Here is a 144,179-nt window from a genome sequence, read left to right as displayed (position 1 = left end):
AAAAACTCCAAAATCTTTTTTTAATTCATCAATTAAGGGTCAGCAACCAAACAAGGGACTGTCTGATTCGTCTGACATTTCAGGGCAGGTAGATCTTAACATAACGAACATTTATGCCCCATGCCATATTTACTCTTTAATTTGAAAGATATATAATCATGGCGGTCCTGTTGTTTGTTAGGCGGGGTCGTCAGACACATCTGTTAACTAGATACCTCAGAAATGAATTTTGCTAAGTTTGGTTTTATCAGGTCAAGTTGTTTTAGAGGAGAAGAGTTTTGTAAAAAAAAAAGACGACGACGACAACGACGACGAAGACGTACGACGACGACAACGGATGCCAAGTGATGAGAAAAGGAAATAAATATTGTCACTTTTTATTGTTATCGACATGCATTTTAGTAGCTGAAGACTTAATTTGTGTGAAACTAGTAATCAAAACGGTGATGTTGATGTACAATATTCTAACAACATAGAAAATAAAGCAATTTGTTTTATGTGTCAACAAATTTTGCAATCTTTAACTTTAAATTCTGAACTACGAGGAAAATTCATAAAGAAAAGTCCTTAATTAAATGGTAAAATCAAATGACTCGATAACAACTGTCATATTCCTGACTTGGTACAGGCATGTTGTTATGTAGAAGATGGTTAAACAATGAAATCTAATTATCTTTTAAATTTGAAATAAATCCTATGATCAATAAAAGAAATTACTTTTATTAGTATTTTAATTTTTGGAATGACATTGTCCTGTCATTGGTTTTGTCATTAGTGTAACCCTTTATGCAGTAGTAGACGCACCTTTTTCACATTAACGCAGAAGTAAACGTTAACGCAGAGGTAAACGTGCAAGTAAAAGCTTTTTTTATTTTTATGTCCACTAAAATTTTGGAGTTAACGCAGAGTTAATACGACTTTTACATGACGTGCACTCGAGTAAACGCGCGTTAACTTTTTTGCGCGTCTACATGTAATGCTTGGTCTGACCCAACTGTAAGATTAAACACATTCTAAAATTAAAATTGAGAATGGAAATGGAGAATGTGCCAAAGAGACAACAACCCGACTATAGAAAAAAACATCAGCAGAAGGTCACCAACAGGTCTTCAATGTAGCGAGAATTTCCCGCACCCGGAGGCGTCCTTCAGCTGGCCCCTAAACAAATATATACTAGTTCAGTGATAATGAACGCCATACTAATTTCCAAATTGTACACAAGAAACTAAAATGAAAATAATACAAGACTAACAAAGGCCAGAGGCTCCTGACTTGGGACAGGCGCAAAAATGCGGCGGGGTTAAACATGTTTGTGAGATCCCAACCCTCCCCCTATAAACTGGATAACTGTTTGGTGTATACCACTGGAAATAATTGATGAGAGGTTATTCAGGATAGAGCTGATATTGATAACGCCCACTAATGTCTTTTCAAAAATCATCTTGAAAAAAACCACCTACTAAATCATGAACATACAAAATGAAGTATAAGCTACACACATTATTTTTGTAATAAATTTTCCATTTACAAATAAAATACTTGACACTAAATTTTAAAGAGATTGCAGGAAAAATGCATTAAAGTAACGCAAACAACGACACAAAACGCATACATTGGTATTAGGTATATACCACGACGACCAGCAACTGTCAATCAGCTTAAGCATGAACACTACAATAAATCGTAGGGAATAGAAATGATACCAGTTTTTCTTTTCAGACGTTTGGGAAACAATAAATTAACAAGAATACAACCAGGAATGTTTTATGACCTACCAGCGCTCAATCAAATGTATGTATAATAATAAACTATGATTCATAGCAATGCATAATTAAAAAAAAACCACCCGCTTATAATATGCAGAGGTAAACGATGTACAATACTTTAAATGAACGAAAACTTTATGCACCAAATCTCAAAATATATATAAGGCTTATATTATAAAATGCTATATGTGCGTTTTGTCTACATTAGATTCATCCGGGTCACTAGAATCATAACGGTTTGTAGTTTGATATCTGTACTTTACCACATCTTCTAATATCTTTTTGAAATTCTGTCGCAAAGAATGCGAAAAAAAAAGTTACTTGAGACGTCATGTTTAAATACAAGTAAATGTATCACTTAGTGAGCGCTACATTTGTGTAGAACAATTCATCCTTTGGAAAAACATGGACAGAATTTTAATGCTGTTGCATAATCTTCCAACAAAATGAAAAATATTGACGATTGTTGTTCTGAGACAGCAACTTTTGAAATTTTGTTATTGAATTTTTCAATTGTATGACTAACTTTCCATTCTGAGGTATAGAAAGTACTTTTTATCAGGTAAGTACAAGGATATTGATAAAACAAAGTCAGGAGCCTGTTAATCATTGATTGTCGTTTGTTTAAGTGTTGAATAATGTTTTTTGTTCATGTTTTGTACATAAATTAGGCCGTTATAATTCTCGTTTGAAATATTTGACATTGTCGTTTCGGGGCCTTTAATAGCTGACTATGCGGTTTGGGCTTTGTTAATTGTTGAAGGCCATACGTTGACCCATAGTTGTAAATGTCTGTGTCATTTTGGTCTCTTGTGAAAGTTGCCTCATTGACAATCATACCCCTTTTTTTATATATATTATCACGTTTTTATTAAAAACAACTTCAATATTAGTAGCTGTAGATTTATATGTGTATTTATGTAAAACTTCCTCCTTTGGGTGAAAAAGAAAATAATTTTGATGCGGTTGTATAATAATCTAACACAACGAAGTACTCAATTATCAGGCTTATAATATTTAGAATTTGAGATGAATCCATTGAGAAGTAAAACAGTTATTACATATTCCCGAATATGACTGTTATACCGAGAGCGAGGTTTTTGTTTAGGTTTCGGTAGACTAATGTGTTACGTCGTATTGTTTTTTATCCAAAAAAATGCCTTTCAATACCATCATTGTCATATTCCCGAATGAATGAATGTGAATTTACATTGCTCTCCGGCGTGTCTCTGTGTTATGTAAATCTAAAAATCATGGATTTATTTTTTATGTTTCTTTAATGATTATAGTTTTATTATCTGTAACGTCTTATAGTTTATAGTCCAAATTATAATAAATTGCTATTCCATACCATCATTGTTATACAAATTGTTTGATTGAATATTAAAAAAATAATTGTATAAAGCTCGAGATTGTAAAGTAGTAAGCTCGTCACTTTGTTAATCCTGTGGTGTTTTTCGTTGGTGGAATAAGTTCGTTGTTGGTCATCGCGTTTCATGTTGTGTCGACTCTTATAGTATTTGTTTGTGCGTTTCTCTTGCTTATACTTGTAATTGTTTTTATCACGTATTGTTTAGCGATATTTTTCAATAATGGCATACATGGTAGGTTTGGCATGCAATTAAAGCAGGTTCAACCCACTATTGGTTTCTTAAAATGTCCTGTATATATAGCATACCAAGTCAGTAATATGGCAGTTGTAAGTAAATAGTTCGTTTCTATGTGTATAGATTATGCGTTTCCCTCGGGGTTTTTTTCTCGGAAAAACAGATTGATGACTTTCGAACACCAGTATACACTGTTGCCTCAAATTAGCCTTTCCGTTTGGTCCTGTCAAAGTTGATGTTGGTCATTGTTAACGTTGCTCATGTAACGTTTTCGAACGCATTTTAAACATTTTTTTACCTTGTTTTTTTAAATATTAAATGATGAAATCTTACTATTTTTCAAATTTTAGACAAAAATAGTTATTAGTAATCAATATTTCTATTTTGGTCCGGTCATTGTCCTGTCATTGGTCTTGTCATTAATGTAAACGTATGTTCGCATTTTACTACAAGTAGAAAACGCTCCTGTTTTACGTTAAAGCGGAAGTAAACTGAGAAGTAAAATAGAAAATCCGCCTGTTTCGCGTAAGCGCAGAGGCAAACGTGAAAGTAAACGTCCGTTTACTCCTTATATAATATTTACTAAAATTTTGGAGTAAACACAGAGTTAACTCGGCGTTTACATTAAGTGCACTCGGGCAACGGCGCGTAAACTTTTCCGCGCGTCTTCATGTAATGCTTGGTCTGACCCAACTGTACAATGTTTCACATGCTGAACTAGATAACTGTTTAGTGTTTACCACTGTAACATAATTAAAGAGAGGTTATTCAGGATACATATAATGATAACGCCTACCAATGTGTCTTTAAAAAGTCCAGCATCTTAGATAAAAGTCACCCACTGAATCATAAACATACAACATGAAGTTGGAACTACACAAATTCACTTTTATATTAAATTTTGAATTCAAGAATATAATGTGTCACATTCAATAGTAAAAAAAACTGCAGGACACGATACATTAAAGTAAGACATACAACCAAACAAAACACATACTGTGGATTCATAATTATTTGTTGGATATCAATTTTCGTGGTTTTCATTGGTAGAGGTGCACCACGAATTTAGATGTTCAACGGACTACATATTTTGAATAAGGAGGCAAAATACTTTGGCTAAACCACGAAATCACAATTCCACGAAAATTGGTACCCACGATAATAAATGAATCCACAGCACATTGATATTACTTATATACAAGCGACTATCATAACGATTTGGTTAGTCGCCACTTTGCTGTTGACATGAACATAAGTTAAATGAAATGTTTTATAAATTAACTGTTTGCAAAAAAAAAAATCTTAATACTGAGGATGTTCTTATCCCAGGCATAGATATCTTAGCCATATGTAGCACAACATTTTATAATCCTTGGTCATCAATGCTCTTGAACTTCATACGTGTTGGCTTGCTTTACTATTTTGAAGTGAGCGTCACTGGTGAGTCGCATGTAGATTAAACGCACATATGGTGTGTTAACTTATAGGACTGGTACCTTTGATATCAGTTAATGACCTTTTGGATTATAGCTCTTCATCTTTTATATAAGCTTTGGATTTCAAATATTTTGGCTACGAGCATCACTGAAGAGATATGTATTGTCGAAATGTGCGTCTGGTGCAGGAAAATTTGTACCGTTAATGTTATTAGCATGTCGAAATGTCTAATTGTAATGTTTGTTTGTGTATTTTTTCTGTCCTGAATGTTCATGCATTTATTTGTACTGAAGTTCTGTCATTTAATGTTGTTATTTGAGTGTTATGTTTAACATTGCCATTTACACGCGAGGTTTGGATAGCCGCAAAACAAGGTTCAATCTTACATTTTTTCTTAAAATGCCTTGTACCAAGTCAGGAGAATGGCTGTTGTTGTCTTATAGTCTGTTCCTGTGTGTGTTGCATTTAAATATTTCTGATGTGTCGTTCTTCTCGATTATTTTTGATGTGTTTCCCTTAGTTTGAGTTTGTAACCCGGATTTGTTTTTTGTTTTTTCTAAATCGATTGATGAATTTTGAACAGCGGTATACTATTGTTGCCCTAATTCAAACACGAACAGAACACTACAATAAATCTTAGGAAATAGAAGTAATACCAGTTTTTCCTTTCAGAGATTTGTACCACAATCTGATAACCACAATACAATCAGGAGCTTTTAGTGACCTTCAAGCGCTCATGAACATGTATGTATAGAAATAAACTATGATGCATATAAATGCATACTAAAAAAACACACGCTATAATCATGCAGAGGTAGACGATGTTCAATACTATGAATGAACGAAAACCTTAATGCTCCAAAACTCAACATAGATATCAAGCTTATTTTATAGGATGCTAGATGTGCGTTTCTTCTACATTAGATTCACCCGTGTCACTAGAATAATAACAGTTGGTAGGTTGATATCTAAACTATACCACATTTTCGTTTACCTATTTGAAATTATGTCGAAATGAATGCGACAAAAATAGTAACTTGAGACGTAGACACGACTGAATAGTTTTCTAGAACAACGTTTATCTCACGTGAATAAATCAATTGTAATTATCATACTTTAAACCTTTACAAAACAAATTATGTTGTGCCATAGTGATTCCAAAAGCTTTTGTCCGTTTCGAAAACTGCTTAAAGCGAATATAAATACTGTGGCTTAGGTCTGTTGATTTTGTTATAACTACAAAACCAGAAGTTAAACAGATAACATAGACACGCGAATCAATGACTGTGTTTGTAGATAGATGTTTTTGTGTTCTGTAAAATTGTTCCTTTTAAAATTGTTACACGATGATGACTGTTGTACCGATATTTTGACTATTTTATTTATGGTGTTTGTTTAGGTATAAAGGAATTTGATGAGACTGCTATAAAACCAGGTTTAATCCACCATTTTCTACATTTGAAAATGCCTGTACTAAGTCAGGAATATGACAGTTCTTGTCCATTCGTTTTTGATGTGTTTTGTTATTTGATTTTGCCATGTGATTATGGATTTAGTTTTCGATTAGATTTTCCTCTAAGTTCCCTTTTTTTGTATACTGTATTGTTTATGGACTGAGGAATTTTTCATCATTTTTAACTGCAATTAATATGATGTAGGTCCAGTAGGCGAGTGACTTATTTCAAAATAGACGCGTAGTTAACGACTTTAATGCACCCAGTTAAAACACAGCTGTATTATACTATCGAAAAGTCGAAAGATATCTATTTCAACATGATAGTTATAGTGCAGATTGCAGAAATGCTTATAAGTTGCGTTTCCGCAGATGGCGGTATTTTGGGCAACTCTATAAGTTGTTATGATTTGCTGTTTGAGTAGAGTACAACTATAGAAAATTGATGATGTCAAAAACTTCTTTGATAATTATTACATGCTATTACTTACTTTTAAGTGATAAGCAGTTACATTTGAAAGAAAAGTAAGTGTTTTCACTCATTTTGTTATTGTTTACTCGAATTAAAAAAAAATCTTAGTATATATAAAAATGCGTTTGACTATCGACTGTTAATCTATCTACTAAAAGTTTAAATTGTTTGAATACGTGAATTTATTATATAGAAGTTGAAGCTGACATATACGAAAATATACATTTGAGCGTCCTTGACCGTTGATGTTAATTTAATGGAAATTGCCCCGTACGATTCTTTTACGACCGGGCAAAAATGATGGTACAGATGTGTAGCTTTCCAATGATATTTGATTTAGCCGTGTGTTAGGTAGGTGCGTTAAAAATTGTAACTTATGGTTAAAGTCACTCCACTAGTAGGGAAGGATGATGAGATACTTTTTCAATCAAGATCATGTATCTCTAATGATAATTGTGATTAAGTTTAATTGCATTTGGCTAAGTAGATTAAGAGGAGAAGATTTTTGTAAAAGATAACAAAAACATTACGAAAATAGTAAACAATAGACTTTAAATGCAATAATTCCTATAGGGGTCAATGGACAATTTTGTGACTTACATACAAAAGCATTTGCTTTTTCTTCACAAGATATGACAGTGCGTTTGATGCTATAATAAAAATCCGATTATGCACTACATAAAATTGAGAATGGAAATGGGGAATGTGCCAAAGAGACAACAACCCGACCATAGAGCAGGCAACAGCAGAAGGTCACCAACAGGTCTTCAATGCAACGAGACATTCTCGCACCCAGAGGCGTCCTTCAGCTGGCCCCTAAACAAATATATATTAGTTCAGTGATAATGAACGCCTTACTAAACTCATAATTGTACACAAGAAACTAAAAGTTAAAATAATACAAGACTAACAAAGGACAGAGGCTCCTGACTTGGGACAGGCTCAAAAATGCGGCGGGTTTAAACATGTTTTTGAGATCTCAACTCTCCCTCTATACCTCTAGCCAATGCAGAAAAGTAAACGCATAATAATACGCACATTAAAATTCAGTTCATGAGAAGTCCGATTCTGATGTCAGAAGATGTAACCAAAGAAAATAAACAAAATGACAATAATACATAAATAACATCAGACTACTAGCAGTTAACTGACATGCCAGCTCCAGACTTCAATTAAACTGATTGAAAAATCATGTCTTCATCATATGCATATCAGGCACAATCCTCCCCGTGAGGGGTTTAGAATCATACCGTCATAACATATATGAGAAGAACATAACCCGTGTCATGCCAACAACTGGTTTTTAAATAAATGTGTTTTGTTCCGATACAAAGATCCTATAAGTGAATCAATATTAACGCCAAAATATGCAATTTTCAATGACCTGGCAACAGTATCGTAACTATATCCCTTCTAAATAAGTCTATTTAAAGGTTTTGTGAGCTTCTGAGGTGAAAACTGACATTTTTTTTTACGAATGATGTTCTTATATCGATGATAAAATTGAGTTAATGTTTTGACTACATTTGTAGTTTGTGATATCGAAAACCCTGGTGTAATAATTTTTCAGTAATACAGTTAACTCTCGTTGTCTCGAACTCGGTTGACTCGAAATTTCAGATGAGTCGAAGTTTTCACGTGGTCCCGAACTTTGTTCCATATGAATGTATGTAATTCGACTCCTGATGAGTCGAAATTGGATGAGTCAAAATTTCGGTTGAGTCGAACTAAATTTTCGGTCCCAAGGTTAACAAAAGCATTCGAAATTCATTATCTATCTCGAACTAACACACATATGTCAAAACATGACCTCCGGGATTTAAATTGATTGAAGAGTTAATCTGACAATACACGTGTAATTAAATTTCCGGTCACTGACCACTGTATTTATTTATGACATGCTATTTCAACTAGTGTTTACCTAAGAAATTATATAAGTAATTAGTGATACATTGTTAATATTCATAAACAAGAGTGCACACACTGAAATGTCTTGCCTTCTTTACTAATCATTGATATTATGTTGATAGTCCTAAGTATAAAGCTTGATTACAACTGTCACATAAACTTAACATTAACCAAGATAGCTAAACAAAGACCAATGAACCATGAAAATGAGGTCAAGGTAAGATGAACCATGCCAGGCAGACATGTAGAGCTAATAAAACTTCCATACAACAAATATAGTTGACCTATTACTTATAGTTTAAGAAAAATAGACCAAAACACAAAAACGTAACACTGTGCAATGAACCGTGCAATTGAGGTTATGGTCAAATAAAACCTGCGGGACTTACATATAGATCATAATAGATTTCCATACACCAAATATAGTTGACCTTTGGCATATAACATTAGATAAAAAGACCAAAACTTAAAAACTTAACTTTGACCACTGAACCATGAAAATGAGGTCAAGGTCAGATGACATCTGCCCGCTAGACATGTACACCTTATAACCATTCCATACTACAAATATAATAGACCTGTTGCATAAAGTATGAGAAAAACAGACCAAAACACAAAAACTTAACTATAACCACTGAACCATGAAAATGAGGTCAAGGTCAGATGACACCTGCCAGTTGGACATGTACACCTTCCAGTCCTTCCATACACCAAATATACTAGCCCTATTGCTTATAGTATCTCAGATATTGACTTGACCACCAAAACTTAACCTTGTTCACTGATCCATGAAAGGAGTCGAGGTCAAGTGAAAACTGTCTGACGGGCATGAGGAACTTGCAAGGTACGCATATACCAAATATAGTTATCCTATTACTTATAATAAGAGAGAATTCAACATTACAAAAATTTTGAACTTTTTTTTCAAGTGGTCACTGAACCATGAAAATGAGGTCCAGGACATTGGACATGTGACTGACGGAAACTTCGTAACATGAGGCATCTATATACAAAGTATGAAGCATCCAGGTCTTTCACCTTCTAAAATATAAATCTTTTAAGAAGTTAGCTAATGCCGCCGCCGCCGCCGCCGGATCACTATCCCTATGTCGAGCTTTCTGCAACAAAAGTTGCAGACTCGACAAAAAGTATTTAAAATGATTACAAAACAATTAATTGTAATTTATACTAATGAGCTTGGGTGTGTATAAAGTGAGGATTATGTCTTCCGTAAATAATCACCTAAAAACTACTGAATTGGCGTCTTTCATCTTGTTATATTTGCATTTGAAAAGAAAAAGTGAGATTAAACAAAATGAAGAGAAATATAAATTTTCTAAAATCTCATGTATCCGAGGATAAACAATTTTGTCAACTATAACCAACTTGAATAACGAAACTAACGAATGGAAATTACTCTCTCGAAAAAAGCCATAGGAAAAAATAGTAACTGAAACAATAGAATAAGTAAAAATAATGTTATTATAATAATGAAAGACCAGGACATATTTCTCTGGTCTTACTGTCTTCGAGAAAACAAGAGGGATGACAGATACCAAATGGACAGTCAAACTCATAAATCTAAAGTAAACTGACCACGCCATGGCTAAAAATGAAAAAGACAAACAGACACACAATAGCACACATGACACAACATGGAAAACTAAAGAATAAACAACACGAACCCTACCAAAAACTAAGGGTGATCTCAGGTGCTCCGGAAGGGTATACTGCTCCACATGTGGCACCCGTCGTGTTGCTTATGTGATAACAAATCCGGTAAATAGTCTAATTCGGAAGGTCACATTCATGAAAGGGAAGGGGATTTTAATTACGACGTAAAGAACATATCCGATATCATTAGTGAAACGGTTATTCCATAACGGTCAACAAACTCGTGATGGCGTCCGTAAAATTTACGAAGGGATGATTTCAACTTCACCATTTGGAACTCTTGGTTTAATATCTTCCTTGTGAGCAGCAACCCTCTATCAAGAAAATCATGATAGGAAATGCAAGCACGGGAATATCGTATCAATTGGGAGATATATACCCCGTATGCAGGTGCTGCTGGAATGTTGCTACTGAGAAATGGAAAGTTCACAATTGGAAAGCTGAAATCATCTCTTTTGTCGTAAAGTTTTGTTTTCAACCGACCCTTATTGTCAATTTCTAGATGTAAGTCAAGATATTAGGCCGACTTAACTGTATCTGTAGTATCCTTTATCTCTAGTTCGATGGGATAGATAGTTCCACATAGTCACCAAATTTTGAATTATTTAGTGAAAGAACATCATCTATATAGCGGAAAGTAGAGTTAAAGGATATTTCTAACTTCTGGTCTTTCTTCCTAAGAAGTTCCTGCATGAAGTCCTCCGAACGTAACAAATATGTTGTCAATCAAGAAATCAAGCATCTTGATAATATCAGTTTCAAAGAATTTTTTGTTTGAATCAGAGTGATCCTTTACAAAGAAGGATTTATCCCTCCCTAAGACAAGATACTTGTATCTACGTTGGCCATTCTTTTTTTATGAAGCAAAGCAATACCAAATCTTTCAATTTGTCTTTTAGTTTGGAATGTGGAATACTTGTGTAAAGAGTAGAAAAGTCCAATGTTTTTATACTGTTACAAGTTCTTCATCTTTGGTTGAAATTCCAAAGGAACATAGAACACACCTATGATTATCCAGGATTTCCTCTTTGGTAAGTGTCGTGAGGGTATCTGTTGAGTTTCCAAGTGAATTGTAAATACCTAATTTGTTTATCAAGCAGTTAATATAATGCAAAAACGATGTTGTTTGGGGCTTTATCTGCGGGGACAACAACATATTTTTCATGGAGGTAGGATAGGTGTTAGGCAACATTTTGGGTCTTTAAAGACTGACGTAGCATGGACATTGATAGACCCATTCAGTTTCTTAATTCTGATTTGTATCAACGATCTCACTGCCTTAATACATACACGAGCGAATCGTACAAGTAAATTTTTTCCAAGTCATCAATTTTCTTACACTTGAGTTTTGAATGTACCTTCCATTTCTTCTGAATCGTTTTTTTAAGACCAATAACTCATATATTGACATACAATTTTTGAACTTATTTTTCCAATCAGAAAAAATAGTTCGCTTCCACTTGACTGCATATGTTATTCCTTTTCTTATGTTTTAATTCAAGTGTCTGTGTATGTTTTCTGGGTTATCAATATTTTAAACTGAGGCACAGCGTCTTCAGTGTCGTCTGCATCATAACATCTAGATCTTGAATGTGACCTACGGAATTAGACTATTTACCGGATTTGTTATCACATAAGCAACACGACTGGTGCCACATGTGGAGCAGGATCTGCTTTCCCTTACCAAGCACCTGAGATCACCCCTAGTTTTGGTGGGGTTCGTGTTGCTTATTTTTTAGTTTTCTATTTTGTGTCATGTGTACTTTTGTTTGTCTGTTTGTCTTTTTCATATTTAGCCATGGCGTTGTCAGTTTATTTTCGATTCATGAGTTTGACTGTCCCTCTGGTATCTTTCGTCCCTCTTTTATGCTTTTGTTTTGTCCTGACAAAGTACAAATAAAGATAATTTTTACTAATGCAGTCAAATAGTTTTGTCATACAAACCATCCTGATATATGAAAACTACAGATTTTAAGTGATGGTTTAGTATTTCAAATAAAAAGAAGAAAACTAGCATTTTTCATTGGTGCAAACGTAATTTTGAAGTCATTGTGAACCAATATGCTGTCATGTGTACCATACAATGGACCCTGAGTAACAAGTTTACGAATTTAATTGTCATACTTAAGTACTCATATGGTCAGTTTTGGATGATATGGTCAACGAATTGGAGTGACGGTTCATTGTAAATAAAAAAAAAGGAGAAATTCTTGCACTTTCACCAACCATTTTCTTCGGGTAATGCCTCTAAATAGTCAGGAATATGTTGGGCGTGTTCCATTAATTGATAGCGTTTGATTTTTGTCAGTTCTAATACTATTATATTATTTGTGTGTGCGTTTTTCTGTATTAAATATTCCTGCGTGTTTTTGTGTTGTATATCCGTCACGTAGTGTTGTCGTTCTAACGATATTTTTCAGCCATTAAACCAGATTCAACCCACCATATATTCTTAAAATGTCCGTGTGCCAAATCAGGAATATGGTAGTTGTTATCAAAAAGTTCCTTTTCTAATATGTATGTGGGCGTTTGTTTTTGTTGCAATTCAGTGTTTCTGTACATGTCGTTCCGTGGTTGGTGTGTTTCCTTCGATTAAAGTGATTAATGTGATTGTCCTGATAAAGGTAAATAAAGAAAAGAACTTTGACTGCATGTCACAACCTCGTTGTGTCGAAGTCGAAGTGGCCGGACCAAAGTATTCTACTCATTCAAGATTCAACTCATCCGAGGTGCAGTGTGTCGTCATCAATTTGAAATGCATGAAATTCGGTATGACATTTGTGTAAACTTGATACAATAAACATTGTGACTTTTTCGATATGATACTTCATGAATGTGTATTCAATCTCCATGTTTGTTCCTTCGTAATAATTAAATACACAAGTACAGATACAAATCATGATCAAATGAAATCAGTAGTCTACACAAATATTTACAAAGGAAGTCACTATTAATTATGAGTTCGCTCACAGCACGAAATAAACTCAGGACGGTCTCTGCTGAGGTTGTCAGCTTTACATTAAATTATCATAAATTTATCATAAATGTCAAAATCCGTTTATTTATTGTGACTAATTAGTTGTATATTAAACAATTCATTTAATCTCGACTTGAGTCATTTCAATGGTAAAGGACAGAACAACATCAACATATCTGTCTGTGAAATTAAATGAACTGGCTTCTTTGGTTTTCTTATTTTTGACAAGTGTCTGAAGGAACTCCGATTCATATAAAATTAAGAAGAGGTCGACATAGTTCGTTCCCATAGGAATGTCGAAAAGTTTGTTTTTTACTTCAAATTAAAGAAATATGTTGTTAATAAGAAACTCCAGAATACTGATTACTTGTTCCTCTGTGTATCATGTTTTACCTTTTTGTTCACTATTATCAAAATATGCCGTATAATATCTGAAAGTAAAATGTTTATAGCGTAAGCTACACCAGAGTAAATGTCAACCCAACCATGTGCCCGTCAGGGTAGGGATTCGGTCCAAGTACTTAAAATCTTTCAATCCTTTTTCGGTGGATTTAACATAGATGCCTTATTGTATTCCTTAGTTACAAATTTGTTTGTTTATATAATGATTACGATTAATACATAATGTTGACTGCTGTATCTTTATATTCTACATTTAAAAATGTCTGTACCAAGTCAGGGATTCAATAGTTCTTATCTCTTTGTTTAATGTGTCTGAGCTCCTGATTTTACCATTTGATTAGAGAATTTTGTTTTGATTTTCCTCGGAGTTCAGTATTTTTGTGAATTTACCTTTTTCAATGCTACCATATATCCGCATTGTTATATTAAAATAATATCCAGAAGTTATGTAGAAGTTTTTAGAATCCACATATTGTTAATACAAATTCGCGTGAATAGTTTCGCATTATTTCTGAACACCCTCTTTCACTGCAGACAGATTGTTTTGTCAATCTAATGGAAAGTTCTTTAGTCCAACATGCAGATGAGCCGGAAATGTTCCGTTGTTTAAAGGGAATTTTGTGAATTTTAGGTATCCAATACAAACACAGAAAGTCCTCCAATCTGCGGTTCACTGTATTGTTTATTAAAGCCATGACGGATTTATGATTCGCAAACATCTTATCCTTGTCAAATGATATTGTGTTTGAATTTGGATTTCCCTGAGTGTTCATTTATTTCTAATTCTTTTACACGACACTGAAAGCAGCAGGATTTACATACACAGACAACATTATTTCAAGCGTTGTCTACAGGAACAACAACATAGATGATAGACATTTCACTGCCTCTTAATATTAAAACATTTACAGTTTCACTTTTATATAGATTGTAAGTGTACTCACTGCTTTTGTATGCCTCAATTTAAAGCGCTTTGTAGACAAAATTGATTTCATTTTACAGTTGTTATATATTTTTTTCAGAGATTTGAGTAGAAACCAATTGACATTTGTCAGGAATGACACTTTTGCATATAACATAAATTTACATACACTGTAAGTAAAAATTTTACATTGAACGATTTATATTGAATTTTTAATGAAGTATTGCATTATGTTTCTATTGTCGGGTTTAATTATGAGTTTGCTGAAGTACAGTTACACATCCAGTGCATTTAAAAAAACATCCTCTTTATCACTTACACTGTAACCACTGGTTATACAAATATTATAAATTTGCAAAACTATGCATTTTAATTTATCACATATTTATTGATATAATCGAATGAAATTGTATGTTAGACGTGATTGATGTAATATTTGTATGCACATGTTATAGTATAATAACGGTATAACAACTTGTCATAAACAGGCGTATGTCTATGCCTACGCGTTTACCAAAACATTAAACATATTAAAAATTTATTTTTAACTTTGTAGATATTGATGACACTGTGTAATGGTTACACTAATTGTATTTGTATTGTTCAAAAAGGGTTATCACTCATAACATACAAAATATAGTAAAACAGGTAAATTTGAACACCCTACAATGTATATCATGTGTGTGTTATATGCCCCTCACATCTGTGTTTCTATTCCAGATTTTTTTATTACACTCTCGTAGTCATTTTCAAAACATAGTTGGCCTACTTCGATTCGTTCAACTCGGGTTCAATCATTTTAAAATATCAGTGCTAATGCGCAAACCTCGATAACGAACTACAAATGCACAAATCTAAATTAAGTCTTGGCAAAAAGAAGATGAACAACAATTCTGAATCGGATACGGACATTGCTGACACAATTAATGAAGGCATTAAAGATGAAATACCGTGTGGGCAAATACCGAGTAACATCAAAATCATACCAATGAACTTTAACTTTGATCAGTTAGTAAATGAGAGCTGCAGCAGTGGTACCATAACGGATGGGATCAATATTGACAAATGTATTGACAATATGGACAGGGCATTAGCTAAAAGGCACCCAATACTGACCCTACTTAGGGACATTAGAAGGTTCGATAGGGACACCTTACCTGTTTACGCAAATATAAATAATGCGACATTCTCACCAAGATTCGGATCAGATGACGCAAGCACCTTCTTTAAATTGAAGGTGCAGGAGTTCAACAGTAATGTTAAATCTAATTTCCGGGAATTCCTTACGGAAGCAGTTAAAGAATATGCTGACAACCTGACAGCTGAAGTTGAAAAATACTGGCTAGAGACATCAGCGGCAATAACCAACGGATCAAGCGTTGTCCGTTTGAACGACAGAGTGAGGAGCCTGAAGGATAAATGGGCCGATAATTATAGACAAAGTGCAACCAAGGATCCAAAAGAACTGTCAGATCTTGACAAGATTAAGCAAGAACTTGAGGTACTTAAACAACAAACTGACAAAACTAAACCAGTAAGTGAAATGGACTTGATGAAAAAGGAAATTGATGACCTAAAGAATGTTCTGGGTAACAGATACGGTCGTGGGAACCGTGGAAGAGGCCGCAGAAATTTCCGTAATAATTATTACTAAGACAAGTACAATAATATTCTTACGTATTTCAGTGGAATTATGTGTTTACAGTGACAAAACAAAGTGTCTTTATAATACAAGATGGATATCAAATTTTATTCAACTATAAACGGATATATTTTATTTGATTATTAAAACAGGTCTGACTACTTTGAATATTGTAGTTTTATCTTATTGATTAGAATTAATTATCACATATATATATATATATTCATTAGTTATTAAATCAAGGAAACTTTTGATTATTTTAGTTTAATTAGTTTGCTTTAATTGCTACTCATCAATTGACAGCTATTACTTAAAAGATCGCTTAAGAAATTATACTTATAATTGCTATCATTTTATTTCGTATGGTTTTAACAATGAGCATTATAATCGTACTATCTAGGTACAAATATTCTATAAATTATAGTTCGTTCGTATATGGATTATCTACAACATCTTCAAATAAAATCACATAACTTTACAGGTATCATACACACGTAGCAGGATTGTTATCAATAAATTATACACATGACTACGCAAGGGCAAACAGTGCAATTTCATCAACAACCCTTATCTTTACATGAATAGATTATATCTGTCTCACAATTACCTCTATTTATTTTTAGAATGATAATATTAATATCGTAATTTAATAGTATTGTCTAAAGCATTACTTATTTATATAAAGGAATTTAATTAGCATTATATTTGATCTTACTAGTTTAATAACAATTAAGTGTTAAATCATTATCTAATAAAATACACACATATGACCAGAATTAGATGGCTCGATGACGTAGTAACTGATCTACACTAATTACGGAACAACCAATCTGATTGAGAATACAAATGACGAACTTTGTTGCTTGTTACGAGTGACGTGGGAACATTGGAATATCCAATCAGAATCTAAGTCTTAGACTAATGTATACACGTGTTAATTCTTGGTGTATATTTGCAGTACACATTGATTGCCACAGAAGTGAACGAACACTTCAACAGAGTTTACATATACAATGTATAATTTTTGAAATAGATTTAAACAAAATACAAATCAATTCATCTCTCAAATAGAGTAGAATTAATAAAATACATTTCATCTCTCAAATAGAGTTGAATTTCAAATATATTCATTTCATCTCTCAATTAGAGTTGGAATAATTATACAAACAAACAAAATAGTTTTGTCACAAAAAAATTTTTATACAAATAAATTACTATGAGTAATAGAAAAAGATCTCTCAGAAAAAGGGATAAGAAAAAACGATTAATAAAATACAAAAGTAAACTCCGTATACATAATAATAACAAAGGCCATCTTAAACGCACAAAAAACTTTCATGAAAATGTAAAAAAAGCTTTAAACTATATAGAAGTGTTTTCACGTGAGAATCTCACAAACTATGAAATATTAGTTCTTGCAAAGGGATTAAAATTTATTCCCAGTCCAGATGTAAAATACATTAAACAAAATCTCTTACGAGATTTTGACGAACTAGGTAGAAAAATGCGATGCAAATATCACTTTAGTGATAAAACTAATGCGGACACCAATCATCCTTTTAGAATCAAATCGGGATTTAAACCCTCTTTAGCAAACAACACAATAGAAAATTATCTATTTGCCACAAAGATGGAAATATGCAGACTTAAAATAAACAAAGTTAGAAATAATCTTTCTAAACATGAGAGAGCGGCACTCAAAACCTTACGTTCAAATAATAATATAATTATTAAGAAAGCTGACAAAAATTCATCTACTGTTGTTCTGGATAAAAATCTATATATTAAACAAACACTGAATTTCCTGAACAACAGTATATGCTATGAGCAAATTCATGAATTTAATACGAACAAAATATCCGAAACTATTCAAAAAATGATCAAACAACTACACAAGAAAGAATATATCGACGATATAACATATAAATACCTAGCCAATAATGCCAATATACGAGTGGGACGACTCTATATGTTGCCAAAAATTCACAAAATTAACCATGAAGATAGAGAAAAAATCAAAACTGACAAAGATTTCCTTAAAAATATAGATATTCCTGGGAGACCAATTGTATCATTATGCAATAGTCCAATTGAAAAAATTGGTCAATTTATAGACCACTTCCTAAAACCGGTAGTTAGCCAATTATGGACTTATACACAGGACACGACCTCATTTATCAACAAAATAGAACAAATAAGGGCACCGGATGACATAATTATGTGCACTTTTGATATTACTAGTATGTACAATTCCTTAACTCACGATGAAATACTGCAAGCAGTTGACAGAGCATGGTACAAAATATGTCGTAATAAACATGAAATACCTCTACCACCAAAAAAGGACTTCTTACGAATACTTCAATTCATTCTATGCAATAATGAATTTGAATTTAATAACTTGATATTCAGACAGACATGTGGAATCCCAATGGGAGCCCCAATGAGCCCATCCCTGGCTGATTTAAGAATGTTCGAGATTATAACGAATATTCTTGATATATTTCCTTTTAAAGATAACTTAGCACTGTTATCTATATACAGAGATGATGGATTCATTCTTTTTAATTCTAGTCAAGATAATCTTACTGAATTATTTAACATTGCTAATAATATACACCCGTTGATAAAATTTACGCATGAAATATCACAATCTAGCATTCAATTCCTTGACGTCACAATTTTTAAAGGAAACAGATTCCTTAATCATAATATATTAGACGTGAAACTATACCGTAAACCTACTGATAACTTTCAGTATCTTGAACGAACGTCAGCTCACCCATCATCGGTGTTCAATGGATTTATTACTGCGGAAATATTGCGCTTTATGAGATCATCAAATAACAAAAAAGATACACTAAAAGAAATTGAAACTTTTAAAACAAAACTTCTCCAAAGGGGATACTCGAAAAAAGATATCAACCCCATTATAACAAATGCACTTCATAAGGAAAGAAAAGATTGTCTAAGGTACAAGCTTAAAAACAAAAGAGCAATGCCTCCATTAGTTTTAGCCACCAAATTTAATCCTTCCTTCAATGGACTAAATAAAGCAATTAAAAAACATTGGCACCTAATTGAACAAAATGATAGCACAAAAACCATGTTTCCAAAACCTCCGATCATAGCATATAAAAGACACAAAAACTTGAAGGATCTACTTACATCCTCCAAGTTATAGGATAAACCAAGTTATAGGATAAATCACAACATAAAAGACAATAGTTATATCAAATCATAAACTGATTTAATTTAGAATACAATACATCAATACAAAGTTACCAGGTGTCGTATCCCGGTATGCAGAATTTTTAAATTCTATGCGTATGGATGCTTTGAACTTTACTTTGAAACTGATTATTTTATTAGTTAGAGGCTTGGGATACCTGATGAGGAAAAGCCTTGGTAGTTAAACCTTAACCGAAACACCTTAAAAAACAACAAATATTTATGATAAAATATTGAATTGAACAAAATAGATTATGAAATAAAGTCAAATACTAAGAATATGTATTGGTATATATAGGATTGGTTCTGGACTCGTTATATCTCATTCAAGCGCAAACTTTCCGACTCTATCATCATATATAAGGGAAGTGTTTACTGAGCATTCAAATAAAAAAAAATTACAATATTTCAGAAAGAAAAGTCCTGATCCTGTATGCTTTTGAAAAATAGTTTGTTAGTGAGCTGAAAAGGGTTTAAAAAAAAAGGATCATTCAGAAAAAAAAATCCAGTTTTGTTTTATTTATAAACATCACGGACAGTTGATATACGCATTAACAATATTTGTTGATTCAGTAATACAGACAGAAAGAAATTTCCCTGGTCAGCCTTTCTCCTCATTTATATTTTGTCAAAGAATATTTTATTTGTATCACTTTTATTTGTATCAACTACTTGACGCCATCTTGAAACTCGACTAAATCTGCCCCGACCCAGGGTTGATGTAGAATTAACTCGTGTAGCTTCAAAATGTCAAACGCGACGGGTTCGGTTGTCAGTTGAGTAACCACGACAGGCTCTACTAACCAGAGTTGGACGAATCGAAGTATGATGATGAGAATGCGTTTATAGTTTAGTAAAAAAAAATTCAAAAATATATACATTTATTGATTTATTTTCTTCTTGTCATCCATTTTATGAACAGACATCTTGATTTATACTGTGATTGCAACGTTCCCTTTTGGTCTTGGTTGAAATCAAAATCGTTTACTAGTGAAAGTGTATTGTGTTTGGATCGGAATGTTCAACTCTCAAGTCTTAAAGCTAGCGATTTTGATAATTGTACCTGTAAGTATTTTTTTTAAATTAACTACATGTAACAATGAAAATATCATCATAATCATGTGACAGATGGATGGGTATTAGTTCTTGATATAACATATTTCAATTAATACCTTATGACAGATAAATATTATTCTGTAGAATGGGGTCGTATGTACAACACTCATTTGACATAATGACAATACGCGCGATACAGATACACATGGTGGGACCATTGAAACTGTTATTATTTGAGAGTTTCTGAAGACGCAGTTTCTATTTATTTAGTCATGATTATCGCAATGACAAATCGAATTAGGAGATAACAGTTTTTTTATTTTAAGCTCCGACGGCATCAATAGGTGTTTTCATGGTCGAAAATTAAGTCTAACGACACTAGTAAAGTGCTATGTATGACCTTATGAAGGGCCTCGATGTCAAAGTAAATACCTGGAGGCATATATAAATGTAACTATAACAACAAAATGCAGATTATACGTCAAAGCTTCGCATTAATAAATACAAATACGTGTTTGTTTTCATTATACGAAAAAAATATTCACAGACACTATACGGAATTGTCTTTTTTTTGGTATTTAACTCATTATATGTTTAAGAGCATTTTTTATTTCCCATTGTGTTCATGTCTTCTTCATACGAATTTATGACAAGATAGAGTAAGTGGAAAAGTCATATAAGAGGGACAGCATGTTTAAACTTCTGTTATTGTATGATGATATAACTAGGAGAAAGATTACACAAATTTAGTGAGAAGAAGTTGAAATTAAAAATATAGGCAAAAGTAGCTATAGCATATCGTTGTTCCAAAGTCCTTAATCGATTGAAAAAAAAACAAATTCGGGTTACAAACTAAAACTGTAACTGATAATAATAAAGAAAAAATAATCTGACCACGGTGGGAGAAAAACCCAAAGATTTCAATGAAGACAAAAAAATCATCATGATAAATGCAATAAAAATCAACTTAAACAGTTATAATTACTAATAATTACGATAACAGATACTAGGAATTTCTGTTAGTGGAATGTGCTGAGACCGTGTATATTTACGCCAAACATTTTTCATTTTAAGCTGGAAAAATAGATTTTGCAAAATACTCTACAAATTTTAAAGTTTATTGTTTGATGAATGTAACACATATCTGTTGAAGTCACTTCTGAAAAATCATTTTCCTTATGAGATTTGAAATTTGTTATTTTCCTTCGTGTTGCTTATTCTTTAGTTTTCTTTGTAGTGTCATGTGTACTATTGTCTGTCTGTTTGTCTTTTTAATTTTTAGCCATAGAATTATCAATTTATTTTCGATTTATGATTTTGACTGTCCCTATGGTATCTTTCGTCCCTCTTTTAGGTTCGGAGAATTAGCTTTGTATTCGTACGTAGATAGATAGAATATATTCGAAAAATACCTATATGGTCTAGATACTCATATGATCCGGACCGATAGTAAACAATTGGTTATATACTGATATCGTCAGATCATACGTAGTTGGTCGGACCATATATGTATGAGTATACGCATATCATCATGCACATACGTGGATGGCCCAAATTATCATATGATCCAAAACATCATCATAGATAGATATAGGAAGATATGGTGTGAGTGCCAATGAGACAACTCTCCATCCACATAACAATTTATAAAAGTAAACCATTATAGGTCAATATACGGTCTAGTATAAAACCATTCAAACGGGAAAACCAACGATCTAGTCTATGTACAAAAAAAAACGAGAAACGAGAAACACGTATAAATTACATAAACAAACGACAACTTCATAGTCACTTTAATGCTATTGACATATCACTTTTTATAAATGTACACTTTATATATATAGATAAATCCAACATATTCGATCTGCATTTTTAAGGGTTAGATAATGTTTTATCGTTTTAAACAGACAATGCTTGCCATTATACTGATTACTGTTCAAATGGGGGATCTTGTAGTCAGGGCAGTTCTGGTGATCTAACATGCTCCTGTGTTGTTGAATGGACCGGTAAAACATGTACAGGTAATAATTACAAAAAAAGCTTATGTCGTATGGCCCCTGCATGAACAATAATACGGAGGCAAATTTTTACTACATCAATGTCAACGACAGAAACTTCGCTTATTTGCGTTCATTTCATAAGTATAATAGGGCAAGGTCTGTTCAATTGTATAAACAAAAACTGAACCACTGTGGAAGTTGTCTGGTTTTATGTGAAGCCACATTTACTTCAACAATAGATTGAGATTATTTCTGTTATCAATAAGTCATCATTTAGGACTCACCAATTTAATTCATTGTTCGATCGACCCGTCCGCATCTATTTTTTTCAAAACAGATTTTTTTTTATTATTCCTGCTTCCCGCATCCGGAAATGTAATCATGTCCGTTTCCCGCACCGTTTTTTTTTTTGTAAATATTATAAAAAGATATCAACATATGTTTTTAAAATCACAGTCTATTATATGTACCTGTAACGTTTTTAATCATATAAGCACCCCACAACACTGTGTAAATATCTGTGAGAATATTTGTTTCAGCATGAAACCAATTGATCCCAAGTGGGATTATAAATAAAGCTTTGAATTTAATTGAATTGAATTGTGCTCCGATATAAATATATAACAGCGGAAATACTTGTACAGAACAAAACATTGGTTTATTTCCCCCTTACTTATATCAAAAAATGTTCGTTGTTAGAATAAAGTACAAAGAACTTCTGAAGGATTTGCCTTCAACTGAAATTATATTGTATCCTGGCGAAACAAAACTATCCATAGCTGCTGCAAGTTTATGCACCTGTCCTGATCTATTTAGGGGCCTGTCGTTCAGCAGTTATCGTTTGTTAATGTCGTTCATTGGTATTTTCCTGTTTGGATATATACATTAGATCGTTGATTTTCCTGTTTGAGTTGTGTACACTAATAATTTTGAGGTCCCTAGTAGCTTGCTGTTCGGTCTGTATCAAAGCCCTGTGTAAAAGGCCGTACTGAGACCTGTGTTTGTTATTATAAGGTTGGAAAAAACCCTCCCTCAGAGGGGTCACTTTACTGTTTTAGAAAAGAAAAGAAAAATACCAAGGATTTGGATAGTGCTACTATACAAAACCTTTGAAAACTTAGAGTTCAGGAATATTACAAAGTTCTTTGACATGTTTTTACCATTTAATACCAGATAGATATATACTTCTTTAGGAGAACATGAGCCCTTTAGTAATAAAAAAAATGTTTTTTTACAAACAAAATATATATTACAACTTTTATCGACCCCTCATAAAAGGGATATTTATACCATTAAGGGGTTGTTCCCAACCTGATTATGACTTGAATGGAGAATTGTCTCATTGTCAGTCACACATGCATAAACCAGAAATAATTTTTCAATTATTTCTTGGTGAACAGTGAAAAATACTTCATAAATTAAGGAAATTAATCAAGTTTTAATATTGTCAAAACCGACTATTTCATGTTTACAAAAAAAGATTATAATCGCTCGCCTTTACTTTTCAAGCTTCGCCTCAAAAATTTGCAAATTAAATATTTTTTATTAAAATTTTTGAATCGCTCGTTATTATTGGAGTCCAACAATCGGTAGAAAAAGACATTACATTGGTGTGCCCTTATGTGTATTTGTTTTTTTCTGAATTGTCATTGTATACATAGTAGGCTATTGCTTATATAACATTTAACATTTCGTAACAAAAGAATTGATAAACCTTAGTGATTGTCTAATGAACAAATTGTTAACAAAAATGCTTTATATATAATTGATACACTAGTGGGTTTACATATTTAAAAAGATTTAAAGCATTTTTAATATTTTTCAGTAAACATGGTCAAACACATTCTATAAGGAGTAATATGTTATAACACATTATAGTATTTGTATTCTAATTGGTCAATGATTGACTAGCTTTATATCTTTCAATACATGAATATACTCCATTTGGACCGTGGTGGAAAGTTGTCTTACTGGCAATCGTACCACATCTCCTTTTTTTGATAAAAAGAAAAACTTGGTTTCAATTTCATACCTTTCAAATTATTATAATGTTGCACTGTTTTTTTAAATTTCTGTATGAGTGTCACTTGTCTGTCAAGAAGCACACATATGTATGATCACATTTGTTTTATGCCACAATGTTCTGATTAAAATCAGTATTCACATTGCTGTACACATGTGAGTTTTGGATACTATTTTTCTTACAAAATGAAGAACCAGCAAATAATTGCATAGAAAATGTGGACAACCTTCATACTAAGTGGAGTAAAACAGCAAAAAGCACTCTAGCTACCGTAGCATGCACTGGTGAATACACGGGTAATGCTTCAAGATATTGCAGTAGTGCTGGAAAATGGCAAGAACCGAACTACAGCAATTGTATAAGTAACTCAATAGAACATATCAAAGAGCAGGTAAATCATGTATATAATAGTACTACAAGTTTCATTCATATATTCTTTCCGATATTACACCACATCTTACCTAGGGAGAAAAAAATAATATTGATGTAACTTTGCCAACTTTAATAAGTAAAACAATATTTTCACTACTAAACTTTAGGGAACTAGTACACTAATTCTTCATCACAAATCATGATAAGTTATTGTTTTGACATTTTATGACTTCTACCAACTAATTGAATTCATTTCAATGGATCTGTTCGTTTAACTTTGTGGTTTTAGTCATATTAATTCATAAACCTTTACTGATATATTTAAACACTGATGACAACATGATGTACTTTCCCATTGAACAAATAGCAAATACAATACATACACACATTGTATATAACTCAAAGAGATGCTGTTATTCTCACAGACACATAATTTAATGTGTAGCATCCTTTGAATGCGAAGTTCAAGTTTCATTATTTCAGACAGCTAAGTTATTGTATGGAAACAATGAAACTGATCCTGTGACCTTAATCCTGGACGATCTAGAAAACATAACAAGAGACAATAATGAATTACGATCAGGTGACCTGCTGACGTCATCAGCTGTACTGAATGATATTGCCAAGTATGTTACCAACCACACAGAAGACATTTCAGTTGATCAACTAGAGGTTTGTTACTTAGTAGTCATCAAAGGTACCAGGATTATGATTAAATACGCAAGATGCACGTTTCGTCTAAATAAGACTTATCAGTGACGCTCAGATCAAAATAGTTGTACAGCCAAACAAGTAAAGAGTTGAAGAGCATTGATGACCCAAAATTCAAAAAAGGTTGTCCCAAATACGGTTAAGGTAATCTACTCCTGGGATAAGAAAATCCTTAGTTTTTCAAAAAATTCAAAGTTTTGTAACAGGAAATGACCTTATGCGTAAAGCATGCGAAATATGTGTATGGAACAGTTAATTGCAAGATACAAAACCAACTTTCATCTATTCTTCCCAGAATGTTGTAAATGTTAATATTTGTAATTGCTAAGAGATACTGAGTTAATGGCAGTGCAATGACAACTATATACCTGAAAAGCTCTCATTTAATAACAAAGATCACGCGAACTCAACTTTTACAGTAACAAATGAAACAGAACGTTGACTTTAACAGTGCTTATTTGTTTTCAAGGGAGAATTCTTACATGACCCCGAATCCCTTGGCTACGGATATGGTGAAATAGTGACTACACCTGTCTGTTTAATTAAAATTATTTGGGTTTTTTTCAGATCTTTGGATCTCTGTGCGACAATTTACTTGATGAAAGAAACCACCAGTCTTGGGAAGAACTTAGCAACGAGGTTTATATTTTGCAATACAATAAATACATACTGGCATAAGAAAAGCATTACCACATTCTCCCTAATGTTATACTGTACAAACTTTTTAAAATACTTACACAAGTGTATCGTAATTTTGTAAGTGGTAAATGGTTATGCTGTTTAAGAAAGATACCGATCTCAGTTTCATAATCGGATTTATTCAATGTCTTATGTAAGTTGACCAGATGCAACATGCTTCAGCTTTTATGTTATATCATGATGTTCTTGATAGAGGCCTGTGATTCAAAAGGAAAGCTACTAAACCAGGGGTTCCAAGTGGTGCAGTTGAAATCAACCCTTCGTTTATTTTACAGTCCATAAAACGCGTTGGTTGCCATAATGGAATATCTGTTTCACAGTTTATAATAGATATGTATCTCAAATTTATATATTTACTATCCCCTCTTATCCCAAATGTAATCTAACGAACCTACTAGACTGATCAACGGTATCTTGCTTGAGAATATGCTTACACTCCCGGAGAACCTTTGATCACCATATTTTTCTATGTTTTTTTTTTCTTTCTTTTTCTTACTTAGCCATAGTGTTGTCAGTGTATGTACTTACAACTTATGAGTTTGGTTGTCTCTTTGATATCTATCTACAAATGACTGAATATTCAAAACCATTTCAAAAATAAAGTTCCAAAGGGACATTTTGTGAATAGTTCACATATATTTCAGACATTTATTTGATATTTTCGAAACAATCATTTATTTATTTTACCAGGGTTTAGGTGGTGTTACATCACTAGTAAACGCAGTTACGGAGTATAGTAATGCATTTAACGATGTTATTGACGATGAATTGTCCTTGGTTGTGGCAAAGGAAAATGTCGGTACGTTTCGTAACTCTGTTGAATTATAGGCTGCAGTTTATTATTTCAATTTTAATCGTTTGTGTTCACTTTATTGTGAGTATAAATGTCTTTCGTGAAACTCAACATATTAAACTGGAAGTGAGCAAATCTTGGATAACAATGTTAATATCCACAAATGTTTTTGTTGTTCTTATTATTTCATTTCAACTTTTTAAACCTAATAATATAATACGCGTAATTGGAATACACTTTCTGAACCAGAATTAAATTAGTTTTGGTTGAAATGCAACATTACCATTCACGTCGATAGGACACAAGTAGCAACAACGAAACCATATTTGATTTCAAGATTTTAAGATTTATTGTTTTAGAGAATAGCAAATAAAACCATATAAGATTTGTTTGTATATTAAAAAACTGAAGCCAACTTAATGAGTAAAATAGTCCTACTAAAAAAACAATAATTACACATACACTACCAATAAATTTTCCAATAAAAAGCCTACATCTTCATTTGAACAGAATGTCATGAATTTATTGTGCAGTTGTTACATTTAGAATATGGGTTTTGATAAACTATTGATAAGAATGTCCTGTGGTAAACACCAAAACAACGCGATAAAGGCTTACTAAAGTACGTGAGTATTATTTCATTGTTTTTATTGAGGTTTTTTTTCAGAGGAAACGCGCGTCTGGCATAAATCTTTAACTTTAATCCTGGTATTTATGATGAGTTTGTACTACTATACACAGTATTTCAAATGATTCCTATACATGTTAATGTACATGTATAGTATGTTTTATTTCTGTATCATATTTTTTACTATCTATATATCAGTTATTCCAGAAAAAATCCTTATTTCAGTAATGCAAGTAGGAAAGGCGAGTACGAATGAGATAATTGTACCTGACCGTTTGCAAACATCTGACTCGTGGATATCAGACTCAGTGACTGAAATCAAACTAAAAAAGAATATCTGTAAAGGTAAATAAATACTATTTATTAAAAAAAAACAGCAAGATATACGTATCTTTCGTCGCTTACACTAAAGACGTCAACTATTTGGAACAAACATACTAAAGGATTTAAAATAATATACAAAGGACGTCAATAAAAAGTAAACAAAGAACTTATATAATACTTATAATACACTGCCTTTTTTATTATTATTTTCTTATCGTTTATCAATTGGATAAAATCATGATGAAGAAGATGTAATGATGTATACTCATGTACTAATTAAACAATTAACACTATACTTATTCAGTATGTCTTTTGCAGGTTTGACTGGATATAGCAGCACATTCTATAGAAATATTTCACATTTATTTCCGAAGTATCTAGTACTAAATGGGTAAGTTTAAAATAGTTTTTGCAGATTTTGCAATCCTATAAAATAAACAAACTCTCCTCCGCTCCTCTCCTTTTTTTATTTTTAGGAATGAAAGAATAACCAAAGTAGACCTTAACATATATTTACTAAACTATTTGACAATTTCCTCTTGTTGATTCAAACAATTTGAAGATTAAATGGTAACCTCAAGACTCTTTTTTTTACCGACATCAGTTTGTCCTTATTCAAAAATGTTATGTTTGCTTGATACGAGAGTGGTTTTCTGTTTGTCATATTTTAAACATGTTTACTTATAGTGGATTAAGAAACAAGTTGTTGCAACTTTTATTAACCCCTTTCAACTTTGCAGGTGCGAGTGGTGCCTTGTTGTGTCATTAACCTACTCTTTTTAGAAATAACAAGGATTTCTAATACGTGCAAGAGATATTGCTTTCTCATTACATGAGTCAGCCTTGTATCTTTCCATTCCGACGGTCTATAACGGTTACTCAAGACCCATACTCGCAAATAGTTTCAAAGGAAAAGCCAAAAAGTCAGTACCGATCGGATCAGGAACCCTTGTGCTAGTAGTTCGATAGGGCTAATCGAGACACCACGGCTCGCTCACCTGTCCTGTAGAATGTACAACAGAGCGGTTTTTTTTTGGTATGTTTAATGAAACATGACCTTTTTTTAGTTGATCTTTGAGTTTGGTATTTAGGCTAATATTTTTTTATGGTAATGTGTTTTGTTCCTGTAAAATTTGAAACACCTTATATATCAGTGTTGCTCCGTACACATTTTCAAACATTTAGTTTAATTCCTATCTTGCCTGCGTACGTGAGATGGTTCTTGCTTGAACTCCGACATCCTAACATTGCCACTTTGATATAGAAAATTATAATAGTATTTAACAATTGATTGTTTCGAAAACATTCTTTTAATTTACATAATACAATTTGAATATAACTGTATTTATTCTATTTACAGGAACATAACACCATTTAATTGGAGTTTTGGTGTTAATTCTATAATAGCTGATTTTACGATCCATGGAACAACTTGTTCGGATTATTCCTTAATTATTAAATTCGAACATGTTTTGGTGAGTGATTGTTTCAAAATTATATCTTATTATGTTTCTGTCACTATTCAATCTTCTTACATTTATTGTTTTGGTTTTGTGAAACTGTCCGCAGTAAACTAATGGTGTTGGACTGTTCGTCACCGAGTGTATCATCATACCACTAGCCAACGTGTCGATGCTGGAATGAAAATACAAGTAAGGTTCTAATCCAATTTGCTGATATAAAATTATGTATCCCTCGGACATACAAGGAACAGTCTGAATTTATTTTTTTAATGTTGGTCCTTGCTTGCTTTATTATCTTTGTAGAGGTTGTTTAAGATTGTTCATTTCGATAATTTACTTTCAAGCATCACAGCATAGATATTTATTTCTACCGTTAAAGGTATTAGATACAGTTTTGCTACAAAAAATAAACCAGTTATATTTTTTATTTGATCTATTCTCTACATATATATATATATATATATATGTGTTTGTGGCATAACATCTTGGCCACAAGTTTATCGTTTTCTGTTTAGTATTAAATTTATATTAAGATCCATTTGTTACATCTCGTGACCACACGACCACATGGACTTCACTACAGTGCAGGCGATTTGGTATAACGATATCTCAGTAGCATGGGTTCGAATCCCGCGAGGGAAGAACAAAAAATTTGCGAAAGCAAATTTACAGATCTAACATTGTTGGGTTGATGTTTAGACGAGTTGTATACATATAATATCCAACGCAATCATAGGTTTGAACGTAGTTTTCAATTTAGACTTGTTTATATATATAATATATATACAACTCGTCTAAACATAAACCCAACAATGTTAGATCTGTAAATTTGCTTTCGCAAATTTTTGGTTCTTCCCTCGCCGGGATTCGAACCCATGCTACTGTGATATCGTGACACCAAATCGCCTGCACTGCAGCCGTCCCGCTAGACCACACGACCACCTGGGCTCTCAAAAAAGAGCTTTCGGTGGCCATATGTTACCTTTCCACGTCAGTTTTAATCTAGCGGCGTACTACAGTACATGATATATAAGGCATGAAGATGTAATAGTTACAGATCAGCTAAATTATCTATAGTAAAGGATCCTACAAATTAATGTAAGATACAGTCACAGAAAATAATTATATTCATAAGTACGTCTGAGTCAGTGACAACCCTACAACAGATGTATCCATCGGATCGCCATCAATGATGGTGATACATGGCTGTGTACATAATGTATATACAACTCGTCTAAACATCAACCCAACAATGTTAGATCTGTATGTGTGTCTAAAAATAGCAACAATCAACATTCAATCTATCTGAGCGTGGATCAGTTTGTGAAAATAAACTGATACAGTTACTGAATTAAAATTATATAAATGTCTAAGAATATAACTTAAACACACTAATTAATACATTAAAAAGTTCTATTAGATGTTAAATAGAAATACGCAATATTTCGCTAAACAAATTAGCTTCATCAGGCGTGTGCATCTCTCAAGGTGAAATCGGATGCATGACAAAACATATACTCTTGAACCTGATGGACTCAATGAGAGAGACGAAAAAAGATTTAAAAGCAAACCAAAACCATAATTATCTTAAAATAATACAAATTAATTTATAGAAATTTAATCGAACATCTATAAATGTGTTAAACTTTTATTCCAACTTCACGTAGTTGTAGCTACAAACATATTTTATGCAACATAAATCAATATGTTACACTCTCCTTCAACTCTTGTATAGATTAAGCTACAAACATATTATGTTTTGTCATGCATCCGATTTCACCTTGAGAGATGCACACGCCTGATGAAGCTAATTTGTTTCTATTTAACATCTAATAGAACTTTTTAATGTATTAGTTAGTGTGTTTAAGTTATATTCTTAGACATTTATATATATATAAATGAGGGTACTTTTTATATGGCCTTCCAAATACCGTTTCGATCCCTAACATCACTGAAGAGACATTTATTGTCGAAATCCGGATATGGTGTACTAAAGAAATATTGACGCCGAACTTTGTGGCTCTACATCCTGTCCACAAGTTAACAATTTTTTTTTTCTGTGACGTATTAAATTTATATTGAGATCCATTTTGTTACATCTTGTGATCAATTTTATTTGGCAATCGCCAATGGCAGTCAGCAGGGTTTAAGAACATCAGTTGTTCGACCTGTTAGTCAAATGCGTTTGTTTAAATATACTTTTTCACTCTTTTGGTCTTTTGGAAAATGTTGTTTGTGCTGTTTTTAGACCCTTCTACAACGAAATTTGTTTGACATGCACACGTATAAAAATTGCGGTTTTTATCCAACGCAGTCATAGGTTTGAACGTAGTTTTCAATTTAGACTCGTTTATATTTTTTGTTTGGGCATGTATCATATTTTCCCTCCGGTTTATATGATCCGTTCATCCTATATATTGACTCTTAAAATTCAAGAGTTAATCTAAAAATGAGGATACTTTCTCTAAAAATGAGGGTACTTTTTATATGGCCTTCCAAATACCGTTTCGATCCCTAACATCACTGAAGAGACATTTATTGTCGAAATCCGGATATGGTGTACTAAAGAAATATTGACGCCGAACTTTGTGGCTCTACATCCTGTCCACAAGTTAACAATTTTTTTTTTCTGTGACGTATTAAATTTATATTGAGATCCATTTTGTTACATCTTGTGATCAATTTTATTTGGCAATCGCCAATGGCAGTCAGCAGGGTTTAAGAACATCAGTTGTTCGACCTGTTAGTCAAATGCGTTTGTTTAAATATACTTTTTCACTCTTTTGGTCTTTTGGAAAATGTTGTTTGTGCTGTTTTTAGACCCTTCTACAACGAAATTTGTTTGACATGCACACGTATAAAAATTGCGGTTTTTATCCAACGCAGTCATAGGTTTGAACGTAGTTTTCAATTTAGACTCGTTTATATTTTTTGTTTGGGCATGTATCATATTTTCCCTCCGGTTTATATGATCCGTTCATCCTATATATTGACTCTTAAAATTCAAGAGTTAATCTAAAAATGAGGATACTTTCTCTAAAAATGAGGGTACTTTTTATATGGCCTTCCAAATACCGTTTCGATCCCTAACATCACTGAAGAGACATTTATTGTCGAAATCCGGATATGGTGTACTAAAGAAATGTTGACGCCGAACTTTGTGGCTCTACATCCTGTCCACAAGTTAACAATTTTTTTTTTCTGTGACGTATTAAATTAATATTGAGATCCATTTTGTTACATCTTGTGATCAATTTTATTTGGCAATCGCCAATGGCAGTCAGCAGGGTTAAAGAACATCAGTTGTTCGACCTGTAAGTCAAATGCGTTTTTTTAAATATACTTTTTCACTCTTTTGGATTTTGGAAAATGTTGTTTGTGCTGTTTTTATACCCTTCTACAACGAAAATTGTTTGATATGGACACGTATGAAAATTGTGGTTTTTATCCAACGCAGTCATAGGTTTGAACGTAGTTTTCAATTTAGACTCGTTTATATATATATATATATATATATATATATCAGTCTAAAGATTTGCACAACGGTACTGATATAAGGTGTTATTAAACGAAAATGTTGTTATAAAATCGTGTTGACAAATATTTCGGCTCAACAAATGGCCTTCTTCTTGTGTCACAAGTTTTAACAATACTGATACATAATGTATAAGGTGTGAAAATAGATCAGGTGATAATACAGGTAAGTTTTGGTCGATTGATTTTAATCCTGAATATCATAATTTAAACAAAACACTTTAAATCAATATACGTGACTGTGTATATTAACAATAAAAATAAGTGAAAACAAAACTGTTAGTATTTCTTATTGATGCCGTTTGGGTGATGTACATTAAGTTCCTTTATCCAAAAGCTTTCCCGAACCTGTCGCTGTGCGTCACTCCAGTGAATGTTCTGTTCAATCACTAGAATTTTCATGCGGTTAAAGTCATCAAGTTTGTGATCTGACTGTCTGAAGTGCTGAGAGACTGGAAGAAGTGGCTTCTTAGATATATCACTCCTATGGCCATTGAGGCGTTTGTGGAAAGGCTGCTTAGATTCACCAACATATTGGAGGCCACAAACCGAACATTCTAGTATGTAAATAACATTCATACTTTTGCAGGTAACATTGCAAAATATCTTATAGTTATTTTCGGTTGCCTTACTGTGAAATGTTGACGAATGCTGCATCTGTAAACAGCATTTGCAGCGTTTTTCTCCACACGAACGACATTCTCCAGGAGTACTTCTATTATCAGACACTTCAGCCCGCACTAGTAGGTTCCGTAGACTACTAGGTTGCCTAAAAGCTATCATTGGAGGCTCAGGGAAAATCTTGGACAGTTTGGAATTCTTTTCAACTGATTTCCAATGCTCACGAATGACACCAAAGCTGTTTTTGAGAGATGGGTGATAAGTTAGAACACATGGAGTCCTTTTGCTTTTCTTTTTAACTTTGTATTCCAATAGTTCACTCCTCGGAATTGACTCCGCTTTCTGAAAGCTTTTTTTGATATTTCTGTGTTTGGCTCCGTCATATGCCAACATATTTATGGGCAAATTAGAGAAACAACTCCTTGAAAGTTCCATCGAAAAACCGCTTTCCTGGTTTAGATTTATAGATGATGTGGATATGAAATGGAATAAAAGCGACGAGGATTTAGACACTTTTATCACTCATGCCAACAACATACATCCAAGTATCAAATTTACTCATGAGAAGTCTAAATCCAAAATCGCCTTCCTCGATACTTCAAGTTCGCTCACAGAGGGCATCATATCTACAGATTTATATTCTAAGCCTACTGACACTCATCAATATTTGTCCCCTAAAAGTTGCCATCCTGCTCATCTTACCAAGAGCATTCCATACAGTCAGGCACTTAGAGTCAAGCGAATATGCTCCAACACAGAAACAACTAAAAGACAACTGCGTAAACTTGAAACTCGCTTGAAGAAAAGGGGCTACAAACACAGAAATATCAAAAAAAGCTTTCAGAAAGCGGAGTCAATTCCGAGGAGTGAACTATTGGAATACAAAGTTAAAAAGAAAAGCAAAAGGACTCCATGTGTTCTAACTTATCACCCATCTCTCAAAAACAGCTTTGGTGTCATTCGTGAGCATTGGAAATCAGTTGAAAAGAATTCCAAACTGTCCAAGATTTTCCCTGAGCCTCCAATGATAGCTTTTAGGCAACCTAGTAGTCTACGGAACCTACTAGTGCGGGCTGAAGTGTCTGATAATAGAAGTACTCCTGGAGAATGTCGTTCGTGTGGAGAAAAACGCTGCAAATGCTGTTTACAGATGCAGCATTCGTCAACATTTCACAGTAAGGCAACCGAAAATAACTATAAGATATTTTGCAATGTTACCTGCAAAAGTATGAATGTTATTTACATACTAGAATGTTCGGTTTGTGGCCTCCAATATGTTGGTGAATCTAAGCAGCCTTTCCACAAACGCCTCAATGGCCATAGGAGTGATATATCTAAGAAGCCACTTCTTCCAGTCTCTCAGCACTTCAGACAGTCAGATCACAAACTTGATGACTTTAACCGCATGAAAATTCTAGTGATTGAACAGAACATTCACTGGAGTGACGCACAGCGACAGGTTCGGGAAAGCTTTTGGATAAAGGAACTTAATGTACATCACCCAAACGGCATCAATAAGAAATACTAACAGTTTTGTTTTCACTTATTTTTATTGTTAATATACACAGTCACGTATATTGATTTAAAGTGTTTTGTTTAAATTATGATATTCAGGATTAAAATCAATCGACCAAAACTTACCTGTATTATCACCTGATCTATTTTCACACCTTATACATTATGTATCAGTATTGTTAAAACTTGTGACACAAGAAGAAGGCCATTTGTTGAGCCGAAATATTTGTCAACACGATTTTATAACAACATTTTCGTTTAATAACACCTTATATCAGTACCGTTGTGCAAATCTTTAGACTGATATAATTTTTTCCTTATCTGCATAGTATCGCCTATTCTAGACGATCCGGTACATAGTAAATTTGCTGGTTGGTCCTTTTTATAGACTTTTATATATATATATATATATATATATATATATATAAACGAGTCTAAATTGAAAACTACGTTCAAACCTATGATTGCGTTGGATAAAAACCGCGATTTTTATACGTGTGCATGTAAAACAAATTTCGTTGTAGAAGGGTCTAAATACTGCACAAACAACATTTTTCAAAAGACCAAAAAAGTGAAAAAGTAAATTTAAACAAAACGCATTTGACTAACAAGTCGAACAACTGATGTTCTTTAACCCTGCTGACTGCCATTGGCGATTGCCAAAAAAAATTGATCACAAGATGTAACAAAATGGATCTTAATATAAATTTAATACAAAACAGAAATTTTTTTTTTACTTGTGGCCACGATGTTATGCCACAAACATAAGTTGTCAATATTTTTTTAGTACACCAGATCCGGATTTCGACAATAAAAGTCTCTTCAGTGATGTTAGGGATCGAAACGGTATTTGGAAGGCCATATACAAAGTATCCTCATTTTTAGAAAAAGTACCCTCATTTTTAGATAGACCCTTGAATTTTAAGAGTCAATATAGGATGAACGGATCATATAAACCGGAGGGAATATATATATATATATAGGAAGATGTGGTATGAGTGCGAATTATACAACTATCATTCCAAGTACCAATGTATTTACGTAAACCATTAAAGGTCAAGGTATGGACTTTAACACGGAGCCTTGGCTTATACCGAATAGCAAGCAATACAGGGCCACATCGATTACTAGTGTAAAACCATTCAAACGGAAAAAACTTGTTAATCTATATAAAAAAGAGAAATAACAGTACCATCAACTTATACACACAAGATAATTTCTGACAATTTTGGAATATATCATGGTTTTCTAATATTTTTTTCTGCGTTAGGCATTGTGTTCAAAATGTACAGACACTATGACAATGAACGGAATATGAATATGTTTATGAAACACAGGAAATCCATTTGTTGGAATTAAATTCTCACGGTGGTGATTTCGTTAATAAAAACAATATGAACGCATGACAATTTTGTGAGGGTATTGTGTTTAAAATACATTGTTTGTTTGGTATTCTATTTAACAAGGAAAACTATTCCAAACCATTTTGTGGACATTGGGATTTCAGTGTTCGGTAAGTATGAACAGTCTTTTATAAAGTAAGGACATTTGTTATAATGGCCAATGAGACTACTATCTACCAGAATCAAATAGTTGGTTGTAGATTGTACTGCCGGCAACAATTATCAGAAAACGCTAGAAAAGCAGCGTCCTAATTTGTGCCTAAATAATAAGTGAAAACAAATATGAATTACAGGCCAATGCATGTGGAGATGAAAACAATATTTGAGATCACTAATCCTTCCATAACCTCAAACAGTGATATACTTAAATATGCGTTTTAAACAAAGAAAAGAATATGGTTTGAATTTATTACTTAATTTGACATAGTAACAACCATTCATAAAAAAATCAAATATTTTAACATATGTATTGAAACATGAATTGAAGACACCGTTTGGAAACTATACATGGTCATCTTGGTGTTTTCATATATTTTGTTCAGTCTGCATTCTTAACTTTTTTTTATTAAACATTATCCTTCCAAATGTAATTTGAATAGATGGACATTAATATTTGTGTACCTTTTCGAATTTACCTTTTTGCAAGATTATATCAACAGAAAAACTGCAAATGTGACATGAATACTTTATCTTATAGAAATACTGTGAATGGAGCGTGGTCGACTTATGGTTCACGAGTTGTTGATGCTACTGACTCGTTCACGATATGCGAATATAATCATACCACTAATTTCGCCATTTTGATGAGCCCCGGCAGGACAGTATGTTTACTGCTGTTAAATAATATGTCCAAGTTTCTCAATAAAATGTAACATCTACATTTATTATTTCTATAATTGTATTATATTCATTCTCTGAATGTTGTATGCTTGTTATATAAAATAGGAAAAGGGATGACATCTAAAAGTATTTGTTATGTTTTTACCAATTAATGTAATAATTATACGCATGTGGAAATATGTTAATGGATTAAAACAAAACTAATGTTTCTGAAATATTTTCACTTTTCATACCCTAAGTGTTGGTGGTCATTATAGTTATTATGCACTTGATAATGGTTCAACTGTTTCTGCATTATTTTGTTGTACTGACCGGGATATTTTATATTAACAGCGCTCAATGTTTTAGTATTTAACCCACGAAGTTGGATTAAGATTTATATAAGTTATAAACTATAATTGATCAATTCCTTTTTGACTTTTGTATTAGCGAATTTTAAAAGCAACATTAATGCACTCCACAATGCAAAAATGTCTGAAATATGCATATATGTTTGGGGTATCAAACATAACGACCAGACTATGTTTCATTCGAGTAATGGTTCTTCTTTTGATGAATGCTTGTTACGGGGAATCTACAAATTATGTCGGATGACATTTTTTTACGAAAAACATTGTTTTCTGTTAATTGAAAGATAATTGGAAGTTAGTTGACGAAATTAACCAAATTGACCAATAAATCAGGCATTTTGTGTATCGGATAATAAAATGACTCTGTATCTCACTTCGTCGTTTAAGGGTTTACATTGTTATTAAAATAATATTTCAATATGAAGGAGAACAACGTTACCTGTAGATATCGGTTTTCTATTAACATTATAAATGACATGAATGATATTGTCCTCTTTTACAAGTTAATAAACTCATGATAGATACCAGAATTGAAATTTTATATATACGCCAGACGCGCATTCGTTTACAAAAGACTCATCAGTTAAGCTCGAATCCAAAAACAATTAAAAAAAGCGAAATAAAGTACGAAGTTGAAGAGCATTGAGAACCAAAATACCTAAAGGTTTTGCCAAATACAGATAAGTTTATATATTCCTGAGGTCCAAAAGCCTTATCATTTGCAAAAAATAAAAGAGTTTGGTAAACAGTTATATAACAATTGTGTTTAAAATTATTGGGTATATCCATCCTCAATGTCCTGCAAGGTTAAATGTGTACTTTTCGTTGTTTTTAGTTGTGAAGGAACATCGCCGTACTGCAAAATCAGTATAAATAGTCTGTACAAGTATTGAAAATTGTACTTTGATGTCGGTATATTTTTTTTAATTTTTTTTTTTTTTTTTTACAAGCCATCGTCTCATCACTTTCCACTGAGCCTTATATCTGTCACTGGATGTGCAGTGTCCATTTTGTTTCTGGTTATTACAATTCTCATTCATTTTGTTCTATGGAGGTAAGATTAACATTATTGTTGTAATCAAAATAAAATTGGTGTTATGTGTATCTTGATGGAAATATCAGCGAAACGTTAAAAGGATGTTTGCTCCAATTAATCTATTAATCACTATTTTGTACACGATTCATAAACAAATAGCATGCACATTATTACTTGATTTGTTTATATACATACTAATTGGTTATCAAAGGTACCAGACTTATAATGTAATACGCCAGACGCTGGTTTCGTCTACTTAAGACTCATCAGTGACGTTCAGATCAAAATATTCAAAAAGCCAAACAAGTAGTACGTCTAAGGTTATCAACAACACATACTTCACCTGACATTTGTGCGCCCGATTCTTGTGATTGTGTAGCTATATACTATACTCATGTATTGATCGGTTTTGTAATTATAGGTATGTGAGAACTGATAGAACAAAAACACTGATGAACCTATGTGTGGCATTAATTATGTCGTATGTAATATTCTTAGCTGGTATCAGACAAACAGAGAATAAAGTAAGAAACAGGAACGAAGTCATACAGTATACATTTGTAAAACTGGTATACATTGTGATTCAAAACTAAAACAAGAGGAATAAGAAACCATCTGAACATACAAGTCAAGGATGAAAATACAATGTCATTGTAAATAATTAAAACGACGAATATCTACGTTGGTATTGAATAAAAATATCAAGCTGTCATTTTATACATCAAAAGATAGGGTATGCTTGCCAGTAAAACGACTGTCCTTCAGAGACAAAGTTGTCGTTTACTCAAATAAAAATGTTAATCAAACGCGTTATAATATCCATAGCTGTTAACTAAAATAGTTTAAGCTCATATATAATTATGTATTTAAAAAGATTGCAATTTTATTGCATAAGCTTTTTGGAAAGTAGACGATCGAAGAATCTCCATTCTATGTAAACATGAACAGATTTAAACTGATTTAGTTGGATCCAACTTTAACATTTTATAAGTTATCGTACTGCACGTTTAACAGAAATACACAAAACGTAATGATAGCATAAATGAAACAAAATTAAAACCCACATGAAAAAATGTTTCGTCAATTGTTCAGTGACATATTGAATGAAATAGTTTAAGTTCTATTACAGAAAATCAGTACTGACTAGCATTGAACAGAAAACAAAATTAATATTGGTGTAATAACTCCAATCACGGTGCATTTTTGTGTTTCTTAAAAGCAACCACATAAGCATTACTATCTACGTATAATGTACTAAAAAGTCAATATGAATGAATCGTAATATACTAAAAAGTAAAATCACAAAAATACTGAACTCAGAGAAAAATCTAATCGGAAAGTCCATCATCACATGGAAAAATCAAAAGACAAAACACATAAAAACGAATGGACAAGAACTGTCATATTCCTGACTTGGTACAGGCATTTTCAGATGTAGAAATTGGTGGATTAAAACTGGTTTTAAAGCGCTAACCCTCTCACTTTGATGACAGTCTCATCAAATTCCGTTATATTTACAATGATGCGTGAACTTAACAGACATAATGAATAAATTAGTCAAAATATGGGTACAGCAGTCATCATTAAGTGCAATTAACATGATTCCAGAAAAAGTTTAACGATGAAGTCACAAACCTTTGTCAACATTTTGGAATGTGAAAATCGGCAATAAGAGGGATGTTTTATGAACATACGATGAGAAAAATGCAGTGTTGATTGCAAATGTCAAAGAGAAAGACTTACTGCCTTCAACACTTTGCATCATTATTGTAGGTTGTTTTGTAATGATTTTATTTCTGGTATATCTTATTAATAGGTTGTATGTTCAGCGATTGCAATTGCTTTGCATTATATCTTCCTGACAGACTTTGCTCTGATGCTTGCTGAAGGGATTCTTATTGTGAGAATGGTAGTATTTGTTTTCCCAGCAAGTTCTATAATTCATAAGCTTATACCCGCATGTTGGAGTAAGTTAAACAAAAAGGACACATTTATATACATCACCAAGCAAAAAGACGACGTTAAATCTAAAAAAAAAAGTAAATTATTTTTTTGAATAACTCATATGCTTTCAATGGTAAACAAATTATTTTGCTAGTCGATACGAAGGCTAAACACGTACGGTTACTGCACATTTATTCATGGTTTTAATACCAAAAAGAATCAAAATCCCAGATGTATTCAACATTACCAAAAACATTTAAAAAAATAAACATACGAGAAGAATAAAAAAGCAGGAAAACATGATTTTAAAACAGCAAACTCACAAATCCCGGAATAAATATCAGTTTGAAATCAGGGACGATATCATGTACATGTACGGAAGTGCAAAACATCTTGAACTGTGTAGAGACAGTAAGTAAGCTTCACTCTATACGAAATATTTCAATCTTTATTTCCAGTTGTTCCTGCTGTTATAGTTGGAATTTCTACTGCTGTGACTAAACTTAAAGGCTATGGCAATCAACAGTTGTACGTATTTAGTTATCAAAGGTATCATGATTATAATTTAGTACGCCAGACGCGCGTTTCGTCTACATCAGACTCATCAGTGATAACGTGTAATTATGATATAATACAATACATTGAAGGTTCAAACCATTAAATGTCTTTATTATTAGGTTTTGGCGCAACCATTAATTGATTTAAGTTTGTCAGAAATACCAGATATTCGGCAACAAACGACAACCGTTGAATGACAGGATCCTGACATGGGACAGGCATATACATTATGTGGTGAAGTAAAAGTAGTTTGAAAGCGACGCAACCCTGCTAATCTGCGACAATAGTGTTTTCTCATGGTGTATTCCTACAACAATAAGAACTTTGATCTGAGTTCGACTGATTTTTTTATCGTTAAACAATATCTAAGTATGAGTTAAACATTGTAGTGTAATATTTGTTTACTACATATGTATTGCATATAGGATCCGGATTAGCATCTTTCATCGTTCACTTGCTTAAAATTTGAAAATTAATCAAATATAACGTCATAACCTATATAATTTGTATTAAACACCTGAGGATAATTTCATTTATTTACTTCAGTTGTTGGTTAACCCTTGAATCGAACCTCATCTGGGCGTTCATTGGACCAGCACTACTTGTTATTGTGGTATGTATGTTCAAATGATATAAGAACGTTACAATTCTCAATTTGAGAGTATTATATTAAGATATGTATTTTGCACTTTAATTTTGTTTTCTGAAATTCTAATATCTACTTCCAAATTTTGTGATTTACAGACGTATGTTTATGCCTAATTTACACAAATGATATGGACGTGCTGTTGCTTGAAAAATTCAAACCAGAAACTCCTCTAACTGTCCTTTCAGCAACTGTACAAATAGATGGTACTTCTAAATTACAGTAACATGCATCTACTACTGTTTTAACTGCATTACTGATGGTTCACACATATAAAACAAACATGAAATTGCATTCACGGAAGAGGCAGAATGTACCATAATTGTAGATCAGCAAACTGAAGTCAAAATCAAACTGACAATCGTAAGGTTGTGGTAAAAATCAAAAATAGATAACAACAATGGATGTTATTCTTGGCATGCTATCGCGCAATGAATATATTCTATTGAGACACATGTATATGTCAGTATCATTTTAAAGGGTGGAAAGGAAGAGGTTCCAAAAACCCAAACCAAAGAAATAATTATTCAAAAATCAGTTCAAATATTTAACTGCAAAGAAAGAATGACTAACCAAAAAAAAAAACTACTTTACAGAAGGGAAAACTATATTCTTAAAATTAGTTACTGTTAATTAAATTTTGTATATCGTTTATTTATAGATTAATTTCATGTTCATCATTATTACGGTGTATAAAATGATGACAACTAGAGGGTTAGCTGCGAAAACACTTCAAGTAAAATTTAAGTAAGTTTGCTTTTGATGATGAATTTGTCAGTATACATTATCGGTACTCGTAATGGTATTTTATTGTCATATTGGGAAAATGGTTAACAGTACTTTCTGTAATACACTTTCAAAATGTTTGGAACATATACATGTTTTATTTTACTAACCGAAAAATATTCCAAAGCTAGATAGGAAATAACAGTTTGGTTTGATAGATCAGATACATCTTTTCAATACGAAGGAAGATAAGAAAACATGTATTTATTAGCAGGGAATAGTCATCAAGATTATAGGAAACATAGCAAAATACAACGAGTTGATGAAAACATCCATTCATGAGCAGATAATAAAATAAATGACAGCTGAATTAACAGAACAAGACAACTGTGACACATACATAAGCAGGACTACGACTTGAACTGTGATCGGGGGAGAGAGGAATCATCAATGTATATATGAGGATGACAATTATGATCGAAACCATCATAACTTCATTCAGTCGATCATGCGTGCTTGACAAATTGTTAGTCATTTAAAAGGAAAAAAAAAATTACTTTATCAACGAAACATTCATTAATTATAATACTTCATATTGTTTTCAAAGTATAAATATTAAAAGCGGAAAAATCGTCGTCTTGTGAATACAATAAAGTGTATCTGTCAATTCTCCGAATAAAAAAAAATGTATGTTGTTTTTTTCTCAGGATTGGTTTAAAAAGTATTTGTGTCATTTTGCCATTGTTTGGATTAACGTGGGTACTAGGAGCATTTTCTATAAACGATGATTTGGTCATGTTCCAATACCTATTTGCAACGTTCAACTCTCTGCAGGTATATTAGACATCTACTTGTTTATCACTCCGTCAAATTGGTGTTAAAGAACTTCAAAACCAAATATGTGTTAAATGCAATCATATACCAAAATGATATGTCATTAATAGTTAAAATGTAAAATGAGCTTCGTTTCATCATGATAACGTCGAGATAATTACAGGCAGGATGAAAGATACGAAATGGATATCTATAAGTAAAAGGCAAACTGACAATTTAAAAAAAGAAGGTAAAATACGACAAAACATTCATAATAGTCAATAACGCATCATTAAAAAGAAACCGAGCAAACATAACCCTTCCAAAACCTGATGTGATATCATGTACTCAAAACCAGTCACCAAGTGTAGAGTTTGTCGTGATGTTTATGATAGAATAGATACAGCGATGTATTTATAGATGATGTCAAGTTCAAGAAAAAAAAAGGATTGAGAATAGAACAGTCAGAAAATATCCTTCGTCATCTCTGAAACAGATAACGCATAACGGTCAAGCAACTTATGAACTTCAAGGAACTTAGTTTCATAGATTCTTTTTAAGCAGCACTGTATATCAAGGAAATCATGAGACGAAATACATGCTCCGAAATATCAACTTGAAGAAATGCTGAAATGCTGCAACAGAGATATCGAATTTCAAATGTAAACTAAAATTGATTCTTGAGTACCAAAATGTAAGTTGGTATATTTATTAGTTTATAATGGAGTAAATTTTGTTAATGACATTGTCAAAGTTAAGTAATCAACTGTGCGTGTTTCGTCTAATTGTCTAATTTTACATCACTGTACCAGTTTATTTATAATAATAGAATAACCTTATATTTATTATTCTTTAAACAGGGTTTCTTCATATGTTTGTTCCACTGTATCTTGAATGAGCAGGTATTTATCTTTACAATAGAAATCAATAACACGAAAGAAAATTATGCATTGCTTGTGTTAAAGATAAACTCTGCAGTTTGTGACTGAAAGGAGTTTTCAATAGCCTTAATATATCCCTAATCTTCAAAAACAATAAATCGTATCAGTATATACGTACAGTTATTAAGTGGTGCAAACGTCAAACGTTCAAATTATGCAATAAAAGATGTTATATAAAAGAGGGACGAAAGATATCAAAGAGACAGTAAATGTCAATATTTTTTTAAAACAAGTTTAAATGAAGCGAATGTAGTCAAATACAAATAACTTTTCCGTTGTTTTCTCATCGCCCGGCAGTCGTGATTCAGCAGCATTTGTTTTCAATCCTGTTTTAAGGTGTATTTCCGAAACCAGGTACAAATATTTATTTAGCTCATTTGACCTTTGCTTTGTTAACATACAATTAATATACAATGGCTTCAGTATCAATTGGTGAAGTTCTTTAAAGAAATACATCATGCAGATTATGTTGTATATAATTTTGATAGCCTCTTCTACGTCCACAAGTAAAGTTGAAGATATCATAACAGTCACAAAGCTGCCTGAAGTATTTGATAAAAAATCATTTCTTATTTGTTTTTTCATTTCAACCGCAGTATGTCACAGTTGTCAGTAATCAAATCGTAATTTTTGTTTTTCGGATAGGAGTTACAATATAAGGATTGTTATTAAGTCTCTTGGTAGAAGATTTTAGTCCTGCGCACTCAAAAGGAATAACTTTGAAGATTAGATTGATCACTGGATAATCAACTATGTCATGTACTTTGTTTTTTAAATAAAACATAAAGTCGCAAAAGCATTTGTGCCATATTTGGAACAGGATCTTCTTACCGTATATAATCTCCTGAGATCATCTTTGGTGTTAATTGATCATTATTTTCATTTTAGTCATGTTGTGTTTGATATAATGTTGCTTATAACGATCTTTCCTTTGATATTCCATTTTAATCCGTAAATACCATTTATTGATGTACTATTATGATCATCATTACTCCTAATGATAACCCATTTGTAACATTATTAAAAATATCAATTGAGCATTTTCTATCAAAATGTTACAGATTTTGCAGTTTTGCGAATAGTTAGTTACGTTTCGAACGTTTTGTGTCTTGTTACTTCATGGCAATGTGAAAAAAACCAACCGGAATTGTTAATAATTTGAAGATCTAAATGTTATGATTCAGTTGAAGTAGTTATGTGTCATTTTTAACATTTGTTATTTATAACCACATTTGTTTTGTACTTTTTTTATACAAGTCGTTTTCAAAGTCAATATTATTTCTGATTTTCGAGGTTGAATTGGAACATCACAACTTGATTGCATAATTGGGGCATCGATTGTTTTGTTAACTTTTACATTACGCGGACTGTATGACACTTGTTTTCGTCCTACTATTCATTATGTTGATAAGCTATATAGGAGATTAAAGCATCAGAAAACATGTGATGGATTTTGTAACCTTAAGACAACAATAAATCCGTAAACTAGCTATCATGTATTTCTTTATCCTAAAACCTATGTAATTTATTTCGTGTTATTGATTACTCTTTCATTTAATATTAAGAATGGAAACGGGGACTGTGTCAAAGAGACAACAACCCGACCAAAGCGTAGAAACCCGACCAAGCCACCAATTGGTGTTTAATACAGTTTGAAAATCTCGAAACAAGTGACGAGCTTCAGCAGGCCCTAACAAAAATATGCACTAGCTGACCTGTATACATATGCGTAATATTGTTTTATATTATAAACAGGTCAGACTGGGCTACCGTCATTACCAGAGACGACGACACGCCTATCGTATGGATTCTAAGCTACCTACCGAATCTACTAACACTGTAAGTAAATATATATCAACAGAAAGTGCATTCTTTTCAACCTGATATAAATAAAACAATAAATATAGATAAGTATTTTGCATACATGTGTTTGAATCTACATTGACGTGTTACCTTTATATGCAGATTATGCATTGTAAATAACACAGTATGGAAGAGCAAAACTACAAAAGTATCATAACCTCTTATATTGATTGGTCGATTTCGTCAATATTTCCGTATATATGTCTCTCTCGTGTTGTTTTTTCTTCCTTCTTTTATCATAACAAAAAGAAAGAAAAATATGATCACAAACATTATGAACTTGAAAAAATATAAGTACATTCGTGCATAGTGTGACAAAGTTTTTTTTTTTTTCATGAATATACTTATCAAAGCATATCATGCATTATAAAAAAACCTTGAAGAACAGAAATATGTTTTTTATATATTTGATGTAGCAGTTTTTGCTCTGTTCGTCTTTTCACATTTTTCATAAGGTTTAAAGCATTCTGATATACAAACATAAACCAATGTTGTTGTATGATTTTTATCCCGACATAACAGCGCTTTGTATTACTTTATAGCTTATAAAGAGCTACACATCACATGCATGTCCATTCATTTAATGAAATTGTGTTGAAACTTAAATAAGTATACTTGATCATATTGATCTGTTTTTGTTTTTTGTTTTTAACTTTCTCTTATTTTCATATAGGACAATTCAAAAACACATCGTCTCAACGACAATTTCCGTGAAGAGAAGAAATAAATGAAAGAGAATTAGAATACATATCAAATCAACCATATGCAGTTTAATATAGTTTTTTTTATTATTATATTTATCGAAATCAATAGAACATCTTCATATAGTTATCTCTAGCTTTAGAACTTATCAAATATTTTATACAGACATCGTTTTCTAATATCATCATATAGAGGGCATATAAAAAAAAATAACTCGATCTTTAAATGAGTGAAGACAGCAAAAGTTTTTGAAAAATTTGATGAGGTTTACAAAAACAATAGTTTGTTCACTAACAACGACTTTTCAAACCTATATAAAGTGAATATAGTTTTTTTTAATACTAACATAACTCTTAAATTAAAAGTTGAATTTTGAAATCAAAATAGGGTCTTTCATGTGCTGTGCTCATTCTGTGAAATGGCACCTCTATAGATTGGTCATTGCCTAACAAATATAAGTTGAGGCATTCTTTAGAAACCTTTTATTTGGTTTCACTATATATTTGGCAAATAAACATTTAATTTCTCACTAACGAATATAATAGATAAGGAATATGATCAAATCAAATTGTGTGTTAAGTGGTATGATGACAAAACAGGTTTAATAAACTTATTAGGTATAAATCAAGGGTAATGATTTATAACAGGTTTTAAAACATCGAACTACAGATAAAATCTAAATGAATGTTAATCAATTGAAATATATCATCTATAATGTTATTGGTAAACTTTGTGTTTATATCTTTGTAATTTTGTTTTACTTAAAATTATTCCTGTTAATTATTTTACTTTATTATAAATATATTCAAGCAGTTACTCATATATATCATGTGTATAGTTAGATTCTTGTACTTTCACTGAATAAAATTCATTTTTTCAAAGAGGTATTTTACAGTGTTTGTTAAATTCGTTTTTTCGAACTTGATAATTAATATCTAACTGTCTTTGGAACTCTGCATGTTAAACACGATTTCTATATATCATTTTCTTCTTGAAAGAGGGACGAAAGATACCAAAGGGACAATCAAACTCATAAATCTAAAACAAACTGACAACGCCAAGGCTAGAAATGAAAAAGACAAACAGAAAAACAATAGTACACATGACACAACATAGAAAATCTAACGAATAAACAACACGAACCCAACCAAAAATTAGGGGTGATCTCAGGTGCTCTGGAAGGGTAAGCAGATCCTGCTCCACATGTGGCACCCGTCGTGTAGAAAACATACAAAACCCTTGAAAATATACCAAACCCAGCGGAAATTTCTAAACGAAAAACTCCGGAATCAAATGGAATATTAAAGCTCCAACACATCCCACAAAAGGATAACAACTGTTATATTCCTGACTCGGTACAGGCGTTTTGAGGTTAAAAAATGGTGGATTAAACATGAAGACACCAAAGGGACATTTAACCTAATCGAAAGATGAAAACAAAGTAGCAACGTTATGATTCAAAAGAAAAAGTCAAACAAAAAATAACAGTAAAAATAAGATCATACAAACACGGGCTGTGCAACAGAAAAATTTGAGTGATTGAAGGTCCAAAAGTCTTGAAAGCATATCTTGTTCAATATATACAATACCCACCGTATTGATAATTTAAGTGCAATCGCGGTGATAAGTTTAATTCGGTAAGTCACACTCAGGGTTTAACGATCTGGATTTTAGTTACGCAAATGGAAGCATGTTCGTCGTCGTCTGTGAAACATATATTCCAGTCTATGGAAGGTGCGATACGATAAAACTTTTCTTATATCAATGAGCGATATTGTCTTATATCAATTGTAAATATGCAGACATTCCATGCGGAAAATGTTGTTTTCAGCAACGAAAAATTAAGAAAATACTAACTTTAAAACTTATTGTTCAAATATAAACAACAGTTGAGTCTAAATATACATTCAGAAGTTAGTTAGAAGCTAAAGTTTATGTCCGTGTAAAATTTGAAGTGCTGTGTTTTTCTTATATACATAAATAAGCAATGCGATACTTTTAAAATATCGTAGCGGTGTTTTTGTAATATCGATATTAGTAATTATTAGTTTTAATATTTGACTGCTGTATCCATATTTTGACAATTTTACCTATTAGGTCTGTTTTGTTCATGCATCGTTGTAAATATGACAGAATTTGATGATAGCCATACACGTGACCGGTTGAGCGCAAAATAACCAGGTTCAATCCACCATTTTCAAAATTTGAAAATGCCAGTACCGATGGGGTTTAAACAATGTCGTAATCAAATAGCTAAGTATCAAAATCATTGTTCACATTTATCTAACATTTAGCAAATTTATAATGAACGCACCGAAATAATATATATCAGATATGCTCCCAACGCATGCATGGAAGACTTTCTTTATTGAAAACAATGAAACTAACTTTGATAAAGATGAATCATACTGAGTGTCCTCGTTCAGATTGATTCGACAAAATTTAGCCTGTGCATTTTTGAATCTCCTTTTTTTATACAAATTAGAATGTTGGTTTTCCTGTTTGAGTGGTTTAACACTAGTTTTTTTTTGGTTCCTATATAGCGTGATGTTTTGGTATTTTTATTGACGTAATCGTTCTTGTACCATCATAACTGTCGTTACCTTTAAAGCTTTAGAAGTGTGTTTGTTCATATGGCACTTTTGAAAAAACACACTTCTAAAGCTTTAAAGGTATCGACAGTTATGATGGTACAAGAACGATTACATCAATAAAAATACCAAATAAACAGCACTGAACGATCTAAGTGTATAAATATAGAAAAAATATATACACATTTCTAACGTCAACAGACATTTACATCTTATTCATTTGTTTTCTAAACATTTTTTTTAGTATTTATTGAAGAAATGAATTTATAACAAGCGTCACGGATTGTTATTTATACGATCGATAACTAGTCAAAAACGTAAGTCAAATCTCTGTGGTAACAAAGCAACAGAATGCCCTCACGGTCATCGCGATGTAGAAGAGCGTCCAGGCGGCGAGCTGATTATGTTCATAGTGATATCGATTTACCAACGGGGAAGTCTTTGATATAAAAAAGAACTCTTTTCCTTCTCAATATTTTTTTATGTTAATAATAAATACATTTTCTGTTTGACAAGATTTTTAATTTTCGTTGTATCTGAAGTTGTTCAACTTCTAGTCTGAGGCTACTTTGTTGGTATCTTCAAAGTTCGGGACATCAGCATTTGTACATTTTAATTTGTTTGGAATATTTATTTAACCATTCGAATATTTATTGTTATTTGGAGCTGTATTGGATTGGACTGTTTGAAGGAAAGTTTTTTTTTAAGTAATGATATATATGGTCCGCAACGAAGTTGTCGGTGCCATATAGCTTTACCCTTGTTCGAAATTCCGTAATTCCAAAAATCCGTAATTTAAAAATTCCGTCATTTTGAATTCCGTAATTTCGAAATTCCATCATTCTGAAATTCCGTAGTTTCGAAATTCCGTCATTCCGTAACAAACCATTATACGGAGTTTTTTTTTAAACGCCTTCATATATTGGGTTGATTTTTGTTATGTGAGTTGACCATGATGAGTTACAGATCGAGTTTAAGTTTTGTTCTGCTTGGCTAATTTTTGCCGAAATTACGGGCTATGGACTTTGATAAATTGTTGAAAATCTTAGTTATACAGACTTTTTTTCTAAATGCTTTCAGATATTGGACTGTTTTTTTTTGTATGTGAGCTAACTATGATGATTTGCAGATGAAATTTTAAATTGTTTTGCTTCGCTAATTTTGGCCAAAATAAAGGGTTAACAACTTCGAAATTGATGAAAATCACAGTTTTTTTCTATACACCTCTAGATTTTGAGCTGATTTTTGACATGTGAGACTACCATCATGTTTGTGTCCACATTTGTTATTGAAATTGCAGATTTTCAACATTTTAAGACGGGACAATTCGTGTTGCTTTGACATATCTAGTTTTTGTCTGTTTCGATATTACCCATGTGGATAGGCTATAGCAGTGTGACTTCAAGGGCGAATCCAGCCGTTTTCAAAAGGGGGTTCCAAACCTAGGATAAAGGGGTGTGGTCAAACCATATGTCCCAATTCAAATGCATTGATCGGCCACTTGACCTATATTAGATTCTAATAGGTTGGTAGTCTATTTACAACCGCATTTAAATTCAACCATTGCATCATCACTTCAAACAGAATTAGTCGGTTAAACCATGTGATTGAAAACAATAGACTGAACAGGTTATTAACACTTTCAAATATCAATAGGGTCAAACAACATTTTTAAAATGATAAGATCGTGTAAGCGTTAATTTTGTAACAGATACGAAATTTTAGTGATATTGATCCTCAAACATTAAGCCGGTCATGAACTAAGTTTGTGAATTATGTTTGCGGTTCTTTTGACATGCATTGTGACGTGTCATCGTATTACTTTTATATTAGAAAACTATAGCAGTTATATATGAAAAGTATCGCATTCATAAATTTTTGATATTAAAAAAATATCGCTATGATATAAGACAAACATCGCATTGATGTTTTAAAATATAGCAGTATCTTTGACTTATAGGCGATTTTGGCTTATCCAACAATTGAATTCATCTCAATTGCATTCCACATAATTTGCTACATGACATTAATTAAATTTGTACATCTACAAATGATAAATCGTGCATTTATGTCTCATTTATTCAACAATTAAATTTTCTCGTTTAAATACACCTTGCTTGGTATAACTTAAAATAATTCATAGAAATTATACAGCAGACGTATGTCTTGTTAAATGTCAGCCTGTTTTAAGAAAAGAATCATTACTTTATACCGATAAATCTTCGTTCCTTCATAAAAATGAATTCATTCGTCTGATATTTCCCACAATGCAACTCATTGATATAAGACAATATCGCTCATTGATATAAGAAAAGTTTTTATCGTATCGCACCTTCCATAGACTGTATTCCATATCAGTCAATCAACTCGTGATGACGTCCATGAAAATAAATGTATCCACTGGGAGCTATATATTCCATATACAAGCGCTGTTTGATTATTGCTATAGTTAACACTTTGGCAGCTTCACGGAACTTCTTTTTCTTTAAGTTTTTTTTTCAATCCCATCAATGAATTTGTACTATCTTTCTTTTTTGCTGGTGTATTGTGTACGTGTAACTTTTTGAGTTGTTTTATTACATATGATGTAGCTCTGTACTTTTAAAGGTCCCGCCATTATATAATTGTCAATATGTTATTGTTCTATTATAATTTTTTTTTTAAATTGAATAACAATTTTTTTTTACCTGCGTAGTGGTATTAACCATATGTGGATTCTTAATAATTCTAAATAACTTCTGGATGATTTTGTATCTCGATCTTCATCTGAAATTATTTCTAACTACACTTTTGATTTTTTTAACCATGTGAAATTGATTTTTTAAAAACATTGTACGACAAAATTATTAAAGTATTGACTCAGAATTTCTAAATATAATCTTTGAAATAATACAAAAATATCAGGACCTTTATGAAATTATTCTCTGTGGGGATCTCAATGGAACTTTATTACATTCAAGATCTAACAAAAATGATAAATTACTGAAAAACTTTGTACAGGAAGTAGGCCTTCAAACAGCTGGAAAATATAACTAAAAAATAACTTTCTTTCATCATTCTTGACAATCATCCTCTCAATTCGATTACATTTTAACGAGGACTATATCAATCTTCAAAGAACACAAAATTTGGGGCCGTTCAGCGACAAATGGTTCAGCTCATGTGCCAGTTCAAACAAACACCACTTCCTATATCTAACCACTGTAACAATTCCAAGTGCTGCAAATTGAAAACCATCTGAAGGAACCTCATACATAAAACATCTCTGGAATGAAATAAACACTGAAATATACAACTAAAAATTATCAGAGGGTCTCCTTAAATTTAAATCTGAGGATTCAACTTCAAACCAACTTCAAACCATTACAAATGAATTACTGAAAGCATTAAAGGTAGCTGTTCCAGCAAAACCTATCAAATTACAACGACCAAAATGGAAAGCAACGACAACAGTACGAAAACATCTGAAATTATGTAAACTACTATATTCAAAATGGAAAATCAGGGACGGACACAAAACCATCCATCACATTCTGAATCAAAAACAACAAAACAACTTTTGAGAAACGCACAAGGAATAGAGCAAGCTGTTGATAGAAAACAACTCTTCAAACAAATCAAGGAAAAACCAACAAGAAAACTTTTCTAATGACTGATAAATAAAAACAGAAAGTCCAGAACTAGTACTACAAAATATCTTAAGAATGCCAAATCAGTATTAACACTAGTATTAACAACTCTATTCAATAAAACCAAAGAGACCAACTCTATTCCAAGAGCCTTTAAAACAGGAATACTTACTCCTGTTATAAAGACTGGCAAAAATCCTCTAGATGTCAAGAGTTACACCGGAAATACTGTTACTCCCATCATTGGAAAACAAAAATGAACTGAGTCTTCTAACGAAACTCTAATTGCATCCGGGTCTTGATTTACATATTGGGTTCACAGAAGGATTATGTCCCCTTATGGTAAGCTAACTTATAACAGAAGAAAAATGTGAAAAACTTTTGAAAAAAAACTAAAACAAAACCAAACATACCATTATTCATAACAACAGCTGACGTACATTCAGCGTTTGATGTAGTCAAACATATCATACTCATGGACAAACTACTAGACCAAAATATTCCTCCAGATCTATTACAACTTATTAAGGGACTATACACAGATCAAGAATCAAAAGTAAAGTGGATGGGGATATCAGTAATAGTTTTGATAAAAAAAAACAAGGGGTAAGACAATGTGGCATTTTATCTACACACCTCTACAAATTTACAAATTGTATTTCAAAGATCCACTAGACGCACTCAAAAACAACACTATTGGCTTCCGTCTAGAAAATATTTACATAGGTGCAACTACTTATGCAGATGACATTGCCTTATTGAGCTCGGACACATCGAAAATGTAATTAATGCTTGACATAATAGGCAGATGCGCTGATCATTAATATAACATCCATCCTACAAAAACTAAAATCGTACAGTGTAATACGAAAGAAAAAAACATTCAAAGGAAAAACTATACAACCAACAGAAGTCACAACACATTTCGGTCTTCAAATTAACAAACAAAAGACAAAATGAAATTAACATTGATGACCGTATTAAACTAGCAAGAAGAACAAAATACTCCTTAATGAGCTCCGGTCTTCATTGAACAAATAAGGTTGACTCAATTACAGGATATAACATATGTAAAACATATATTCTCCAAAGGCTTCTATATGGTTTAGAAATATTACCACTTACAAAAGGACAAATTGAAATACTAAAAAAATTTCATAAACATACCTTGAGACATATTCAATCCCTTCCACAAAGAACAGCAGCAATTTATTTACTCCTAGGAGGAAAACCAGTTTAAGGAGAGCTTCACAAGCGGCAACTATATATGCTCTACTCTTTATTATCGTATAAACCCAAACTATTCAAGATCTACTACATCGCCAATCATCAATTAATTTTGAAAATCTAAAAAGCTTCTCCTTATGTGCAATAGAAACGCTACAATTACATAATCTTCCAAATATATGTGAACTTCAAAGCAGTCTGCTACTAAATATAAGTGGGAAAAAATAGTGAATTTTAAAATGTCAAACTACTGGAAAAATGTCCTTCAAATTGACACAGTCCAAAAACAACACTTGAATATTAAGCTATAAACCAAAATAAAAGGGAATGCCGCATATCTCCTACACCTACAATTCCTGATGTTCGAAAAGGTATAACCAAAAGAATGATAACATTGTTTATAACAAAGTTTTCAATGGAATTTCTGTTAGGCGGAACGTCAAATGTGCAATCAAGAACTAGAAGACCTTACTCATATGCTAACTACCTGCTCAGCGTTAAGTGAGACTAGAAAAGAAACTTTCAACCCAATTAAAATTTATGTAACCAATTCATTTGAGAAATCAAGTGGAAAGAGACATTCACTGATATACATTAAATTACTGTCCTTATAATTGACTGTGCAAACTTCACATATATATTTAGCAAAAGCAAGCTCAAAATAGAAAAGCTAAAAATGCTCAAAAGAGATTTGTGCTACAAGATGCATAACTCGAGACTGAAGGTGTGTAATGGCTGTGACAGTTATCACTCCACTTAGAAACTTAAAGTCTGTTTGAAATTTTAGCAAGTGTATATATATTCACTGAGTGTGTACATAGTTAAAGACTTTTTATCCATATTATTCTCAAAATAGAGGTTTTCCTAAATAAAGGCAACAGTATGCCGCTGTTCAAAACTCGTAAATCTAAGGACAAAAAACAAAATTGGGGTAACAAACTTAAACTGAGGGTAGCGCATAAAATATAAAAAGAGAACAACGACACAACATTTAAATGAAACACACACAGACACGGACTAAGCATTAGACACAACCCAATGAGAATAAAAAATATAACATCAAAACCAAATACATGAATTTGGGATAGAAAAGTACCGTGACACGTCTTATAGTAATGTGAATTCACACTCAAATATAAAACAAAATCAAACAACACAACGTTAAAATGTCACACACAAATGAACGAACTATGATATAACAATGGCCATTTTCCTGACTTGGTACAGGACATTTTTAAAGATAAAAATGGTGGGTTGAACCTAGTTTTGTGGCATTCCAAACCTTGCACTTTAATGACAATGTTAAATATAATATTGCAATGACAACATCATATTACAAAACTACAATACAACTAAATAGGAGAACGTATTAGACAAAGAAACACATATTTGATAGATAACAAAAGGCATCAGGTTTAAAATTCAATACGTCAAAAACGCGCCTCGTCCACGCAAGACTCACCAGTGACGTCCAGATATAAAAGCTCGAAAGTGAAAAAAAAATCAAAGTTGTACAGCACTGAAGATCAAAAGTTGAAAAAGAGGAAGCTTATACGAAGAAGAGAAGTTAATCGTTGATGGAATAAGTTCGTTGTTGTTCTGCCTTTGCATGTTGATTTTACGTTTATACTATTTGTCTATAACAATAGCCTTTAATTGTAGGTCAACGTCCGTATTTTAGTATTAAGCACAAAATCGGTAAACTTTATGAATGATCCATTGATTTCGATATTCAGTTATAGTTTTTACTAGTGTAGCACAAGTCGACTTGATGAATGCTTTGCTTTTATCATTTTCTGTTTATTTCATTAGACGTATAGAAAAAAAAATCTAGATGTATTAAGATTTTAATATATAAAACAAATATTATTATAACATTTAGAAATATTTAAAATACCTGTATCTCTCGTTGTCTCTTATCAATAACATTTTATTCGGTTTACAAAAATAAAAAATATATAGTGTTAAGCACTCTTAAAGACTAATTCTATTGTATGCATCTAGCTACACAAACAAAAACATAAATATTTCAATACCAAATGTGCAACGATTTTGACAAAAAGAGCTTGCAATACATTCTAGGTTGAACAAAAACATGAACATGCATCTTTTTTTTTTTTGGCAAAAAAAAAAGACAAAGGCAGGAAAGTTGCAAAAATGCCTTGTATCAAATTGTAAAATTCTTTAGCGTGAAATTAAGTTTTACCTCTTTTTTCTAGAATATAGTGAGAAAGTAATTTAAGAGTTTGTCACAAACAATGAATTATACCTTATTTTATTAAATATTAAGAAATCGTGGGAGCCGTCTTGTTTGATAGCGTTTACAGCAAAAAAAGGTAATAGTAATTATACTTATATGATTACTAGTACATAAATGTGTCTTGTGTACTACTATTTGTCTGTTTGCCTTTTTTCTTTTTTAGCCATGGCGTTGTCAGTTTATGTTCTATCTATGAGTTTCACTGTCCACTCCTCTTTCGCCCCACTGTTACTCGAAGTAGATGTCTTATATGGTTATTATTGTAAATAATATGTTTACAAAACGTTGACTTTCTAGATACTAGTTATTTACAGCAAACATCGGGTCTTCAACGCTTCAAATTCGTATTTTACTTGGCATATGTTTACTTTTTTTATTTGAGTGTCTATGTTAATATCAAAATCAGAAAACACGAAGACTTGGTGTTATTTAAATAATTGTTGATAGTAAATCAAAATGTTTTTTTTTTTACACAGTTGAAGATTGATTCCGTCTTTGGTGTACATGTCCTGTATACATTAATATTATAATAAAATTTTTATAAAGTTTCATAACTTCAAAAAATGCATAAAGATGATTTGTTGATATGGATATACATTGTTTACTAGAGGGGTTTTTTATCTAAAAAGATAGAGAATAATATATGAGTATAAACATTCTAACTTGACACAAAAAGAAACAATATGTTATAAACATTTATTTGATCTATATAAGATGTTAACGTGACTTTTTCTAGTATGTCTCTCTAGTCACGTTAATGAACTTTTGTATCTGATATATACATGATTGTAATGATACTGTATTATGAAATATAATATAATAATTGAGTAAATTAGTTATAGTAAAACGTCTTGTAGAATGATAAAACTAAAAACTTATTATGATACATGCAATTGCTAACTCTTATCTGTAATTTTAAAAGACATATTAATACATTTGTAAAAAAATAAGCTAAAATGATAAACATATAATAAAAAAACGAGATTGGACTGTACATGATTGCCTAGACATATATTGTTATAGTGTATTGTCCATTTCTGCAGTGTACACATTTTGTCGTCGATGCCCTGTTTTCAGATTGTCCTATACAAAAATGAACGATTATGAATCAGTTATCATTGATATTAAGTCGAAGAAAGCAATATGCACAAATGTTTTGAAAGAGGGTTCAAACAATAAAATGCTGCTGAAAATACATCGGTATGTTATTGACCATCAATGTTAAATTAACAGTTTTTCATTGCTTTAACTTTTACCAATGAACAGTAATTCTAGATAATTTAAATAGATATGTTTATATTAATATTTAAGACAATAAACATAAACTATTAATTTGTGTTTCTGTTCTTTAGTTGTGATACAAAAGATATGCATTAAATTTTGACAAAGTTATTGACGAAACCTACGAAACAGTCTACAGTTCATTTATGTATGACTACATGGTGTATAAGCTTCTGCAGATTGTGTCATTTAGGAGATATATACTGCATAAACATGCAACACTTTAATATTCTTTTAGACACATTTATGAAGAATGCCTCACTGTATTTGTTTACTCAGATAAGTCAAGTGCATAGCGATAAACTTAATAAAAAGGCGAATTTTGGTATAAGCTTCCTTCTTGTTAGTCTCTGTCTATGTTTTCATCTATATACTCACATTATTAGTACACTCGGTAGATAGTTTTGAATCCATTTGATTGGCACGTCGTCTCTTATACTCCCGGTAACCTTTTCTGATCTATACACAGAAGAAAACTCCACAATATATACATGGGGTTAAATAAGAGTCAGTAACATGTTATGAAATGGTGTATCAATCAATACTAATAAAAAAAAATGAGTACAACAACGGTTGTTAGATGTGAAGTGCGATATGCATATCATGCGTTTCATCCTATTTTCTAGCATATTGTGTTTCTGAGTGTTAATTTTCCATGTACGTGTGGTTATACTGGGGATTCATTTATTTTTGTGTGTTCCAATTTTTGTGGTTTGAAAAAACTTGCATACGTGTGGAAATTTATTTCGCGATTTTGATTCAATTTACTCACATTCCTTTTGAAAATTGGCAATTCGTTGAATATTTTAATTCGTGGTTCCCCTTTACCAACAAAATCCACGAAAATTGGTACCAAACTAATATCAATGAATCCGCAGTAGACCTTTTAGTCTTTTATAATTTTGGCATCTTTTTTTTTGTTTAATTCTATACATTATGAATGTGTACTGTTCCAATAAAATTCCAAAAATTGCAAATAATTTATTCATCGATAACGAACGTCAGGAACAGGTTCGAAACAAATGTTATCTAAAATAGATAATTGAATATAAACAGCACTGTAATTGTCGTTTATCAACATTTACTTAGCATGTTTATTCCAACCAATTATCATAGTTCGTGTCTATGTGTTACATTTTAATGTTGTGTTTTTTGTTGTGTGGTTGTTCTCCTCTTATATTTGATATGTTTTCCTCAGTATTGGTTTGTAACCCAGAATTGATTTTTTCTCAATCGATTTGTGAATTTCGAACAGCGGTATACTACGGTTGCCTTTATTTAACATAAATACCTTGTCAGTCAAGCAGCAATTGAATACAAATATAAAGAGACCCTGTTTAAAGGATAATGATTATTAGATATTGAAACATTCTCATTTCTCTAAATACATCATAATAACGTGTGATTATATATTCTTTGTTTGTCTTTGTGAATATTAATTTTACCGTGCTTACTGTTAATGCCGGGTGTTTTGGTGTGTGGTATGAATTTGACGTGGCTCTGTAGTTATACATCCCGCCGTTGTGTTATTGCTCCGCGGCAAAGACAAATTGCATTCTTGTCCTTCGTTAATCTAATTCGTTTTGTCTATATGACTTTTTATTTTTCATTGTTACAAGTTACGTGGCTCTGAACTTATACATCCTGTAGTTGTGTTATTGTGTCTTGGTGAATTTTATATATTTGTCTTGAATTCTTTGCTAATGTGCTTTGTCGATATGCCTTTTTATGTGTCTTAGTTACATATTGGTTTGTTGTTATACTGATTAAGATTATAACAAAATGTTGAATATGCATCCCTGTTCTTGACATCGTTATCGAATAACATGATTATGTCTTTTTGTTTTGTCCACACATCGCTGTCAATATAATGGAATTGCATGCGACTGTCATGCGAGTGAGATGTTAAGATAGTTATACAACCCGGTTTTAGCAATCTTTTGCTACATAAGTAAATGTCTGTTCACAGTCAGGAATGTGAAAATTGTTATCCATACGTTTTGTGTGATTCCGCTTGAAAATACGGGTTTTCTGCTTTGAATTTAAGTCGACGTTTGTTTGTTATTTTGCTTTCACATACGAAGCTCATTAACATATTTATCTTATATAACAACGATTCAGGTATGTTGATTATTTTCATCTGAATTTGATATCACCAAAAGAGACTTATTACATAGTGTTTGATTGTATGATTGATATTACGGTTGTCAAACCTGAGGCACTTGTTTCGGCCACAAAGGGTTGCAACCGGTGTTGCTGCAGTTTTAAATGCTCAGTCTTTGGTTGTATTAGAATTGTTTTTTTGTGAGTTTTGTTCCTCTTTTTCTCAGAAATGGTTATTTATTGAACATTCTCATCTTGTTACCGAATTATGATTTCGAATATCCGGTTGGTACATACAAAGTAAGCTTCCGTTGATTTATTCTGGTATCTGTAACTATTTCATTACTTTGGAAAAAAATTGACATGATTTTATGTGGTTAAAAGGGACGTTTCAATTAATTTGAGTGCATGTTAAGCATAAAACAGTAAACATTACCTGAAGAGAGTTGCAAATTGCAAATAGGTATTGGAACATTACCAGATCATCGTTCAACGAAAATGTCCCTAGTACCCATGTTACTCCAAACAATGGTAACATAACACGGATGCCTTTCAAACCAATTCTATAATAGAACAGCAAACGTCATGTTCATGTTTCGACTCAAGAAAAATTACTGTTTAATTACTGATTGATGATCTTGTTTATGTTACATTACAAACGCGTCGGACTCAAGCAATGTACGATCTGTAGTTTTTTGTTTTTGTTTTACAGCTCTGGGTAGATACCTCGGATGATAGACACCGTAGGAACTGACCTTGCGAGAGCTGTAAAGCCAGTCAAGGTCGTTAAACATTTCCATTATCACCGTAGAAAGCTCAGTATTCCGTTATTCAATATTTTAAGACAGGCGAAAATAAACTGACACCACCATGGCTAAAAACGAAACAGTCCAACAGATAGAAAAATACACAAAAAAATTAAGACTGAGCAACATGAATCCCACAAAAAAAAAGGGCGACCCTATAAGACCCGCGAGGGTGAACAAACACAGTAATACGACGAATTCGGTATGTCTCATTCGAAGAAAATATCTGCTACCATCTCTGAAGTTATGCTATTTGATATTTTTCTTTTTTGACAATTTTTTAACTAACTTGTATTAAATCAACCGTTTTATACTTTAACAATCATTAAATAATATTGTTTTTAATGTCTTCTGGAATTTCGTTCTTTGCATGTTATGTTTGATTACATTGCTATTCAACTGTTCTGGTTCTCAGACATCATGAGTTTCAAATATTCAACTTGGAGCGTTTACTTTTATTTACTTTTAGTGATAGCGATTTCAAAGCCAGTAACATGATAACAATATCAAAATGTGCACAATGTAGAAGCTTTTAACAATTTGACAATAGTGCACTATATAAAGCTGTAAAAACGCTAACCAACTAATACATTTGACCATTGCATCTTATAAATTCATAATTTAAAAAAGAGACAAACAAAATATCAAATACAAGGAATGTGTCGATCTTCAACTTTAACCGTTTAAGACAATTTCATTTATTTTCAACCAATTGTAACGATACATTTTGTAACAACAAATTAAAGGTGCAATTAAACAATATATTCCAGGTGAAAATGCGACTCTGTGGAAGCTCAATGGTCGTAATAAAACATGCATCTGTACTTGACCTTTGTTTTTCATTTTATCTAATTCTCAATACTTCACAGCAGTTTGAATTGGTTCCGCAATATATTTATACCAGTAAGGGTACCAATAAAAAATCAAGACAAATTGAGTACGTATAACATACTTACTTGGATTTCTCTTTTGGCGTTTTTGTAGCTACGGCTTTCACAGTCATCATTTTATATACAGTTATGATGATGACGATAATATTAATCTGAAAAATCAAATTTAAAATCTAATTGAATAATTGACATTTTAAAATAAATTAAAAAAAATGTCTTCTGAGAATATAATTTTATGTGTGTGTTACTAAGTATCAAAAGTATAAGAAGAGATAAAAGTGCAGTTGGAATTTCAAAGAACACAACATTCGGTTGAGTGTATAACCAATTTCAAAGGAAAGATTAGGGAAAAAAACTGTTATAATGTTCTAAGTTGATACAATGTATTGTATATACATGCAATTTAATGAAACATCGTCACTGAAAATATAAACACATTCATACATTTCATATATGACTGTAGGTGTTTGCAGAAACTGATTCGCTTTGCAACATAATATCCAGATAAGCTAATCATGAAATGACTTTTATATTTGACAAACAGTTACTATGTTTTTAGTTTTGTTGGGTAGTTCTGATGCTTCAAAAGTGTTTTGTCGACAGTTGTTAATATAACCTAACAAATAGTGTGCAATGTGAATTGTATGAGATGGTATCAAGGAAACACTTTTTGCTGTAAAAGCGTCGAAAATTCCATATTTACATGTTTTAAATTTTTTTTCAATTTTATATAAATGAAACATGGAAATAACTTGTTATCAATTTTTCCCTGCTGAATTATATCTTGCACGAAACGTGTGCAACACTAAATATCAATCAATTTATTTTCGATTTAGGAGTTTGACTCTCCGTCTGGTATCTTTCGACCCTCTTTTATAGACGCTTTGTTTGAGTTTCCATTCACTCATTTCGAATAAAAAAAAATGAAGTTTGGAACGAACGGATCAAAACAACGGCAATTGACTACTACTATTTTATCAAAACATTCCTTGGTTCATAATTGTATCGTCCTTACATACTTACCGTAATAACAAGTAATGCTGGTCCTATGAACGCCCAGATGAGGTTTGTTTCAGGGGATAACCAACAACTGAAACGAAGAAAGCATTTCAGAGGGTCATTTATTTATTAACGTCTTATTATTATTTGTTTTATAGTTACGAAAAGGGACACTGAAAATAAAATAAAATAAAATAAAAAGGAAACATATACTATTATTACAGATGGTGTAGCATTCTTCTGTTTTTATTGGATATAACGATCACGTGTTTAAATTATATTTCATATATCTGAAGCCTTGCTTCTATTTTCAAGTATATTGACTTTATAGATCTATTTATACGTATATCAAACGAATTGTTGAAGGTCAATATTAAACAACTTTGACGTGAGAATTCACAATCTTGGCGGAAGTACCATACAGTATGAAAAGAAAATTAGCAATTAGACTGCTATGAGTTCCATTTGAATTTTATTTGTTCTAAACATGAAACAAATTAAAAGTTTTTATTTACAATAAAACATGTAAATCTTATTTATTTGCGTACATACTAGATTTAGTCCTGGTATCTATGATGAGTTTATTTATTCATATATTCAAAAGCAAGTTACAAAATTTGCAAAACACCTTTCAAAAATACACAGTAGAATATTGAATTCCATTTTTCTATTTCGTTATATAAGATCAATAGAGTACACCAAATTAGTTTTTCACTGATTCATGTTTCATTAGTAGTGGAGCGGCGAATGTTGAAAAAATCGCTTAGTTAACGATTTTAAATTACCTAAATACCTCATGGAATTTTAAGGTCCTAAAATGTTTATCGATTATTCAGCTTTAGAAAAATATTTGTCGTCAATATCAAATGTGGTACAAATAGCCTTTACTGACGTTACCCAACTTGCATCGAATACCCCACTGCCGATTCGGTAGTCAAATTTCACAACAAACCCGTTCTAAAAATATTTTTTGAATGAAATTGGTAAATATAGTTATTCGTGAACTTCATACAATGTAAGGGCATTTCCAAATAGTCCTAAATTTAATGCTTAATGCATCTGAAAATGGTTGAAAATAACACTGTAAAAATCATCGTTTTTCATCTAGCATTATTTGCACGTGCAGTATATGTGTATTTTAAAGGCACAACAATGAAGCCGCCGTGTTATACTTCAATCGACCCGATTTACTTTTTGAAGTTAATTCCTAATAATATAAATATTTGACTATATATCTGCTTTTTATCCAGATTTCAAGTCGGAATATTTGTCACAGATATACCGACATTGTTGTGGTTTCTAGTTATAGTCACACATTCACCGATTTAGCGAAGGTCATTTGTAGTCATTTTTAAACATATTTCTTGTATTCTCGTTTTGTTGAATTTAACTGGGAAAGTGAATTTCATTTTAGGGTTCGTTTGGTTTTCAGGTGTGTTTGATTTGTTTTTATTATTCAATCACATGGACAATTTAACAATCTCGTAAAAACTGGTCCCGCTAGATGCCAAAAAAATTAAGGAAAGCAATTAGTGGAAGTTTGTGTTGACAAATGCATTATCTGCGATTCTGTTGTTGATGAAATATTAATAACATCAACATAATCTGGAAGAAAAAGTCTGATTACTGCTGCAGCAAAGAGACGTGATGATGATTTGTTCAGTTATTTGAACGAATTCTTCAATGAAACAGCAAGATAGGTTATGTTATAAAAGCTACACAAGTAAGCAAAATTTAAAATCAGTATCAGCTGAAAAGGAATCAACAGATATAAATTCCGATTAATCTATAAATTGTTTGGTGCCTGAAAAAATGATCACAATACATAAAAGTGTATTATTTGCAAAAATATCTGATAAAAGGGTGAAAACATTACATACAATTTCATCTGCTGAAAGGTTAGTCAATCTTATAGATGCTGCTTTTAGAGCATGCGACGGTGAAATGATTAATCGAATAGAGCAAGATAATTTGCTCAATAATGCAGTGTATCACACAGCATGTCTGACCACAAACTTAGCATATAGACCAAAATCCACTGATCAATCTGCGTATGATTTGGCATTTAGCAGTAGTTTTATTTATAGACAGAGACCTTATTTTTGACCAAAAAGTCTCTTGTTTTATCATCACTTTTGAAAAGGTATCAGTCTTTTTTTACCTGATAAAATAAGTAAAACATACTGTAATTTATCTAAACATAAGGCTAAACTTGAGAGGTACTACAGGGATGCCATTGCATTTTTTGCTCAAAAAGGACAATATAAATCTAGCATTGTATTTGCTAGCGATATTTCCATTGGAGACGCTGTTAAGACAGCGAATAACATTAAAGCATAATTAAAAATGGTTGAGATAAACGCCGACTTAAGTACATGTAGCTCCACCAAAACCAACGACAAATCGGTATGCATGTACTTTATGAAGCAGCTGCAATTTTATGACAAAAAGGAAAAAATGTTTATATATCTAGGAATTATTATCGTGCAAATAACCAAGTACAAATGCATATCGTTGGAAATATCAGAGGCAATGTTGTCAACCTGTTTGATAAGTTTTGTTACTTGTCTCTTGACACAGTCTTCAGTATCAATAAATATTTCGCATGATATTCGGAGAAATGTGCTACTCTCGCAGAGTGTCTGGTGTCAAATTGTAATAACATAATTACTCCATTTAAAGTCTTATTATACCGGTCGTTCAAGCTCTGGGTGGATGTGACTTCACTTTAAGTTTTTTTTGGAATCGGTTAAAAGTCGGTATTCAACCTCCTTAGGACAAAACCAAGCCGTTTCGGTAATCTTGTAGCCTTATGTCACCTTACGGCCTTCAACAATGAGCAAAGCCCAAATGGCCATACCGCAGTCAGCTATAAAAGGCCCCGATAAGACAGTGTAAAACAATTCAAACGAAAAGCTTGCGGCATGTGAATTCGTATTTTAGCATCACGTAGTCTACGTACAATGTGGCAAAGCAAAGTTTGATTGTCGGCAAATCTAGACAACCGAAGTAATGGCTCCCCATGTGCCTTTGTTGGAAAACTGCGCAACATGACAAGTTAGAGTCAGTTTTCTTTGAGGGAAAAATGGCATCGGACTTTCTACAAGATCTAATTAGTTCATGTAAGGGGGAAAACATGCTAGGCAGCACGTGTTTGCAAGGAGCAGGGTCTTCCTTGCACTAATTTATGTTTTTTTGTCAATATGTAGGTAGTTGTAATGAAATATCATGAAAAAAGTTTTATTTTAATTTGCTATAATGTTTTCGACTTTTCATTTGGTATGAAAATAAACTCATCATAGATACCATAACGGTCATGTCTCAATTTTAGGAATTTGTTCTACAACACGCTTGCACTAATTGAGTAATATATCAAACTCCAATAACTATATTAAATAAAAAGGTATCTTGTATTGAGATAGTTTGAATTCATTTAAAGAAAACTCAGTGACACGTCGAATCCTTGAAAACTGAAACGATTTTTTTCACGGCTGCATATTTGGTTTGATGTAATAACCATGCATTTCTGATACTCTTTGAAAACTTTTTAACTATTAAAGTATTCAAGAAATGCTATTTGTCGATGTCAATTATTAATGTTAATATGTTCCTGTTTTCCATTAGGCATTAAAATTTCAAAAAAGTTAAATAAAACGTTGTTCTAACGTCATGTGCCAATATGAAAAATATTTTGTATGAACTAACGTTTTTTCTACAAAATACTACTCGTATAATTTATTGAACAGATTATTAATTTTGAAAAATATCAATGGCATTGTTTCTCTAGATGAAAGTAGGAATTTTTTTTGATGACCTTTGACCTTGATTGTCGATATTATTGTACCAGATTTGATATTGACGACACATATTTTCAAACAGTACAGGATTTCAGCTTTCTAATGAGCTATTAAAATCCCATGAGGTATTTAGGTAATTTAAATTTCTAAAATTGTCCTCTCCGCCGCTCCACTATAGGTCACAATCACCTTGGTAGTTTTAATCCGAACCAATCCCGTATTGATTACATCTTATTGTAATTTTCATGTTTCGAATAATTCTGTGAAATTTGATATTGCCTAGGGGTTGAGCTTTGTTATAACATCTGTTTTACCTACTTCTTCCCATGTATGATCTCTAAGTATCATCTCTAGAAACGCAACTTCAGCATTTTACCAGTATAAATACACTTGAAAAGCAGTCTAATTGAGGTCTGTTCGATTATAATTGGAACTCTTAAGAAGATGTAGCAATACAAATGTTGAAAATATCTTGCACGGTCTTTGTTTTCTCTTATTTTTGAGTGTAAATTCACATTGTGATAAGACGTGTCACGGTACTTGTCTATCCCAAATTCATGTATTTGGTTTTGATGTTATATTTGTTATTCTCGTGGGATTGTGTGTGATGCTCGGTCCGTTTCTGTATGTGTTACATTTTAGTGTTATGTTGTTTTTCTCCTCTTATATTTCATGCGTTTCCCTCGGTTTTAGTTTGTTACCCCGATTTTTTTTTTTTTGTCCATGGATTTATGAGTTTTGAACAGCGGTATACAACTGTTGCCTTTATTTATACTTCATCTTTGGAAAAAAAAGTAGTAGGGTACAAGAATATTTAGTTGTATGTATAATATACTATTTTTAAAGATATATACGTACTACTTGTGATTGCCATATCCTTTAAGTTTAGTCACACCAGCAGAAATTCCAACTATAACAGCAGGAACAACTGAAAATCAAGATAACAGGTTTTTTTATTGAGCGACGTTTTGGTTGGATTATTGCTACCAACATCTGTGCAATAGGCATTAGGCAAGATGTTTGAATCCGTTACTTACCTCTTATTTAAGGAATATTTTCCCACTTTTTGTAAGTTTGATTTTATTTAATCACATGTTTTGTGTAGTTTTTTTTTTCTTTTCTTTACAGGTTGTTGTATGTTCTATTATCTACAAATTCTATTGTAAAAATAATAAATGTATGTAAGCAGAGACATTATAGTCCTTATGAACAAGAACGCATGTGGCATAGCAAATGGGTCCTCCAGATTATTTTTTGTTTGATAACTTCTGTGACTAATTAGCTACTTTAAATAATTAATAGTTTATTGTTGTTAATTTGAAATTGAGTTGTAAATGTAGAAATATACCTACCCCAACATGGTGGTATCAGCTGATTAACTATAGAACGTTTGTTGAAAATAAACACAACCATTTTCACAAAAAGAATACCCTCAGCCAGCATCAGAGCGAAGTCTGTGAGGAACAAATAATGCAAAGCAACTGCAATCACTGAACAAACAACCTACAATATGATAAAGCTAGTTGAGAAATGATAATACACATGTAAAAAGATATTTAAATTTGAATACAACATCTTCCAAACCATATATTTAATAATACTTCCGAAGTCTGAAGTATTTTTTACAAAATGTTGGCAATTGTTCGTGTTTTCCATTGATGCATAATGTTATGGTAGGATCAAACCATTTAACAATGTATTCATTATCCAGTATCTTGAGAATGCTTCGTTATTAGTTTTAATTATGCAAACATTATAGTTATCGATTCTATTCACAAATATGCGATATGAAAACGGAACTTTTGTTATAACCCATATCCACTATGTTGTTATTTGTGTTGTAGCTCAATTTAATTTTGAAATTATAAAACTGAAATAATAATTCTTTTTAATTACTTTCTCTGTCGCTTCTTTTTCATGGCTGCTTTTGCTATCAATATCCTTTATGCTTTTGCTTTCATTATTCATCATTCATATAGAAAAACTTATCTAGTGCAAAGAAATCAGTATACAGTTTTTTCATGAACTTGCATGAAATATTCAATTTTAGTTTTAAATCAAATATATTCCCAGTTATATACTAAACGACTTTTTTTCTGTTTTTCTTACTTTATTTTCTGTCTGTGTTATGCCAGCTAGGAATATGACGTACGAAATAATTAAGGCAACACATAAGTTCATCAGCACTTTTGTTCCGTCATCGCTCACATCCCTGCCAAACAATAAAAGAAAAGATTTCTTTTCAACTTTAATTGCCTTTAGGTATCTTCAGCATTAATAGGAGGAAATCGAAATAACAAAAATCATCATCAATAGAGCACTATGAAACTACATGTAAATATTAAGCAACACGAACATCTTGCTCATTATTTAGTTTACTGTGTTGTGTTATGTGAACTCCTATTCGTATGCTAGTCTTTTTTTTTTGCCATGACGTTGTCAGTTTATGTTCTATCTTTGAGTTTGACTGTCCCTCTGGTATCTTTTGCCCCTTTGTTATATTATAAGATACATTCGGTGATGTTACATTCGAGGAAAACGAGAGTGGTTGTATTTGTCGCAATGCAAGTACTTGTTTTGTTGGTTAACAATAGATAACGTTTGAACTTTGTCAATCTTTACGAATTTGAATCTACGCCGAAAACATTCAAGGGTTGTGTTTAATCTAAAATCAATGACGATTATCGTCTACGTAATTGCTACAGAATCAAGTAAAGAAAAATAATTTCAAATCTATTGGAAACATTTAGATTAATTATTCAAACATGTAAATGTAATCAGACGTAAAGTACCAACAATACTGAACTTCTAGGAAAATTTGAATAGGAAAGGCCCTTTTCAAATGCCAATATAACAATTTAAAACCAATAAAACGAATGGAAAACAAAAAAAATATGTTCGGGACCTGGTACAATTACTTCCTTAAGTAGACAATACTGAATGAAACATAGCTGGTTACACTTCTAATGTGTACGACAGTCTTAAAAAAATCATTATATTCACAATATTACGAGTTTAAAGTGTATTTACAAATAGGACAACGATTTTGTGATTATGCATATAAGGTCATCAGATTCAGAAATTAATTAGTATTGTTTTTCTAATTTGTGCTGATTAATTCATACATTTTTACATACCAATGACAAGACCTTCATTTCAATATGAACAAGATTAAAATTCGTTTAACTTACCTCCAAAATACAACATGAATAATAATTGTGATGACCAGAAATAAAATTGACACTCCACATCCGATGGCTGATATCAGACTCAGTGGTAAGTGATGAGCTCGAGACAATGGCTTGTAAAATTGTAAAATATGATGTTTAGAACAAGATCTGATATACATGTAAAAAAAGAAAGGTACACATTCGACCTGTCATGACAAGACATGAAGATCGTACCAGAAACATATTCAAATGCATACGTATAACAGTGTTTGCATCTATTGGAAATTTGCATTTTCATTAAAATACTTGATGGAATAGAAGTAGAGTCACCATATGCCATGACTCAAATAAAAAAAATGTTTTGCACACATATTTCAAACTTAGTTTGAGGTTTTCTAAAATTGGATAGTATATCAGTATTGCTATCTGATACATGCTTTATATTTTACATTCTCTAATTCCTCTTCAATTTATTCTTTCTTAACCTGTTTATTATGTTTTACTTAATTCACCTGTGGTTCATTGGAACTCAATTTGTCATTAGTCAAAATCCAATTTTGAAGTCTATCTTTCTAGCATTTATATGAAAATCCTATTGTGACGTCATGAAAAAATGTAATCGTGTCTGATGACGTCAAATAGAAAGAACACATCTGCTTGAAGATTATTCTGACAGAAGGATTATTACCCACACATTTTTTCTTAAAATGTCCTGTACCAAGTCTGGAAATGGCCAATGTTATGTAAAGGTTCGTTGCTGTGTGTGTTAAGTTTTAATGTTGCGATTCTGTTGTGTCGTTGTTCTCTTATATTTGACCTTTTTATCTTACTTTGAGTTTGCTACCCGGATTTAATTTTTTCTCAATCGATTAAAAACGAGTTTCGAAAAGCGGTATACTACTGCTGCCTGTATTTATGATTTTCTGCATATAACACAAATCATAAGCGAAAACGATTTCACCATTTCATATTGTGCAGTTCAATATATATCAACACTCGGCAGTTAAATTCTAAAAACGTTAAATCGCTATGTGCGATTTCCATTTTAAATTTGAATATTTAACTGTCTCGAGTGGATAAATATTTTATCACACTTCATGAATGGAAAAATCTATACATATCATGTATATAAATAAAGGCAACATAACTAAAACCGAGGGAAACACATCATATATAAGAGGAACACAACGAAATATCAAAACACAGAATTTCAACAAAAGACAAACAGCAATGCAGCATTCATAGAAACGAACTATGACATAACAACTGCCATATTCCTAACTTAGTACACAACATTTTTAGAAAAATAGGTAGTTTAACCTGTTTTCGTTGTAGCCAATCCTATGAGCTTAATAACAATGTTAAATGTACCGCTAAAATGAAAATATTTCGTTTCGTCCACAAATGACACATCAGTGACTCTCAAATACAAAACGTTATAGAGGCTAAATAAAGTACGAAGTTGACGAGCATTGAAAACCAAAAGTTTTGCTAAGGTATTCTATTCCTCAGGTAGAAAAGTCTTGTTATTTAAACAAATGTTAATTTAAACAGATAAATTATGACTATGGCCATATAAATGATAATTCATGTCAAAACAGATGTGCTGACTACTGGGCTGGCGATATCATCTTGGAATACAAATCTACGACCAGTGGCATCGACCATTCGGTTGTAAAAAAGTATCATCATAATAACCAGAATTGAAATATGGCATTTGAGCCAGACACGCGTTTCGTCTACAAATGACTTAACAATGACGCTTGCATCAAAATAAGTTAAAAATGCTAAACAATACAAAGTTGAAGATCATTATATAATATCTTTTTTTGTTGCGTTTTTGATAAATGAGCTATCCTTAATATAAAACAAAACACATACTCTCCCTCCTGGGCTCATCAATATGGCAAAATTAGTTGTGTGATTATATTCACATATTGTATAAGAGTCTTCAGCATCAACAAGTCGTGAACCAAAGGACGACCACGCTCCATTACTAGTATTCCTATAAGATAAAATAAACATGTCGCAATGTATATCAACAATTTGCAATTTAGGTATAATATTGTAGGAAAAACTGTTGGCATAGGTTGAATATATAATTTTCAACAGATTTTAGTGATATCAAAACGTACATTGAACAGTGTCTTATCAATTTACAGATATAGGAAGATGTTGTGTGAGTGCCAATGAGACAACTCTCCATCCAAATAACTATTTAAAAAGTAAACAATTATAGGTTAAAGTACGGCCTTCAACACGGAGCCTTGGCTCACACCGAACAACAAGCTACAAAGGGCCCCAAAATTACTAGTGTAAAACCATTCAAACGGGAAAACCACCGGTCTAATCTATATAAAAAAAACGAGAAACGAGAAACACGTATATATTACATAAACAAACGACAACTACTGTACATCAGATTCCTGACTTAGGACAGGTGCAAACATTTGCAGCGGGAGTAAACGTTTTAATGGATCCAAACTTTCTCCCTTTTTCTGAAACAATAGCATTACATCACAACATAGAAAAACATACGATAAAATATCAATTGGCAGACTTAACTCAATCAAAAAACGTATGATTACACAATGAACGAATAAATTTGATCTGCGATATCTGAATACAAATGCACAGTTAATTAAATATTAGAGACAAACATTCATGACCAAAAAGCTAACAAACAAATTCAAACACACTGAGAAATATTGTACAAACAGGCAGTTTAAACTTATTGTTTAAGTGAACTCAAAACCATTTTTGTGTTATTTAATATTGATTATGCGATTATGTAGATAATTGCATGTGTTGATGATATGTTGTTCAATAAGAATAAATTTAATTTGAAAATACGGGTTTTCTCTAATTTTATTAAAGATATTTTCATCTTTTTATATATGTATTTTTGTTGTTATGCTATTGCGAGATAACACATAACGCTAGCTTTTTTGAAAAATGATATAGAAGTTGATGAGTATTTCATAACAAAGATATTTTAAAAGAAGACATTTTATAAAAGAGAAAGATGTTTGGAATAAATCAAACAGTAACCAGAACAATGCATTCGTCTTGTTTACTATTTAAGCAGAAAATATACGTATTATCATCTTAGTGTGTGGCAGCATGTCATAGTTTACTATACGGCATTTGTTTTGGTTATTGTTGAAAGTCTACATCCCACCATATGGTCTTTGGTAGATAGAAATGTTTACAAATGGCATGTCTTTATTAAAGACTTTATACTTACGGAGTATTAAAATCCCAATGTCCGCAAAATGGTCTGGTGTAGTTTCCCTGTTTAAGATAAATATAAAAATGTTTTATCTATTGCTTTGGAGCGTTGCCATCAACATGCATTCTATATATTTGTCATGTTATCATGTATTAAGAAATTTCATTAACAAAACAACATCAGAAGGGGGGAGACTTTCCACATTTCCATTCTTAATTTTATTTAAAAGTTTATCATTTGTATTCATGATTATGTTGCCTGAATGATATAACGCCTTGATCCATTGAAACGGATTGAGAATCATAAAATAGAAACAGATATGATAGGAAATGATACTCGAAAAAAATTGTATTTGTTTTAAGTAATTTCTACTGATAGCGTTTATGTATATGTGAGACATTTGTGATTTAGACATTAAATAAGCCGGAAAATTAATATTAAGCTTAGTTACATTGTATACAATTGCAATAAAACAGTAAAGAACAAATTGAAATAGATTAGTGAGACTAAACAGCTACCAAACATATACAATATAAAATAGAGAATTGAAGAGGACATCAACTCGACCAAAACCCCAAAAAAACAGTCAAAGTCCACCAATTGTTTTATTATTTACATGTTGATATTTAACGAATATATTTAACACAAAATTACTTACCAAAAGGTGATCGAATTTCATAATTAAGGTATAGTTTGAACAAGATGGTCCGTGAATCGTAAAATCAGCAATAATTGAATTCACATCATAACTACCATTAAATGACTTAACTTTCCTGTAAATACAATATTAATATTTTATCTAAATTAGGCATATTTGTTCGCATAATGACATTATCATCACCCTTTTCTGTGTCAACCAGCTAAGGAAAAAACATCTATCGAAACATAATAAGTAGAAAGTGAAAATATCTATGCTGGGTACACATACATGATTTACGATCATTTTTGTCTTTTTCTATCTGATACAAAAAAATGGAGTGGAACGAGAAGAATTTGTCTGTTTTATGTGAGGATTCAACTTACCCATTTAGTAACAAATACTCTGGAAAAAGCCTTGAAACATTTCTATAGAATGTGCTACTATAACCCGTCAAACCTGTAACAAATTTGAATGTATGTATGTTCTTTATCGATTGTTATTAACTCATAGTTTTAAGTTCTTACATATTCTTTACAATGAATCGTTTCATAAATAGCCAATACAAGAATCTTGAGTTCAGATATGTTTTGTTACACTATAACGCAAATCAATGAAAATGTGAGTTCTTTCCAAATCGATGAATATTTGACACTCGTTGTAGAAAACTGTTCACTACTTTTACCAAACACAAAAAGGAAAAAAATACCAAATCCCAAATAAAATTCAAACGGAAGGTCTCTAATAGATTGGCAAAATCAAAACCTCAAACATTTCAAAGAAAAAAACTGTCATAGTCCAGACTTGGTATAGGCATTTTCTTTTGTACAATATGGATAGATAATGTAAAATGATAGAGTTTTGAGTAACGAATTTTTTTTTTTATAAAAAATGATATCGAATTATCATCAGCACATTATGTATAAGTCGCTCAGACAAACGTTATGGCTACAAACAAAAACGTAAGTTACTGCCTGCTTAAAAGGATAGAAAACTGACAAGTTGACATCATGGATTAAAAGAAAAAAATAACCGAAAAACAACAGTACACAAACCACAGCATACAGACTTAAAGCAACACAAAGGTGACCCTTCTCCACATGTGGCACCTAGTACAATTCCCAAAAGTCTGGTGTGGTAGCTTATAAACCCGGGAAAGAAGCCGGGAGTGTCGGTACAACATTTGGAACATATCCACTATTTTCTATGAAATTAATAGCTTAAAATCATGATAGGAAATAAAAGGTCTTGAATTTAGTATCATCTGGGAAATATGTATGCACAAAAAGGAAGCTCATATCATCTTTTTGTCGCATCCTTTTGTTTTCAATCAACCCTCACTGTCTATTTCTTGATGTAAATCACGATATGATGTAGACTTAACTGTGTCTGTTGTATCTTTTATCTCTAGCTCGGTTTAACATAGTCACTAAATTCAAAATAATTTAGTGATAGAAAAACATCCATGTAGCTGAAAGTAAAGCAATGTTAACTTTTTTTTTTTTAAAGTTCCAATTTCAAGTAAACCTCTGATTCGTAAAGGACCATTTGAGAAGCTACATTAGGCACCTGATTGTGTTTTTGTAAAACACATTCTCCAAATCAAGCATTTTGATACTGCCAGTTTCAGTATTGTTTTGTATGAATTGGAGGGATCGATTTAAAGTGGGATTAATATGTAAGACAAAATATTTGTATCTACGTTGAGCATCTTTTTATGAAAAGGACATGTATGTAGCTTGAGTATCATCAGCAGTGATGTTATATCCCGTTATCCATCTTTGGTTGCCTTTTTAAAGAAATAAAGCAAAGACCTATTAATATTCAGAATCCTCTCTGTTGTAAGTGTCTTTTCGGCAAATATCGAGTTTTCAAGTGAATTGTCAATACCTAGTTTGTTTATTTAGCAGTTTATATAATATTTTTTGCACACACACAAAAATATGTTGTTTGTGTCTCGATCTGCAGGAACAGTAACATATTTGTCAAGGATGTACTCTTTCTGTTTTGCAGAATTTTTGTCTGTAAGGATTGATATAATGTAGTTATCTAGAGACTAATCAAGGTTATCAATTCTGAATTTTAGTATTAAATCTGATTTTTAGCAACGACATCAGAGCCTTTATAAACTCTGAATGAGTATTATATTTATCTGTTTGTTTTTTTCTCGCGTTTAACCCATTACCTGACATTATCTCGTCGGAACACATAAGTATTTAAAAGTTGTGTTTCAAATGGATGAATTCAGGCTTTTGGATAAGCATAGTTGCAGTATGAATAAAATGTAAAAGATGAAATGTATTTTTTTAATAATGTTAACTTACCGGTACATATATCTTTTTGAAGTATCATTTTAATTTCAGTTCCTGAATCGGATATCCATGTAACGTTTGTTTTCGAACGATCAGGAACAATGATCTCATCAGAACTAGTCTTCCCTACTTCCATTACTGAAATAAGTGAATAAACTTGAATAACCGGTATATGGAGTTTATAAAACTAAACATACAGAGATACATGCATTCAAACCGTTGGTTGATAATGTTTGATTTTTGTCCTTTTTATAAACATCATCTTTCAAAGTTCGTTATTTGTGGCATACTCTTCAGACTACTTTTAACGATTGTGTAACATTCTACCATGACGTCCTTCAAACGCCTTAAGTACACACCCGTGGTAAAATATGAATATATTGCTTGGGCTGTTCCAATCTTTCTCCCACTTCATCTGCTTTTTTATTAATGAACTTACCGACGTCATCAAACGATGACGTCAGAATATATCATTTTACGGGAAAATACACATTAATCAACACAACGAGGAAACGTTAACAAACGCTGCTAAAATGTGTTATATAAGCCATTTTTTGTATACATATACAACAAATAAGTAAAGTTATTTTTCACAATCATCCAAACCTTTCTAAATACGTTATTGTAAATATCGATTCGATCCAAAATAATTTTACCACGGTTAGTCCCTTGATTATTGCTCAGGGTAAAATATTTTGCATAACGGTCCAACTCGTGGTAAAATCACGATATATTCAAGCTCCTAAGAAATTATTTCTTAATTGACTAATTGTGTTAAGGCTTTGCACTGTATTTTTTTTATCTGCGGTGATTTTGGCATCTAAAATGGGTCAATTAAAACAAATGGTAACTAGTATCTCAAGGAGAACACACAATTTACGCCTAGCTGAATGTAGCGGGTTTAGATGAATAAGTTGGCTTCTATGGGAAATGCATGCTTTGATGGAACGTAATTTATTAATAAGAATGTGTTGTTTTCTAATCAAGTCAGGATCAGTTTTCAAATTTCACAAGGGGTATTGCATAATGTGCTGTTCTCTAAACAAATACATGCTTAAATCATATGAAAAGATATGTTGTCGTCTATTTTGCATGTTCCTGTTACCTATAATTTCAGATAAAAACCCTCTTTCTAAGACCAAAACTGAGTATGAGCTATCTCTACTACACCAAGTGTATATCAACTGTGTTGTAGATAGCAATTACAAAGTTTATTTTTTGTCATATTTCAAAATATAAAGTGGCAAAGAAAACTTTATATTCGAGAGTAATTCCTGACAAATGATTTTCAGGAAAACAAGTTATTTGCTTGCTATCCTTCTCAAAGAAAAGTATTATAGGTAGTTGGTACACTAACGTATGTGCAGCGATGCATTCACAGATAAAATGTAAGGGAAAAGACAAAATGTAATAGCAGTATCGATCCCTGGGGAATATTCATTTCATGTACTTATTTTATTATGAATTTCTTTCTTTCCTTCTTATAGTAGAATTGCTATGTGCCTTCCAGTGTTATCAGTTAAAGTCTAACTTACCTTGGTAACTTTCACAAAAAGACTCAAAGACATTAACACTCACAAAATACAAGGACTGGACATAACTAAACGGCTTCCAGAAAGATTTTAAACATCACATAGTTTGAAAAACGTACCAACATTTTCCTTTACAGCAACCAGGGAGAAATTACTGTCAATAACATCATTAAATGCATCATTAAACTCCGTTACTGCATTTACAAGCGGAGCAGCACCACCTGACCCCTGTTTAAAACAATAAAGCAGTATATCTAGAAAAGCAATCAGGTGACTTTTAATATAAATGCATTATTTATTTCGGTGTCAAAAGTGATTCATTGCTAAGTCATCCACATCAAATAAGTCTTTCTGCTTTTTTAAACGTTATTTTTATAAATGTTTAGTTTTCTTGTTTCATCATGTGTGTTCCTCTTTGTCAACGTACTACCTGTGTTCTTTTGTATATTTCGAATAAATAGTCATTAATATCAATAAAGACCATACATACTGTTTAATTAATTTATCCGTAGATTGTGCGTTGAAACCAAGGAATACATTTATAACATACTTTCTATAGATTGTGTTTATAAGTTTAAAGATTTTTAAGAATGCCAGATCTTCATAACTTCATTTTGTAAAAATCTTATTGTACTTTATTTCAATACCACTAGCGTTCAGAATGAAAGTAAATCCAGAAAATTGTTCATATACAAGTTTATCTAGTATTTTATGTTGTAACATAAGATGAACAAGGTTCAATTTTTAGCTCATTAGACTTTAAAGAAATCCGATCTTGCAAACTGATATATGTATTTTGACATGGATAGACGCATGTTGTGGTATTTTTTAAAGGATTATATATGGTAATAACATATTATTCATTAATAAAATCGTTTAAATAATAATTCTAAAAATTGTAATGAAAAATATATACCCCATCGACAAGTTCTTCCCATGGCTGACGGTTTCTTTCATCCAGCAAATTGTTGCATAGAGATGCAAAAATCTGAAAGGTAAAAGATTATGATTACTAGTTGGTACATTATTGAAGGTATTGGTAAACACACTGCTATTTGAGATGAACATCTTTAGATAATTATGAAATTTTTTATATAAACAAAGTGTAACTGATATTAAGTAGTCAATATCTTAACACACAGTATTAATTTAAGTTGTTTTAGTTATTTATATCATAATGTATATTTTCTTTAACATTCAATTAAAGTGTGTATGTAGAATTAAAAAAAAATAAGAAAACATATGTTGTTCCAACCACATATAAAAAAAAGATTTATTAAGGTTGTCTTCTTTGTGTTTGTCGTCATCCCTTTGAAGAAAAATCAGGACGTCTGTGTCTTATGGAATAGTACATTGACAATATTTAAAACTTCAAAGATGAATTAATGTCGATAATTACGATATTAACATTGTTATGCAAAATTGTTTTTTTTTTTCTAATCTGTTTTCATACCTCACATCAGGCAGTTTATTTGTTGTGCTTTGTTTGTATCTTTGAAGATAGTTTTCATATATATATATCACTTGTTTTTGGAGTAATAAATTTTCCACGAAGTTCAGTATTTTGGTGAATAAACTTTTACGTTATAGTTTGTATGAATTGTCATGCGTGTACTATATGTTCATATTGAAATGATCTGCCAGTTTAATTCCCTAAATCCGTTTTTCAAATAATTACAAGTACTTTGATTAAGGACGTTCTGGTAAGAATGAATAACAATTTCAAGTGCATCGGATTTCTTTAATTTTCGGTTTTAACAGCTTGTTTGGATACAGTATGATAACTTAAACTAACCTCAAGTTGTTCAAGTGACAGTTTTTCTCTGTGGTCTGTAACATACTTGGCAATATCATTTAATATAACTGATGACGTCAGAAGATCACCAGACAGTAAATCATCATTATCTCTTGTTATGTTTTCTAACTCTGTCAGGATAATAGTCACTATATTATATTCACTGTCCCCAGACAATAGATTAGCTGTCTGAAAAAAATTAGCATTTTGAAAAAAGAAAAAAATTCAACTACGAAATTTCATCACATAACAATATAATTCATCTATTATCATTAGTTTTTGATTTTCGTTTTAGTACATTAGTTTTCTGCAAATAGAAAAAAAAACATAACAAAACGCACACCCCATATGTATCTCTAAAATATAAGATTATAAACTAAATTGTCAAGTTTGTATTTATCGGCGTTGTTTGAAGGTTCGACATTATAAACTGTGGGTGCGTAGACCTCTGAACTACAAATACATTTATTCTTTACAAAGCACAAACATGTGATTATTCACCTCAGAAGCTTACAAACCAAACCTTTAAACATATTTATAAAGAAGGGATATAGTTACGATGCTGTTGTCAGGTCATCAAAGATTGTATGTGTTGGCTTTACTATTGATTCACTTATAGCTATGGTCTTTGCATCGGAGTTAAACACATTTATTCAAAAAATAGTTTTTGGCATGACACGGGTTATGTTCTTCTCATTTATTTTATGATGGTATAACATGTAATCGTCAAACAGAAAATTTCTTTATGTAAAAAAGGCAAAACAAGGCATAAAACATATAATTAGTTATGGTTATAGTTAGGATATCGCCATCCCAGTAGTTAACACTTCGGTGTTGACATGAATATCATTAATGTGGTCATTTTTATAAATTTCCTGTTTACAAAACTTTGAAACTTTTTGTAATTTTGGATCATCAATGCTCTTCAACTTTGTACTTGTTTGGCTTTATAAATATTTCGATATGAGCGTCACTGATGAGTCTTATGTAGATGAAACGCGCGTCTGGCGTACTAAATTATAATCCTGGTAACTTTGATAACTATTTACACCACTGGGTCGATGCCACTGCTGGTGGACGTTTCGTCCCCGAGGGTATCACCAGCCCAGTAGTCAACACTTCGGTGTTGACATGAATATCATTAATGTGGTCATTTTTATTAATTTCCTGTTGACAAAACGTCTGGCTTACTAAATTATAATCCTGGTACCTTTGATAACTATTATGTACCTCAATCAAAATAACATCTAAATAATGTATGTGACCGCGTGACTTATTCTTAATATCAGTGACGCTCATACCATACGAAATAAACCCATACTCAAAATATGTTGGACACTGAAAAAGGTCATTAATTATAAAAAAGAAGTTGCGGTATGATTGGTAATGAGACAAACCGATGTCAAAATAGGTGACAAAGGAAAATAAACAAAATGACAATAAATACATAATTAACAAAGGAGTACTAGCAGTTATTGACATGCCAGTTCCAGACTTCAATTAAACTGATTGAAAGATTATGTTTTCATCATATGAATATCACGCACAATCCCTTCCGTTAGGGGTTTAGTATTTTACCATTAATAAATGTATGAGAAGAGCAAACCCCGTGTCATGCCAACAACTAGTTTTATAATAGATGTGTTTAATTCCGATGCAAACACCCTATAAAATAATCAATATTTATGTCAAAATATGCAATCTGTAATGACCTGTTAGCTTTTATATGCCTTTTTGTGGGTTTTTTGTTACCTTCTTTTTTGGTTGACAGTGATTTTCATTATTTTCTATATATAAAAAAAAAACTGTACCAGGACAGGAATATGACAGTTGTTTTCCATTTGCTTGATGTGTTAGAGCTTTTGATTTTGCCATTTGATAACAGACTTTCTGTTAAGGATTTTCTTAGGAGTTCGGTATTTTTGATATTTTACTTTTTTTAGGGCTTGACGAAATATCAAAAAATATCATGTATGGTAACAAAACAAATTTGAAAGTCTCAGTGTAAAGAAGCTTTACCTGTTCTTTGATTTTTTGTATTGATTTCCTTATACAATTGCTGTAGTTCGGCTCATCCCATTTTCTATCGCTACTGCAGTATCTTGACGCATTGCCCGTGTATTCACCAGTGCAGACTAAGGAAGCGAGTGTGTTTTCTGCTGTTTTACTCCATTTTGTATGAAATTTGTCCACATTTTCGTCACAAGGATTTTCTGTTTCTACAATAAGGGATAAAAGTGTAATCAAAATTCAAAATTGTTTTTCAATTTATTTTTTATATTGGAAATGTGATATTAAATAATATAATATTTGTTTCATAAAAATGGTTTGTCAGAATAACTAATAATAGGTATCCCTATGATAAATCCAAATGAAGCACACACAAAAAATAATTGAAGATGAAATAAAGGAGGGCAACAAGATTCCAAAATAGCTTAAACGGTATCATCTTGATATAACACAATCTCTGTTTTCTCCTTTCCAATCACATAATGCACTTCTATATGTTTTTATTGATTTACTAATACAATTGCTGTAGTTTGGTTCCTCCCACTGTCCTTCGCTATTGCAGTATCTTGAAGCATTGCCCGTGTTTCCACCATTGCAGGCTACGATAACTAATGTGCTTTCTGCTGTTTTACTCCAATGTGTATTAAATGGATCCACGTTTTCTGGACACAGATATGTTGAATCTGCAAGAAGTAAAATAGGAGTTATTGAAAATGTTAAAGTTATTTCCTATTTATTAAGTTTTTAGTTTTATACATGAATTCATCAAAAGTTTTATAGAACTTACTGTTTAAATCAGTTATTTTGCATAACTTCAAAAGAAGAATTATGATTTTCTATAGAAAGGTCCATTATGACAATTAAATTACAGCTTTAATAGGTACAACTTCCAATGGTATTATGGAAAAATAGAACGGGTATGATAAATGTGTTTAAATTACATTGTTTTATATGTCAGCAAACGCAATACTCTAACATTATATATGTTCATTTACTTCATATCAGAACATTCAAAGGAGTGAAATAGCTGTGGCAATTTACATGCCATGTTGTATACTGTTTTTATACCCGTCATTTAATCTATACTGTTTGAAAATATTGTTTTAACCGATGTAAAGCGGTCCTGGTCATATGTTAAGTCAAAGTTGAGCAGGCTAGCCAAAAGTTAACTTTAGATCCTTTTCAACAGGTCATGTTCAATCAGAAATTCGATGTCACTTATTGCAGGACTGGTTCCGAAGTAAACATTTTAGGTGTAATACCACCAAAGATTTTCCCCTATTAGTTTTTTATAAATTTGCAATTTTCAAAACATTGTGCAAAATTTATCTTTGTTTTAAATAAAGAAATACTTGGCATGAGTAATATTTTATCCTGTCTAGTACTATAGAAAAAAAAACATTTCATTGGAAAAAAATGTAATCACAAAAATACTGAACTCCGAGGAAAATTCAAAACGGAAAGTCCTTTATCATATGGCAAAATCAAAAGCACAAACACAACAAACAAATGGATAACAACTGTCATATTCTTGACTTGGTACAGGCATTTTCCTAGTATGTAGAAAATGGTGAATTGAACTTGGTTTATAGCTATTGGAACCTCTCACTTGTTTGACAGACATTATAGGTGAAAGTGTCCAAAATAGGGGTACAGCAGTCAACATTGCATTATAATCTTATTAATAATCACTTAAAAAAACCAACAAAAAAAACATGTAACAAAACACAAAATTGCATATAGACCAAGCATATTAGAAAATATTAAAGACAAAAATAACCAATTTACCAGAGTACAATATCACATTGACCGGATGTATAAATACAAAGCCACCTTATATATGTATCAAAGAAACATAACAAGGCATATAGACAAAGCATTTAGCAAAATTGAAAGACAAGTATAGAAACATGTTTTACAATAGCACAATAACGGGATGTATAAGTTAAGAGCCACGCTAAACGTATCGAAGTACAACCAAAAGGTATATAGACAAAGCACAATTAAGCAAAAATGAAAGATAAGAAAACGAAAATTATCATAGTAACCGTGTAACCTTACGTTTCCGAAATGTTCATAGAAATATAAAACATAATGGTGCTTTGAAATACCCAAGATATTTGTTTATAACCCAGACATTTTTTATTGCAATAAAATGTAGGATTATTATCTACAACTGTCAAATATTTATTTTCGACCTTTTGTTGTATGCAACTGGATTTGACGTTCTATGATTTGGTGGTATTACACCTTGTAAGTGAATTTGTCTAAAGTTAACTTTTTTGGCAGACTTAAAAAAAGAACTGAATGTCCACTTTACAAGTTAACATGTTTGGTTCAAGGATCGGTCGAAGCAGTCGCAGCTTATAAAACAAATTCAAATTCACAACCTAAATCCTTTGACTTGCTGTACAGGTTAACATATCTATACCACCGTCTATAATGAATGAATGAATGAATGAATTTATGAATGAATGAATTTATGAATGAATGAATGAACGAATGAATGAATGAATGAATGAATGAATGAATGAATGAATGAATGAATGAATGAATGAATGAATGAATGAATGAATGAATAAATGAATGAATGAATGAATAAATGAATGAATATATGAATGAATGAATGAAAAAACAATGTTTTTGCAATCAACGTCTATTCAAAATTCATTATTAAACTCTTTTTTTCAAATAATACATGTAGTCCAGTCAAACTAAGATATAACCTCAAACTAATTGCAACAGAAAATGTTTTAGTTCTAAACTATAGCATTATGCCCTTTATGTACACAGAAAAAAGTCCCATAAAATCTAATTTGAGGAAAACTCAAAATCAGCATTTTTAATTTCCTATGGAAATTAACATTGGAAGGGGCGATAACTCTTACAAAATGAGTCTTTTTTTGGTCTTTTTTTTGTTGTTTTTCTTGAAATTTATGTAAAGTAAGATACTTTGATCGGGTTATAAGTTTGTATTTGACTAAATTATATAATCTTCTGCTCATGAAATGTACAAAACCGAAGTGTTATGGGTAGTTTTATTTTTTTCATGCATTTTTCATTAAAGAATTGCAAATTTGAAGCTTTGTCTTCATTTTGAAAAAATAATGTGAAAATTTGGTATTGTTTATATCTGTATATTATATTTTTTCCGTAACTTACTTATTTAAAGAAACTTTAAACCACAAATAGAAGAATATATGCTTAATTATTTTGATTAAATTTGAGATTCTTTACCTTGACATGTTGAAAAATTCAATAAATGGTCAACAAATGAATTACGAAATCTAGATTATAGCTTGATAAAAGATATGAAAACACCTTTAAAGTTGTTTGTTATACTATAACGACTGCTAAAAAATCAAGAATCAATACATTCTGATGAATAGAAGCGGTAAAGTTATAATTTTGTATCATTTTTATTGATATTTCTGCCTTTTTTGCAAGAGTTATCTCCCTTTTCAATGCAAATCTCCATAGGAATTTTAAATGGTGATTTTTTTAGTCTTCCTCAAGTTAGATCTTATGGGACTTTTTTCTGTGTATATTTGGGGTATAATGCTAAAGATTAAAACTTAAAAATCTTCTGTTGCAATTACTTTCGGGTTAGGGTCAAATTTATGCTAGATTGACTGGACTAATGTTAAACATGAGGTAAACATGTTTTGCTATGTAATACATCATTCTAGACCAAGCTATAGATCGAGATCGTATACAGTATTATAAACAGCTCCTAATAGTACTTCAAGTCATCATCGTCTATATTGAAAATATTCACGGACTTTTGAATGGGAAGATCATCTACAATTTTAAAGAACATAACATTTCTTTCTGTTAATAGAACATGACACTCCATTATTAGATGTTTAATAATATCAAAAGACTGTTTGGTACATAGAGTGCATGTACCTTCCTAAATGGCTGCCGATCCTAAAGCCACCAGTAATAACAGTTCGAGTTTTGCATCGGGATATAAAACTGTCAACCCAGTTAATCTATGTTCACAAAGCTCGAGGGTAGGATGCATTTTAGATGACGGACAATTTTCGACCACAGCACTTTTTCTGGCATGTAATCCTCACTTACATAGGTTTCAAGGAAAGAAAATAGATCGTATTTAACAAGAGTTGTTATAAGATTATAGGTTATAGAGTGTTCGGCATGTTCATTCACAATAAATTGACTGCTGCACATGTTGAAAAAAAAATTATGAGTTGAGCCAGATTTACTCCTTCATAATCGCCCATAGAATAAAAGCTTAATTGTCGATTACAGCTTCTAAGAACATGAACCAAAGTTACTTGTAGTTGAGTCCGTTCGTGAAAATTTGTCCATGCATTGTATATATCGCGCAGCATATCGTTGTGTTCTTTCTAAAAGTTCTATTTCATAATTTGAGAGTTGTCTCCATACTTGGCAAGAGTACAATGCTGTAAGAAGAACAATACGTTTCCACATTAACGTGTTTTAATCGGTGTAAGGCCTTAAGGGTTTACTTCTGCACTATACATTGAGTGTAGATTTTTTCTTTAACTATTTTGCCTCATTTTGTTGTCCTTTCAAACGTTTTATTATTGTTAGTTATTAATGTACCAGCATAAATTGTATCATTATTACAGGCTATTGTTGTATTTCCAAGCTTAATGTCAACAACTGTATTATTATTGTAAGTCAAGACACAACTTTTTGTTCCGTTATATTTAAGTCTATATTTACAAACATACGTTTGTACACAGTCGGGAAGACCTTGTAGACCTTTTGGCAAAGCACTTAAAAGGGTGGTGTCGTCACCAGAAAGAATGGCAGGAATGCTCAAATAACCAATTCGTATTCCACAAATTGTCGAAATCAGAAAAAATTAAGTTATTTATGTACAAAAAATTTAGCCAAGATGAGAGCCCTACACCCTGGGAAACGGAGAAATTGTCACTAGTAAGTCAATTATACTGCACATGTGAACTAGCAGATTTGTAAGATATGAAAAGAATGTTCCCTAATTTACCACTTACGCCGAATTCTTTCAATTTCAGAAAAAAAGTCCGTCGTGCCAGATCTTCTCAAATGCTTTCTCGTCATCTAGAAAACCCACATAAAGTTTTGATTCACTTTTCAAAAACATGTTAATACATTCTTTCAGTGTGTATAAAGCGGGGATACAACCATGTTCAGGAACAAATCCAAACTGTAAATTATCAGGAAAAGTCTTATCAAGTGCGTTAAGCATTTTATTTATTCAATGAAGGACTGTTTTGTCATGCAATTTTCAAAATGCAGATGTTAGGACAACAGCTCTGTAACTGTTCGCAATACTCTTGTCTTTGTTATTTCCTTTATATAACGGAATAATTATGCCATGCCGATATAGTAATGGTATATATAAAGGCAACAGTAGTATACCGCTGTTCAAAACTCATAAATCCATGGACAAAAAACAAAATCGGGGTAACAAACTAAAACTGAGGGAAACGCATTAAATATAAGAGGAGAACAATGACACAACACCGAAACGCAACACACACAGAAACGGACCAATCATCAGACAAAATCCGACGAGAATAACACATATAACATCTAAACCAAATACATGAATTTGGGATAAACAAGTACCGTGCCACGTCTTATCTTAAAATCTCAAAAATAAGAGAAAACAAACGATACAACATTAAATGCAACAAACACAGAAACGAACAATAATGTAACAATGACCATCTTCCCGACTTGGTACAGGACATTTTTAAAGGGGAATAAAAATGGTGGGTAGAACCTGGTTTTGTGGCATGCCAAACCTCGCACTTTAATGGCCAAGTTAAATCTAACATTGAAATGACAACATAATATTACAGGACTACAATACAAATAAGTAGGAGAACATATTAGACAAAGAAACACATGATTAATAGATAACAAAAAGATTCAGGTTTAAAATTCAATACGTCAAAAACGCGCCTCGTCAACACAAGACTCACCAGTGACGCCAGATATAAAAGATCGAATGTGAAAAAAAGTACAAAGTTGTACAGCACTGAAGATCAAAAGTTGAAAAAGGTTGTGCCACATACGGCGTAGTTTTTATGCTTGGGATAAGAACATCCTTATCATTTAGAACAATTAATGCTATCGGAAACAGCAAATTTTATCAAATGAATATGAAAGAGATATACATAATGAAACTGAAGTATTAACTAATTACTGAAAACTAAACCCGAATACATAATGCCAAGACCAAACAGAATAGACACACCCGACTCAGTTCAGGCATAAACGCAGCAAATCATAAATTTTAAAATGACGTCACATACGATGGCGAAAAGGCACATACATTACGCCACATTTGAATTTATGAAATTTAGAAACAGCGTGACGTCACATATGAAAAACTATAATTTAAAAGTAGAATAGAATTAGGATTGATTTAAGATTATATTAGAACTTAATACTGATATTACATTTAAACAATGCATAATGCAATACTTATTAATAGCAATTAACTATAGTATATATATGTCCAGTTTGTTATGAATCCAACTTCAAACGTAAATTATCGTAGAAAATTAAATATAATTAATAAAGGCAGTGATTAATTTTTCTTTCCGTAACTCCTAAATATAATAAAAAAAAGACGTCAACACATTTGACAAAATCCGATGAGAATTACAAATATAACATTAAACATTTAAACTAAATACATGAATTCGGGATAGACAAGTACCGTAACACGTCTTATAGAAATGCGAAACAGTCACAATCGGGAAAAAGTCACGTTTGGTAATTAAAAGATTAGACGACATAATGACAAACCACAATCTACCATGTGGTAAAAATGTCCTTAGCTAGTTTGGTTAAAGACACATCGTATGGATCCATCAATTCGTGATGGTGTCCATAAAATTTACGGAGTGTCAATTTTAATCTGTCCTCCCCATAACTTTGTTGGAGCAGTTTTTGCGTAAGGAGCACACTCCTGTATATGAAGTCCGTATAGTGTGAACAAGCACGTGAATAACGTATCAATTGTGATATGTAAACACCATACGAAGGGGCAGAGGGTATGTTACTGCTGAGAAATGGGAAATTGATAATTGGGAAGTTGAAATCGTCCCGTTTATCATAGATTTTCGTGTGAAGTCGTCCATCTACATCAATTTTGAGAAAAAGATCAAGGTATGAAGCAGTCCTTCTAGTATCAGTAGTATCCTTAATTTCAAGTTCACTGGGATATATGAGATGTAAGTATTGGCTGAAGTATGGGTTATTCAATGATAGAACATCGTCAATATATCGGAAAGTAAAATTATAGAATTTCGCAAGGTGCTTTTTCTTTTTGTCTTTTAGAAGGTTCAGAATAAAGTCTGCTTCATACGAGTACAAAAACAAATCAGCCAGTAGGGGTGCACAATAAGTACCCATTGGAATACCGACTGTCTGTTGAAATATGAATCCTCCAAACTCAACAAATATATTGTCGATCAAAAAGTCCAGCATTTTAATAATATCATCTTCAGTATATTTTCTGGAAGATTCAGTGTGATTCTTCACAAAATATGAATTATTGTATCCCAAAACAAGAAATCTGTATCTACGATTCCCATTTTTATGGAAAAAGCTCTGTTTTATGAGATGGTGATCTTTCAACTGAGCATGGGGAATAGTAGTATATAGCGTAGAAAAATCAAAAGGTTTTATGTTGCTGCAAAATAGCAAAGATTGTGCTCGAAGGTTAAGCAGTAGATCTTTCGAATTTTTGAGAATCCACATCTGGTTAACACCACTGGTAGAATATATCTCCTCACAATATTTTTGAAGCCCATCTTTAACTGTAGAAAGAATAGTAGTCAGTACTTTAGAAAAATGTTTAGTCGAACATTTTGAAGACCCAGCTATGTATCGTTCTTTATATGGAATTTTGTGTAATTTAGGTATACAGTATAATGAGGGCAAGATTTCTTCGTTTGTCTTTGATGTTGATACCAAAAGAAAGAAGGACAGATTTAAGATTTTGTAAAATTTCCCCCTTGGTAAATGATGTTAAAGAATATGTAGGATTACCAGTAGTTTTATCAATTCCAAGCTCTGTAGTGAGATATTGCAAATAATGTTTTTTACATATGAAGACAATATTATTGGAGGCTTTATCTGCCGGAACAACGACATATTTGCCATGCAAAGAGGATAAAGCATCCACAACCTCCGGATTCTTGAAAGGGTTAGAAACTCTAGTACTCATATTACATCGTAGTTTTTGTATGCGCCGCTGAATGCATGATCGAATAGCTTTGATCCATTCAGACAAAGTGTCCAGTTCGGGTTCGTCTGGTTCGCGCTTTACCCATGTTCTTGCATATATATTCGCATTTAAGTCTAATATTAGAAATATAACAAATCCATTTCAACAAGGTATTACCACTGTATACTATATGTTCGTTGCATACATACTCCGGTCCACATCGATATCGAAGAAAGCATTAAACGATTATATAATTTGACTGCTATATTCACGATTTTTTTCCGTGACATCCATATAAAAAGATTGATCAAAATTGTCATTTTCATTTTTATTAGGAGTATACAAATCACTAAATAACCACAACCATTTCTTATGTCGAAAATGGTGGATTGAACCTGGTTTTATAGCTATTGAAACCTCATACTTGTATGACAGACATTATCGGTAAAAATGTCAAAAATAAGGGTATAGCAGTCAGCATTATGTTATAATCTTAATCACTATAAAAAAAAAACACACAACCAAATATGTCACAAAGCACAATATGGCATATAGACCAAGCATATCATCAATTATTAAAGACAAGAATTACCAATTTATCAGAGTATACTATCACATTGACGGGATGTATAAGACTTTGTACAGAGCCACCTCATATATGTATCAAAGAAACATAAAAAGGCATATAAACAAAGCACATAGCAAAAATAAAAGACAAGCATACAAACATATTTTACAATAGCACAATAACGGGATTTATAAGTTAAGAGCCACGCTATACGTATCGACGTAACACCAAAAGGTATAATAGACAAAGCACATTAGCAAAAAATGAAAGACAAGAATATGAAAATTATCATAGTAGCCATGTAAGCTCACGTTTCCGAAATGATCATAGAAATCCTAAATAAAAAAAATGGTGCTTTGAAATACCCAAGATAAATATTCATAACCCGGAATATTTTTATTGCAATAAAATGTAGGAATAATTATCTACAACTGTCAAGTTCAAGGGAATATCTTTTTTCGACCTATTTTCGTATGCAACCGGATGTGACGTTCTATGATTTTGTGGTATTACACCTTATAATTGAATTTGTCTAAAGTTAACTTTTTTGGCAGTCTTAAAAAAGTTCTAGGACCATGTCCACTTTACAAGTTAACATGTTTTTGGTTCAAGGATCGGTCGATGCAGTCGCAACTTATGAAAACATTCAAATCAACAACCTAAATCCTTTGACTTGTTGTACAGGTTAACATAGGATTGAAACTGTCTATATATAAGTGGCTTAGCCACTTCGAAATTAGGCATATCAATGTTTATAATATTTCAGCTATATTTGACAGTATTGCATTTACAGTTGGTCATTTTGTTTTTAAATAAGCTTTTTTAAAGAGCGCTTTTTCTATATTTCAAAATAACGTTATTGTTTTACTATTGATGGTGAAATTTCTCAAAATCAACATTCATGACTTTAATTTGTTGGTTTCGCTTAAAAGTTGGTCATTAGAAAGATCTGTATAATGGCAAAATTTCAATAATTATCTTTAGAAATTTAAATAGTTAGATTTCTTTTTGGTGTAACTATGTTATTGAATGAATAACGTTCCCGATGATAGAGTTTTTGTACCTGACAGATGTTGAAAAGATGTTCATATCAGAAATTGATGTTTCCTGTCAAAGGGACATTGGTGTGAGTTTTCTATATGTGTCGTATATATATATATATCGTTATTACGTGTTTGTTTTTTTAATCCTAACCTGTACATGTAGCACCGGTCCAGATACCAACACACGAACATTCTAAATCACCATTACTATTTTGACCGCAAGATCCACCATTTGAACAGTAGTCAGCCGAACAAGAAGTGTCTGTAAATATTATAAACTACCGTTAAACATGCAATCTCAATGGTTTAGCATGAATGACGCATTTAAAGAAAACAAAATAAAAGAAATGAAAATAATTAAGTCAATCTTTACAAAAATAAATCAATTGCATACTGATCAATGTAATTGCATACATTTAATAATAATGAGCATTAATTGTATCGCGATCTTTGCATGTACGATTTGAGACCAGAAAATTTTAATGGAATATACTATTGGAATTATGTTTTAACCGTCCAATTAAGATTTTTAACAAGCATATGTACCATACTACAGTAAAAGATATGAGTCTTATGTAGACGAAACGCCCGTCTGGCGTATTAAATTATAATCCTGATTCCTTCGATAACTTTTAAACCACTGGGTCGATGCCACTGCTGGTGGACGTTTTGTCCCCGAGGGTGTCACCAGCCCAGTAGTCAGCACTTCGGTATTGACATGAATATCAATTATATGGTCATTTTTATAAATTTTCTATTACAAAACTTTAAATTTTTCGTAAAACAAAGGATTTCCTTATCTAAAGAATAGATTATCTTAGCCGTCTTTGGCACAACTTTTTGAGATTTTGGGTCCTCAATGCTCTTAAACTTTGTGCTTTGTTTTGCATTGTAACTATTTTGAACTGAACGTCATTGATGCGACTTATGTAGACGAAACGCGCGTATGGCGTATAGATTATAATCCTGGTACCTTTAATAACTATTTAAAATAAAGACATGCGACACGAATGAAGTACAACTTATTAGTTTAATTCAAAAATTGAATATAACTTAAGTTAAACATCTCTAGTAATATTTGAAAATTATACTGATAAAAAGTTATGAGACATGATATTGACAACTGTTTAAGAAGAAGTACGTCGAAATGTGCTTTGACCTTTAACACATGTTGACATTAATTTGCTTGCCTAAAATGCCATTTCACACATTTTTTATTAGAATTAGTAATTTATCAAATCTGTGTCACAATTATAAATTTATTCTTAAAAGGAAGCTCCGAGCATGCTTGGGGGATGCTCGGAGATTTTAAAGTAAGCTCTACTTGGCAGTTTATGTGACAATAATTATCATGATTCATTTAAATGGCAATCAAATCTACACCACTTCTATCATAAGGAAAGTAAAAAGTATTATAGGGGAAGCTCTATTAACATCTTTGTTAACATCTGGAATATTCAAATACATTTTTCATGAAATTTTACAAAATTATCTAATAGATTAGAAATCCTTCAACAGTATTGTGTTAATCTTGGAAAGAAATCTCAAGTCATACGATTTAAATATAGTTTATATTGTATAACATGTATAATACATGCAATATGCTAAATAAAAGTTATCAAGATACAAAAACAGTCAGGGGCGATACTAAACAAGTATTTTTTTAGTTACTTATATTCAAAGGTATCTTTGTGTTTAGAAATTATTAAATATGAACTCAATAGTTATTGTTAATGTCAAAATTTGACTACATGTAGTTTTTAAGAATTTTTTATAACATTTCGTTAAAATTAAATATTAATCCAACTTGAGATGTGTATAGAGATATTACTTTAAAAATAATGACAAACATATCATTTTTATGAATTGTTTTTACACCTTCGAAACACTTATTACATACAATTATTTAAGGAACATAATATGTAATTTTTTTTTATAAAAATTATAAGTTATAAATAGCTTCAACTAAATTAAACCACAAGGTTCCATCTATTTATATCTGTCTATCTAAAAGATTTTAAGGGATAATAATATGTTAAGGTGGTATGGGTGTCTTTCGCCATCTTGGATTGTAAAAAACAGAGAATCTAAGGTCCATATTTTCTATCTAGTTAGCAAAATTTGATGCAGAAATGCAGATTTTTAATGTGAATTTTCATTTAAAAGAACCAATTTATAAGAATATAACTTATAAATATTAATATTTTTACAAGTGTAGATTATTTTTGGTTGTTTTTTCAATATTTTCAAATTTGCAATTAAGGGGAGGTAACTCTAAAACAGTGCATTTTCTGAAGGACTCTTCATGAAATTTTCCTATTTTGTCTTTTAGCCGGAAAAACCTACGGTGACCCTATCTTTTCTTTTGATATTCTCAAAGCATTGTATGAAAGCAATCTTTTCCTAATTTATTTTACAATTCTATCATTTTGTTTAGTTCCTATTCACAAAATGTTGTTTTTTCCTGCATAATCCATACAAAATTTGTCATTTTGTCACAACCTGTAGCTTGAGAAAATGCACGGTGACCTATCATTTTTTTTATGTTTTTGAACATGTATCAATAGATACTACATTTTGACAAAGTATGAACAAATTCTATCATTTTTATTTTAGACTCCCATACCACCTAAATAGCCACAAGAGACCAATATAAGATTCTAAGGAAAATGATATTCTTATAGCCCCAAAGGACCAATCTTTGACCAAGAAATGTGACATTAAAAAGGAAATTAGTGTTTCAGGAGGATTGAAATAGTTTAATATTGCATGGTGAAAAACACAGTTGTCTGTGCAAATTTGTGAAAGTTAGTAAAACCTATATTTAATTGTTCTAAATATTTGAAAAAATAAAACAAATTTCAATAATTTTACGGATGCAATTAATTTGTATAGTAAATAAGGATACTTCTACACAACAAAAACAGAGAACGAAAACTTTATTCTGGATCATAAATAAACGTAGGTGAGGAAACTGTCAATGTTTGTAATTTTAGGTACCGTCACGTTTTATTTATATATACATTTATATTAAAGAATGTATTCTATTTTAACATCAAAAGGTAGATTTTCTAAGATGTTTATAAATGCTATAACGCCTGGTATTTCTAAATCATAAGAAATCCGATGGACAAGGTATAATTTATAGTTTTCACTACACATACTACATTGACATTAACAATGGTTGTATCCTTTTAAGAGTAGTCAAGCATCCTGTAATTCTATTGAAGATATGAGTGTAGTAGAATGATTTTTATGATCATTTTATATATTGTAAAAATCATCTATTTAAATACTATATTTATTATAAAAGCTTTATTACATATTTTGAATATTGTATATTCAGTTTAAATTATTACTTGCAAACCTTATTTTTATGTATAGTAATATTCACGTTATTTTATGAATATTCATTAGGGATTTACTTAAATCATTGTATCTGATTGGCTGTTTATATTTCGCGGTCAAGTTTAATTTCCTTTGTTTTGTACCTGTACATTTCCACGGACGATAGCCATGACAGTCCATTGAATTTATGTCTGTTTATCTTGACCACATAGTTTACCTGTAAACCTTATATATTTTGGACAACATTATTATAGAATACTGTAAGTTACTTCTTTATTAACATTATTTATATTTTTCACGTAAATGATATTCTAGTAAAGTTTCTATTTTGTTTTGTTACGTTCTCCTCATATCGCATGTATGTAACACAAGTACACGAGATGTACATGATAGTATTTTATTAAGCTAGAAGTATATGATTTTATAATCTACGGTTTATTTGCCACGGTAGAATTGTATTGTTAATTTGCGTACTTTACTATTTGATTATTGTCATGAATAGTCTATATTTTATAAATGACGGCTTATTAAGTGAAAGACGGAAAAGTGTTTCCATTTATATAAAGTTATAGTTTTGTAGTAAATAGTTTTTATCAAGTACAAATAGGAATGAGTAAAGAGTATTTGTTACGTTGTATATTTTTATAATTAGAGTCCGAGTATTTATGTTCGTATTTTGGTTTCAGGACTCCATGTAATGTAATTATGTAAAACACATGATTGTGTGATGTTAATATGATGTGCCGTTAACTGTATCAGTACAACTCACTCCACAAGTGGTAAGAGTATATTTATTTATAGTTTAGCTTTGTTTATATTGTATTGTAAACATGAGTTATCTCCCGTTAGTTTGGAGTTTTTAATGAATCGATAATATTGACATCATAAGTCTTTATGATTATTATATTTGCAACTTTATGATTGTTGTATGATATTATATAGTTAATTATTATACGTATTATATATTTTAATGAAGTTATTATTAATAAATGTAGTTGTAACATTTATTATATACCGTTTGTAAGGTAAACCAGTATTGAATACAAATACACAGATACACGTATATTACGTGTGACTTTCCGATTAAGTGTATAGTCAAATGTCAAGCAATTGTAAAAGTATACGTGACACCCAATGTCAATTTCATTGAAAGTCAACAATGAACATGTTCTACTTGCAATACATTTAACTTGCTTCTTACTTAATAACAGTTAAATGTATTATTAATTATATTCATGTACTATATAACCTGTGATATTCGTAAAAGTATATAAATTATGTTATATGAAATAGCTTGTTATTTATATATGTTGTATTGCTATTTCAGACTTGTTTTTATATACTGGTAATAAATCATCAGAACCTTAAGCTCTCATTGGTGTTATTCCTAAGCCTTGAAAACAACCTACTACATGAGTACATGTAGATGATCGTTTCCATACATTTCAAAATACGTTGTGCATTGCTTCTAGATATCTTTGTTTAATTTCTACGAGAAGGTTTCAACTCCCGACAAAAAAACTATTTTTTATCATCTATACTAACAATGAGTAAGAGGAGGAAATAAAGCTGTTGTCGTTAAAGTATGAAGTGATGAAGTAAAGAATCAAATCTATCATGACATTGTTATGTTGGTTTTTTAAGCAGATTATAAATAGTACAACGCCTGGTATTTCTTAATCATAAGATATTCGAAAGTAAAAGTTACACATACATGTAGGCAGACATATACAATATATATACTAACAAATGACGAAGTCTTGTGATATCAAAATTTTTTAGGGGTACATGCATTTTGAAACAGATACATATTTAAAAAAAACTTTAAACTTCTATTATCCATGAAAAGAATAATTACTAGTACATGTCTAATTATAAAAAGCCATTTGTCTATTTGTCCATGTTATAATGTAATGGAATTTCATAGCGTTATAACATATGCAACTATTCCAGTCATAATTACGTTCGATAACTCTGCATGTTATTGGTTTAATTATGATTATCTAAAATTTACTGGTTACCCGATGAATGATTTAAAGGAATTGAACGATATATTTATTTTACCTCGATTAATTAACATCCATTCGAGGTCTTCTTTTATAAATATAGAATAATATCGTAATGAATTTCATTGAGAATCGGACAACACTAATCTACATTGGTATTATTATTCTTTATTATATAGGTTATTTTGTCAAAACTTACATCGTGATTAGGTGCCATGTTTGTTTTCCTTAATCACGTTGATGTTATGACTTAATTAGTATCTCCTTAATCTAGCTTTGCCCTTGGCTATCATTATAGAGACTAAAACATGTCATATTTAATTGCAATGTAAACAGTGAAATTAAATTGAATTTGTCTGCATGTACAAAATAAGTGTCGAACATCATCCACGATGGAAAATTATTTGGTCGCCATTTTGTTTCAAAATTTTATCAAACAAACAGCATGTAACAACTTTATCAAAAGGAACCAATGTTTGATTCTATGCTGCTTTAAGGAAAGACAATGACTGAAAACGCGAGCATCCAACGGTTATTTGATTTTCATTGTAACAATCTTACAAAATATATTTTTACCAAGTCGTCCCACGCTGTCAATGTGGTCGCCATCTTGAAAAATAATACCAGATTTTCTGAAAATGACTGATTTTCAAATCAATTTGGAAGGGACATAACAAAAAATTAAATTATTGCATATACGATATTTCAAATATTTATGAATATAGTAACAAGCACATATTCCCACAATTATTCCATCTGTTTTGTTTAAATCGCAATTTTAGGTTTTACACGACAGAAAATCCAATATTTACCGGAGTTGGATGATTAACAGTGTGAACTTATCGAGGCAACAAGACAAATTTTCAATAGCATTTGGAAGTGAGAAGACCAAAGTTTAGAATTTTTCAAAAGGCAGCAATGTATTTCTAAATATATGAGGAATTACTATATATTTCCAAACTATTTGTATCATGAACTTAAATTACTTTATTTTATCGATTCTTGAAAGCCGCTGTGCATTTCTATACATTTTACTTGAGCTTAATACGGATGATGTGTGACGTCGTCAAAATCACGTGATGACTGCTATAGTTGGATATGCCGTGTTTTTGACATTTAATGTAAAGTATACGTCAGTATGTACGTCAAATGACTACTTTAAATCATCTTTTAATTAAACAAAATGTACCATATTATCTGATACAAACTATAATCATTTGAATAATAACCACTATAGAATACCTACAAGTACAATTATTAAAATCGCTTGCTTGCAGCTTCATCAGCTGATCATAATTCCGATCCAAACAGGTTACATCTCTGAAGAAATGTGTTGATTTCATCCATGACCAAAATGGAACATTACAATCACATACTATTTCAAGATACCTGTTTGAATATGAAAGATTGAAAGTAAATAAACTGTTTGTTTTTCACGTTCATGCACAATGTTTTTTCTGTAATTTTATTTTTATTAAACAGTTTATTACATTATTTAAGGGAAAAATACCGTTTATTATAAAAAAAAACAACGTAATAAATGATCAGGATTAACAAAAGTATCACTTTCAAGGGAGCTATGAGCATTAACATTGTAGGCATTACAACTGAGGTTAATGATGTGTAAACTGGACCACTGACTCTTCAACTTTATATACAATATCTTATATACATATGTTCAGGACATCTTAAAAGGAATATAGTAATAGCACTAAATAACAATAAAAAAGTTGTTAACGCTATGGTAAATAGTAATCCTCCTATACAAAACTTGTACTTACAGATATCGTAAGTAGGTGTTATTTTTAAACGTGTCAGGGTGCACAAATGTCAAATTGTTTCCACTCAAATAGCTGGAAATAAAATTTCGTGTACCACTTATAAGAATGCTATACAAATTCAAACTTGCATATTTATAAAATATGCAAAACCACACTCACATACAAACTACATCTAAATATAATCGTTTAACTAAATAAATGTAAAAATTTTAAGTTTATTAAACAGAAGTCTCATTTTTAACATGCAAAAAAAGAAAATAACTGTAATTCCGTATAAAAAAAATATAATAGAACATACCAGCGACATCGTGGCCCTGTCCTTAACTGAATTTAATTACCTTCACCTTTATTTTTAGACTGAATGTTTAGTCTTGGTGTTGCCATCTGATAAATTCATGCTAATTATAAGGTTCTCGATTTTCCTTGCTTTAAAAATCATTATAATAATATATCCTTACTTGGTTTCCTATTCGTTCCCATTTGTGAACCCATTCCTTTATCGTGAATATATTTTTCTTTATTTCATTTGATCCTAAGATACAGACAACCGTAAACTACATGTGACATTTACCATTGATATCGGTATATTATTCTAACCGGAATTTGTTAATTATCGATATTGTTAGTTATGTGGAAAACAAGAGGGCATGAAAAAGGTGTCAACACCCACTGTTCTATACTAGTTATACACAAGGTTAGATTATAAAACAAAGAACACAAGAAACCAAATGATGCATAAATTAACATCTATAGGTCACCGTACGGCCTTCAACAATGATAAAAGTCTTTATAATAGTCAGCTATAAAAGGCTCCGAAATGACAAATGTAAACCAATTCAATCGAAAAAACTAACGGCCTAATTTATGTACCAAAAAATAACAAAAAAACAAACATGTAACACTCCAACAAACGGCAACCACTGAATTGTAGGGTCCTGACCAGTGACACACATAAACACAGAATATACCGGAGTTGAACATGTTAGCAGGATCCTAACTCTTTCCTTAACCTGGGTGGTGGTGGTACAGTACAACATAAGAGCGCACTATATTTATCAGTTGAAAAAGGCTTAACTCATCAGATGGATACAAATTGAAAAAAACAGAGTGACGTGGCCAGGTACTGGTATTTCCCAACAACAAAATGAAGTTCTGATCTGACAGTACTCACAGTTACTGAAAGCTAGGTACATATCCATTATTCAATGGAGTAAGTGAAAAGATCTCGTAAACAGTCAGTGAAAAAACATGACATTGTGCAATGCCGAGATGAAGGTATCGATAGATTGTAGATTTAGGAATGTGTATATGTATATAACAATAATATTTAGTTAGCTTTTAATTTCCTGTTAACAAAATCAATATTAATACCAATAATATCAATATTCATTGATCTAATTACAGTATTGAATTGGTAACATTTTAGAATAAGTTTATTTAAAGAATAGATACATTTAGCATGTTTAGCAGAATCGTTTCTTAATTTCCGGGCACGGTAAACTACATTTTCGTTAAATTGTGAATGTGCTATACCGTTTCAATTAATTTTTCAACAACCAAACTCCAAAACCAAATCTTTATATAAACAGTCCGCCAAAAGTTAAGCACCAACCAAATATAACTGGCAATATTTTCTTAATTACTGCGAAAACAATATTAATGTTTGGTGTTATAAATTGTCTTTAACATATACTAAGAAAAGTCATTAAGACCAAAACTATTGAAGTCCGATAAAACAGTCAATCAACTTTTTATCAAAGGGCATCTTGCGCGTTTACAAATACACTGTTTCTCCAGGTGGTCGTGTTATTGTTCGAACATTGGTCAATCGAAATCATAGATGCAACCGAAGAGCAAGTCGTGTTGTCAAGAGACCTGCCCTAACAGGTAGGCACTGTACAATCAGGTTTCAATGGGATAATGACTATCTATGCTTGAACATGAGAAGCTTGTAAAACACTCATTGGTCAGATGAGCGTCGGTTCCTTTTACTACCAGTAGACGCCATAATATGAATTTCGCGGGGAAATAAAACGGCCTATGACAAAAACAACATTTTCCAAAATGACTGCATTCGGTTCTGGTGGTGTTAGAGTACGGGATTGCATCTTATACCGTTGTAAACTGGGTAGGCATATTCTGCAGGGTAACATAAACGGACGGACATACAGAGATTTGGTACCTAAAACATTGTAGTCCCTGATTTTGATAATCCCCCACTTGCGTCAACATGGTCAAGACCCTTGTACATGGACAACAACGCTAGACCACACAGGACAAGGTTTGTAACCGAGTTCAAAGAGCAAAAAGCCATGTACACTATCTTTTGGCCTTCCATGTCTCCGTACATAAACCCTATCGAACATGTCTGGGATGCCACTGGCAGAAATCTCAATCGCAGAGATCCACCTTCACAAAATTTTGTCGATTTAAAAGTGGCATTTGTTGATTGATGGAATAGATTTCCTCGACTAAAGTTTTGAAGGCTTGTACCGAGTATGAGACGTCGTGTTATGGAAATGTACCGGAAGAGAGGTTGTTATACATGCTATTGGCTCCAATATTGACATTTAATTTGCCGAACATACCAAAGATTATCATGATTATGTGTAGAAACTTTTAATGATATTGGGTGATTAATTGTTGTAAAAAATAATATCACAGTGAAACTTAAATTCCGTTTCTGATTTGTGTAATTTACCTGTTTACAATTTTTTTTATTTTTGAAATACTAAGGCTTTTGTACCTCAGGCATATATTACCTTAGCTGTATTTGGCAAAACTTTTAGGAACTTTAGTCCTTAATGCTCTTCAACTTCGTACTAAATTTGACCTTTTTAACTTTTTTGGATTCGAGCGTCACTGATGAGTCTTTTGTAGACAAAACGCGCGTCTGGCGTATATACAAAATTTAGTCCTGGTATCTATGATGAGTTTATTTACACTATTTCTATGAACGCAAAACCTAAACGCATAGAACCTTCATAGGTGGTCAAAATTATATTTGTGGTTTGTTTATGATATATGTAAGCAAACTTGCTACATGAATGTTTTCTTTTTTTCGAGGAATAATTGATTTTTTAAATTGGAAAAAAATTCGATGCAATAAAAATAGGTGGTGCTTAATTTTTGGCGGACTTTATATATGGAAGAATTTAGTAAAGTATTTAAGTCATGTGCGGTGACGAAACCACTGGCTGATAATTTACCAGTAAGGCATATATTATGATCGTTAAAATCAAAAACATCACCACAGACACTGGCATACTAGTCGTGAAATATAAGCAACTTAAGATGGTGTCAAAGGAGCATCACCATCCAAAAAGGATAACAGAACTATCAGGAACGAACAATTGTCCATTTTCGTAAATTATAATGTGGAGTTTCCAGGGTAGTTATCCTTTTTTTTTCGTCATGCCGTCTATTAAACGGGTCTTCGTTATTATAGTACCCTAAATACTACATAATTATGTGTTTTGACTTTCCCCATCAATTGAATAAAAAGCCCGTATCATATGAGAATATTTACTGACTCCCGACAATGAAACCCTTTTGATTGTTTGTCTTTTTCACACATAGTTGTCAATATATGGAAAAGTCATGCATCAGTTACTGTCATACAAGTGAGATTTTTAGCTACCTATAACATAAGGTCTAATCAACAATTTTTTGCATACTGTGGATTCATTTTATTCGTGGTATACCAATTTTTGTGGGTTTCCTGGGTCACAGCGAACCACGAATTTAAGAATTCAACGAAGAATAATCCCGATAAATGTGTATGGAGTCGGATGTTTATTTCCGGTTTTGTTAATTATGCAGTTCTAGTATAGTGTTGACCAGCGACAAACATTGTAACATAACACGTGTACTTTTTTATTGAAAGAAGATACAAGTATTTTGATTAAATTAATAATAAATATATCGAATCAGTGATCATTTACTTTTTAAAATTGATTAAAACTGTTCATGGAAAATAACTGCAAGTTGTTAATAACCGTGTCATAGTTTGGTTCACTAGTGATTAAAAAATCAATAGGATTAAGTACGGGAATATTGCCCGTAGGTAATATTGTTTATGACACCTTTTACTTATATGATTGTTTATTATATCGTGATAAAGGAAATGAGTGTTCAATCATAAAGTTTTGAATGCCTTATAGAATTCCGACAAAAAATTATATATTGTAAAACAAACAAATAATTAGTTGTCTCTGTCCATTATTGTAATAGAAGTTTTCAATGAACACTTTAACCTAGAATGACCAAGCGATGATTTTGACAATTCAAAACTTTTTCAATGAATTCCTTCTTTTTTATTTGTTTTATTATTGATCAAACCAAGGAGGTTATATGGTCTCCTAAATCAAAAAGAAATCCACGAATTACGTAAAAACTATCTGAATTTTTGTGTTGTTGTAATCAGCGATCCACGAATTTACGTCTTTTTTTCTCTATCAACGAAAATTGATACCCACGAAAATAAATGAATCAACAGTATGTAAATGCCGTTACGTATACCAAGTCAAGAATATGACAGTTGTTATCCATTTGTTTGATGTGTATGAGCTTTGATAGAGTCATTTGATAAGTGACTTTCCTTTTTTAATTTTTGGAGGAGGTCGGTAGTTTTGTTATTTTTCTTTTTTGAAGTTGACCTGTCAAGTTGTTTATATATATCAGTCTCCCGAAGGGGAATGTTCCTCGAATGACGGTTTTCTGATGAAACGGAAATTTTAGGAACTACAAATGCAAATTAAAAAGTAAAAACACAAAAATACTGAACTCCGAGGAAACTTCAAAAAGGAAAGTCCAAAAACATAGGCAAAATCAAAAGTCCAAACATATCAAACGAATGGATAACAACTGTCATATTCTTGACTTGGTACAGGCATTTCCTAATGTAGAAAATGGTGGATTGAACCTGGTTTTATAGCTAGCTAAACCTCTCACTTGTATGACAGTCGCATCAAATTCCATTACATTGTCAACGATGCGTGAACAAAACAAACATACTCAAAGAGTAAAAATGTCAAAAATAGGGGTACATCAGTCAACATTGTGTTATCATCTTAAAAGGTATAACATTTGATACTAGATGCAAGTAATGAATCATAATCCAGATGAAATATGTTTCTCTAACAAAATTACACAGTGTTAATATGGAGAGGTTTTATCTTGGTGATAAAAATTTTATTGTAGAAAATAGTGACTAGGGTATCCCAGGATTTATATAGTCATTCTTAATTTTACTCATTGTTGACGGCCGTACGATGACCAATATATAGTTGTCTTTTGATAACACTTACTTCATCCTATTCTCAGGTTTGTTTGTCGCATTGGCAACAAAAACATAATGTTTTCTTACTATCTAGTTTAAATTTCATAAGATATTTTTTCAAAGTAGATGTTGAAATTAAGTCATTTGATATATTTTTAATTGATGGTTGGATGTCCACTACTTTGGATTAATTATGTGTTTGGATACCAAATATTAGATTTCGTAGCAATATATAACCACTAAATTACATGATCAATGAAGTACACATATGTTCTAAAGAATTGTATTTTGACTCTAGCAAACCAACTAAATTAAATATCCAAAAATAGATTAGTTTTTTCCTTAAGTGATTTGGCTAAAATATACGAATTCACCATAATTTAGGTCTGGATGGGTTTTAATTAATCAAGATTAATGAAAAGGGGGGGATATAAAGAATAGAAAATGAACAATTACCAAATTATAACGAATAACGGCTGTAAATAAAGATAGGTCAACATTTGAAAATACATAAATTAACATGATTATGGACCCCCAGCATCCGGGCTATGAGAAAGGTTTGGACTTAATTCAATCCAGTTAAAATTAAAAATTGCTGGTAATGTAGCATAAAAGAAAAAAAACAAATGATATGGGGTATCCATCCATGACACACAATCATTACGTGCACAACAAAAAACACACAAAAAGCAAAAGTATAACCTTAAATGATTTTTTTTAAATGTGCCTTTTTTTTTCAGTTATTGAAATGTACGTACACATATTTTAAAAAGTATTATTCATGTTATTTTTTTTTTTTATTAATTTAGGAAACATGTGAGTGGAAGACGTGTAAGCAAAGCCAGTCTATTTGCCGAATATTGCTCTTTATATTTTTATATCAGTATTCATTTTCCGATTTTTTTAAATGTCGATTCCTTGGGTTATCATAGGGAATCAGTATTTTGATATGCATAAAAGTACTGGACAACGATTTATCGAAATTTTACGTGAACCAAAATGTACTTTACAGTTATGTATAAAACGCTATCTGTTTCTAAGAGTAAACAGTTAAATCATAAAAAATACAACACTTCGAGGAAAACCAAAACGAAAAATCCCTAATCAAACAACAAAAATTAAAAGCTCAAACAAATGAATAACAACTGTCATATTCCTGATACAGGCGTTTTCTTATTCAGAAATTGTTAGATTAAACCTGGTTTTATAGCTAGCGAGTTCAGTTCGAAATGACCATTTTAGTATTAAAACCCATTACTTGTGTTGATTTTTGCGTTGTCTATTGTTTTTTTTGTTTTTTTATCTTTGTAGCAGATAACAAAGAAAAGTATTCAAAGCAGAGGTGGTCATTTTTCCTGCCGTGCTAGTATAAACGTGGAATCGAGAATAAGTTGATTAATTTTCTCTAAAACATATTTCCCATTTCCATTCTCAATTTCTTAGTTAGTCCACAAAACCAATAGCTCCAGCATAGTGGTAACTTTAAAGATTTGGAAGATTTGAGTTTTAAACCATCGTCGCATATTGCTACTAGAGTTTACAAATTGTTATTTTACTTTGTGAAATAAAAAAAACAATAAATCATCACTAGGCTACCCCTTTGTTTCTTTTAATCAATGTATCCAATTGAAAAAAAGAAAAGAATTCAAACTGAATGAAACAACCACAACAGCAATATTTGATTTTTTAGAGAGTCGCAATCACATATAGTATTTGTTAACATATTCAGCCAAAAATTGATAATATGAATAAGATTTCGCTTCTGGACATATTTTGGTAATAATCTGATTAATGTATACATACAATGTTCTGATTTATATGGAAATTTTAGATTAAAACATTTACAAGCTTTTGTCTTCTTGTAATATTTATGAAGTTGATTGATTGTTGTTGGCTTTCCGTCCAGTGGCAAATGATTCATGCATGTTCATAACGATACTACATACATGTCAAGTAGGTCTTGTAATAGAAGGTCAACAGTAAGGTTGCACAATTACCTTGAAATATCATTTGAAAAGAATGATAAATCGAATAAGGACAGACATCAGCCTTGTAACAGATAGGCATATCCGAACCCTCACATATTTGGTACAACAGTATTGTAATGTGCAGGAAGCGTTGATTAATGAAATCTACTCTGAGGTCGGCCATCTGTATCTATGTGTAGTATCATTTGATTAAGGGAAGATAAGTTTAGCTCGCTGAAGAACTGTGGTTAATCTTCGGAACTGTATTGTTGTGTGTACTTGAATTTTTAGTATACTTTACTATTCTACCGCTCGCATCGTTGGTTTTGTGGGAGTATGCTCGCATCAAGAGCGGAGTGTCGTTGGTTCGAAACAACACCCAGTCAAACACAGGCGTTAAAAACTAGTATTTGTTTATTTTGTTAACGTCTAACACGCGGTATGTAAGGGTTAATGCACGGATTGGTCTGCCCGAGAGCAGAAATTGTCAGTGTAGGGTGACATTTCTTCCTGTCAAGTGTAAGCTTGCAAAATTACTCGTTAAAAGCGCGGCTCAGTGTGTCGTCATGTACAGAGCAGGATTATTATTCATATATCATGTACATTTTTATTTACTTTTTCGTTTTCTTTGGCATTCGAAGCAAATTTTGTAATAATGTATATACATACAGTATATCGAGTTTTGGTAAGTCTTGAAATGCTCCCTGTTGTATTGTAGTAATTTGATTTGTGTTCAAACTCCTGAAACAAAAGAATGGTGAGGTAGCAAATTTAGTTCTGTTTTACTGGTGTCAAAAAATCAAATGTCAACATTGAAACAAAGCGAATGACATTTTTTCAAAATGAGTTAAGTTAACAACTTTTATGCATCCTCTTACCATATGGTTTTCTATACGTTATTCGAAAGCTTATTATTTTGTATCGCCAGAAAACTAGTTAATAAGTACTGTGCAATGTCTGTTAACATGGTTAAACCAAGCTTACATTCCAAGAATTTCCATAACTCCATGTTCAATCATCCAACAAAATGCTCCTTTCTAGTGTTTGAAATATATTCCCATTTCCAAATCAAAAACAAACACAATGTTAAGATACTAAATATTTACAGAAACAGCAAATCTTGAAAACAAAGTAGTAAAATTGCGTCAAAGGCAAAATGTGTATTGAATAAATAAAGACAACAGTAGTATACCACTTTTCAAAAGGGAAAACAAACCTGGGCTACAAACTAAAACTGTGGGAAACACATCAAATATAAGAGGAAAACAAGAAACAGCAGAAATACAAATCCTTGTTTAGATAACACATATATTACTGTCATTATCTGCTGGAAAAAAAATTGCCATATTTTCTACAATAAAAGTGATTTTTGAAATATACAAGGTAGCAACAGTAATAATTATATAATTATCGTCTTTTGATAAGGTTAATATGTAGTTTTATTGACTTTTGAAAAACTGATGTTCACTGAGGCCAACGGCCGAATTGAATATAAGTTTTTCAAAAGTCAATTAAACCACATATTTACCGAAACAAAAGACAGAAATTGTTTTATTCCATATTCTGAGAAAAATACATTTAATGGCAACTATTTACCAAAACAAATTGTACATCAAACGTTGTTTGACAAATTCGTGCACGCAAAACACGTGACATTTTGCGCGGTGAATATATTTTTTCCGCAGGTGAATATACTAATTTATTAAAAATCCAATAATATAGAAAAACCAAATAAAATTTTATCAATATGGAATAATCAATTTTTTTATTGGTTTATGTCCTAAAAGTGGGATTAACATTGCCTTAAAACTTCGTTTAATGTAATTACTGTTTTAAGAAAGGTATGAGTCTTTCTTAGCAACTCACTGTACTGTACGGCAGGACTCCAGAAAGTCGTTATCCTTTAATATTACATATGGTGTAGCGTTCTACTGTTTTCATTGGATATGGAGATCATGTGTTTCTAAGGTTATTTTACGTATCTGATGCATTGTTTCTTTTTTAACGTATATTGACTCTATGTTTCTATTTATATGTATACTGGTAGTCAATATAAATAAAATTTTGCTTAATTTAGATTTATGGCGTCATGACGTCGCACATAACAACCAGAGGAAGCGCCGCATTAAAAGAAAATTTGCAAGTTTATCAGGATATTTCAAGAATTTTATGTTAAATGCAGACGAAAAGAATACAAAAATGCATGAAACAAGAGCTATGAAGTTTAAAAAAAAATAATATTTTCAATAACATGTTAAAATTCTTCCAAATACAATTAAAAAATACACAGAAAGAAAATTGACTATCATTTTCCTTATACATTATTGACATATGTAATATAGAAATTAAGGACTTCACTCAGTCAATACGTTATATTTAAACCTGTTAGATTATATGGACACTCGGACTTTGTCCTCGGTCAATATAATTTGAACAGGCCCATATATAACGTATTGACCTCGTCAAAAGTCCATAATTCATAAATCAAATGTGCTCTGCTAATGGTTGACTTAAGATTTTGTTTGCATTGATAATAATTTATAACATTGCATACATACAGTGTTTCGAGTAATGGTAAGTCTTGAAATGTTCCCTGTTGTATTGTAGTTATTTGATTGTTGTTCAAACTCCTGAAACAAAATCAAGGTTAAGTAACTCGTATAAAGTTTTGTTATCATGTTGTTACTCACGGAACTGGCATGGATAACATGTATAACAAACATTGCCAAACCAGGCATGATTTATTTCTTACAAATGCATATATCACTTGAAAGCTTATTATGTTAAGCTTTTATGTATATACAAATTGTATTAAAAATTTTACAATTTCAAGAATTTGACCTACTGAATTAGACTTTTTATCGGATTTGTAATAACTTGAGCAACACGACGGTTGCCACATTTTTTTGATAATGTATATACATACAGTTTTTCGAGTTGTGGTAAGTCTTGAAATGCTCCTTGTTGTATTGTAGTAATTTGATTTGTGTTCAAACTCCTGAAACAAAAGAATGGTGAGGTAGCAAATTTAGTTTAGTTTCTGTTTTACTGGTGTCAAAAATACAAATGTCAACATTGAAACAAAGCGAATGACATTTTTTTCAAAATGAGTTAAGTTAACAACTTTTATGCATCCTCTTACCATATGGTTTTCTATACGTTATTCGAAAGCTTATTATTTTGTATTGCCAGAAAACTAGTTAATAAGTACTGTCCAATGTCTGTTAACATGGTTAAACCAAGCTTACATTCCAAGAATTTCCATAACTCCATGTTCAATCATCCAACAAAATGCTCCTTTCTAGTGTTTGAAATATATTCCCAATTCCAAATCAAAAACAAACACAATGTTAAGATACAAAATATTTACAGAAACAGCAAATCTTGAAAACAAAGTAGTAAAATTGCGTCAAAGGCAAAATGTGTATTGAATAAATAAAGACAACAGTATTATACCACTTTTCAAAAGGGAAAACAAACCTGGGCTACAAACTAAAACTGTGGGAAACACATCAAATATAAGAGGAAAACAAGAAACAACAGAAATACAAATCCTTGTTTAGATAAAACATATATTTCTGTCATTATCTGCTGGAAAATAAATTGCCATATTTTTACAATAAAAGTGATTTTTGAAATATACAAGGTAGCAACAGTAATAATTATATAATTATTGTCTTTTGATAAGGTTAATATGTAGTTTTATTGACTTTTGAAAAACTGATGTTCACTGAGGCCAACGGCCGAATTGAATATAAGTTTTTCAAAAGTCAATTAAACCACATATTTACCGAAACAAAAGACAGAAATTGTTTTATTCCATATTCTGAGAAAAATACATTTAATGGCAACTATTTACCAAAACAAATTGTACATCAAACGTTGTTTGACAAATTCGTGCACGCAAAACACGTGACATTTTGCGCGGTGAATATATTTTTTCCGCAGGTGAATATGCTAATTTATTAAAAATCCAATAATATAGAAAAACCAACTAAAATTTTATCAATATGGAATAATCAATTTTTTTATTGGTTTATGTCCTAAAAGTGGGATTAACATTGCCTTAAAACTTCGTTTAATGTAATTACTGTTTTAAGAAAGGTATGAGTCTTTCTTAGCAACTCACTGTACTGTACGGCAGGACTCCAGAAAGTCGTTATCCTTTAATATTACATATGGTGTAGCGTTCTACTGTTTTCATTGGATATGAAGATCATGTGTTTCTAAGGTTATTTTACGTATCTGATGCATTGTTTCTTTTTTAACGTATATTGACTCTATGTTTCTATTTATATGTATACTGGTAGTCAATATAAATAAAATTTTGCTTAATTTATATTTATGGCGTCATGACGTCGCACATAACAACCGGAGGAAGCGCCGCATTAAAAGAAAATTTGCAAGTTTATCAGGATATTTCAAGAATTTTATGTTAAATGCAGACGAAAAGAATACAAAAATGCATGCAACAAGAGCTATGAAGTTTAAAAAAAAATAATATTTTCAATAACATGTTAAAATTCTTCCAAATACAATTAAAAAATACACAGAAAGAAAATTGACTATCATTTTCCTTATACATTATTGACATGTAATATAGAAATTAAGGACTTCACTCAGTCAATACGTTATATTTAAACCTGTTAGATTAAATGGACACTCGGACTTTGTCCTCGGTCAATTTAATTTGAACAGGCCCATATATAACGTATTGACCTCGTCAAAAGTCCATAATTCATAAATCAAATGTGCTCTGCTAATGGTTGACTTAAGATTTTGTTTGCATTGATAATAATTTATATTCTAACATGACGTCCTTCAAACGCTTTGAGTACACTCCCGTGGTAAAATATGAATATATTGGATTGGCTGTTCCGATCGTACTCCCACGTCATATGTTTTTTTTATGAATGAAGTACCCGACGTCATAGAATGATGACGTTATAATTTAAGCATTTTACGGGAAAAATACACGCTTATGATACCGAAAATCATCACAACAAGGAAACGTAAACAAACGATGCTAAATTGTGGTATAAGCCCATTTTTTTCATATACATAGAAAACATATAAGTAAGAATATCATTAAAATTCATCCAAATCTATCTAAATATGTTTTGTGAATAGTTTGAGCATGTCACTTATTCTGTTTGCTCCGTTCTTTTACGCCAATCTAAAAGTGCGTTAATTCATGGGAACGGCAAATAATGGCCTCCATCTAGAGCGCTTCGATCAAAAAAAAATGCCGTATTTGTCCTATTAGAATCGAAATAATTCATGGGGGCTTGAATATATCTAGATTTTACCACGGGTTGTCCCTTTATGCCGATATTTTACCCCTCGCTATCGCTCAGGGTAAAATATTTGTCATAAAGGGCCAGCCCGTGGTAAAATTACGATATATTCAAGCCCCCATGAATTATTTCTTAAACATTGCATACATACAGTGTTTTAAGTAATGGTAAGTCTTGAAATGTTCCCTGTTGTATTGTAGTTATTTGATTGTTGTTCAAACTCCTGAAACAAAACCAAGGTTAAGTAACTCGTATAAAGTTTTGTTATCATGTTGTTACTCACGGAACTGGCATGGATAACATGTATAACAAACATTGCCAAACCAGGCATGATTTATTTCTTACAAATGCATATATCACTTGAAAGCTTATTATGTTAAGCTTTTATGTATATACAAATTGTATTAAAAAATTTACAATTTCAAGAATTTGACCTACTGAATTAGACTTTTTATCGGATTTGAAATAACTTGAGCAACACGACGGTTGCCACATTTGGAGCAGGACCTGCCTACTAGTCAGGAGCACCTTATATCAACGCAAGTTTATGGTGGGGTTTTGTTGCTCAGTCTTCAGTTATCTATGTTGTGCCTTGTGTACTATTATTTGTCTGTTTGTCTTTTTTGTATTTTAGCCATTTAGTTTATTTTCGATTTATGAGTTGACTGTCCCTTTGGTATCTTTCGTCCCTTTTTTATATGTCGAGGGATTTTTGTCTTTAACTGCATTAACAATAATATAAGTCACACGTAGCTTTTACAGTTTCCCCAATTCCGGCAATCTGAAAATAGTGATTGTTTTGATTATCCTTGTTTAGATAACACATGGGTAGTTTTCATTGGAGGAGGAAAAAGATTGACATTTTCATAAAACGACAATAAAAAGTGTTTTAAGGAAGTAAACAGTAGTATACCACTGTTCAAAAGTCATTAAACGATTGAGAGAAAACAAATCCGGGTTACAAACTAAAACCAAGGGAAACACATCAACTTTAAGAGGAAAAGAAAGGAACAACAGGAACAGTGATGTGCATCAAAACAACGTCAAGATACATATAATTTAACTATTTAATAGCAACTGTCATATTCATGCATTTGTACAGGACATTTAAGGGTGAATTGAACCTGATTTTATGCCTAGCCAAACCTCCCGCTTATATGGCAATGTTAAGAATTATCGCAAAAAAACAAGCAAGAACATTCAGTAAAGAAAAACACGCACACAAATAATATAAAAGTCGACACAAAAAAGGAAAGAAAACGTAGATACAGTAAAACAACGTCGAAATTTAGAAAACACCATTGTCCCATCACTCTGTTTCTCATATTTACTGTTTTCAATAAAAATATTTCTATTTCTTGTTTAGTCAAACGAACCGACTCATCAGTCATCACACTATTTGACGGCAGATATCAAGGTTTTTGATATCATTTTAAGATGCTGGTAAATATGTTCTGTCGATCTTTGATCTTATATTTTGTTTTCATTGGAATCTGAAATTGTTTTGTTTTGTATAATAATAAATACATACAGTGTTTCAACTACGGGTAAGCCATGAAATATTCCTTGCTGTATTGTAGTTAATGGATTTTTGTCCAAATATCTGAAACAAAACAATTGTTAGACATGTAACGTTGTGTCTGTTATGTTGTTGCTTATTTATGATGGAAAACATACCACATCCAGACTAGATGTGTGGCATTATTACAAAAAAAAGTTTAATTAACGATTTGAATACATCCAACTATATATTGCTATATCTTGTATAATTCGAAAACGTATTATATGCTAGTCATACTCTGTCCAATGGGTAAAACAACTAGTATGATTCATGGTTTATTCAATCAAGGCCAACTCTGAGTATTCCTATATTTTCAAGCTACTTACCATTCCGGAGAACTTACTAGTTCTCCACCCTCTTTTTCTGTCTTTGGTTATTTTCTTTGCTTCTCCCCATGTTTTTCCAATTTTCTGTAGATCAGATGTTAAATCTCTGCGCCAGGAGGATTTTTGTCGTCTTCTTTTACGATGGCCCTGCGGATTCCAGTCTAATGTCTGTCTAGTTACATTTGTGTTGTTTTTACTTAATGTGTGTTCAAGCCATTTCCATCTACGTGTCTCAATTGTTCTTGCTATTGGTTCTTGTCTAGTCCTTTTCCATAGTTCGTTGTTGCTAATGGTGTTTCGCCACTTGATTCCAATGATGTTTCTTAGACAACTGTTCATGAAAACTTGTAATGTTTTGGTAGACGCAGCTGTTAGTCTCCAAGTTTCTGACCCATAGAGAAGTATTGACTTTACATTAGAGTTGAAGATCCTGATTTTGGTGTTTGTTCTTAGTGCTTTGCTCCTTCAGACTGGTTTAAGGATTGCAAAGGCTTGTTGTGCTTTTCTTTTTATAGATTGGATGTCTTCATCTGTCCCTCCTGATGTACTGATTACACTCCCAAGATATGTAAATTCTTGGACATCTTCAATTTCGGCACCTCTCATTTTGGTTTTGTTTAGGTGGTTCGCATTCACCCTCATAGATTTTGTCTTATTTGCATTTATGTACAGTCACTGTTTTGCAGTTGTTTCAAGGTTGGTTGCTTGGTTTTGTGAGTCTTCATGGCGATGGGAAAGCTGGCAGCTATCGTCTGCAAAGTCCAGGTCTTCGAGGTATGACTGTAATGGCATTTAATACCGTGAGGAGTGTTGTATGATTTCCTACTCACCCAATCTCTAACCATAAGAAATATGAGAGGGGATAGTGAACATCCTTGCTTAACACCAGTTGTTATAGGAAATGGATCTGTCTGTGCATGGCGCACTTGACAAGAACAACCGTCATAGAGCTGTTGGATGACGGATATGATTTTTTCAAGTATTTCATTATGCCTGAGGATGTTCCACAGTACTTCATGGTCTTTACTATCGAAGGCCCTCTCGAAATCTACAAATGTTAGGTATAGGAATGTCTGCCATTCAATGGTTTGCTCAATGATGATTCTTAATGTGGCAATTTGGTCAATACATGATCTCTCTTGTCTGAAAACGGCCTGTTCATATCTCAGCAATTTATCAACTTCTTTCTTTAATCTTTGTAGGATTATGTGACAAAGGACTTTGCTAGGAATGGAAAGCAAAATAATACCTCTCCAGTTGCTACATATTGATTTGTTGCCTTTCTTTTGTAGTTTGATGATGATTCTTTTGCGCCAGTCTTCAGGTATCTGTTCGTCATTCCAAATTTTATTAAGTAGTTGGTGAAGTTTATCTATACAGACGTTATCCATTGCTTTAATAGCTTCAGGGGGTATGTTGTCGATCCCTCCTGCTTTTCCATTTTTCAGTTGTTTTATTGCAGCATTTACTTCTGTTTTGGTAATATTTCCTGTCTTGAGGTTTAGGACCTGTCTCCCTTCGATGTTAGGTGGGTTTGTTGGAGGGGGTCTTTTTAGCACTTCTTCAAAATGTTCTTTCCATCGTTTTAATTGTTCTTCGATTTTTGTAATCACATTGTCATTTTTATCTTTAACTGTAGCATTTGAGTTGGATCTTCTGCCACTAAGTTGTCGAGTTGTGTTGTAGAGAGATTGTATGTCTCCTTTGCTACAGGCAATTTCTGCTTCGTGTGCTAGTTGTTCAACATAGTCTCTTTTGTCATGTTTACAGTTCTTCTTTACTTCTTTGTCTTTCTCTCTATAAAGATCTTGTGTTTGTCTTTTCTGTTGTCTTGTGGTGGCATTTAACCTTTCTTCAACCTTTACCCATGTATCATCTGATATCCAGTTTTTGCGTTTATACTGCATGTATCCTAATGTTTCCTCGCTATTCTATGATTACATTTTTTGCCTGTTCCAATGTGTCGTTAATACTGTTGTTCTCTATATCCAGGTAACTTATAGCTGAGAATCTATTTTGAAGAGATATTTGAAATTCTTCTCTTATGTTTGGTATTTTTAGCTTCCCAACGTTAAACTTTCTTCTTTTGACAACTGATTTTTTTAGGCTAGAAGTTTCATCTTTATTAACCCTATAACTAGATGATAGTCTGGTGCTGCATCTGCTCCTCTTTTTGCCCTTACATCTTGCAGTGAATACCTCCATCTCTGGGAAATGGTTATATGGTCTATTTGGTTTTCTGAATTTCCTGCTGGTGACACCCAGGTTACTTTATGGCAGATCTTGTGTTCGAAGAGTGTTTCTCCTTAACAAGGTTGTTGGTAGCACAGAAGTCTGCAAATAGTTCACCGTTTTCATTCATTTTTCCTATCCCATGAGGACCAATTTCTCTCTCCCATCCCTTTCTTTCTGATCCAACCTTGGCATTTAGGTCACCCATGAGTACCAATAGGTCTCTTTTTTGGCACTCTTTCTATGATTGTTTGTAAGGAGTGGTAGAAGTCTTCCTTTTCACAGTCTTCGGCACCATTGGTAGGGGCGTATACTTTTATCAAAGTGTTTTTTTGGAAGCGCGAATTAAAGTGTGCTGTGATAATTCTTGGTGAGATGGGATTCCACTCCAGCAGGGCTGTCTTAGATCTTTTTGTTATAAGAAATCCAACTCTTTTTTCATCTGGGTCATTTTGTTTGGTGTTTCCAGAATATATAATCGTGTGGCCTGTGTTCAAATTTGTCATACCTGATGTGTTCCATCTCACTTCGCTTAGTCCTAGAATTTCAATCTTGTATCTATCAATCTCTTTTGTTACTTGTGCACATTTACCACTTTGGTATAGTGCTCTTACATTCCATGTGCCTATTCTGATGGTTAGTTTGTTTGAAAACAGCTCGATCGGCCATCGCGTCATCTGCTGTTTTCGGTTAAAAACATGTTCTTCCTCCAATGTGTGACGAGAAAGAGAAGTGGCTATTGTAGTCGTTTCTGTAGTCGTTTCTGTAATCATTCTTTTTTCCAAGGCAGGGTGAATAACCATACGCTTAACCCCCTGCGCTCGGAGGACCGGCAGCTTTTCCGTATGGGTTTCCATCCCTAAGACGTTTGCTGTTGCTGACGAGTTCCATCTACCCGGATTTTCTGTCTGGAGGTAGGATAACTGTTTTGCAACATTCAAAACGAATACTTTTGTGTCAAGTATTTTTTTTCTTTAACTAGATTATATAACACACTCTTTAATTTCCAACACTCGAAATGAGAATAAGGTAGCTATTTATTTTTCATTAAAACGCTTGTGTCTTTTTGTTTATTTTTTACGGTAAATAATCATGATAATATCAAGTATTGTTTTACATGTAGTTATGAGTCGGTTTTGAGCTTATTCTCGTAACTCGTCTCTTTATCATAAAAATCTATGTTTGACTCGTCTTTGTAATTGGGTTGCTGTTGCATCAATGAATACCTTTATCTAAATAAAAATGACAAAATGATTGACTTGGGTATAGAATATTGACATCTTTGGACATATGGCTTTGCTTAATGGTGTGTTCGTTTGGCTGTTCGGATGTATAACTACTACATTTAGTCGAAAAGAGTAATTTCGTATATCCGATGTCATGTATAGTGATAACCATATTAACAACTCTTTGCTATACGCACAAGTTAATTGATTGAAATCTGTAAACAACAACAAAGGTCAGCTAAACTTTTGAATAAGTCGTATGGCTACTATGGTAAAATTTGCCTTATATCTCATTGTTTATAACATTTTCATTTTTTTTCCAAAAAATATGATTCGTGTATGAACAAAATATTACACTATTGATTTTTGCATCATAGGATTAATTTTTCTCTTTTTTTTTCTTTTTGCCCTAAGCCTTGACAATTTAAGGAGCATATATGACTTGTAGTTTTTCACTCAATATGGAAGATATCAGTTAAATATGAACACATGTTCATTAAACGGTATATTGAACTAGATCTTGACATATCTCCTTTTTTGCATTGCATGGATATATTAGTATTCATTTCTTTATTGCACATGTCTTCTAAAATATACAAGAGGGACGAAAGATACCAAAGGGACAGTCAAACTCGTAAATCTAAAACAAACTGACAACGCCATGGCTAAAAATGAAAAAGACAAACAGAAAAACAATAGTACACATGACACAACATAGAAAACTAAAGAATAAACAACACGAACCCCACCAAAAACTAGGGATGATCTCAGGTGCTCCGGAAGGGTAAACAGATAGACAATAGTTTGAGCGTAAAAAATAAATAAGCTGATTTCTTAGTGTTAATACACAAACTTAAATTGTTTAAACACACATATAAATTATACAGATTTGGGTTCACTTCTGAACACAACAAACAGACATAATAGGTAAAAAGTAAAAAAATACAGCAGTTATCATTGTTTTAAAACCTTAATCACTAAAAAATCAACATACAAATACATGTAGGTCCAAAGGGCCTTGTTTAAAAATGAAATTGCTATGTATAAAATTGTAAAAATATATGTTATGATACACATGTCACAATAATAAATAATTAAATTAAAGACAACTATTGTCGAGTGATTTATATGGAAATTTTAGATTAAAACATTAACAAGCTTTTGTCTTCTTGTAATATTTATGAAGTTGATTGATTGTTGTTGGCTTTCCGTCCAGTGGCAAATGCTTCATGCATGTTCATAACGATACTACATACATGTCAAGTAGGTCTTGTAATAGAAGGTCAACAGTAATGTTGCACAATTACCTTGAAATATCATTTGAAAAGAATGATAAATCGAATAAGGACAGACATCAGCCTTGTAACAGATAGGCATATCCGAACCCTCACATATTTGGTACAACAGTATTGTAATGTGCAGGAAGCGTTGATTAATGAAATCTACTCTGAGGTCGGCCATCTGTATCTATGTGTAGTATCATTTGATTAAGGGAAGATAAGTTTAGCTCGCTGAAGAACTGTGGTTAATCTTCGGAACTGTATTGTTGTGTTTACTTGAATTTTTAGTATACTTTACTATTCTACCGCTCGCATCGTTGGTTTTGTTGGAGTATGCTCGCATCAAGAGCGGAGTGTCGTTGGTTCGAAACAACACCGAGTCAAACACAGGCGTTAAAAACTAGTATTTGTTTATTTTGTTAACGTCTAACACGCGGCATGTAAGGGTAAATGCACAGATTGGTCTGCCCGAGAGCAGACATTGTCAGGGTAGGGTGACCTTTCTTCCTGTCAAGTGTACGCTTGCGAAATTACTCGTTAAAAGCGCGGCTCAGTGTAGTGTGTCTTCATGTACAGAGCAGGATTATTATTCATATATCATGTACATTTACATTTAATTTTTCGTTTTCTTTGGCATTCGAAGCAAATTTTTTGATAATGTATATACATACAGTTTTTCGAGTTTTGGTAAGTCTTGAAATGCTCCTTGTTGTATTGTAGTAATTTGATTTGTGTTCAAACTCCCGAAACAAAAGAATGGTGAGGTAGCAAATTTAGTTTAGTTTCTGTTTTACTGGTGTCAAAAAACAAATGTCAACATTGAAACAAAGCGAATGACATTTTTTCAAAATGAGTTAAGTTAACAACTTTTATGCATCCTCTTACCATATGGTTTTTATACGTTATTCGAAAGCTTATTATTTTGTATTGCCAGAAAACTAGTTAATAATAAGTACTGTGCAATGTCTGTTAACATGGTTAAACCAAGCTTACATTCCAAGAATTTCCATAACTCCATGTTCAATCATCCAACAAAATGCTCCTTTCTAGTGTTTGAAATATATTCCCAATTCCAAATCAGAAACAAACACAATGTTAAGATACAAAATATTTACAGAAACAGCAAATCTTGAAAACAAAGTAGTAAAATTGCGTCAAAGGCAAAATGTGTATTGAATAAATAAAGACAACAGTAGTATACCACTTTTCAAAGGGGAAAACAAACCTGGGCTACAAACTAAAACTGTGGGAAACACATCAAATATAAGAGGAAAACAAGAAACAACAGAAATACAAATCCTTTTTTAGATAACACATATATTACTGTCATTATCTGCTGGAAAACAAATTGCCATATTTTCTACAATAAAAGTGATTTTTGGAATATACAAGGTAGCAACAGTAATAATTATATAATTATTGTCTTTTGATAAGGTTAATATGTAGTTTTATTGACTTTTGAAAAACTGATGTTCACTGAGGCCAACGGCCGAATTGAATATAAGTTTTTCAAAAGTCAATTAAACCACATATTTACCGAAACAAAAGACAGAAATTGTTTTATTCCATATTCTGAGAAAAATACATTTAATCGCAACCATTTACCAAAACAAATTGTACATCAAACGTTGTTTGACAAATTCGTGCACGCAAAACACGTGACATTTTGCGCGGTGAATATATTTTTTCCGCAGGTGAATATGCTAATTTATTAAAAATCCAATTAATATAGAAAAACCAACTAAAATTTTATCAATATGGAATAATCAATTTTTTTATTGGTTTATGTCCTAAAAGTGGGATAAACATTGCCTTAAATCTTCGTTTAATGTAATTACTGTTTTAAGAAAGGTATGAGTCTTTCTTAGCAACTCACTGTACTGTACGGCAGGACTCCAGAAAGTCGTTATCCTTTAATATTACATATGGTGTAGCGTTCTACTGTTTTCATTGGATATGAAGATCATGTGTTTCTAAGGTTATTTTACGTATCTGATGCATTGTTTCTTTTTTTACGTATATTGACTCTATGTTTCTATTTATATGTATACTGGTAGTCAATATAAATAGAATTTTGCTTAATTTAGATTTATGGCGTCATGACGTCGCACATAACAACCGGAGGAAGCGCCGCATTAAAAGAAAATTTGCAATTTTATCAGGATATTTCAAGAATGTTATGTTACATGCAGACGAAAAGAATACAAAAATGCAATCAACAAGAGCTATGAAGTTTAAAAAAAAATGATATTTTCAATAACATGTTAAAATTCTTCCAAATACAATTAAAAAATACACAGAAAGAAAGTTGACTATTATTTTCCTTATACATTATTGACATATGTTATATAGAAATTAAGGACTTCACTCAGTCAATACGTTATATTTAAACCTGTTAGATTATATGGACACTCGGACTTTGTTCTCGGTCAATATAATCTGAACAGGCCCATATATAACGTATTGACCTCGTCAAAAGTCCATAATTCATAAATCAAATGTGCTCTGCTAATAGTTGACTTAAGATTTTGTTTGCATTGATAATAATTTATAACATTGCATACATACAGTGTTTTGAGTAATGGTAAGTCTTGAAATGTTCTCTGTTGTATTGTAGTTATTTGAATGTTGTTCAAACTCCTGAAACAAAATCAAGGTTAAGTAACTCGTATAAAGTTTTGTTATCATGGTGTTACTCACGGAACTGGCATGGATGACATGTATAACAAACATTGCCAAACCAGCCATGATTTATTTCTTACAAATGCATATATCACTTGAAAGCTTATTATGTTAAGCTTTTATGTATATACAAATTGTATTAAAAATTTTACAATTTCAAGAATTTGACCTACTGAATTAGACTTTTTATCGGATTTGTAATAACTTGAGCAACACGACGGTTGCCACATTTGGAGCAGGATCTGCCTACTAGTCAGGAGCAGTTTATGGTGGGGTTTTGTTGCTTAGTCTTCAGTTATCTATGTTGTGCCTTGTGTACTTTTATTTGTCTGTTTGTCTTTTTTGTATTTTAGCCATTTAGTTTATTTTCGATTTATGAGTTGACTGTCCCTTTGGTATCTTTCGTCCCTTTTTTATATGTCGAGGGATTTTTGTCTTTAACTGCATTAACAATAATATAAGTCACACGTAGCTTTTACAGTTTCCCCAATTCCGGCAATCTGAAAATAGTGATTGTTTTGATTATCCTTGTTTAGATAACACATGGGTAGTTTTCATTGGAGGAGGAAAAAGATTGGCATTTTCATAAAACGACAATAAAAAGTGTTTTAAGGAAGTAAACAGTAGTATACCACTGTTCAAAAGTCATTAAACGATTGAGAGAAAACAAATCCGGGTTACAAACTAAAACCAAGGGAAACACATCAACTTTAAGGTCAAGTTACAGTAAATGGGCTATGACTTCGATTTCAATAAAATTTGGCATACAGCTCTGGCTCGATGAACTTCAACTGAAAATCGAAATAATAATGCATTTATCTCAATTATCATTTGAAATATTACTGATTGAATTCTTACAAAATGGGTGAACATTTGTATAGAAAGCACATAAAATCGGCGAAAACTCTTCTAAAATTTGTCTTAAAATCGCCAAATCTCTAATTCTACTCCATAGATTTTTCTTAAAAAACTATATGTTGTTGATACATAAATTTCCGTTATAATGATGCAAAATAAAGATAGGGTCACCGACTTCGTTTTTACGGTATACATCATTCAAAGATGCGTTCTTTGTGAAAAAATCCAACAAAACGTCGAAATAATCGTAACGTTATCGCGTTGCAGGCCGTAAAACGTTGATTTTTGACGTTTTTCACTACCAATAAGGTAGCAAAATGATTATTAGACAAAAAACGAAGTCGGTGACCCTATGATTATTTTATATCATTAAAACAGAAATTAATGTGTCAACAATATATAGTTTTTTAAGAAAAATCTATGGAGTAGAATTATAGATTTGGCGATTTAAAGACAAATTTTAGAAGGTTTTTCGTCGATTTTATGTGCTTCCTATACAACTGTTCACCCATATTAAGAGAAATCAATCTGCAATTTTTCAGAAAATAAAAGAGATAAATGTATATTTTTTTCGATTTTCAGTTGTAGTACAACGAGCCAAGGTTGTATGCAATTTTTTAGCAAGATCTGCGATATAGCCCATTTACTGTTCCTTGACCTTAAGAGGAAAAGAAAGGAACAACAGGAACAGTGATGTGCATCAAAACAACGTCAAGATACATATAATTTAACTATTTAATAGCAACTGTCATATTCATGCATTTGTACAGGACATTTAAGGGTGAATTGAACCTGATTTTATGCCTAGCCAAACCTCCCGCTTATATGGCAATGTTAAGAATTATCGCAAAAAAACAAGCAAGAACATTCAGTAAAGAAAAACACGCACACAAATAATATAAAAGTCGACACAAAAAAGGAAAGAAAACGTAGATACAGTAAAACAACGTCGAAATTTAGAAAACACCATTGTCCCATCACTCTGTTTCTCATATTTACTTTTTTCAATAAAAATATTTCTATTTCTTGTTTAGTCAAACGAACCGACTCATCAGTCATCACACTATGTGACGGCAGATATCAATGTTTTTGATATCATTTTAAGATGCTGGTAAATATGTTCTGTCGATCTTTGATCTTATATTTTGTTTTCATTGGAATCTGAAATTGTTTTGTTTTGTATAATAATAAATACATACAGTGTTTCAACTACGGGTAAGCCATGAAATATTCCTTGCTGTATTGTAGTTAATGGATTTTTGTCCAAATATCTGAAACAAAATAATTGTTAGACATGTAACGTTGTGTCTGTTATGTTGTTGCTTATTTATGATGGAAAACATACCACATCCAGACTAGATGTGTGGCATTATTACAAAAAAAAGTTTAATTAACGATTTGAATACATCCAACTATATATTGCTATATCTTGTATAATTCGAAAACGTATTATATGCTAGTCATACTCTGTCCAATGGGCAAAACAACTAGTATGATTCATGGTTTATTCAATCAAGGCCAACTCTGAGTATTCCTATATTTTCAAGCTACTTACCATTCCGGAGAACTTACTAGTTCTCCACCCTCTTTTTCTGTCTTTGGTTATTTTCTTTGCTTCTCCCCATGTTTTTCCAATTTTCTGTAGATCAGATGTTAAATCTCTGCGCCCGGAGGATTTTTGTCGTCTTCTTTTACGATGGCCCTGCGGATTCCAGTCTAATGTCTGTCTAGTTACATTTGTGTTGTTTTTACTTAATGTGTGTCCAAGCCATTTCCATCTACGTGTCGTAATTGTTCTTGCTATTGGTTCTTGTCTAGTCCTTTTCCATAGTTCGTTGTTGCTAATGGTGTTTCGCCACTTGATTCCAATGATGTTTCTTAGACAACTGTTCATGAAAACTTGTAATGTTTTGGTAGACGCAGCTGTTAGTCTCCAAGTTTCTGACCCATAGAGAAGTATTGACTTTACATTAGAGTTGAAGATCCTGATTTTGGTGTTTGTTCTTAGTGCTTTGCTCCTTCAGACTGGTTTAAGGATTGCAAAGGCTTGTTCTGCTTTTCTTTTTATAGATTGGATGTCTTCATCTGTCCCTCCTGATGTACTGATTACACTCCCAAGATATGTAAATTCTTGGACATCTTCAATTTCGGCACCTCTCATTTTGGTTTTGTTTAGGTGGTTCGCTTTCACCCTCATAGATTTTGTCTTATTTGCATTTATGTACAGTCACTGTTTTGCAGTTGTTTCAAGGTTGGTTGCTTGGTTTTGTGAGTCTTCATGGCGATGGGAAAGCTGGCAGCTATCGTCTGCAAAGTCCAGGTCTTCGAGGTATGACTGTAATGGCATTTAATACCGTGAGGAGTGTTGTATGATTTCCTACTCACCCAATCTCTAACCATAAGAAATATGAGAGGGAATAGTAAACATCCTTGCTTCACACCAGTTGTTATAGGAAATGGATCTGTCTGTGCATGGCGCACTTGACAAGAACAACCGTCATAGAGCTGTTGGATGACGGATATGATTTTTTCAAGTATTTCATTATGCCTGAGGATGTTCCACAGTACTTCATGGTCTTTACTATCGAAGGCCCTCTCGAAATCTACAAATGTTAGGTATAGGAATGTCTGCCATTCAATGGTTTGCTCAATGATGATTCTTAATGTGGCAATTTGGTCAATACATGATCTCTCTTGTCTGAAAACGGCCTGTTCATATCTCAGCAATTTATCAACTTCTTTCTTTAATCTTTGTAGGATTATGTGACAAAGGACTTTGCTAGGAATGGAAAGCAAAATAATACCTCTCCAGTTGCTACATATTGATTTGTTGCCTTTCTTTTGTAGTTTGATGAGGATTCCTTTGCGCCAGTCTTCAGGTATCTGTTCGTCATTCCAAATTTTATTAAGTAGTTGGTGAAGTTTATCTATACAGACGTTATCCATTGCTTTAATAGCTTCAGGGGGTATGTTGTCGATCCCTCCTGCTTTTCCATTTTTCAGTTGTTTTATTGCAGCATTTACTTCTGTTTTGGTTATATTTCCTGTCTTGATGTTTAGGACCTGTCTCCCTTCGATGTTAGGTGGGTTTGTTGGAGGGGGTCTGTTTAGCACTTCTTCAAAATGTTCTTTCCATCGTTTTAATTGTTCTTCGATTTTTGTAATCACATTGTCATTTTTATCTTTAACTGTAGCATTTGAGTTGGATCTTCTGCCACTAAGTTGTCGAGTTGTGTTGTAGAGGGATTGTATGTCTCCTTTGCTACAGGCAATTTCTGCTTCGTGTGCTAGTTGTTCAACATAGTCTCTTTTGTCATGTTTACAGTTCTTCTTTACTTCTTTGTCTTTCTCTCTATAAAGATCTTGTGTTTGTCTTTCCTGTTGTCTTGTGGTGGCATTTAACCTTTCTTCAACCTTTACCCATGTATCATCTGATATCCAGTTTTTGCGTTTATACTGCATGTATCCTAATGTTTCCTCGCTATTCTATGATTACATTTTTTGCCTGTTCCAATGTGTCGTTAATACTGTTGTTCTCTATATCCAGGTAACTTATAGCTGAGAATCTATTTTGAAGAGATATTTGAAATTCTTCTCTTATGTTTGGTATTTTTAGCTTCCCAACGTTAAACTTTCTTCTTTTGACAACTGATTTTTTGGGGCTAGAAGTTTCATCTTTATTAACCCTATAACTAGATGATAGTCTGGTGCTGCATCTGCTCCTCTTTTTGCCCTTACACCTTGCAGTGAATACCTCCATCTCTGGGAAATTGTTATATGGTCTATTTGGTTTTCTGTATTTCCTGCTGGTGACACCCAGGTTACTTTATGGCAGATCTTGTGTTCGAAGAGTGTTTCTCCTTAACAAGGTTGTTGGTAGCACAGAAGTCTGCAAATAGTTCACCGTTTTCATTCATTTTTCCTATCCCATGAGGACCAATTTCTCTCTCCCATCCCTTTCTTTCTGATCCAACCTTGGCATTTAGGTCACCCATGAGTACCAATAGGTCTCTTTTTTGGCACTCTTTCTATGATTGTTTGTAAGGAGTGGTAGAAGTCTTCCTTTTCACAGTCTTCGGCACCATTGGTAGGGGCGTATACTTTTATCAAAGTGTTTTTTTGGAAGCGCGAATTAAAGTGTGCTGTGATAATTCTTGGTGAGATGGGATTCCACTCCAGCAGGGCTGTCTTAGATCTTTTTGTTATAAGAAATCCAACTCTTTTTTCATATGGGTCGTTTTGTTTGGTGTTTCCAGAATATATAATCGTGTGGCCTGTGTTCAAATTTGTCATACCTGATGTGTTCCATCTCACTTCGCTTAGTCCTAGAATTTCAATCTTGTATCTATCAATCTCTTTTGTTACTTGTGCACATTTACCACTTTGGTATAGTGCTCTTACATTCCATGTGCCTATTCTGATGGTTAGTTTGTTTGAAAACAGCTCGATCGGCCATCGCGTCATCTGCTGTTTTCGGTTAAAAACATGTTCTTCCTCCAATGTGTGACAAGAAAGAGAAGTGGCTATTGTAGTCGTTTCTGTAGTCGTTTCTGTAATCATTCTTTTTTCCAAGGCAGGGTGAATAACCATACGCTTAACCCCCTGCGCTCGGAGGACCGGCAGCTTTTCCGTATGGGTTTCCATCCCTAAGACGTTTGCTGTTGCTGACGAGTTCCATCTACCCGGATTTTCTGTTTGGAGGTAGGATAACTGTTTTGCAACATTCAAAACGAATACTTTTGTGTCAAGTATTTTTTTTTCTTTAACTAGATTATATAACACACTCTTTAATTTCCAACACTCGAAATGAGAATAAGGTAGCTATTTATTTTTCATTAAAACACTTGTGTCTTTTTGTTTATTTTTTACGGTAAATAATCATGATAATATCAAGTATTGTTTTACATGTAGTTATGAGTCGGTTTTGAGCTTATTCCGTAACTCGTCTCTTTATCATAAAAATCTATGTTTGACTCGTTTTTGTAATTGGGCTGCTGTTGCATGAATTAATACCTTTATCTAAATAAAAATGACAAAATGATTGACTTGGGTATAGAATATTGACATCTTTGAACATATGGCTTTGCTTAAGGGTGTGTTCGTTTGGCTGTTCGGATGTATAACTACTACATTTAGTCGAAAAGAGTAATTTCGTATATCCGATGTCTAGTATAGTGATAACCATATTAACAACTCTTTGCTATACGCACAAGTTAATTGATTGAAATCTGTAAACAACAACAAAGGTCAGCTAAACTTTTGAATAAGTCGTATGGCTTCTATGGTAAAATTTGCCTTTTATCTCATTGTTTATAACATTTTCATTTTTTTTCAAAAAAATATGATTCGTGTATGAACAAAATATTACACTATTGATTTTTGCATCATAGGCTTAATTTTTCTCTTTTTTTCCTTTTGCCCTAAGCCTTGACAATTTAAGGAGCATATATGACTTGTAGTTTTTCACTCAATATGGAAGATATCAGTTAAATATGAATACATGTTCATTAAACGGTATATTGAACCAGATCTTGACATATCTCCTTTTTTGCATTGCATGGATATATTAGTATTCATTTCTTTATTGCACATGTCTTCAAAAATATACAAGAGGGACGAAAGATACCAAAGGGACAGTCAAACTCGTAAATCTAAAACAAACTGACAACGCCATGGCTAAAAATGAAAAAGACAAACAGAAAAACAATAGTACACATGACACAACATAGACAACTAAAGAATAAACAACACGAACCCCACCAAAAACTAGGGGTGATCTCAGGTGCTCCGGAAGGGTAAGCAGATAGACAATAGTTTGAGCGTAAAAAATAAATAAGCTGATTTCTTAGTGTTAATACACAAACTTAAATTATACAGATTTGGGTTGACTTCTGAATTATATAGTACCATGAGTTTAAAACCAACAACATCAATGACAATGAGTATTATATTGTATATGTTGTATGAGATAATCATATAGTTAATATAAGCTATGGTGTAAAAACAAATCCTATTGTTTTTAACTTGTTAACGTTTTAAAAAAAACAATCTTGTTTTTTGTTATTGTTACATTTATTTTGATTTTCAAGTTAAATCTGTTGCATGGAAAAGATTTTGCATTTCCACGAATTTACTTTTCGGAGTTCCATGGTACAACAAAAAGGAACATGTATTTCCCGGTGTTATGACGACTGTGATTTTGGATATGAAGTAGAAGCATAAAGAAATTACACCTTAACCATGTTGACTGGTTTTTCCTATTCTCTTTGTTCAACAATTTAAATGTGTTTTTGAATTTCCTGTTAATATCAAGGAAGCAGAGCATAAAGAGATGGAATTTCCCTGCAATGTTTGACATGTATTTTTTTTGAATTTAATCTTTATATATTATAAGGATTAAAATTTATTACGCCAGACGCGCGTATCGTCTTCATAAGACTCAACAGTCTCAGATCAAGATAGATCTAAAGCCAAACAAGTACAAGGTATTTTTTTCCTGGGATAAGAAAACCCTTTTTTTTCGAAAAATTCAAAGTTTTGTTACAGGAAATTTCATAAAATTGTAATTCGGGTCAACACCGAAGTGCTGAGACAACTTTAATGGGTTTCTCTATTTGAAATGTGATTTTGAATAAATATACATATTCACTTGCGGAAGAAGTATATCACTGCGCAAAAAGTCGCTTGCCTTTACGTGTACAACTACGTTAAACATTGTTAAAATCGTTTGACGTTTTGAAAAGGTTAGTAATTGTCATGACATACCTTTCTCTCTTAACTCTCTGAAAACATTTACTGTCTTTTGTTTTGGTGAATATGTGGATTAATCGACTTTTGAAAATCTGATATTACCTCATCAATATTGTAGTGTATATTCTTACATCACATTTTTTATATAGTACACCCTTTATTATGGTATCAGCGCAATAACAGAAAAGTTCAAGTTATTATATCACGAACGAGAGCCGATGAAGGGTCTGATATGAAAATTGAATTGAATGATCTTTCATATACATTTGTACTTATTCAGAAGAAATACAGAAGAACTATTTGTACTTATTCAGAAGAAATACAGAAGAACTATATTAAACAACACGTTTAAAACTTGTATGAGTCCAAAGCGCTTTCTTGGATTTACCTTCATCAGGAACATTCAAAGCCAAATATTTGAACTTCGAGGATGTATAAGAACAGAAACAGTCTAAGAGCTATGTGCCCAAAAAACATAAAACAAAAAACCAAATTGGAAAGGTTTGCGCTAATAATTGGATCATCTAGTGCAATTATCATACTTTTAAAAGTATAAGTTATTTAATCTTAATTTAGTCCTCATGAAAGGTCATTACGTTTTTCTTTCATTTTTAATACGCGAACGTGTTTAATTTACATTTTTTGATTGAGTTAAGCCTTCCAATTGATATGTTATCGTGTGGTTTTCTATGTTGTGATGTTATGCTTTTGTTTCAGAAAAAGGGAGAAGGTTTGGTACCATTAAAATGTTTGCACCTGTTCTAAGTCAGGAATCTTATTTACAGTAGTTGTCGTTTGTTTATTTAATTTATACGTGTTTCTTGTTTTTTATATAGATTAGACCGTTGGTTTTCCCGTTTAAATGGTTTTACACTAGTAATTTTGGGAGGCTTCGTGTTGAAGGCCGTTCATTGACCTATAATGGTTTACTTTTATAAACTGTTATTTGAAGGAGAGTTGTCTCATAGGCACTCACACCACATCTTCCTATATCTATGGTGAAATTATCGGTATAAATGTAGGCGTAAGCACAAAACAACAAGTAAAAGATGAAAATTTACTTACATGTACTGAAGACGTTTCAGATTTGCAAATGTGCTGTTTGAAATCACTGATATATTGTTGTCAGACAAGCTCCTGTTTCAAAATAATTGTCGTATTACATTTTGTACAGTATACAGGCATACACAACTGTAGAAAATATAAAATGATGCCATTATATGTGGTTCTTCCTTTAAACGACCTCGTATTAATAGTCTGCGTTTGGTTCAATAAATGAACAAGTCAAATAAAAGTTAGAAACGCCTGTTTGTTGACTTAGAAGTTAACCTGACATATAAACGAATAAGAATCAGACATCTTTGCTGAGAAAATATCCCTACTGCGCCTCAAATCCAAGAATTTAAATATAAGGCGTAAACCAAATAACTCTGTGTATTGATATTAAACATGTTTCATTTTTTTAACAAGTGAAAAGTAAATAATAACAAAAATACCAAACTCCGTGGAAAATTCAAAACGGAAAGTCAGTAATCTAGTGTCAAGTAAATAAACTCTAACACACAAGACATTCAGATAACACCTATTCTATTGCTGCCTTGTTACATGCATTTTCTTATGTAGATAATGATGGATTGAACCTGGTTTTATAGCTAGCCAAATATCTCATTAATATTACTGTTTCATCAATTCCATTCAATTTACAACAATGTGTGAACAAAACAAACAGACGTAAAAGGTAAAAATAAAAAAATAAAAAAAAAATAGGAGTACAGCAGTCAAAATTGTGTTTCAATTAAATCAATATACATAACAAACAAAGAAAAACAAAGAGGCATATAGACAAAGTATATGAGCTAAAAACGAAAGATATGAATACAAATCTTACCATAGCACTATAACACAATAGCGAGCTACATCAAATGAATATTCCCAAAAATGTACTATACAGTAAAGTAATAATTTACAAAAACAAACAAATGAATTATGTTACACGTATTTAAGAGGATAAACAACATTAGTACCTAGAATCTATACTTCAAGTATCATCGTGTATTATTTATCCAGTTGATACGGAATATTTATCAACAAGCTTTTCTTACCTTCAGATGAACGTGTTTTTTTTTCAGAAAAATGAAGGGACGTTCTATGATTACCCGGTTTATCGACTTTGTGATCAGACACTGGCCTCTGTTGGAATGTTAAGAAAGAAAAAATATTGTCTAAAATTACGTTTCTCTATTCATATCTAGATTGAGAAATTGATTTAAAGTTTGATCCAACACATTCTTCTTTTTCTACGACCATTAGTTATATAAAACTGAGCAAAACTGATTAATTACGTTTTACAGTATTTCCCCCTTTTGGTATGCAGGTATACATATTTTTTAATGGGCCAGCTAAAGGACGCCTACGGGTGTGGGAGTTTCTCGCTACATTGAAGACCCATTGGTGGCCTTCGGCTGTTGTCTGCTCTATGGTTGGGTTGATGTCGCTTTGACACATTCTCTATTTCCTTTCTCAATTTTATTTCCTCGATCTATCACAAATTGTCAAATCGACGTTTTTTTTATCCCTGTCACCTTCTACGTTAATAAACAAACTTATACAGCATAGCTGTTAAGACAATGTTGAATATTTTGTTGTAAGATAATGAATATTTCTTGATAATTATATATTTTACGAGCAGGTCGTCTTTTTAAACAAAATGTGTTCTCTGTCACGTCTGTGTCATGGTCAAATTAAGATCCAAAAAAGCATACAGTTTTTTGTTAGAAATCATAGTCATTGACCAAGCAGTTTTCTAGCACAAGCAAAAAGTGTTCATACTTTTATTTTTGATAAAAATAAACAATCAGTGAAATTTAACCATGGGTATCTAACCAATGATTTAAAAGAAGTTGAACAACGGGATTTAAACCCTTTGTTTCTTTACCCTCTGAAAAAATAACCCTGGATGCTTTCTAACATGTTTTACCGAGAGATGAACAACATAAGTCAGAAAGGATATTCAGTGGAACAACAAATCAAATGTTACAGCGTTCTTTGTAGCAAAAGAGAATTGTGCTTACCCGGACAGCATTCTAGCCTGTTTGCTCTTTGTATTCATCATGCATGAAGGTACAAAGTAAAGTATGCCCTCGGAGAAAAATAATTCTCCGTCAGAAAAGCTTTTTTAAGGAAAAACTTGACATCGACTTGGCTGTAGCAAAAAGAAAATTAACAAACATTCTGAACTGCGAGGAAAATTAAAAACGGAACGACTGTAAAAAACCTTTAATATATTAAACGAAACCGTTATTATACTGCTGACTTGGTATAAGCATTTTCTTATGTAGAAAATGGTGGATTAATTCTGGTTGTAAAGCTTTACCATTTGTTCTTTTATGAAGAGCAGAGGACCATATCATAACGGTGTAAAACAATAGAGTATTTAAATATATGAAAATAACTAAAAACTGAAAAAAATATATTCAAAACATTGATGTTTTATGTCGTAACCATCAGCATTTTTCTTGTCCTAAAATTTAACAACTTATATAAACATGTCTCAATAACATGTAGAATGTTGGACATGTGCAGATATAAAAACTGCTGAAATGGTCTTGATTTAATATCAATGTGTTAGTTACTGATCTGTTTGACTAGACATTTCCTGTTAAACCCATCGGAAACTTTTCGTTACTTATCACTGTAACTGTGTTTATAATCGTTTTAATCGATCGTAACTAAGAAAAAAAACATACTAATACGAGTGATGATAAAGTTTATTTCTCACTGAAAAAAAAATGAAAAACTGTTTTAAGTAGAATCAAAGGACAGGATTGAACATTTGTACTTCATTACGCTTGAATAGTGAGGCGGCGGATAGTTCCTGAGGGACATTCAAATTAAAATGTCAAGAATGGAAAAAAAGGCCATGGCTTAAACAGAAAACACAAATAGACAAACAAAAGTACACAAAACGCAATACAGAAAAATAAAGATAGAGCAACACGGTTTACATCATAATTATGACATTGACAGAAGTTTAGAGTGATTTTTTAAGGTTGAACATACGATATTGTTAGTTCTTATATTTAATTAGAAAAAGTAAAAAGTCTATAAAGACCAATTTATGTCTGAATGTGCATGAAATTTTACCTCACATTCCCTTTTTGTCTGAAATTTTGGTGAAAATTCTTGACTTAGTCTGAATCTGTTCATAAGTTCTTGATTTTTCTTGACATATGTCTTGTCCTTATTAACATTGTCTATAAGTTTCTTGACACTTTCTTTATCATCTAATATGTGTCTTGATTAGTCTTGACCAATAATTAACTGTCTTACATTTGTCGCGATCCGTCTTGAAATAGTCTTAACATTCTTAATGATGTCTGAATATGTCGTGACATATTCATGACAGTCATTAAGCTGTCTGAATATATCTTGACACATTCTTGACAGTCGCTTAGATGTATCAACACTTTCTAACAAATGTAAATTTCGCCCAAAATTGGTATAAACACATTCTTGACAGTTTAAACACTTTATTTTGTTGTTAGATACTAATTTCGTTTTATCGCTTACCTTAACTGAGATGACTTGAGATACAGTAGTACATTGGTTATTATGAAAACCAACATGTTGGTACAATAATTGTAAATTCGAGACACAATTCAAATGTTCAGAAAAAGAAAGAATGTCGAGAACTTGTTGAGAAATGTCGAGACATTACTCAAATGTCAAAAATATGTCAAGATATTTTAAGACCATATTCAGAATGTCGAGAACATGTCGAAAAAATGTCGTACAAACTTAACATATCGGATATGTTCTTTATGTCGTAACTACAACTACTTTTCTTTTTCACGAATGTGATCTACAGAATCAGAATATTTACCTGGTTTGCAATAACATGAGCAACACGACGGGTGCCACATATGAAGCACCTAAGATCATCCCCAGTTTTTTATGGGGTTCGTGTTGCTTAGTCTTAGGTTTTTTGGTGTGTCTTGTTAACTTTTATTTGTCTTTTTCTTTTTTTAGACATGGCGTTGTCAGTTTATAGTCGATTTATGAGTTTGACTGTACCTGTTGTATCTTTCGTCCCTCTTTTTAAAATCAATCAGAAATTGTCGAGAAAAAAAAGACGCAAATGATACCTTTTGAGAATGTCGAGAAATTGTTCATGCAAAAATGGTCTTTTTAGACTTTTTGACTTTTGAAGTGATACTACCTTCGGTTTACACAAAGCTACATTTAGAGTTCAATAATACAAAAAAAAAGGTATATTTCTTCATATTGATTACAAACATGTACAGTTTTTATAATATGTATTTGAAATAGAGAAACCTACAGTCATACTAAACCTCCAATAAAAAAACAATTATGCATCTGGGTTTTTTTTATAACTAAATGAATAGTTTTCATTATAAAACTTATGGACATATACTTTTTTCTGAAGAAAATTCTTTAACCTATCCGCATTTAGAAAAAGTTTACTTTTTGTATTGCTTGCTTCCAGTATATAATTCGCCGATATATTTTCCGTATGCAAGTGACCCTCTCGTACAAATCCGGTGATAGCATATCGCATGAATTTGTCATTTAAATAAACTTGTATCTGAGTGTACAAGTTATACACATGCCTAATATCCATGAATTATTTTTTGATCGTTTGCAATAAGGTGACAATCGGTAAACTACGGCTTCAATACACGGCAATTAGTAGCTGCCATATTTACGCATAAAACAGACAGAGACAAAATCAATGACGATTATACGATATGTTTGCGTAAAAAATGATAAAATAGTGCACAGAAGACTAAGTGTATGATATATTCATGCATTGGTTCAATAGTTGGATAAACATTATTTTTTATCAGCCACTCGTTTCATGTGATTTTAAATTGAGAAACTTTGCTACTTCTGGTTTCGGAAATGCCAATTCCAGTCTCAAATGATAATAAAATCACATTGATTCCAAAATATATGGTTTTTATAAACTTTTGCATGAAATAAAGGAGATAAATTAAAACTTTCGGTTTAAACTTTTTTTTTGCTTACCATCTGATTGATCACTTCAAAGATTCCAAAATGGTATGGTTCTAGCTACTTTTGTATGAAATCAGTACAGTAAAAGGCTACTTTCGGGTTAAAAATGTTATTTCCACTGAACTTTGTATATGTCTACCAGTCTAATGCACAAGACCCGATAGCTTCTAATGAGTTTATAGCAAAGGTGAAGATCTAGAACCTTAAATTTAACTTTGACCTTGACCTAAATTTCAAGGTCATAAGGCAAGGACATTAAATCAAAAGACTATGGCATGTCTTTTATATGGTTAATGAGTTATATCACCATACAGTTAATTCTAAATACTAGAGGTGAGAAAAAAATATTTAATGTCAACGTACCCTTAAAAAATGTATGTGTCGCAACTAACTATGTCTAAAAGCATTTTATCGATATCATACGGTTTCCATGGAAAAGCCAAAATATCTCACACGGGATATAGTTACGATACTGTTGTACGATCCTACACATGAAATAATTTTCTCGCTGGGTTAAGAAGAGCAATTGCTGGCCCTCTGCTGTTTCTTTTATTGTATCGGCTTGTTGTCTCTTTGACACATTTCACCATTTCCGGTCTCAAAGCGTACTAAATGTTTGAGATTAATGTAAAAAATATTATTGACATAATTCGAAACCACTATAGATTAAAATTGAGAATGGAAAAGGGGAATATGTCAAAACGACAACAACCCGACCATAGAGCAGACATCAGCCTAACCCAAACGAATGTTTGTATGAAAAGGGTTTGGCGTGGGAAAAAAATAGAACAAATACAAAAGTGAAAAATGAAAAGACCTAAAAATTGGAAGACGTGACATATAGTTATCAAAGGTACCAGGATTATAATTTAGTACGCCAGACGCGCGTTTCGTCTACATAAGACTCATCAGTGACGCTCATGTCAAAATATTTATAAAGCCAAACAAGTACGAAATTGAAGAGCATTGTATTGCAAAAGATGAATTATATCGCGCTTTATTGAAATGTTACAAATGCTTTTTTGACAAAATTACATGACAAGAATACAGTACAAATGAATGCTAGAACACTCAGTATAGAGAAATATAAAAATAAATAACGCAATAGTACATTTCTTTATATTGAGCAAAGAATAACGAAGTTTACCTAAAATTAATCTAGAAAAGTACACAAAAACAGCAAAACAGAATAACGAACTGTACGTCATACGAATGTATAAAGCGACACACATTTTCTAAAAATAAAATGGAAATAAATCGAGACAAGGTATGTCATTATGTTATTAGATGTATTTGATAACAATTATCTGAAAATCGATACATAATTGTGTTAGTAATTGTGTTATTAACTGTATTATCTAACTATGTCTTTTCATCTACATCAGTCTATGGAAGAAGCGTATCGATAAAAACTGTTCTTATATCACATAGCGATATTGTCTAATATTATTAATTCGTATATTTTAACAAATTTGATTCGTTTAGAGATAGTCACATGTTAAACTATATTTTCGAAGGTAGAGAAAAAACGGCGGATAGCAAAAAGCATATTGACCGGCAAAAAGCATATCGCACGGTTATTTTTAGAATATCTAAAAACCGATATACTTTGTGACGTCATGTACTGAATTTCAAGATATTGTTTAACGTTTTATAACACATGATATCTGTCATCGATTATTTGACAAAAAATCTTTAAATACATGCAAGGACTTATATACGTCCATGATACATGTAAAAAAAAAGGAAATGAAATAACAACTAATATGTTGTTACTGTCAAGGAGACAATGTAATATCTATAAAATTCCAATAATCCTAAATGACGATTTTGATACAATTTATATGGTCGGAAATTAATAATATAACAAATATAGCCTTTGTATGAGGTCAATACAGGATATATCGACCCAAAGAAGTATATCGACCTCGGACTTCGTCCTCAGTCAATATACTTCTTTCAGGTCAATATATCCTTTTATCATATATTTTTGTATGTTTTTTTAACATTGCCATGTGAAGATTTGGTTAGCCATTAAATCAGGTACACCCCACATTTTTTTTTCTTAGAATATCAAGGAACAAGTTATGAATATGGAATTTGTTATCAAATAGTTCTTTTCTATGCATGTTTGCGTTTGTTTTTGTTGCACTTCAGTATCCCTGCTGCTCCTTTGATTTGAATTTTCTTTTATAGTTGACGTGTATTTGAGACCTCACGAGTATGCAGACGAGTACTCGAGAATTGAATTGCAGATATTTTGTAACCTAAATTTTTACATTGTCTTATTTGTAATAACTTAAATTTCGTCACCTGTAACATTTACCAGTTTATATCACACATTACTAGTATTTTAGATGCATTTCTATCAGAATGTACTGTAAATACGTTACCTATGTAATTTTTGAAAGTTTGGAATGATACGTCGTTAGTTGTAAAAGAGTACATATTGTTTTATTAGATCAGATAGATTGATATGATGCATCTTACATAAGCATACTCCCACTTAAGAATTGTTACCCGAATTTTGTATAGATAAATAACATTTATTATTTCCTTTCATTCGATATTGGTTTTAGGCGTATATATACTTATTTATCATATATTTAGTACAAAATACAGCTTTTTTGTATATCTAATAAAGGTTCGTTTTTCCAGTCTGTATCACCTACCCTGTATCGCATACCCCGTATCGCATGGCTAAACCCGTATCGCATACCCCGTATCGCATACCCCGTATCGCATGGCTAAACCCGTATCGCATACCCCGTATCGCATACCCTTTTTTTTTTTTTTTTTTTTTTTTTACGTAAAGTCAGCTTTTTGGTTTTTTTTATGCTGAAGTAAAAATTTCCTCAAAATAGGTCAAGTTTTTGAATGACGTCATTGTAAAATAGGTCAAGTTTTTGAATGACGTCATTGTAAAATAGGTCAAGTTTTTGAATGACGTCATTGTTAGGTATGTTACGTCACGAACGTCAAGTTTTCATATTGTACGTAAGGTCACGAACATCAAGTTTTCAGAACATATTTTTTGGCACAATAAATGCAACTATAAAAAATACAAAACACTCAAATAAACAAAACAAAAATTAAAACAACAGATTGTAAGGTAACCCAGGTGCTTCCTATAAATAAGTGAACAGTTATTTTAGGCTTTGACATAAGACAAATGCAGAACTGAAGGTAACCCAGTGCTATGAATCAGAAAACAGTTCATTTTATATAATACTCTTCTGTTGAAATATATGATAAAGCGTATAATACATGGAAAAATCCGTATCACATGCCGTATCACCCTCGACCAATATCACCCCTCGGGCCTAAAGGCCCTTGGGCTGATATTGATGTCTCGGGATGATACGACATATGATACGGATTTTGACATGTATTATTCTCTATGTATTATGTACATAATCGTTTCTCATAACCATCCAGCACCTCCTCTTAAAGATTGTTGACTAACTGTATCCTCTCCAAATTAAACCAACAATGACAGATAATCAAATTTTTATTCTAATATCTGAAAGATTTCAACCGCTGCATTTGAGACACCACGACCAGTTATATAGATTAAAAGGGAAAATGGTCCAGGTGTCGATACATAATAGTTGAACCCGGATATTATTGAAATCAATTCATTGAATAGCATTGGCTTTGATAAATTAGTGAAACGCTACATTTTAAAATAATCGAATACATTTACAGATACTGTAGATTGTGAAGACTTGCAAAAATATTTGTCTCAAGAATATCCTGTTTCTGTTCAAATATCTGTGAAAAAAATAATATGTAGACAAATATAAAATGACAGGAAAATAGAACCAATGGAGTAAAATATGACTGCCATAGAAATCATTGAAATTCAAACCTTAATACAGAGTCTGGATATACAACGTATGCATAGGTACACAAAACGAAAGTGTTAGAAACGCCTTCCGAATTTTTCTTTTATCCATATTATTTGGGAGCTTTTTCTTTTAAAGAATGTCTTTATCAATTCTCCCTATTTCAGGTGTTTTATCTGAACACTGTGTAAATGGTAAAATAAAAAAGTACAAATTCTTCTCAGCGAACACGTTGATTGATTTTGATATTTTCCAATTTGATCAGTGTCAGATAAACCAACAGAATCAATGAGAACCAATCAAGAATACAGTTTTAAAATCAATCGATAAAATTATATATCGTATTGCACGAGATTTCAACCGCTGCAATAGAGACATCACGACTAATCATAGAGCTTAAAAGATGAATTGGTCCAGGTCTCGAGACATAATAGTTGAATCTGGATATCATTAGAAATAAAATTCATTGCATAAAGTACGGTGTCCAAGTAAGGAAAATTCGCTTATTTAACGATTTTAATCGTCATTCAGACTATACGGCTATAAATCACTGTATTAATGGTTCGAAGGTGACACTTACACTTGTCGTCAAAAAATCGTACAGTGCATTTTTTGTAAAATTGGCTTTGAAGTATGTTTCCTTACTTTAAAGAAAGATAGACTTCAAAAGTTTTTAGGTCTACATTATAAAAGAACAATCGTGATATACTTTCTGTCATTATACATGTTATATAAATTGTTGTTACACCTTATTTTAACCATTTCAAACAAAGATAAGCAACATTAATCTGTAACTGAAGATTTGCATTTAAAAGAGTACCTTTCAATTCATTTTCATCATTCATTTTTACGCAAAATGTAAAATAATCAACATTTACATGATATTTCAAACTTCTTTTAAACAACATTATAAAAACCTTTTTTAAACAACATTATCAAAACCATTTATCTCAGAAGCATTATTTCGACTTGTGCGTTGAAAAAAAATAAACACTACGATAGTTATCAACAGTACCAGGATTATAATTTTAAACGCCAGACGCGCGTTTCGTCTACATAAGACTCATCAGTGACGCTCAGACCAAAATAGTTAAAAAGCCAAACAAATACAAAGTTGAAGAGCATTGAGGACCAAGAATTCCAAAAAGTTGTGCCAAATACGGCTAAGATAATCTATTCCTGGGGTATGAAAATCCTTAGTTTTTCGAAGAATTTAACGTTTTGTAAACAGATTTTTTTTTTTAAAGAAATCGAAGATACAGGTTTTCCTCCGTAAATTTGACTTGTACAAAAATGTTTAACCATACCGATACTATTATTTTAATCTATAAATTATATTCCGTATCACGACGATTTTTCATTGCTAAACTGTGTTCAATTCAATCTATTTTGTTTGTTTATGTTCCCATTTCGTGCTGGTTGTCGATTTTTTAGGTATTTTTAAAAGATTTCTTATTTCCGTATGTTTTTATTATACATATGGATTTTTTCTTTTTATATATTTCAAAAATAAAGAACCTAATCCGAATTTTGTCTCGTAATTATATGGAAAATGTTTAAATTAGAAAGTCTTTTTCGATCAGGTTCTAGTAGTATAAAAAGGCCAAACATGTGTTTAAATTTTGAAAGGTATATCGTTTGCCAGGGAAGAAGTCCTGAATCAGTCACTTCCTTTACTGTTGATAGTAAATGTAGCTTCTTCAGTTCAGTTAAAAGACGTAATGATGGAATCTGCCAGCAATTTGTGGAAAAGTTTTGGTCGTTTGCTGAAATTCCTGATTTGGTGAAGCAACTCGATTCTGAAGTCTCTTGTGCACTTTCCCTACCTTCTTCATTTTATTTTCTTTTTTTTCCAGCGGCCCATCACGCACAACTTACAACAGTCTGCGAGAAGGTATGGCATTAGTTCAATGTATTGATAAGAACAGTAAAATATTCGATGAACTTGCAATTGACTATTATATTAAATATGACCCAAATGCTTTGTCTAGAACACACAGTATTAGACCTTTTTGACTGCTACGACATGAAAAAAAATAGAGTCGTCTTCTGAAAAGAAACGCCGCATCAAGACTACATATTCCGCGAAAGTGAATCAGATTATTGAAGGGAGAAGGATTCCTGTCTGGAAGAAGTCTTTTTCTGTTTAAGAAAACCAACAGGCTCTCCATTTTCTTCAAAACTGTTTCAAACCCCCTATGATTCCACCTTATAGAATGCTTTACATAGCCGGAACGTTTGTAAATCCCGAAATTGTCTACGTTATTACAGACAATAATGTTATGACTGTCGTCACTTGTTTAGTACTCAACAATGGCCAATACTCGTATGATAATTAATTCCTTATACTCTGATATGAAGTTTAGACATCTGCTTACCCTTCCGGAGCACCTGAGATCACCCCTAGTTTTTGGTGGGGTTCGTGTTGTTTATTCTTTAGTTTTCTATGTTGTTTCATATGAACTATTGTTTGCCTGTTTGTCTTTTTTTTATTTTTAGCCATGGCGTTGTCAGTTTATTGTCGATTTATGAGTTTGACTGTCCCGTGGAATCTTTCGTCCCTCTTTTATAACCACTGGGTCGATGTTTCTGCTGGTGAACATTTTGTCCCCGAGGACATCATCCACCCAGTAGCAAAACAACATAGCATGAATTTACGAAGAACAAACAGGAAACTGGCTCGGACGTCGCCCAGTATAAAAAGGTCCGAAACAGACGTCACTATTGACACGCTGTCGTCTGATACGGTAGGTGTCCCTTTATCACAAGACATGACAAATATCTCAACAATGACTCATTCAGATCATCGTCCTAGTGACAATAGCAATATTACACATACACAGCCATGTTCAGTTTTCCTTTAAGACATTTTGGTTTTTGAAGACACAGTACAACACTGTCGCATTTCGAAATGTGAGATCTAAAATTTTAAGTACAGATGATGAATTCACTAGCAATTTGACTAAGAAGTAATATTTTACCAGAAGTTACGGTGATCTAAAATGTAAATCGATAAATGTCGTCTATGGATTAGAGTGCAACCTTTGAGGATTGGTAAACGTCGGTAAAACGAAACGAAGGCTAAACAAACGTATGTGCGGTCATAGATCAGACATTAACCTCAATGCTAACGAATTTTTATACCAGAATTTCAATCAGCCCGATCATTTCAAAGTTTCTATGACAGTTCGCATTATCGAAAAGATATACCATAGCTCTAACAATCCTAATCTTTCAACGACTCTTCTTAGACAAAAAAAGGATTACTGGATTAGAAAATTGGGAACTGCGACACCTTATGGTTGCAATGACAAAATTGGTGGTATAGGTATTATATCTAGTCCTTCGTGTAACTCCGTGAATGTGATGAATATTTTCATCTCGACTCCTCGACAAATATGCAGTCACCTTCTCTGCATGAGGTCTCTATTAATGACTTGCTGCCATTTATACAAAAGCCGTTATATATTCATCACTTTCGGGCGAAACTTTATTCATTACCGCTCTCAAAACTTCATTCTTTGTTCAATTTATGTTTGGAATCCACTGTTACAAACCCTCATTCAAACTAATACAAACTTCAAGCTATAATTTTGGATATTGCAAGACAGACTTTTCAAGCCAGTCTGCATGAGAAAAGATGAAAAAGAGAAAAGATCTTTCCTTAATCTTTCCTTTGCCAACAAAGGTATCGATGGCGCCAACTTAGGCAATATCCTTCATCATAAATTGTTCAATCGAAAATACCTCCTTATTTCAAAGACCAGTCTGTACTAATCATTTCTCATACCGATACCAAACCTATTGCTAATAAAATGTTCAACTACAAACACGTTTTGCAGGATCGCGATATTAACGACATCAAGTCTACACCTTCTGATTGCACTAGTGTTAGTTCCAATGTCATATATAATCCGGCTGGCTACGTTATTACCAGTGCCCTCTACGTAATGTGTTATCAAAGGTTCGAAATATCGTGAGCCTAAATCCATCAATTGGAAATACAACTTTAAAATTTTGATGGATTCAGTCAAGGATTATGCCAGGCAATGGGCTACGCGTGAGAAGGAAAATGAAGACACTCTTAACGAATGGATTAAGGTAGTAAGGTCGTTGATACAAATCAGAATTAAGAAACTGAAAAACACTTATCCTACCTCCATACACTACAAACTGCTCAGAGTCTGAATTGACCAGTTTTTGTGCTCGACCAGTAAAATCGAGCACACATTTACTCGACTGGACTTAACTGTACTTAAGTGTACTCGACTAGGTCTCGACTTTACTTAATTAGTCTGAAATGGTCTTGACCAAGGCTCGATCTGTCTCGACCTGTCTTGACTAGTCTTGACTCAGTCTGAACCAGTCTCGACCTGTCTCGACTCAGTCTGAACCAGTCTCTACTAGTCTTGACCTTCAAATTTAGTTTTGACTGGTATAAAGAAGCCCATCTAACTAAATTAAATATTGATCTTACAAAATTCAAGCTTATTAGGTAGTTTGATTACTGGCTGTGAAATTAAAAAAAAAAAAATTTACAGTACAAACATGTAGGTAAAAATAAAAATTATTATATAAATTCAGATAGGCATCTTTAAATTTTCTAATAACTTTTTCAAATCAACTTGGATTTTCATCAAACAATGCACCTATCTAAGATAAATATCAGGCTTACTGAATCCCATTTTATTTACTTTTTGTTTTATAGCTATGAAATTTAAGAATTAAAGTCATCTCGGTAAAAAAAGCTAGGATTTGCAATTCAGACAAAATAGAGATAGGCATCTTTAATTTTTTTAATAACTATTTCAAAATCACTTGGATTTTCATCAAACTATGCAGCTATCTTAGATATATATCAAGCTTACTGAATCCCATTTCATTTACTTTTTTGTTGTATTGCTGTCAAATTTAAGAATTAAAGTCATCTCGGTAAAAAAAAAGCTAGGATTTGCAATTCAGACAAAATAGAGATAGGCATCTTTAATTTTTTTAATAACTTTTTCAAATCAACTTGAATTGTCATCAAACTAGGCAGCTATCTTAGATATATATCAAGCTTACTGAATCCCATTTCATTTACTTTTGTTTTGTATAGCAGTAAAATTTAAGAATTAAAGTCATCTCAGTAAAAAAAAGCTAGGATTTGCAATTTGGACAAAACAGAAATAGGCATCTTTAATTTTTTTAATAACTTTTTCAAATCAACTTTGATTGTCATCAAACTATGCAGCTATCTTAGATATATATCAAGCTTACTGAATCCCATTTCATTTACTTTTTTATTGTATTGCTGTAAAATTTAAGAATTAAAAGAAATGTTGGTAAAAAAAGCTAGGATTTGCAATTTCGGACAAAATAGAGATAGTACACTTTAAATTTTCTAATTACTTTTTCAAAATCACTTGGATTTTCATCAAACTATGCAGCTATCTTAAATATATATATCAAGCTTATTGATTCCCATTTCATTTACTTTTTTGTTGTATTGCTGTAAAATTTAAGAATTAAAGTCATCTCAGTAAAAAAAAGCTAGGATTTGCAATTCAGACAAAATAGAGATAGGCATCTTTAATTTTTTTAATAACTTTTTCAAATCAACTTGGATTGTCATCAAACTATGCAGCTATCTTAGATATATATCAAGCTTACTGAATCCCATTTCATTTACTTTTTTATTGTATTGCTGTAAAATTAAAGAATTAAAGAAATGTTGGTAAAAAAAGCTAGGATTTGCAATTCGGACAAAATAGAGATAGGCATCTTTAATTTTTTTAATAACTTTTTCAAATCAACTTGGATTTTCATCAAACTAGGCAGCTCTCTTATACATATATCAAGCTGACTGAATCTCATTTCATTTACTTTTTTATTGTATTGCTGTAAAATTAAAGAATTAAAGAAATGTTGGTAAAAAAAAGCTAGGATTTGCAATTTGGACAAAATAGAGATAGTACACTTTAATTTTTTTAATAACGTTTTCAAAAACACTTGGATTTTCATTAAACTAGGCAGCTCTCTTAGATATATATCAAGCTTACTGAATCCCAGGTTATTTACTTTTTTGTTGAATTGCTTTCAAATTTAAGAATTTAATTAATCTAGGTCAACATGGTCAAGAAAGCTAGAATTTGCAGTTCAAACAAAATAAAGATAGTACACTTTAATTTTTTTAATATTTTTTTCAAGTCAACTTGGATTTATTCAAACTATATAGCTACCTTGTTGATGTATTAATCTTACTGAATCCCAGGTTGTTATTTAGTTTGGTGTATTGCTGTCAAATTTAAGAATTAATTTAATCTGTGTAAAAAAAGCTAGGATTTGCAGTTTTGACAAAATAGAGATAGTACACTTTAAACTTGTTAATAACTTTTTCAAATCAACTTGGATTTTATTCAAACTATATAGCTACCTTTTTGATGTATCAGTCTTACTGAAACATAGGTTGTTATTTAGTTTGGTGTATTTCTGTCAAATTTAAGAATTTAATTAGTCTACATGTAGGTCAAAAAGCTACAATATTAGATATATATCTTTCC

General features: G+C 31.9%; 2 protein-coding genes and 1 long non-coding RNA gene across 3 annotated transcripts; 1 reads left to right on the top strand and 2 right to left on the bottom strand.

Annotated features, from left to right (window-relative positions):
* The first annotated feature begins 39,335 nt into the window (after positions 1 to 39,335).
* On the top strand, positions 39,336 to 47,856 carry LOC134709875 (adhesion G-protein coupled receptor D1-like). The gene is made up of 9 exons (XM_063570006.1): positions 39,336 to 39,383; positions 40,676 to 40,826; positions 41,262 to 41,352; positions 41,908 to 41,974; positions 42,669 to 42,754; positions 43,441 to 43,567; positions 44,407 to 44,448; positions 46,243 to 46,326; positions 47,024 to 47,856. Exons 1-9 carry the CDS (start codon positions 39,336 to 39,338, stop codon positions 47,075 to 47,077), a joined length of 750 nt encoding a protein of 249 aa, XP_063426076.1. The 3' UTR covers positions 47,078 to 47,856.
* An 8,544-nt stretch (positions 47,857 to 56,400) lies between these two features.
* LOC134709874 (adhesion G protein-coupled receptor B1-like) lies at positions 56,401 to 118,481 on the bottom strand. The gene is made up of 28 exons (XM_063570005.1): positions 118,420 to 118,481; positions 118,135 to 118,203; positions 110,990 to 111,061; positions 108,468 to 108,539; positions 108,100 to 108,171; positions 98,294 to 98,365; positions 97,759 to 97,901; positions 91,310 to 91,420; positions 81,836 to 82,006; positions 81,333 to 81,532; positions 79,314 to 79,502; positions 78,435 to 78,506; positions 77,638 to 77,746; positions 75,999 to 76,124; positions 74,061 to 74,133; positions 73,696 to 73,810; positions 73,053 to 73,099; positions 71,687 to 71,810; positions 69,827 to 69,936; positions 68,745 to 68,847; positions 67,988 to 68,138; positions 67,494 to 67,563; positions 62,863 to 62,929; positions 61,906 to 61,991; positions 60,580 to 60,706; positions 59,332 to 59,373; positions 58,419 to 58,499; positions 56,401 to 57,842 (listed from the first exon to the last, which is right to left on the bottom strand). The coding sequence occupies exons 1-28, from the start codon at positions 118,479 to 118,481 to the stop codon at positions 57,777 to 57,779; spliced, it is 2,802 nt and encodes a 933-aa protein (XP_063426075.1). The 3' UTR covers positions 56,401 to 57,776.
* A 1,549-nt stretch (positions 118,482 to 120,030) lies between these two features.
* Positions 120,031 to 128,890, bottom strand: LOC134709170 (uncharacterized). Its single transcript, XR_010105909.1, has 3 exons — positions 128,819 to 128,890; positions 122,203 to 122,274; positions 120,031 to 120,103 (listed from the first exon to the last, which is right to left on the bottom strand). It is a non-coding gene; the product is annotated as an uncharacterized LOC134709170 (long non-coding RNA).
* Positions 128,891 to 144,179: the final 15,289 nt, after the last annotated feature.

This window comes from Mytilus trossulus, chromosome 3 (genome assembly GCF_036588685.1).
Source record: "Mytilus trossulus isolate FHL-02 chromosome 3, PNRI_Mtr1.1.1.hap1, whole genome shotgun sequence".
In the NCBI taxonomy this organism is placed as follows: Eukaryota; Metazoa; Mollusca; class Bivalvia; order Mytilida; family Mytilidae; genus Mytilus; species Mytilus trossulus.
Note: the sequence above shows the minus strand (reverse complement) of the source record. Positions and strands in the feature narration are given on the sequence as shown.

What these genes read in the sequence shown, in the direction of transcription:
- LOC134709874 (XM_063570005.1), bottom strand. Translation starts at nt 118,481, where the DNA reads ATGGAGTTATGGAAATTCTTGGAATGTAAGCTTGGTTTAACCATGTTA. An exon ending in AACACCTACTTACGATATCT is followed by an intron (nt 97,902 to 98,293) that starts GTAAGTACAAGT and finishes ATATTCAAACAG; the next exon opens with GTATCTTGAAATAGTATGTG. An exon ending in CAATTTGCAACTCTCTTCAG is followed by an intron (nt 59,374 to 60,579) that starts GTAATGTTTACT and finishes TCCTTTAAACAG; the next exon opens with GGTCTCTTTATATTTGTATT.
- LOC134709875 (XM_063570006.1), top strand. Translation starts at nt 39,336, where the DNA reads ATGTCGTATGTAATATTCTTAGCTGGTATCAGACAAACAGAGAATAAA. An exon ending in GCTTATACCCGCATGTTGGA is followed by an intron (nt 40,827 to 41,261) that starts GTAAGTTAAACA and finishes CTTTATTTCCAG; the next exon opens with TTGTTCCTGCTGTTATAGTT. An exon ending in CAACGTTCAACTCTCTGCAG is followed by an intron (nt 43,568 to 44,406) that starts GTATATTAGACA and finishes TTCTTTAAACAG; the next exon opens with GGTTTCTTCATATGTTTGTT.